This window comes from Musca autumnalis, unplaced genomic scaffold, assembly GCF_047663935.1.
Source record: "Musca autumnalis isolate F117 unplaced genomic scaffold, ASM4766393v1 scaffold_1, whole genome shotgun sequence".
Lineage (NCBI taxonomy): Eukaryota > Metazoa > Arthropoda > Insecta > Diptera > Muscidae > Musca > Musca autumnalis.
In genome coordinates, this window is record NW_027411644.1 from 85,856,613 (window position 1) to 86,000,791 (window position 144,179).

General features: G+C 36.6%; 2 protein-coding genes across 12 annotated transcripts; one reads left to right on the forward strand and one right to left on the reverse strand.

Annotated features, from left to right (window-relative positions):
- The first annotated feature begins 9,950 nt into the window (after positions 1-9,950).
- Positions 9,951-79,105, forward strand: boss (G protein coupled receptor bride of sevenless). Of its 11 annotated transcripts, none has more exons than XM_073983809.1 (6): positions 9,951-10,025; positions 58,884-59,124; positions 71,651-72,115; positions 72,182-72,631; positions 76,756-78,218; positions 78,288-79,105. In XM_073983809.1, exons 2-6 carry the CDS (start codon positions 59,082-59,084, stop codon positions 78,561-78,563), a joined length of 2,697 nt encoding a protein of 898 aa, XP_073839910.1. In that variant the 5' UTR covers positions 9,951-10,025; positions 58,884-59,081; the 3' UTR covers positions 78,564-79,105. The 11 variants fall into 11 exon arrangements, with proteins under 11 accessions (XP_073839910.1, XP_073839949.1, XP_073839940.1 ...); XM_073983848.1 differs by having other exon boundaries at positions 9,972-10,481; XM_073983839.1 differs by having other exon boundaries at positions 9,972-10,336.
- A 55,747-nt stretch (positions 79,106-134,852) lies between these two features.
- LOC141393195 (uncharacterized) lies at positions 134,853-135,455 on the reverse strand. Its single transcript, XM_073966191.1, has one exon. The coding sequence runs from the start codon at positions 135,453-135,455 to the stop codon at positions 134,853-134,855; it is 603 nt and encodes a 200-aa protein (XP_073822292.1).
- Between the last annotated feature and the right edge of the window lie 8,724 nt (positions 135,456-144,179).

Consider the following 144,179-nt stretch of genomic DNA (forward strand, 5'->3'; position numbering starts at 1 on the left):
GAATTCTTCCAAAATAACATTATTGGTCTGTACAATTCCACAGTTCCTCTTATAACCAAAAGAGTCTCTTCTAATAGTAAACCTTTGTTTAATTCATCAATTAAACAGTCTATAAATGCTAGGGATAGAGCGTATGCAAGGGTTATAAAACTCCAGAATTGCATGAAGAATTTTGTTCGGCAAGGAAAAGAGCGAACAAATGCATAAAATTAGCCAAAACGGAATACTATTTCAATCGATTCCGTACTGCCATTGACTCTAGAAGTAAGTGGAAAATTATTAGTGAATTAGGTGCTGCAAGAAGTAAGAATACAGGTCCATATAATTTGTTTTGGACAAGTTACATATAATGCCATAGGTGCAAGTGGAGTGCATCCGAAGTTTATTCGTATAATCCTTCCTCGTCTTTTTCCACATTTCACTTACTTTTTCAATGCCATCATTACTTCCAGTACCTACCCCCGCTCTGGAAACATGCTAAGATTATTCCAGTATCTAAATCGAATACAGAGTTTCGTCCTATAGCCATATTGTGCTACTTTTCAAAAGTGTTTGAAAAAGTCATACATATGCAAAGGTCAGAATATTTACAAAGATAATCATTGTTATGTGATGTACAGTCTGGGTTTAGAGCTGGTCATAGCTGTACCTCCGCACTAATTGAGGTCGCAGAGACAACCAGGAGTGATATAGATGAAAACCAGGTTTCCTTTCTTGTCCTCCTAGTCCACTCAAAAGCCTTTGACACCGTAGACCACTATACCATGGCTTATAAATTTAGGAGTTTTTTGTTAATTTCTCTACTACCTCTACAAACCTTATAATGTCGTACTTACATAACAGGTAACAATCAGTTTATTTAGGCAAAATGAAATTCAGTAGTGCGATTCTGTAACTCCTTAACGACAGAATTAACGACGAATGTCGGTAGTTAACGATAATTTTCGGTAAGTGCTATTCTGTATACCAATTTTAACAATTTTTGTCGGTAAATTTTGTCGTTAATTACCGAAAATTATTGTTAAGTTAACAACCAAAAAAAAGTTGTTGTTAAGTCTTAACGACAGTACATTATTGCAATATTTTGTTGATTTCTTTTAAAAACGGCGTTTTTATATGAGCATATGTTATGTTAATGAGAAGTGTACACAAGGTAAATTCTGCCTTATTGAGAAAAATCTTCTTAAAGCGTTTACATAAGGGTTAACTATGTATGATAACATGGGTCAGCTTCGCCACTGTTGTGCTTTCGCCAGCGCCGATTTTATTGAAACTGCATAAAGATCATCAAAGTTCTCTTTGATCTTCGATTAACTCATAAATTTCCTTTAGACCACCTTCATGTAGAATCAATTAAATCGGCGCTGGCGAAAGCGCAACAGTGGCGAAGTTGCCCCATGCTATCCTACATATGAAGACTACGCTAACCTTTGTTTTACTTACTAAAGAGGAAAAACGTTAGCTAATGCTTCAAAAGAACTCAAGTGTGGTACTGCTATGTAAGACCTATACCAATGTCCGTCCGTAACACTATCTTTCTAGGAGGCTTTCGTTGGCTTTAATTTAGCATTGAGGCCAACACTTTAATAGTATTACTATAACCTACTTAGTTCTTTGATAATCTTATAGATTTTAACTCAGCATCACTAACAATCAGAATGCTAAAAATGGCGTATAAGCTTGGATTTTCGAACTTTTCATACTCTCCGCTATGAGAAATTTCATTTAATGTGGGCGTGAATTGAATGTGTGAATATATAAACTCAAATGACGGTAACGTGGATCCACGATCACTGAAGGGGCTTAAGTCATGTCAAATATCAAAGCTGAATTTCCATACAGAGCGCCACAACCCAAAATATGATCCCAACTTTTAATTAAAAAAATACAACTGCGCTTTTAAAAAAGATTAATGATGGTTTTATCACTTTTATTACTTTTAAATCACACACACACAATAAAAACATCTTAAGAAATCCTTCTTTACTGGCATCCGTATTCATCCAAAAGATACACATTTGAGCCAAATTCCTTCAAAAATCTGAATTGTTTCCTTCTTAAAAGCTTTATGTTTTGTACTCGCGACGAAATAATGTTTTCAGCTTCAAAATATATTTTAATAAATATTAAAATATAATATTTGACATTTCCTTCCTATCGATTTTCGTCGGTATGAGTTAACGATTTCTACAATCGTTAACATAAAGTTACAGAATAGCACATTCGATAACTCAACCGAATATTTTCGTTAACTACCGATGTCGGTTCGTTATTAAAAAAAGTTACAGAATCGCACTACAGGTCATTGCCGGTTAACTAAGGTGTACCCCAATCTTGTGCAAACAATTCGAACTGAGGATTTTTTGAAAGTACAGACCCAAACGACAACAAACCCTAGTTGGGTTTTGTTGTGCCAGCTCCAGCTCGGATTTTATGGCCCCATTTAAACATGGTTAAATATTGAGTTTTTAAAGAAATTCGGGGCTATATCTCTGAAACCAATGCGAATCTTCTGCTGACCTCTGAAGCAAATTTGTAGATAGGGACAAGAATAAAATATTTGGAGAAATAATGAACTCGAAAAATTACATTTATTGCCTCAAATTTCAAAATATATAAAAAAATTCCACATTTTTTATAAATTTCGCACCGTATCTCCAAAAGCGTTAATTTTTTCTGAACATTTTCTTTTTGAAAAATAGTCCCTGGAATGTTATACACAACTCTTCAGAACATGTCATTGTTGTAAAATGCCTCAATCCCGTTGTTGTAAAATGCCTCAATCCCGTTGTTTTCAGTACATTTTTCAACGACGATTTAATAAAAATGTCAATAATGTAGTGAAATCCGAAATGCGAGAATAAACTGTTGGTGTGAACTGCGTTTGAAATACGTGTTGTAAAAGATATGATGCAAAATACCGCTGAAACAACATGAAGTAAGCATTTCAGAGTTTCAGAATTTTCTAAAGAATTGTTGGAAACTTTATTTGGAAGATTTTTGCGAAAGGTTACTTGGTTCAACTCCCAATAGTTTAGCCGATACTGACCAGAATTTCAGCAATTATGTAAAATTTTCTATATTTTATAGATTTTGATGCCCTAGATGGAGTTTTTCTTATGTGGTTTTTTTAAAAGATAAATTCTACTAGTTTATGGCTACAATATTGCTAAAGACAGCATGGCCAAATTCTTATTCGTTTCTGAGATAAAGCCCTGATAAATGCAAAAAAGTGTAAATTTAGCCCCTTTTAGATTAGGCCATAAAATCCGAACTGGATCTGACAGGACAAAACCCTACTAGGGTTTTTGTAGTATAAATATGTAATTTCAAAAAATGCATACTAGAAGTTGTTTGCAATTTCAGTGTTGCATAGTGTTATAGTAATTTATAGAAATTTTGACTGTGGGTTGTTGTTGGTGTGTAGGGGTGAGATAAGGCTGGGTTTTTGGAAATTCATCCTAGAAGGGTACGAAAAGTACTAAAAGGTACTAAATATGGTACCCTTTGTATTAAGCAAACGGAGGATCAAGAATTCTGAAATTTGGAATAGAGGGTTAAAAAGATGTACTAAAGGTTTTTTGGAAATTCGACCTATAAGTGTACCAAAAGTACTAAAAGTTACTAAATTTTGTACCAATTGTATATTTTGGGAAGTGGTGTTATTATAAGGAAACGGATTTGGATGTTCGTACTTATGTGTACGAGAAGTACTAAATGGTACTAAATTTGGTACAATTTGGATTTGGGTAAACGGATAGAGCTGAAAACCTGAAATTTGGAATTTAGATTACCGTTGAAGTGTAGAGATATGGGGGTAGTCTTCGAAATGCGTATCTATGTGTATGAAAAGTATTAAATGATACTCAATTTTGTATAATTTGGATTTGGGTGACCGGATAGACCTGGAAACCTGACATCTTGGATTTAAGATTACTGATGGAGTTGGGGATTGATGAAGTTTTGGAAATTCGTACTTATGGGTACGGAAAGTACTAGATGGTATTAAATTAGTACAATTTGGATTTGGTTGAACAGATAGAGCTGGAATCCTGAAATTTTAATAAATAACAAATAATCCTGAAATTTGAAATTAAATTACTTTTGGAGTGTATGATTGAGGTACTTTTGGAAAGTACTAAATGGTACTAAATTTGGTACAGTTAAGATTTGGGTGAACGGATAGGGCTGGAATCCTGAAAAGTGGATTTAAGAATACTGTTGGAGTGTAAAATTGAGAAAGTTCTGAAAATTCGTACTTATGGGTACGTAAAGTATTAAAATTGGTACAAATTGGAAATTTGGTATTATAGCCGCTTTTGGTGTGTAAGGTTGCGATATGACTGTGGTTGTGGATATACGTACAATAAGTATACGAAAATTACTAAATCGTCATAATAGCTCAATTAATTCAATTAAATGAAACTGGCACAGAAATTGGTTCAAATTGTTAATGAGCAAAGGGGTAGAGCTGAAATTTTGAAACTCGCTATTAGTATAGCATTTGGTGTTTATAGTGGAGATAGAGAGGAAGTTTTGAAAATCATGTATACGAAAAATACTAATTCGCGGTTTGGATACAATGAAGTAATTTTTGAAACTTATATATATTATAAATTGTTTTTATTTTTGTTGTCTTTTCTGAACGTTATAGTCACAGCAAAATTTTCGATGCCAAAGATGCCATTCAATCATGGGTGAAAGTGATCTGGCATGTCACCTTTTTAGCATCTTCATCGATTCATTTACACCAATACTTTGACATGTCATTTTCACCAATACTTTGGCATGTCATTTCCACCAATGCTTTGGCATGTCATTTTCACCAACCCTTTGCAATGACAATATTATTACGACGAGAGTTTTAACAACGTTGGTTGTTGTTTCGAGTCTCCGACAACATGAAGCCTATTTAAAATTATTAATCTTATATATGTAGAAAATTTGTATAAATAAAAACACAAAACTCATCTCTATTGGATCATTGGAATGGGTTCAAGTACTGATGAAAAGAACGGATCTTTCACGACTTCCTTTGCATGGGTTCAAATGCTGATGAAAAGATCGGATCTTTCACGACTTCCTTTGCATTGGTTCAAATGCTAATGAAAAGATCGGATCTTTCACGACTTCATTTGAACCAATGCAAAAGATGCCATGAAATCACGTCATCGCATGGAACCCCTTCAAATTTTGCTGGGTTAAGTTCATTTGAAAAAGAAAACACTATGCGGCTAATGTTTTACAAGAAGGTTTTTACACCCTGAGAACAAAAAGGCCTAACATAAAATTTCTAAAAAATTAGCTATTATATAGGTTAACATCTTTTGAATAAAGGTTTTCTACATGTTGACATCACAAATTCCAAAATTCGGTTGGAAGATGTGGGTAAAATTTTCACAATACCCATACCGTTCTAATAAAATATGGACTGGAATTTAAAATGTATGCCGCTGTTATTTAAATGAAATTAAATATCAATTCAAATAGGTATTTGTACATCAAAATGTTTACCGTTCACCATATATATATTATTTATTTGTCATATCATATATTGTTTATTTGTATATTACTCCTTTTCCGCATACGAAGTAGCGGACATTTTGCTAGTTATATATAAAATAAAAAAATTAATCTCCAAAATGTTAAAATATTACTAAATCGCGAGAATATTACTCTTGATTCCAGTTCAAAAAATCTTGGGGTTGTATTCAACAATACGTGATTTTTATTTATATAGATATAGCATTTTTAAGGAAATAGGGTATAGGGGAAGTACCCCGCTCCTTCCGGAACTCAACTAAATTTGTAGCCTATTTTTACCGGGGGACATCCCTGTACATTCCTTAGCAATTTCAGGCAAATCGGTTTAGTAGTTTTTGTAGAAAAGATTAAAATTGAAAAAAGTGGCCGTAAACGTGGGCGTGGTCAACTTTCCTTTGCATAAAAACGTAAGTCGGGTTATAGCGAACATTTCGCAGAAATAATTATCCAAATCGGTCCAGCCGTTTTCAACTGATGCCATTACCAACGAACGCCATTTGATTTTTATTTCTATAGATATAGCATTTTAAAGAAATAGGGTATAGGGGAAGTGCCCCGCCCCTTCCAAAATTAAACTATATTTGTAGCCTATTTAAACCAATTTCAGGAAAATCGGTTCAGTAGTTTTTGTAGAAATGATAAAAATTGAAAAAAGTGGGCGTAAAAGCGGCTGTGGTCAAATGTTCTTTGCACACAAACCCAAGCCGAGTTATGGCGCACATTCTACAGGAAGAATTATCAAAATCGGTCCAGCCGTTCTTCACTGATGTCATTAGCAACGAACGACATTTAATTTTTATTTATATAGATATATGGTAAAAACGAAAAATGTTTTACAATCGATGAAACCGAGTTTAACCCATTCAGAGTTCGCGAACTGTTAACGTAATCTATATAAAATGACTGAAATTCATTAAAATGAAGTGTTTTAGGGGGGATCCCATAATGTCGACCATTAACATTAATTTTCGTGGAAGCTGTGTTGGCCTCTATGTAGAAAAATGGGTAAAAATGGGTTGAAGCCAACAGGTTTTTTATGTTCCCTTCCGATTTCTGGCTTAACCTTACATTTTATAGACCTATGCCCAAAGAAAGAATCAGAGAATACAGCATGGGCAACATGGTACTATTGTTTGATTTTTCGATTCACTGCATCCACCTAAAATTGATGCCGACATTTTGAAGCCGCAATTTCCTTTGAACCCCGCGTGAATTTAATTTTTTTATGCGACGGAACTAATGAACCCTTCCGCTATCGAATCCATCAACTAAAACCGCGGATAAAGATACCTTGAAAATAGAAAAATCAGCAAAAATATATTTTGACAAATCCGCGTTTTAAACCGCGATTTTCTTTAACATTTTTTATATAAATGGAATCCTTTATATGCGATTATAATATTTGCGAAAACGCGTGTGATAAATTACAGAGATACGCGAGTAATATGGGTCTTTTACGCAAAATAGAATGTGGAGGCACATCCGCGGTTCTTGAAGAATCTATTTGATATAGATGACATTATTTTATAAGGAGGCGATATAGTCAATCCATTGTCCTAATTTGAACATCTATATCTCAATAACGGTAAAAACTACGAAGATATCATAAAAACCAATCTTGTAGAGAATTTTCATGGCTACAACATTTTTTAGAAACAAAATCGTGAAAACCTAAAAAGCCCTTAAAATGTTAACTTGAATCGCGATTTATTTCAAAAAGCGCTACGTCGAATTTTTTAGTTTTTTGATTTTTCTCATCTATGAACATTGTAGTTTCAGTATCCGCAAAAACTTCCCAAGTGTAAGACCAGTTGGTCTTCTATAGAATGAATTGCTGATCTTCTGCAAAATAGATGAATATTTTCTGGTCTTTTGTAGAAAAACTTGCTGCGCTTCTATAGAAAAACATCTTGCTCCTCTGGAAACAAATTCTTCTGCAGAAAATCGGTTAGTCTTCAATAGAAAGATAGTGTTGTGCAAAAATACTAACTGGTCTTCTATAAAATGTTTCTATAGAAGACAGGTAAGTCTTCCTACAAAACAAAAACCAGAAAGCAATCTGGTTTAAAATACCAGTACCATTTTTCCAACAGGAGACCAATAGGTTCTTATAAGGAATACTTGTAGGTTTCCCAATAGAAGACCATGTGGGTCTAGCCATAATTCAGTGTCGCGTGAGTCAAGAAGTAAAGTATACATTAGGGTCGATGGAATAACATTAGCGACGGCTCAACTAGGTTTCAGATGATAAAGATACACCGTTAACTATTCCCTTCATTTCACCTAGAAGAGACTAACTTCTGTTTGTCAAGAACACATTGCATCAGATTGTCTACCAAGAACCCCCTGCAATTGGTTTATGAAAATTTCATTCCTTCTTCTACAAAAATTTGCTTTTATCACATCTATGAAAATATTCCTTTACCTTGTCTATAAAAGTCTATTCAGTTGATATTTAGAGTGTCTTTTCCTTCCCTGCCTACAACGACTTTTTTCTACTTGTATAGACAGTCACTTCTTTAGTTCACCAATAAAGTCTCCATTATTTTGACGTTTGTCAATTTGTGTATAAAATTTCTCTTATCAGCTTATCTAAAAACATCCTGTCATCTCGTTCATGAAAGACTTCCTTTTGCCCGCCAATTTAGACTGCCTTCAAAATGTCTGCATACGACCTCCGCCTATGAAGGTCCGCGACGACTTACTTCTTCAGCTGGTGTATAAAATGAAATGAATTGAATGACTTTGTCCAGCTCGCCTATAAATTTACAACCGTCTACAAATACTCGCTTCTACACCTAACGTTTTTATGTAAACCATACACCTGTACTTTGTATTTTAAATTATTAACATATGTACATGTTAACTTATTTTAATATTTATATGAGTATATTATAATAATATTTTTTATAAATAAAAAATAATCAAAAAAAAAACCAAATTAATTCTACCTTCTACCTACAAACTGATACTAAGCCAGGTATGTAGAAGCAAAACAAAAGCTACAAAAGTTAATCAAAAAAACAAGTTTCGATCGATTTTATATTTTGCATAAAACAAAACCAACTTTCGATACAAAGGTCACCGGTTATGCATCATTGAAAGCCGATGCTAATGTTTACTGTTGTTCGACAGTTGGTCATTTGCAAAATACCGTGGAGAACAGAAAATAAAACACACAAATGGCTGATAACAAAGAGTGAAATGGGAATTGAGTGATTTTTCCATTTGAAAAAAAAAAAACTCACAACAAAAGCAAAACAAAAAATAACCCAAGAAGCATGCCTGGGTTCCATTAACCCATGTTGTCATAACAACACCGCCAATTTTTTATTTTCTTTTTTTGGCTTTGTTACCGGTCGTTTCTCATTTACTTGACTCCACAGCAGGTTAGGGGTTGAGGGTAAGAAAGTGTCGCACATCAAGTGGGTATGCACAACAAACGACTGGCCATGTGTTGACCCTTCCGTTTGTAGGGAAGCATTAGTTAGTGTTGTTGTTGGTATTTCGTTTTTTAATGCTTGTGACAGATTGTATAAAACTACAGGTGTAAAGTGGGAGAATGAGATTGTGTTTGAACCAAAGAAAAATGCAATTTCATTTCATTTGCTTCCTTCGATTTCAATGAGGGGTTATGTTTTTGGTGCTGTTTTTTTAAGTTTCAATAGGGGTAAATAAAAATAAGGTTCATTACAGTTGCTCAAAAGAGCGGAAGAGCGTATCTTAGAGTCAGCGTATCTTAGAGAAAGCCATTTTTATAGACGAGCTGATGGGCGTCGTCTTTATAGACAAGCTAAAGGTCGTCTTTATAGACGAGCTAAAGGTCATCTTTATAGACGAGCTAAAGGTCGTCTTTATAGACGACCTAAAGGCCGTCTTTATAGACGAGCTAAAGGTCGTCTTTATAGATGAGTTAAATGTCGTCTTTATAGGCGAATTAAAGGTCGTAGTTATAGAAAAGCTATAGGTCGTCCTTATAGAAGACGCTGTCCTTACAGACGTTCCGAAAGCCATCTTTATAGACGAATCGAAGACCGTCTTTATAAACGAGTCGAACACAGTCTATGTAAACGAGTCGAAGCCCGTCTTTATAGACGATCCGAAAACCGTCTTTATAAATGAGTCGAACGCAGTCTATGTAAACGAGTCGAAGCCCGTCTTTATAGACGACCCGAAGACCGTCTTTATAAACGAATCAAAGACAGTCTTTATAGACGAGTCATACACAGCCTTTATAAAGGATTCGAAGACCGTCTTTATAGACGAGCTGAAGTTTAAGGGTGGTCCTTATTGGTTTTTTGTTGATCTCCTATTCCACCCCCATTTATTCCCGTTAGCCACTGTTGTTACCTTAAGCCCTTCTTGTGTTGTTTTGGCGAAAGTCTTTAAAACGGTTATTTCTAATTAGTTTTAATGATTGGCTTTTTAGTAGCGAGCAAGCGTGCTTAACGACGGTTGTTATCGACGGCGGTGGTTGAATTGTACGGCATTTTTCAATCATTAATTTCATTTTATTCCCTCATTTGGTCTTCGGACACCCTTTATTGCCAGTCGCGTGTGTGTGTTTGTGTGGAAAAATCATTGGAAAAATTAACCGTGTTTTCTATAAAACGTTTTTTTTATATCGTAATAACGATTAAAGCCGACAATGCAAACAATTTTAGTGGTAGTTACGCAAAATTAAAGTGACAACAGCAGCAACAAAAACCACAAACATTAATTGTCTTTATTTTATGCTGTTATTGTGTTTTACTCTTACATGTGTTTTGAAAAAAATGTGACAGAACCTATGGTCAGTTTGTGGGGAGGCGATTAGATTTAGTTTTGTGTTCAATCTTGCGTATTGTGTTCCGGTTATCGGATAAAAAGTGAAATGTTAACAAATTTTCTTGTGTTTCAATATAAACAGAATTTAATTTGTGATTTATAAATAAAAGGTTTACAATTTGATGGACAATTACAAATAAAACAGAAAATTAAATAAATGTTGTTTTTCATAATGCCACAAATATTGCATAAACAATAAAGAAGTGAAAAATAAACAATGCAACCAATACTGTGACCAAAATATATATAAAAATTTTAAAAACAAAAATCACTGCTAAGATACACTAGCCTAGTCTATATACATATGTTGGAATTATATTTCTTCCGAAGATTAAAAACAATATGTAAAAGTATCAGTCGGCCTGTGGCATTTAATAACACAAGTGAAGGAGGACTATAGTCGGACAGGGCCGACCATGTGACACACTACACCGCGGAATCATATAAATGATTGCAAAGTCTCTCTGGTTCCCTCGGATATGTTGTGGGAGTATATGCCACATATACATACATATTTCTTCAAAAAATTAAAAAATTGTATTAAAAAAGAAAAAATACCAAACGTATTTAGAAATAGCTTTTGGTGACTTCAAAGAAGACGATCAGAGAAAGAGATCAATAATTCGAGGTATTACATTACTTCTAATCAAAGGGAGCATTAAAACTTCAAAACCCCTACATCATCGTATATTGCATCAATTTAAAAAAACTTGGAATTCCTCTATCATGATTTTAATACCATTCTGTCATGGTTGCAAAATATATTCTTTCTCATAATGGAATCTCTCAAATAAAACGCTTGCATTAAAATTAAAATGGTGGCAAAATTAAACGGCAAGCGTTTTATTTGAGAGATTCCATCATGAGAAAGAATATATTTATTGTCCAGACAATTTGGAATTGATTTAGCCATGTCCGTCCGTCTGGCTGGCTGGAGCGCACGATATCTCTCGAACGATCCCTTCAAATTTTGGCTTTCGTAATATTTTGTCCAAACTTAGTTTAAGTTCGAAGATTAGCTATATCGGTTTACTCCTTCCGGTACCTCCCCCACAAAATTTCGGAAATGTTCGGAAAATTTGTGCTCACGATAACTCTTGAAAGGAGTAACCGATTTGGTCCATACTTTGCCCATCGTGAAATGCGTACCAGACTTAGATAAGGTTTCAATATGGACTCAGTCGGTCCACTCCTTCAGTTACCTCCCACACAAAATTTTGGAAAAGTTCAGTTAAGGACCTGCTATCGAATCGTGTTGATTTTTGTTGCAACAACTTGTATTCGCGGCCCCCATACCGCGGTACAAGTTTCAACAGAGGCAAAACCATACTTCTTGAAAAAAAGCCTGAAATGTTCAAAAAAACCCCTATGACACCGTGTGTAGTGGTTGGAGCGGAAGATAACTCACGAACGGATCTGCCGATTCGATACAAAATTTGGCGTTCATAATATTTTGTCCAAACTTAGTTTAAGTTCGAAGATAAGCCATATCGGTTCACTCCTTCAGGTACATGCCCCATAAAAGTTCAAAAAATGTTCGGAAAAAATGTGCACACGATAACACTTAAAGGGAAGGACCGATTTGGTCCATATTTAACACATCCTAATATATCTACCAGATATAGATCAGGTTTGAATATTGACTATATTTGTCCATTCCTTCGGGTACCTCCCACACAAAAGTTCACCTTAGACCTGTAGACCTATTCTGTAACTTTTACCGATTGAAAAGTTGTTAAAATTCCTTTTGTTTTTGTAACAGCTACAAAACAAACAAAATAAATTGTTTTAAAATAAACAATGAGTAAAGTTGTTAAAAAGTTACGGAATAGGGAGCTGCTCTTGACTAACTTTGATTTCTGTTGAATTAACTTGCAATGGCAAGTCCATACTTCTTGGGAAAACAGCCCGAAAGTTGTAAAAAGCCCTATGGCCCCATATGTAGTAGGTGGAGAGCACAATAACTCTAGAACTGATAAACCGATTTGGTCCAAAATTTGGCCTTCGTCATATTTTTTCCAAACTTAGTTTAACTTCTAAAATGACCCATATCGGTCCTCTCCTTAGAATACCTCCCCTACAAAAGTTAAAAATTTTTGTCCAAATACAGTTTAGGGTCTGTTCCGAGATCCTTTGGAAATTTATACCGACGATGTTTTTTGTGGTCCTGTTTACAGTCATATTTTGTTTTCCGTGGACAAGTCAATGTTTCGTGGCATACTGGTCCAACAGGTGTACGATAACCCACTGAAATGACTAGTGGGCGCGATATCTATCGAAAAGATATGACTCTCAAAATAAGATCCACTTCCGTAATGCACTATGTCGGTCAATTCGCTCCTCCGCAAAACTTTTGAACATTAACTCTAATCCACATTTTTGTCGACAAGTTCAAATATCCAAGAAGTGCCACAAAATTCTTAAAAGACTCTAAATACATTCGATGAAATTTTAAATTCACATAGGCTGAGGGTATATCTCTGTCGGCAAAGCCGACTGATGCTTTTTTACTTGTTTCCCTAAACAAAATATTTATAGGCGGTTCAGAAGTTGGAAACTTTTTTCAGACGGTGTTAGCTTGCCGGAAAATATTGTGGTGTTTTTTCTTTCCTAATAAATGTGGACCTTTGCCAGTTAATTTGATAGATATATTTCCTGTCCTGTAATTAGATCAAAAAAGTGCACTCTAATAACTACAACCGAAAGGAATGGTAATATAGACGATTATGCTAAACCATGGGAGGGAGCAACAATATTTTTAGAAAAGATTTTGTGTCCACAGAGAACTCGAAAAGCCGAATGACATCTGATTAGGTTGGAAATATAGCTAAATATAGCTAAAATGAAAGTAGGTGAAATCAAAAGGCAACGCTAAATTGAGTCAATAACAACAAACTATTTGCCTGTAATAAGAATTTTGAGCCAGATATTTCCTTTTCATAGAGATTGCGAAATGCCAATTTAAAGCTAATTTGGTTGGAAAATGTGTTTAAAACTTTCCAGGTAGTGTTATATGTATGTACATATATGTATATAAGGGGTTTTCTGAGTGAAATCGGAAAATTTTTCAAGATAAGGTTTTTGATTTCTTTTATTTTTTGTCGTGGTGATGCTGCTCATCAGCAAAACATTTTATTATATATTCGGATTTGTTTGACTAAGCGTTCCAGAGATATCGTGCCTTGAAAAACTCAAATTCTGTAAAAACTATGTGCAAAGAAATACTCATAACTTCCTTAATATTGTTCCAAATAGAAAAAAAATCAGTGCACCTTAACTTAACTAATTTGAACTTCTATAACCGTAAAAACTACGAAGATATCGTAAAAGTTAATCTTGTAGAGAATTTTCATAGCTATAACATTTTCTTTAGTCTCTTGCTTGCGGTTTCCAAGCAAAATCGTGAAAACCTAAAAAACCTTATTTAAAAGGAGCACCGGTGATTTTTATACCCTCCACCATATGGAGGGTACAATTAAATTTGTCATTCCGTTTGTAACACATCGAAATATTCGTCGGAGACCCTATAAAGTATAAAATTCTATGTCGATTTAACCATGTCCGTCCGTCTGTCTATCTGTTGAAATCAAGATACAGCTCGCAATTTTAAATATAGCGAGTCAATATTTGGTACAGAAGTTTTTATTACATGCAGGATGGTTGGTATTGAAAATGGGATATATCGGTCCACGTTTTGATATAGCCCCCATAGAAAGGTACCTCCCGATTTTAGGTATTTTTATACCCTCAGCATTTATGCTAACGAGGGTATATGAGGAAAAGTCAAAATTTTTTAGTTTCCATGAAGCCAAGGTTTGCACTATTATAATACGCGAACTATTGTAGTTTACCAGTAACTATGATTATTACTGGATTAATTTAGATGTTTTTGTACAAAGCTCAAAAATTTAGCAAAAAAAATTAATTTACGTGGTAGTTACGACCGCGTAAAAGAAAAAAAAATAGGTAAAAACACGTTGAAGCTAAACAGGTTTTTTACATTGCTATTCGATTGCTGATTAAACCAATCAAATGACGGACATCTGTCCAAAGTAAAAGTAGGAGAATACAAAATGAAGATTACACTTCTAATGTATCACTTTCCAAAATTTCCACTGCATCCACCTTTTATGGATGCTGACATTTTGAAGCCGGATTTCAGGTGTTTTTTGTATTTTTTATGTAACTGGGACGCGCATTCGGATATTTCGAAAAACCAATTATAGGATTAAAGAACTCGCGATTTCGCATAATCTGATATGTATATTGAGTATGTAGCCCACACAGCAGCAGAGTAATCTACTGCCAAAGGCCAAAATTTAGTGCGATATTTTGTCTAAAAAACCTATTTTTTTGGGTACAGTATTTACAATATCGTTTTGAGTGTGCTGGTACACCGCGATATTTTAGTTTTTCGACGATCCGGATCATATGAATCACAGATCGTAAAAATCCATCTACTAGAACGGCGGAAATGGCTACTGCAAAAAATTGAAAATTTGCGAAAAATGTTTTTCAAAATATCGCTGACTAATTCGCGTTTTATGTGGGAACGATCCATTTCAATGAAGAAAGTGAATCATCACTCGCGTTTGTGCGAAAACAGCGGTTTGAAAAATTTAGTGGCATGGGAGCTGTATCCGATTTATCCAAAAAATACTGTGTGATGCTACATCCACGGTTCTTGATGGATTTTATTGAAATATGTTTAGATCGATGTATTTTTTCACGGTTGATAGTGAAATCGGATGCGCATAAAAAGTGTATGCACTTTGTGCAAAATATAAGCGTTATACAGTTTGTTGCACACTAAACTGCAGACGATGCTACATCGTAGCGGCCAAAGTAAATTCTGGCAAATGTGTAGAAATTAAAAGAGAAGAATTCGCTGTATTGGTAAGTAGCATGCGCATCAAGTGATTTTGAGGATTTCGCGATTTACACGCATTTCAAAATGAACATTACCCGATACAATTTTATTTCAAGATTATACCCCATTTAAAGGAACCCAACATTTATTTGAAAGATATCCATATCTTCTGTAGATGTTAGGGTGTTTTCGAGAAGTGATTAGAATAAAAAATGTGATTTATTGCGTGAAATTTAACTAAAATAGAAGAAAAACTCCGACCTATTTTTCTTACATTTTGTTCAACTAACCCACAAAATAAAATTTAATAAATATTTTCTCTTAAAAAAATTTTATAAATATCCTCAATATATATTTTTTTTGTTTTTTTTTTTTTTTTGCTATAATATGCAAACCGCTAAACTGATTTGTATAGTTTTGGTTTCATTTGAATCTTCGCGATGTTCAGATTACGTACATATTTTTATATATTTATACCCTACACCACTATGTGGTAAGGGGTATTATGTCTTTGTGCATTTGTATGTAACATACAAAAGGAAGCGAGATAGACCCATAGTTCCTTCTAGGGATATACATAGAATCACTTTCTGAGTCGATTTATGCATGTCCGTCCGTCCGTCCGTCCGTTCGCAACATACAGGTCGCATTTGTTGACCGATTTCGCTGAAAATTGGGGAATACCATTTTTTTAGCCGTCGGAAGATCAAGTTCGAAGATGGTCTATATCGGTCCAAGTTTTGGTATAGCCCCCATATAACGGTACCTCCCGATTTAAGGTATTTTAAGGATCTTTGCCGCATTTGTTGCCCAAACCAGCTGAAATTTTACATTTGAGGTTCCCAATGTCCGCAAAATTGCTCCACTAAAAATTGTCAAGATAGGTCCACGGTTCGGTATAGTCCCCATATAACGATACCTCCCGATTTAAGGTATTTTATGGATCTTAGCCACATTTTTTGCCCAAACTAGCTGAAATTTTACATTTGAGGTTCTCAATGGCCGCGAAATTGCTCCACTAAAAATTGTCAAGATAGGTCCACGGTTCGGTATAGTCCCCATATAACGATACCTCCCGATTTAAGGTATTTTAGGGATCTTAGCCACATTTTTTGCTTGAACTAGCTGAAATTTTACATATGTGGTTCCCAGTGGCCACGAAATTTCGCCACTTAAAATTGTTAAGATAGGTCCATGTTTTTTTGTAGCCCCCATATAACGGTACCTCCCGATTTTAGGTATTTTAACGATTTTCCTCAAATATGGCTCCAATTTACCATTTGGAGTTTAATGAGTTCAAAAAATTTACTTTAATGTTTCATGTCTGAAATACTCAGGAAATATCACCAAAATTATTATATTTATACTAGCTGACCCGGCCCGCGTTGCTGGCCCGTTTTTTGGTTTTCCGTGTAAACATTAATAACCTATCCATTTGTAATTCGAAATATTCCATGTGCAATTTCAATTATTCCATTTGAAATTCGAATTATTCCATATGTATTTCCAATTATTTCATTTGTAATTCAAATTATTATTTTTGTAATTCGATTTATTCCATTTGTAATTCTAACTATGTTTTTGATTCCGTTTGCAACACTTCAAAATATTCTTGATCAGCATAAAAATAACCGATTTCCGGTATCCGCATTAGCGTTCGTTGTGGATATGTCTGCATAGAATGATCGATACAGGCCCAGGTACCTAGGTTTTCGCGTAAGGGTGTAATTCGACATTAAGTCTCCCTTAGTGGCATAAAATATTTCTACCCAGAATTATTGGTTTACTTCCACGTTCTGATATAGCAACCGTAGGAAATACCTCCCGAACATAGATATTTTGGGGTTTTGGTTCATTATCCTACCGAAATGACTACATTTTGGTATCTAGTCTTCTTTCCTGCATGGAATATTTAGTACTGGTACTGGTTTTATTTATAGCTTACAATTATCGAGACTTGACTGTACTTAAAGACGTCGTCTTAATCGAGTTATTCCAAGCACTACCGACTTCAGTTCATGGGGATTTTAGTCTCACGTACTAAGAATCTTTTCTGAAATTATAAAGTTGTAAAAAATCGGCCTACCCTAAAAAAATTAGTAGGGGAGGACCACCGGCCACTCTTCATTGAACGTTACCTTTCGATTTTCAATATGTTCAAGGGTTTAGCGGCATTATTCAACAGAAATGGCTATATTTGGTATTTAGTCTTCCTTGATGGTATCAAATATTTTAGCAGATTTTTTGAGGATTTTGAATGTTTTAGGCATATTATTCAACCGGAATGACTTAAACCTGATTTCAATATAATTTATGGATGTGGGCATAAAAATTCGGGCCGGTCGAATTTAACGTCGTTTTTACTTCTTGTTAACAGAAAGATGTTTCATTGAACACTTTATTATTTTGCACTCCTAAACATGAAAACATCTGTGATTCATAAAAAATGACTTCAAATTGCTATTGGGTTTATCTAGGCTTTGCTGTATTAAAAACGTGATTTTGATCGAGTTATTCCAAGCACCCACTTACTAAATTTGTGAATCTAAGCTATATACTTTTAGACAGATTATAGATACACCGAATTGCTGGCCCGCCGCTTTAGTGAGCAATGTAAATTTTTTAGACGTTCTAGTTATTTATTTTTCAATCGTTTTTTTGGATTTCGGTCAAGCGACATTTAACATTATCGTGGGGTTGATCCAATTATTGAAGTCAGTGTTTATATCGTTTTTGTAGTCACGCTTACTAAAATTAACGATATTACCTATAATTATAAATTTTTGAAATATTGGGCTGACCGCGATATTTCACTTCCGAGATGACCATTCAGGATCAAGACAGTAATTACCATAGTATTGAAAGTAATTTGTAAACAATACGTCCAAAAATATCGATGATTTCACGTTTTCTTAAAAAAATTTGTGGGCGAGCTACCCTGGTCACTTCACCGACCAGTATAAAAAATAGCTAAAAACCTATTCTCAGACCTAAAAACTCCACATACAACATTTCATTGAATTCGGTCCAGCCGTTTCGGAGGAGTTTAATTTCGAACATCATGGCAGACTCGAAGAATTTTATATATATAGATTTTATATTTTACCACCGTAGACAATTTGATGGGAATCGAACCCGGACATTCAGCGTGCAAGGCGGTTGCACATAGCTAATTCCTACAGGTTGTGGTGTAGGGTATCACAGGGTCGGCCCCGTCCGACTATAGCCTTTGCTTACTTGTTTTCAGATGCATAAACAGCTTGAATTTTATTAGAACAAGTTGTAAACTACCAATTGTTTTGAATGCTTTCCTTATTTCCGCGAAAATTTACAACTTTTTCACTAAAGTTATGGGACCTCAGTAAACATATAGTATGTAGGGAGCCCCTAATTAAGAGAGTTTCTCAATATAATGATTAGAGTATTTTAAAGATTTTTTTCTTTTTATCAGAATTGAAACCGCCATAACTTTTGCGCGCAACAACCAAAATTAGTATCTCGAACAGATTTAAGAATGGGATTTTTTTTTCCCAATCTATGTACCAAAAATCTTTCATGTAGCCAAAAAAATGTTTTTAATTTTTATACCCTCAGCCTTTAGGCTAAAGAGGGTATTTACACTTTGATACGGCCAAAAATGTGCTTCATCGAAATAATGGTTTTAGACCCCAAGTATGTTTGTACGATATCCGTTTCAGACAATTTTGAGTCGATCTAGCAATGTCCGTCCGTCTGTCTGTCTGTCTGTCTGTCCGTCTGTCTGGCTGGTGCGCACGATAACTCTCGAACGGATCAATCGATTCAATTCAAATTTTGGGTATCGAAATATTTTGTCCAGATTTGATTTAAGTTCGAAGATGGGCCATATCGGTCCACTCCTTCAGGTACCTCCCCCACAAAAGTTCAAAAATGTTCGGAAAAATTGTCCGCACGATAACTCTTGAAGGGAGTAACCGAATTAGTCCATACTTTGCACATCGTGACATTTCTACCAGACATACACGCAGAAAAATTTATGTTAGAAATATGTTTGGATCCAAACAAATATATGTTTGGGACCGGTTGCAAACAAATTAATGTTTGGATCCAAACATAATATGTTTGGGTCCAAACAAATATATGTTTGCAACATTTTGTAGCATATCTCAATTTGATATGTTTGGGTACCAACATATTTTTTATGTTAGAACATTTTTTTCATGGGTGGAGAGAGGATGTTTGTCAACGAGAATAATAACAGTGCTCTCGCGGCTGTGGATTGCTGTTTTATAATGAAGAGTTGTGTGTATTGTATAATAGAAGACGTAGAAGCGAAGAAGGGGGCTTTGGTGGCGTGTATGCGACAAACTCGTGTGTTTCTTGTTTTGTTGTTGTTAACCAACTTAGGAGGAGAAGAAAAAAAGAAGAAATGATATGAATTATATTTTATTTCTTTCTTCAGTGTTTTAGATGCCTTTGTAGAGTCAAGACGGTAAAATAAGTGAATAAATCAGTGTTTTGTGTTTTCTTAAAGAAATTGTGCTTTTTAGTAAATTAAATGCCCAATACATTTTATAATTGAATCGGAAAGTTGAATGGAATTATTTTATTGGACAAGGAAGAAATCGCATTTAATATTGGTAATTACATACGTACTTATGTATATTTGAAATATGGCATATCCATATTTATTTATTACATTACATATTCATTTGATTCTAGATGCCGATTCCCCGCTGATGATTTCAACTATGAGGACAATTTGTTTTATTTCACAACAAAGGAGAAACGTTCAACTACGTTTCTATATATTTTTTCTTTTTAAAAGTGTGACTATTTACAAATTATTTCAATCAGTGTTTCTTTTATTAAATTGTGTTATGTATTTCTTTGGAATTTTGTATGTACCTATGTGTTTGTTGTTCTTTTGCCTTCCAATAAACAACCTCAACATTTGTGTGTATACTATGGAGATAGCCAGTGAGTTCTTACTGAGAGCAAGTGAGCACACATTTTAAAGTGTTTTACATTGAATTTTACGCTCCCTTGCTCTTAGTAAGCGCTCACTGGTGCATGTGCTTGTTTTTTTTTGTGACTTTTGGGTTTGTATTTTTTTGCACCCAAACATATAAAATGTTTGCACCCAAACATATAAAATGTTTCCACCCAAACATAAAATTGTTTGCACCCAAACATAAATATCTTTGCACCCAAACATAAATATCTTTGCACCCAAACATATATATGTTTGCACCCAAACATATATTTGTTTGCAGACCCAAACATATATTATGTTTGGGACTGTTGCAAACATATATATATTTGCTGCAAAATATGTTTGGGACATATGTTAGAGAGGCCGATTTTTTTTTGCGTGTAGATGAGGTTCCAGTATGGACCCTATTGGTTCACTCTTTCGGGTACCTCCCACACAAAATTTTGCTTAAGTGCAGTTTAAGGCCTGCTCTCGAATCGCTTTGATTTTTGTTGCAGCCACTTGTATTCACTACCCCCTTTACGACGATATAATTTTTTTCAGGAGCAAGTCCATATATCCTCAGAAATCAGCACGAAAACTGCAAACAACTTGTATAAAATCATGTGTCGAGTTGGAGTGCACGATAACTCTCGAACGGATCAACATATTTGGTTAAAATTTTGGGTCTTTCAATATTTTGTCCAAACTTAGTTTAAGTTTGAAGATAGACCATATCGGTCCACTCCTTCCGGTACCTCCGCCACAAAGGTTCAAAATTTTTCGCCAAGATTGTGGGCATGATAACTCTAGGAGGAAATAACCGAATTGAGCCAAACTTTGCTATTGGTAATATTACTTTCAGGCATAGATCGAGTTCTAATATGGACTATATCGGTCCACTCATTTGAGTACCTCCCACACAAAATTTGGAAAAAAAAGTATAGTTTAACAACTCCTCTCTGATCTTATTAATTTGTGACGCAGCAGGTTGCACTTGCGGCCCCTGTTACGACGTTGTAATTTTTTTTTCGTGGGAAAGTCCATACTTCCTGAGATAATGACCCAAAAAGGTCCAGAAATTCTACCGGCACCACCTAAACTGGCTAATGTGTAAAAAAACTCTTTAAGAGAGAAATCGATTTAGCTCAAACTTTGTAAATTGAAAAGTAAAATTGTAATATATTTAAATTCAGAAAATTAAGTACAACATATTTATTGTATAGTCTGTAAGGAAAATATCCATAGACTAATAAAGAAAAAAAATATTTCCTACAGATTTGTATTAGGTCCGAATATGTACTACATTGTATCACTCCTATGGGTACACCCTACCCAAAGTTTGGAAAAAATGCACTCTTCTTGGATCATTCTGAATTTTCCATCCTGGAAAATTTTCCCAACAGCTAAAAAACCTACAGAAGTATTGTGTTAACTTTTTTCTTCGGGTACGTGGCTGAGGGTAATCTCTGTCGGCTCAGCTGACTGATACTTTCTAACTTGTTTTTTATAGAAAACTAAAAAATTTTGTCTTTTCTTCATATACACTTTCATATGGTCAAAATGTGCCTCATCGAAATAATGGTTTTAGACCCCAAGTATGTTTGGACGAAATGTGTTTCAGACAATTTGGAGTCGATTTAGCATTGTCCGTCCGTCTGTCTGTCAGGCTGGCTGGTGCGCACGATAACTCTCGATCAGATGAACCGATTTGGTCCAAAATTTGGCTTTCGCCTTATTTCATCCAAACTTAGTTTAAGTTCGAAGATGGGTTATATCGGTCCACTCCTTCCGGTACCTCCCCCACAAAAGTTCGAAAATGTTCGGAAAATTTGTGCGTACGATAAGTCATGAAGGGAGTGACCGATGTAATCCATACTTTGCACATCCTAATATATCTTCCAGATATAGACTTGGTTCGAATATGGACTATATTTGTCTACTCCTTCTGGTACCTCTCACACAAAATTTCGGATAAGTTCACTTTAAGACCTGCTCTCGAATCTCTTTGATTTTTGTTGAAGCGATTTGAATTCGCTACCTCCATTACGACGGTAAAAGTTTTTTCAGGGGCAAGTCCATATTTCTTGGGAAAACAGTCCGAAAGGTGTAAAAAACCCCTATGTCATTATATGTGGCGGTCGGAAAGCACGATAACTCTCGAACTGTTCAACCGATTTGGTCCAACATTTAACATTTAAAAAATGCCACTAAAGTGCTATAACGATATCACTTGAATGGCGCAACCAATTTGGTCCAAACTTTGGATCTATTTGGATATATTTTTTCAAAACTTAGTTTAACTTCTAAAATGGTCCATATTGGTCCTCCCTAAGGGTGCCTCACCCACAAAAGTTCAACATTTATGTCTTAGTGCAGTTAATTTCTAATTCAGATTTTTGTCGGCAAGTTCAAATGTCCAAAAAGGGCCACAAAATTCTGAAGAGACCTTAAATACATTCGATCTGTCCGTAGGTGAAAGTTTCACTTCACATTGGCTGAGGGTATATATCTGTCGGCAAAGCCGACTGACACTTGTTTACTTGTTAAGGTTTTAGCTTCATTATCCTACAAAATGGCTGAAATTTGGTACGTAGTCTTCTTCAGGGGTATAAAACTTTCCCCCAGAATTTTGTCGGTATCGGTCCATGCCTTCATATAGCCCCCATAGGACGGTACAAACCGATTTTCGGTGTTTTGGGGTTTTAGCTTCATTATCACACCGAAATGGCTGAAATTTGGTACTTAGTCTACGTTGGTGGTAAACAACTTTCCCCCAGAACTTTGTCGGCTTCGGCCTATGCCTTCATATAGCCCCCATAGAACGGTACCTCCCGATTATCGGTATTTTGAACGATGTGGCCTCAATATTCCACCGAAATGGCTGAAATTTTGTATTTCGACTTCGTAGGGGGTACTCAAACTTCCCCTATAAAATTGTGGGTATAGGTCCACGCCTTCATATAGCCCCCATGGAAAGGTACCTCCCGATTTTCCGTATTTTGAAGGTTGTGGCTTCAATATTCCACCAAAATGGCTGAAATTTGGTATTTAGTCTTTAATGTGATATAGAACTGTTGGCCAGAAATTTGTCTGTACGGGTCCACGCTTTCATATTGCCCCATTTCCGACTAAAGTTCGTCGGTATAGGTCCACGTTTCGATATAGCCTCCTTACAACGGTACCTCCCGATTTTCGTAATACTGAAGATTGTGACGTCAATATCCCACCGAAATGGCTGAAATTCGTTATTTATTCTTCCAAGAGTTATAAAATATTCCAGAAGAGTATTATCAGTATAAGTCCACGTCTTCCTATATCCCCATAGAAGCGTACTTCTTGATTTACGGTATTTTTTAAGTTTTAGCCACATTCTCTTACCGAAATATAGGAAATTTGTTATTTAGTCTTCTGAAATTATCTGCCTGTTTCTGTACGTCGAACGAGAGAATACTACCAAACGCTTGTGTATTTTCCAAATTTGTTTTTTGTTTTGAAGGAAAGGCAAAGGTAAAAATATTTCGAAAGTTTGAACGTGTTTTATTCGCACATAAAAATACATTTTTCAACACTTGTTTTGTACTTTTATTTGGGAATTTACTATCTTAAACTTAATAAAAACTTCATCATTTTTCGATTTTGAAAAGGGTTTAGCTGTTATTGTACCAGCCGGACAATAAACTAACTGAATTGATGATCAAAAGACTACAGTTTGAGAATTACATGAATGGGCATCCGAACCGAATAATCTCCTAAGTATTAAAGTGATATTTTCACCAGAAGATGACAATTTAAATACGAAAGAGGATTGGAATTTGAGACATTAAATGGTCAAAGTTATCGCGGGCACAAAAAAACTCTATTTAGTAATATGCACGCTTTAAATCGCAAAACGAAAAAGTCTTTAAGATGTTTAAGATTTATACCTAAATAAAACATCAAAACAAATGTTTATAAATGAAACTATTAATTGTTTTGGTAAAATAACAAATGTTTCACATTTATATAAAGGAAAAATTGTATTGACAAATTTTAAAAAATTAAGAAGAAATAGTTATAATTCGAATCCCACTACCAAATAGGACCTACAATTTGTGTAATTAATCGTAGTATAATACAAAACAATTTCAAGAAAATCGAAGAGTACAATCATTGATAAAAATTGATTTTAAATTTTAAATCGCAAAAATTGCATCCAATCCCACTGTGCAAATTTTTTTTCTATTTTTTACTAGATAGCTAATAAATCAACAAAAAATACAACAACGATTTTTTTTTCTATTTGGAACAATGTTATGAGTATTTCTTTGCACATAGTTTTTACAGAATTTTAGTTTTTCATGAAGCGATATCTCTGGAATCCTTAGTCAAAAAATCTGAAAATATAATAAAATGTTTTGCTGATGGCAGCATCACCACGGCAAAAATAAAGGACATCAAAAACCTCATCTTGAAAAAGTGTCCGATTTCACTCAGAAATCCCCATATGTAAGTATGTATGATTGCGATGCGTTATATACTATTTTCATTATTTCATAATGGACCGATGGACAATTTCGGCTACATATACATACATATTTCTTCAAAAAATTAAAATTTAATTTTGTTGTTTTTTGTTATTGTTGCCCTGTTGAATTATAATTTTGTTTGGTAACTAAAACAAAACTTAAAACACGTCTTTCGGGACACAAATCTGATCAAAAAACGGACAAAACTATTTAACAAAAAACCGCATTAGGAGTTCATTGCACGCAAACAGGGCACAAACCTGATTTTAAAAACGTTGACATTCTGGCACATGAAAATAACTACAAAAGACGATTTACTCTAGAAATGCTTCATATTATTAATATACCGACTGACAAACGAATAAATTTTAAGACTGACACAGACCACTGTGCACATATATATAGAAACTTAGTTCATAAGCATAGACGAAAGCTCAGTTGACGTTTACATTAGAAACACAATAGTCGCTCTTCTTCCATAAATTCAGGTAAAATGAGAATAACTTGTGTTACATTTATATATTTTATAAGTTGTAATTATAAATTTATGTTTTTTAAAACAGATCCCTGAGGATGATTGTCGAAGACAATTGAAATATTGGAAATAAAACTTAAAACAACCAAATAAAAAAACAGTCTTTTAATGACCTTCAGCCAAACTATTACCAAACAAAATTTAATTTTAATTAAAATTAATTTGTATTAAGAAAGAAAAAATTAACATAGTTTCAAGGTATAAAGATATAGTCATTTCACTAAAAGCTTTACCAATTTTCACACCAAAGTTCTGGTCAATTTAAGCCGCTAAATATTATCTGATCATCAAGTTAATCTGACCACAATTGCGATCTAGAGAGCCGCTAGCAAATTGGATAAAGATTTTGTTGTTGGTCCATTCACCCCCTATTTCACGTTCATCACCAAAATAGGAGTATATTCTGGTCTAAACCCGACCTCCATACAAAATTTCTTGAAGATTGGTCCATAATTGCGGCATGCAGCGTGATTACAATTTTTAATGGAGGGCGGACGAACACACATCTTAAAATGGCTTTATCTCGTCGAGATATGAATTTTGGTTTTCCACATGGGGGGTCTACGAAGAATATTTCGCGGTGTTACCTTTCCACATTGTGGTGTAGGATATAATGACACAAAAAATTGCAAACAGTGTAACAAAAGGAATTTAAACAATATCGATAGTTGTTAAAAGTTACAGAATAGGCCTATTCCATTCTGATACTTGAGAATGACAAAAAACACATGGGGAAATATTCAATTATTTATACTTTACAATTTTCACTAATATAATAATATATTTTCACTAATATATCCCATTCTGTTTTTCATTTTTATACTCTCCACCATTGTATAAGTTTGTTTTTCCATTTGTAACGCATTGAAATAATAATTTCAAAGCAGAATATAAACGATCAGTTTTTGGTGATGATCGCGAAATATTTAGAGGATGAAATGGACCAAAAACAAAATGTTTACCCGATTTTGTAGCTGCTCTGTAGATCGCAATAATACTCAGAGCGGCGTGAAATTTTAAAGAAAGGTTGAGCTTATGACAGAGAAAAAGCTTGCAATTTAACACGATGATCAGATAATATTCAGCGGCATAAATGCACCGAAACTTTTGGGTATATAAATTTTTCAATATATATCTTTTATCTTTATTCCTAGAAGACACATTCCGCCCACGTAAGTTATATTTGGAAAGCGAAATCTAGACCTTTCCATTGATGCCAATGTTGATTTACGTGGTCAGATAAGAGAGTTACAATCTAGTGTATACAGCGATCCCACTGTTTTACGCCTCACGCCTGTGGTTGCAGTTATAGTTCAAAATCTACAAAATTGTGCACGGGGTAAGAGTTTTGGTTAATGAAGATGCCAATAATTTTGGATAACGATCGGATAGTATATAGAGGGTGAAATCGGCCATAACTTTTGGCCATAAATTTTTGTTCATATTTTAATTTCTAGGGGATATATTCCGGCAAATTACGTAAACAGCACTTGAAAACCTTGGTGCAAATTACATCAATGTAGCGATTAGATAGATGTCGCACTCATGATAGATAAATTTTCAATTCATTTTAAATTTATGCAAATTAAAATTGCTTACGGGGTCCTAAAGTTTTTGTGTTACATTTGGTAAAAGGTAATGTAATATCTCGATATATAGATCGATTTTCTTTGATTCGATTCGGTAGTTAGGTTTAAAGGTCTTTTGATATTTTTTCTTTGTACAAATTTTACTATTACATTATAAAATTATAAATATGAATATGAGCTATATCGGTCCACGTTTTGGTATTGCTACGGTGACCAACCGTACCCTATTATAGAGTACAGTACTCTATTTTAGGTGTCCGTACTCTATTTTTTAACGCACTCTCTTTGTGCACTATTTTTATCGCACATATTCTATGTCCTCTATTTTTGAGTTGTAATCCAATGAAATCAGAGAACCTTAGGCAGAAATTAAACCAAATATTGTCTTTGTTAAAATGAAAACAGTGATTTTAAATCACTGGTTTTTCTGTTGGTTTGAAAACTTTGGAAGGTTTTCTGGCCTGATAAAGAAAACGCCAACATTTAACATCATCAAAAGTTTACCTGAGGTTACCATTTTTAACCTGCAAAGCGTTCTTTAACCCCAAAAAGTGGTAAAACTGGAAGCCATTTTTAAGAGGGTGAGAGCGGAGAGATAGCAAAAATATCTTTCTCTTCTACCACAGACTACCAGACGAATTTCTTCAGGGAAAAAATGGTAGAACTGATTTTTCGATATTTTTGACGATTATTTGACAATGAAGAAAAAATGAACAAAAAAACAGAAGAAAAAGGAGAACGTTGACAAAACAAAATTAAAAACTGTGAAATAAAAGAAGAAATTTGAATTTGTAGGTTTCTTTTTGACATTCCTACCAGATCTACCATTTTTTCGTTCCTTTACTTTTCTGGTAAAGCTGTTCATAAGAGAGCGATTTTGAGCAATTTTGACAGTTTTCTCTTTTACCATTAAAAAAATAAAGGAACAAAGCTTTAATTGCTTTTTTAAGTACTCCTTAGCACGATTTATACACTTCTGCATGCGCTCAAACCAATTGTTGAATCACTTTTTCCACTCCTATTGAAACACCTCCAGATCCATGATTCGTCACCTGCGACGTCCTCTGAACCCACGCGATCGTATTTTTTGAAATTTCGTGCACCAATCTACACGGAATCCAACGATAACAAACCTTTTTTAACCAGTTTTTCACAGTGCTATGCCAGTAGTCACACGTACACATTTTTCGGTAAAGAAAATTGAATTTTTGGGAGAGAGCTTTGAGGAAAGAGCTCCTATATACTCTTTCCTACACCCTATTTCCCAAACAGATTAATAGCGCTACGGTCAATGAGGAGGTCCCTACCAGAATTAGCGGCAAGTGTTACAGTTCGCGAGACGTCGGTTCTTTTGGACGTACAAAGTTTGCCGTAAAGTAAGTAAAGTTTTTGGTACCCCCTACCCAAAAACTCAATTTACTTTACGGCAAATTTTGTATGTGTGACTACTAACTATAATATGTTGTGGGAAATGATTGGACGAAAATTTTCACAAGTACATTCCATTTTTTTTTTTTTTTTTTTGCAAATTTATTCTTCAAGTCACTGTAGAAAACTCAACACGGTGGTACGTCAAATCCTACTGAGTACGCTTAGCAAAAAATGTCAAACTTTCCAATGGAAATAGTAAATGGCGCCTGGCCTTGTTGTCTAGGTCAGAAACTTATGTAGTAACCCTCGTATATGTACTCTATTTTCATTCAAAAATATTGGTCACCGTAGGTATAGCCCCCATATTACGGCACCTCTGGATATAAAGTATTGTAAGGATTTTAGTTGCATTTTGTGTCCGAACTAGCTCTAGTTTGACACTTGAGGTTTCCAGTGGCCACAAAATTTCTTCAACAAAAATTTTTAATTTTTGGTATAGCCTCCATATAACGGTACCACTCGATTTCAGGTATTTTGACGTTATTAGCTACATTTTACGGCCGAATTAGCTATAATTTTGATCCGATGACCGCTAAGAAGTCTTGTGAATCAACGTTTTTGAAGTCCTAAAGTCTATAAGTCTCATGCTAGTAGTTCCATTGAGTTGAAATTGATGGAGATGTAATCAGAATTTGACGTATATTCAATGGGGTTGAAAACATATATTCACCGGATGAATAACCAATACAATAAAAACATACTTTAAGTTGGAAATTATCAATGGAATCTTCTGATTTGTTCGGATTATAATATAATATATTATAATATCGAAAATAGGTTTTTATCCGACGCATCATCATTGAATTCATTTCGAAGCATATGTTAGCTCACTAGTTCACATCAGGGGGTATCTGTTTCCTTTAAAAAATGAAAAGTTCAGAAGGGGTAAGTTTTATTTCCTCTAATTGACAGTACAAAGAAATGCCACATGTGCTTTTAAAATTTAAAGAAACTTTTTCCAATACATAATTCAATACTTATTGCAATTTACAATAACAAAAACTAATAATAACAATATTGACGTAAGAAAGAAAAACAACCAGACATGGCTAATCCTCTAAATAGGCCACTTTTAGATATTTACGTTTGTGTTTTTTTTTTTTTTTTTGGTACGCCGTTACTTGAGCTTTACAATGTTATTCTGTCACCATTTCCTTCTCTTCTTCTAAGTCAATTACACAACGAATCTGCAGAACTCTTTTTACCAAGCTGACAACAAAAATTCAACCTAATTTGCATAGAATTCAAATCAATCTGTGATTTAGACCAAACAGAGACAAAAAAGCAAAAGTGAAAAAAATCAATTATTCTTAGTAAAAACAAGAATGACAAAAAGAAAGAAGAACATAAGAAAAGTAAACACTTTTACCAGGCCTACTGAGATTTCCTTCTAACTGCAAAAATAAATGAACTAGTTTTTGGTGTAACAACCAGCAGCAACAACAACAGCTAAGTAAATAAATAGAAAATAGAAAAAATCACAATTAGCCGCAAATGAAAAATGCGTATGAATAAACAGCTTTCCAAGAACCCCTGTACTGGTCAAGTACTACTGCAATGAGGAAAACGTTTTTACTATACGGGAGACCAAATCGTCTTTGATGGACACAAGGAAATTGAAAAACCCTCTTTAAATATCCGCCAACAAAAGTGAAACCGGAAAACTAAAACGAAAACAACACACAACTCTTCGGTGGTAAGAAATTGTGACACTAACCAAAGACGTTTGCAATGACGAACATTATTGGCAAACATATGACATGGTCGAACGTAATGACATGTCAACCGTTGTAAAATGAACGTCATTTCTTCTCAATGCTAAAACTGACCAAAATTGATTTTTTGATTGTAACGTTACTCATTTTCTACAACTGTTGGCACAGTGGTTGTTTAATGTAGTTATAGTGTGGAAAAATCTTAAACTGCAGTAAACAGTTAGATAGAAAAGACCAACATCTATGATATTATGGTGCAATCGTCAGTGTTATAATGCTAATGAGGAGAGGATCGAGTATTGATTATTACCAAATGCGAGAGGGAATTATTAGGTGAAGAGTACATCTATTAAGGTATTAAATGTTTCGTGCAGAAAGGAAAGTCCAAATCTGGAAATTATGACATGTGTATGGGAGTTGTATGGAATTGAAGATCTTTAGATGGGTCTTCTATAAAATAGAACACCCTAATACCTTTAAAAATCCATGATTATTGTTCATTTGAGATACCCAGAAAACAATAAAAATGCAATGCTTGTCCTCTCAGACCACCCAAACACGTTCTTAATCGACGATTATTGTCCGCGCGAAACACTCAAAAGCTCCCCGATTGTTGTCCCCACCGGCAACTTTGGAACAGAAGACATTCAGTATCATGTCCTTGATAAGGGTGGAAACTAAACTATGTTAGAAATATAAACACAAATTCACTGTTGTGTTATTTTTTGAGTCAAGGTTTATTAACCATATTCTGACACCACAGAGTGATAGAAGACCAAAAATAAGAAAACATGTGTTCCAGCGTTTTTTCCTATCACATCAACTTTCGCGGTTATGGCCCCAAAGAACTGAGGCCTTGCTGTCAAAAGGGATCATTTTGTCAGGCACATATCTACAAAACCGCTAAGAATTTGTGTTTACTCGTGGAAGCAAAGTTGTAGCTCTCGCCCTAAAGAATAATAATTGTGAACACATAAATATCCATTCAACCTCATATTCAAGGTTAAAATCGTCAAGGTAAAATTTCCATTCTAATTTTTACTCGGATTTTAATCTACATATATCAAACCGATCAAAATTGAAGCAAACAAAGAAGTAGAAAAATGTTCCTTAGATCTCAATAAACAACTTTCTATAACATACGAACTCTATAGAAACGGTCCTTAATGACCAAAATAGCAAAACAAATGCGATTTTTATATTCTCTTCTCGGTTTTCGCTCCATAGATACTAAATCGCTCAAAATTCAAGAAAGCAATCACAATAAAGTAGCAAAGATATCAGCAAACAACTTTCTGGAACAAACGAAATGTCTATAAACGGTTCTTAACTGTGAAAATAGCCAAAAACTTTTGAAAATATTATTTTTATAAATTTTTTTCCTATTCTGGTCCACAGATACCGAAGCGCGATTCTCTAACTCATTTTTTGAGTTACCGACCGATTAAAATGCTTATAATTTTGGTAATAAAAAATATTATTCGATAAGTAAGCGACCAATAAAAAGAAGTCGTTCTACCGACAGTTTTGTCAACTTTTATTTGAACTTTTCATTAATAATTTTGGGTTTTAATGTTACTGATTTTTGTCGGTAACTTAAAAAAGAGGTAGAGAATCGCATTACAGGTGTGGAAGGTTTATTATTTACGGACGTGAACAGAAAATAATGATTTAAAATAATTAAATTTTGGGCTTAAAGAACCCTTCCTAGAATCATTATATGTTCTAGAAAGTTGTTTATTGAAATCTTAGGTACATTTTTGTACTTGGCTGTATCCTTAATTTTTGGGCGGTTCGGTATCTAAGGATCAGAATAGGAAAAAAAGTTTAAAAATTGAATGTTTTCAAAAGTTTTTGGATATTTTCACATTTAAGAACCGTTCATAGACATTTCGTATGTTCCAGAAAGTTTACTGCTGATATCTTTGCTGCATTATTGTGGTTGATTGTTTTCTTGAATTTTAAGCGGTTTAGTATCTATGGAGCGGAAACTGAGCAGAGAGGATAAAAATCGCATTAATTTTGCTATTTTGGATGTTAAGAACCGTTTCTACCAAGTTCGTTTGTTATAGAAAGTTGTTTATTGAGATCTAAAAACCATTTTTCTAGTTGGTTGCAGATTAAAATCCGAGAAAAAATTATAATGGAAATTTGACCTTGACGTTTTTGACGTTGAAGTTGAGGTTGAATGCATCTTATGTGTTCGAGAGATACAACTATGCTTTCACGAGTAAAGCCAAATTCTTAGCGGTTTTGAAGATTTGTGCCTGACAAAATGATCCCTTTTCACATTAAGTCCTCAGGTCTTTTGGGTCCATAACCGCGAAAGTTGAAGTAATAGGAAAAAAAACGGGACACGTGTCTTCTTATTTTTGGTCTTCTATCAGGCTGCGGCGTCAAAATATGGTTAATAATTTTCGTGTCGCCTAGTGTTTGTCAAAACAAATTGTAGTAATTTGAATACGCCCAAGAGATATAACATACATACATACATACATAGCACTTCAAAAGAAAATCAATAAATCTGATTTAGATCAAAGCGCAAAAGTATATCTATATCTATCTATATATATAAAAGAGTAGTGAGGTGAGTGACTGACTGACTGCCTGACTGACTGATTGACTGACTGATTCATCAGCGCCCAGACGAAACCGCTGAAGCTAGAAAGTTGAAATTTTGGGTGTAGGTTGCTGTTGGGGTGTAGGGGTGAGATAAGGCTGGGTTTTTGGAAATTCGACCTAGAAGTGTACGAAAAGTACTAAAAGGTACTAAATATGGTACCCTTTGTATTAGGCAAACGGTAAGAGCTAGAATTCTGAAATTTGGAATGAGGGTAACTGATGGAGAGCTAGAAAGATGTACCAAAGGGTTTTTGGGAATTCGAACTATAAGTGTACGAAAAGTACAAAAGGGTACTAAATTTAGTACAATTTAGATTTGGGTGAACAGATAGAGCAGGAATCCTGAAATTTGGAATGAAGGTCACTGATGAAGAGTAATGATGAAAGGTTTTTGGAAATTCGAACTATAAGGGTACGAATAGTACTAAATAGTACTAAATTTAGTACAATTTGGATTTCGGTAAACGGATAGAGATGGAATCCCGAAATTTGATATGAGAGTCGCTGATGAAGAATAACGATGAAAGGTTTTTGGAAATTCGAACTATAAGGGTACGAAAGGTACTAAATTTAGTACAATTTGGATTTGGGTGAACGGCTAGAGCTGGAATCCTGAAATTTGAAATGGGAGTTACTTATGGAGAGTAACAAAGAAAGGTTTTTGGAAATTCGAACTGTATGTGCACGAAAAGTACTAAATATAGTACAATTTGGATTTGGGTGAATGGATAGATGTGGAATCCTGAAATTTGAAATGAGAGTCGCTGATGAAGAATAACGATGAAAGTTTTTGGAAATTCGAACTATAAGGGTACGAAAAGTACTAAATGGTACTAAATTTAGTACAATTTAGATTTCGGTAAACGGATAGAGATGGAATCCTGAAATTTGAATGAGAGTCGCAGATGAAGAATATCGATGAAAGGTTTTTGGAAATTCGAATAATTGGTACTAAATTTAGTACAATTTGGATTTGGGTGAACGGATTGAGCTGGAATCCTAAAATTTGGAATGAGGGTCACTGGTGGAGAGTAACAAAGAAAAGTTTATGGAAATTCAAACTGTAAGTGCACGAAAAGTACTAAATTTAGTATAATTTGGATTTGGGTGAACGGATAGAGCTGGATTACTGAAATTTGGATTTAAGGTCACTGATGTAAAGTAACAATGAAAGGTTTTTGGAAAGTAGACCTATTAGTGTACGAAAAGTACTAAATTTAGTACAATTTGGATTTGGGTGAACGGATTGAGCTGGAATCCTGAAATTTGGAATGAGGGGTCACTGATGGAGATTACCAAAAGTACTATATGGTATTAAATTTAGTACAATTTTGATTCGGGTGAACGGATAGAGCTGGAATCCTGAAATTTGGAATGAGAGTCACTAGTGGAGAGTAACAAAGAAAAGTTTTTGGAAATTCGAAATGTAAGTGCACGAAAAGTACTACATTTAGTACAATTTGGAGTTGGGTGAACGGATTGAGCTGGAATCCTGAAATTTGGAATGAGGGGTCACTGATGGAGATTAACAAAAGTACTAAATGGTACTAAATTTAGTACAATTTGGATTCGGGTGAACGGATAGAGCTGGAATCCTGAAATTTGGAGTGAGGGGAGAGTAACAAAGAATGATGGAGAGTAACAAAGAAAGGTTTTTGGAAATTCGAACTAAAAGTGTACGAAAAGTACTAAATATAGTACACTTTGGATTTTAATTAACGAATAGTGCTGAAATTTGGAATAATAATACTTATTTGCGTGCACAGATAACTGTTGGAGTGTAGGATTGCGGTTACTTTGGAAATTCGTACTTATGAAAAAGTGCTAAATGAAAGTACATTGGCTATAATTTGGATTTAGGTGAACGAAAGAACTGAGTTATGCAAGTAGTTTTTGGAAAGTCGTGTACGATAAGTGGTAAATGGTACAAAATTTGGTACCTTTTCGTATTTGCTATATGGAACAGAATTTTGTACAATTTGTGATTTTGTAAAGGGGTAGAACTGGAATTTTTAGATTTGAAATTCGGTATTAGATTAGCAATTGTTGTTTAGAGTGGAGGTAGTGATGAAGTTTTGAAAATTCGCACTTATTTATACAAAAAGTACTAAATAGTAATATAATTGCTTTCAAGGGAACATATAAAGCTGGAAAAGTGAATTGCGGTCGGGATATATATTGAGTGTACGGAAGTAAGCTTTGAAACGTTTAATTATGTGTACGAAAAGTTTGGTAACATGTTAGTACCAAAACCATTTTGGTATTGTGTAAACGGTTAAAGTGAGAAATACCTACTATAGGTGAACGAAAAGTACTAAATGGTACTAAATTTGGTGTTGGGTGTAGGAACAAAGCTTGGATTATATAATTTGGACAAAAAATACGAAATGTAAAAATATTTGTTATGAAGATCACTCTGAACTTTGAGATAAAGTTCGGAGTTCGGTTAGAAAATGTGCATAAAATCTTCAAAATACTCTAAGTCTTCAAAATACCTCTTCTAATTGAAGTGGATTGAAGTAGACATTTCTTAAATTAAGCTTTTATATCCTCTGAGTATTCAAGGTCCAAATGTAAAGAAAATTTGACAGTATAGATTTGTTCTATTTTTAAAAAACTCTAAGTCGTGGGGTAACGTTATATGGGGATATATTCCGAAAATTTTACGAACCTATTCGGGTTCTTGGCGAAACCGCTGAAGCTAGAACCTTGAATTGTGAATGTGCGTTATTGTTGTTGTGCAGGGGTGAGATAAAGTTTAGTATTTGAAAATTCGTATTGGGAGGGAATGCTGTGTAAGTGAAGGAGTAAAACCAGAAGTCAAGTCTGAAATTTGCAATATGAGTCGCTGTTGGTGTATGTCTGTGATATGAGGTCGTAGTTTTGGAAATCCGAAATAAAAAATATGGTAGCTGTGTAGGAGTGCGATATGGCAGATATGTTTTTTTTTGGAATTAAAGGAATTAAATCGATTAAATGTTGGTATTAAAAATAGGTTTTAATACAACAGAATCGTCAGTGTTCACCACTTCCACATTAAATATTTTTCATATATATTTTATGCCCTTTCCGCATACGAAGTAGCGGGCATTTGCTAGTATATATATAAAAGAGTAGTGAGGTGAGTGACTGACTGACTGACTGATTCATCAGCGCCCAGACGAAACTGCTGAAGCTAGAAAGTTGAAATTTTGGGTGTAGGTTGCTGTTGGTGTGTAGGGGTGAGATAAGGCTGGGTTTTTGGAAATACGACCTAGAAGTGTACGAAAAGTACTAAAAGGTACTAAATATGGTACCCTTTGTATTAGGCAAACGGTAAGAGGTAGAATTCTGAAAATTGGAATGAGGGTAACTGATGGAGAGCTAGAAAGATGTACCAAAGGGTTTTTGGAAATTCGAACTACAAGGGTACGAAAAGTACTAAATGGTACTAAATTTAGTACAATTTTGATTTGGGTGAACGGATTGAGCTGGAATAATGACATTTGGAACGAGGGACAATGAAAGGTTTTTGTAAATTCGAACTATAAGGGTACGAAAAGTACTAAATGGTACTAAATTTAGTACAACTCGGATTTGGGTGAACGGATGGAGCTAGAATCCTGAAATTTGAAATTAGGGTCACTGGTGGAGAGTAACAAAGAAAGGTTTTTGGAAATTCGAACCATAAGTGCACGAAAAATACTAAATGGTACTAAATTTAGTACAATTCGGATTTGGGTGAACGGACAGAGGTGAAATCCTGAAATTTGGAATGAGGATCTCTGATGAAGAGTAAAAATGAAAGGTTTTTGGAAATTCGAATTACAAGGGTACGAAAAGTACTAAATGGTACTAAATTTAGTACAATTTGGATTTGGGTGAACGGATTGAGCTGGAATCCTGAAATTTGTAATGAGGGTCACTGATGGAGAGTAGCAAAGAAAGGTTTTTAGAAATTCGAACCATAAGTGCACGAAAAGTAATAAATGGTACTAAATTTAGTACAATTTGGGTTTGGGTGAACGAATAGAGCTGGAATCCTGAAATTTGGAATGAAGGTCACTGATGGAGAGTAAAAAAGAAAGGTTTTTGGAAATTCGAATTACAAGGGTACGAAAAGTACTAAATGGTACTAAATTTAGTACAATTTGGATTTGGGTGAACGGATTGAGCTGGAATCCTGAAATTTGTAATGAGGGTCACTGATGGAGAGTAGCAAAGAAAGGTTTTTAGAAATTCGAACCATAAGTGCCCGAAAAGTACTAAATGGTACTAAATTTAGTACAATTTGGATTTGGGTGAACGGATAGAGCTGGAATACAGGCGTTTGGAATGAGGGTCACTGATGAAGAATAACTATGAAAGGTTTTTGGAAATTCGAACTGTAAGGGTACGAAAAGTACTAAATGGTACTAAATTTAGTACAATTTTGATTTGGGTGAACGGATTGAGCTGGAATACAGACATTTGGAATGAGGGTCACTGATGAAGAGTAACAATGAAATGTTTTTGGAAATTCGAACTGTAAGGGTACGAAAAGTACTAAATTTAGTACAATTTTGATTTGGGTGAACGGATTGAGCTGGAATGCAGACATTTGGAATGAGGGTCACTGATGAAGAGTAACAATGAAAGGTTTTTGTAAATTCGAACTATAAGGGTACGAAAAGTACTAAATCGTACTAAATTTAGTACAATTTGGATTTGGGTGAACGGATGGCACTAGAATCCTGAAATTTAAAATTAGGGTCATTGTTGGAGAGTAACAAAGAAAGGTTTTTGGAAACTTGAACTATAAGTGCACGGAAAGTTCTAAATGGTACTAAATTTAGTACAATTTAAATTTGGGTACACGGATTGAGCTGGAATCCTGAAATTTGTAATGAGGGTCACTGATGGAGAGTAGCAAAGAAAGGTTTTTAGAAATTCGAATCATAAGTGCACGAAAAGTACTAAATGGTACTAAATTTAGTACAATTTTGATTTGGGTGAACGGATAGGGCTGGAATCCTGAAATTTGGAATGAGGATCACTGATGAAGAGTAAAAATGAAAGGTTTTTGGAAATTCGAATTACAAGGGTACGAAAAGTACTAAATGGTACTAAATTTAGTACAATTTTGATTTGGGTGAACGGATTGAGCTGGAATACAGACATTTGGAATGAGGGTCACTGATGAAGAGTAACAATGAAAGGTTTTTTGTAAATACGAAAAGTACTAAATGGTACTAAATTTAGTACAATTTTGATTTGGGTGAACGGATAGGGCTGGAATCCTGAAATTTGGAATGAGGATCACTGATGAAGAGTAAAAATGAAAGGTTTTTGGAAATTCGAATTACAAGGGTACGAAAAGTACTAAATGGTACTAAATTTAGTACAATTTTGATTTGGGTGAACGGATTGAGCTGGAATACAGACATTTGGAATGAGGGTCACTGATGAAGAGTAACAATGAAAGGTTTTTTGTAAATACGAAAAGTACTAAATGGTACTAAATATAGTACAATTTGGATATGGGTTAACGAATAGGGCCGCAATCCTGAAATTTGGAATGGGGGTCACTGATGAAGAGTAAGAAAGATGTACCAAAGGTCGAAAAGTCCTAAATGGTACTGAGTTTAGTATGATTTGGATTTGAAGAGCTGGAATCCTGAAATTTGGAATTAAGATTACTGTTGGAATATAAAATTGAGATATGGAGGTAGCTTTGGAAAATCGTACTAATGTGCACGAAGTAGTACTAAATGGTACGAAATTCGCTTTAATTTGTACTTGCGTGAACAGATTATTGTTGGAGTGTAGGATTGAGGTAGTTTTGGAAATTCGTACTTATGGAAAAGTGCTAAATGGAACTACATTGGAAATCGTGTACGAAAAGTGCTAAATGATACAAAATTTGGTACCTTTTGGTATTTGCTATATGGTATAGAATTTTGTACAATTTGTGATTTTGTAAAGGGTAGAACTGGAATTTTGAAATTCGGTATTAGATTAGCAATTGGTGTTTAGAGTGGAGGTAGGGAGGAGATTTTGAAAATTCGTACTTATTTATACAAAAACTACTAAATAGTCCCCAAATGGGTTTCAGGGGAACTGGTAAAACTGGAAAAGTGAATTGGGGTTAGGATATATGTTGAATATAAGGAAGTAATTTTTAAAACGTTTACCTATGTGTACGATAAGTTGGGTAACATATTGGTACCAAAACCATTTTAAATAGTTAAGGTACTAAATTTGGTGTTGGGTGTAGGGACAAAACTGGGATTATATAATTTGGAAATACGCTATTTGTACAAAAATACGAAATGGAAAAAATGAAGATCGCTCTAAAATTTGAGACAAAGTTCTGAGTTTGAAAAATTGTACTGAATATTGTTCCATTGATTTGATGTTAACGCCAAGGAGTTTATAAATAATGTACTGAAATTAGGTAGTCAAACGTGAAGTATCTTTTCAAGAAATGTTTTTTGTTCTGACCGCTTTGGTATGTAAAATTGAAAACGTGGTCCAATACGACAATTTTGTTAACTAGAAGGTATTAACCCCCTGATATTAAAAAATCCTAAATTGAAATGCCTTCAACAAATTTTCCGTTATATACGGTTGACATACGCGTGCACATTAAGTACAATTTTTTGTAAAGAAGTTTTCTAACTTTTCATGCCACAAATTCCGAATTTCGGTTGGAAAATGTGCAGAAGATTTTCAAAATACTCTAAATCTTCAAAATATCTCTTCTAATAAACGTGGATTGAAGTGGAGATTTTTTAAATTAAACTTTTATATCCTCTGAGTATTCAAGGTCCAAATTTAAAGAAAATTGGACAATATAAATTTCTTCTTCTTTTAAAATACACTTAGTCGAGAGGTGCCGTTATATGGGGATATCCGAAAACGTGGATTTTTATGGCCATTTTGAATGCCGAAAATTTAACGGACCTATTAGGGTTCTGGACGAAACCGCTAAAGCTAGAACCTTGAATTGTGAATGTACGTGATTGTTGTTGTGAAGGGGTGAGATAAAGTTAAGTGTTTGGAAATTCTAACTGGAAGGGAATGCTGTGTTAGTGAAGGGGTAAAACCAGGAGTCAAATCTGAAATTTGCAATATGATACGTAGTTTTGGAAATTCGCAATAAAAAATATGGTAGCTGTGTAAGGATGCGATACGGCAGATTTTTTTTTTAAATTCTGACTACAATCGAAAAAATATTGGTAATAAAAATAGGTCTTAGTACAACAGAATCTCCAGTATTCACCATTCCCGTATTAAATATTGTTTATATATATTTCGTTTCCTTTCCGCATACGAAGTAGCGGGCATTTGCTAGTATATATATAAAAGAGCCGTGAGGTGAGGTATTCACTGACTGACTGACTGATTCATCAGCGCCCAGACGAAACCGCTGATGCTAGAAAGTTGAAATTTTGGGTGTAGGTTGCTGTTGGTGTATAGGGGTGAGATAAGGCTGGGTTTTTGGAAATTCGACCTAGAAGTGTACGAAAAGTACTAAAAGGTACTAAATATGGTACCCTTTGTATTAGGCAAACGGTAAAAGCTAGAATTCTGAAATTTGGAATGAGGGTCACTGATGGAGAGTTAGAAAGATGTACCAAAGGGTTATTGGAAATTCGAACTATAAGTGTACGAAAAGTACTAAAATTTACAAAATTTAGTACCAATTGTATATTTTGAACGGATATAGCTAGAACCATGGAATTTGGTATGGAAATCAAGGTTGGGAAGTGGTGTTGATGTATTTAAATGGTTTTGGAAAATCGTACTAATGTGTACGAAAAGTACGAAATGGTACTAAATTTAGTACAATTTGGATTTGGGTGAACGGATAGAGATGAAATCCTGAAATTTGAAATGAGAGTCACTGATAAGAGTAACAATGAAAGGTTTTTGGAAATTCGAACTGTAAGGGTACGAAAAGTACTAAACTGCACTAAATTTAGTACAATTTGGATTTGGGTGAACGGATAGAGCTGGAATACTGAAATTTGGAATGAAGGTCACTGATGAAGGGTAACAATGAAATGTTTTTGGAAAGAGGTCCTATTAGTGTACGAAAAGTACTAAATGGTACTAAATTTAGGACAATTTGGATTTGGGTGAACGGATAGGGCCGGAATCCTGAAATTTGGAATGAGGGTCACTGATGGAGAGTAACAAAGAAAGGTTTTTGGAAATTCGAACTATAAGTGTACGAAAAGTACTAAATGACACTAAATTTAGTACAATTTGGATTTGGGTGAACGGATAGAGCAGGATGCCTGGAATTTGGAATAAGGGTTGCTGATGGAGAGTAACAAAGAAAGGTTTTTGGAAATTCGAACTAAAAGTGTACGAAAAGTACTAAATAAAGTACAATTTGGATTTGAATTAACGAATAGAGCTGGAATCCTGACATTTGGAATGAGGGTCATTGATACAGAGTAAGAAAGATGTACCAACGGTCGAAAAGTCCTAAATGATAGTGAGTTTAGTATGATTTGGATTTGGAATGAGTGTCACTGATAAAGGGTAAGAAGGATGTACCAAAGGTCGAAAAGTCCTAAATGGTAGTGAGTTTAGTATGATTTGGGTTTAGGTGAACGGATAGAGCTGGAATCCTGAAACATGGAACTAAGATTACTGTTAGAATGTAAAATTGAGATATGGAGGTAACTTTGGGAAATCATACTAATGAGCACGAAACTAAATTCGATACAATTTGTATTTGCGTGAACAAATTACTGTTGGAGTGTACGAGTGCGGTTACTTTGGAAATTCGTACCTATGGAAAAGTGCTAAATGAAACTACATTGGCTATAAAGTGGTAATTGCTAAACACTTTGGTACCTTTGGGTATTTGCTATATGGCACATTGGGCCCAATGGCAGGTTTCTGAGGCAAAAAGTCTAGTTTTGAAGTCATATATTTGTATAAATTAGTAACGGGATTAGATTATTAACACTTTGAGCCACTTAGAAACAAAATCATTTCAACCTGGCAACGCTTCGTGGTCACATACCGAGCTGTCAAAGATATTGCATGTTACTTTGTAAAATTTTATAAAAATTTATCCAACGAAGAACAAATTTGTTTCGCTCGGCAATTAAAAACCGCTGATTTAATAAACAGTTTTTTTAATGGTTAAAACGTGTAAAGGTATATAAATTAATATTCTGATTAAGAAATAAAAGAAGTTAGATTTGGTAAGGAATATTTGAAGTAGACTTGTGGTGTATTTTTTGTGTAGTTCGTATTGTAGTTTAAATAGTTTTTGGAATAAAACTCGCGGTATTGCGACGTATTGTCGAAACTATATATATCTGATAGAAGGTAATAGTGAGTACTATATGTGTAAAAAAATTTCATGTCCGTATGGATCCGAATACTTATAGAAAATTACTTACAGATAGCGTGACACTTAAAAATTTGGAAATTTTAATTATTGGCTGGGCAATGATAGAGAATCCATAAATGTGATGAATTGGATTTTGGCCAATTTGAATAGAAAAGTCGCTGACGACTCCATGATTGCAGTGGAAAAACAGATCTATAATTTATGTACGCAACTTACCAAAAAGTGGATAAAATACCATTATAGCAAAACACGCTTTTTAAAATACGAGCAAGTGTGGTTAAGTAATGAGACATCTTTTAAAGTAGAAGAAATTAGTGTTCCAAGGAAAAAAGGACGACCTTATGTAGGTTATAGCGGAGGAAGCGAGCGTCAAAAAAGAAAGCTTGCTTCGGAATTGTCCTCCGAAAACGACAACAATACAAAGCTTTTAATTCATGCCGCTTCTGTTTCAGCCAATTTATCGAATGAAAATGATTTGAATTTTATCCTCAAAAAAGCTGTTTCATCTCCATCAGAACCAAATAAAATGAGGGAAAAAATAACTTCCAATGACAAAATGCCAATACCACTCTCACCTGATGAAGCATTAAGTTTTTTAATAGAAAATAATTTAACAAAACAACAATACATAAATTTGAGAGAGTTGACTAAGTCAAGAAATTGTAATATATTCCCTACTTACAAAAAAGTTCAAAATAATAAGTTGGAATGCCGACCCGTTGGACTAACTGTAACGGATTCATCAGCACATATTCCTCTCCAAAATTTGATAGACCACACCGCAAAAAGAATTTTGTCTTTCCAAGAGGACGTTTTGGAGCGAATGGATGAGGTCGACTTAGTTAGTTTGATACTTAGCTATGGTTTCGATGGTGCCACCGGTCAACGTCAATTTAAACAAATTTTTGACAATAATACTCATCAAAGTTTGGATAGTTCATTATTTGTAACCTCAGTTATACCTTTAAAAGTAATAGCATCAAATAATACAGTTGTTTGGATAAACCGAACTCCACAATCCGTACGTTTCTGTCGACCTCTGAAAATTGAATTTGTAAAAGAAACCAAAGACCATATATTGGAAGAGAAGCAAAATGTGGATCGGCAAATATCAAATCTTAAATCGTCGGATTATTATATGGAAAATGGTAGAAAGATAACTGTTAAGTACGAGCTATTTATGACTTTAATTGATGGTAAAGTGCTAAATGTACTAACGGGTACAAAGAGTGCCCAATCTTGTCCCATATGTGGTGCAAACCCGAAAGATTTTTTATCTATAACTGATTTGAGATCGCCGGTATTTCAACCAAAAGAGAGCGCATTAAAATTCGGTATAAGCCCATTGCATGCATGGATTAGATGCTTTGAATTTATCCTTAACTTGTCATACCGGCTTAACATAAGAAAATGGCAAATTCGGAGTGCTGAAGAAAAAGGCATTATGCTTCAAAGGAAACATGAAATCCAACAACAATTTTGGGATAAAATGGGCCTTCATGTTCATAAGCCTAAAAGTAATGGGAGTGGCTCTACAAACGACGGTAATACGGCATGAAAGGCATTTTCTAATACAGAAATGTTTTCATCTATCACCAATATTAATATTGATCTTTTAAATCGCTTGCATATAATTCTTATTGCCATTAACTCCGAATTCGAGATAAATATCGAAGACTTTAAACATTTTTGTTATGAAACTGCAAAGATATATTATAAATATTACGGATGGTACCCAATGTCAGCAACCTTGCACAAAATTTTAGCGCATTCTTTCCAAATTTTACAAGCTTGTGTTGTGCCCCTCTGATGTGCTGGAGAACACGCTTCTGAGGGAAGAAATAAAATTTACAAAAAGGATCGCATTGGTCACGCCCGAAAAGATTCTAGAGAGCATAATATAATGGATGTCTTTAACAGGGCCCTGGATTCTTCTGATCCTTTACTATACACTATATACCTTAAAACCGTGTGTCAAAGCAGAGGACTTTGCAGCTTCCGAAAGATGTTATTTCACTTTTGAAAATACCTGAAGCCCCCGAGTCCCAACTAACAATTACATCAAGTGCGGCTATAAATAGGGACATTCTGGATTCTGATGCGGAGGAGGAGTATTTATATCATTATAATATTGAGTTAGAAGTTGACGAAAATGAACTTTAATAATTTGTTGATAAACATAAGGCTTTTTTTTAAAAAATAATATTGTTTCTTTTTACTGATATATGTATGAATTTGTTAATTGAATTTAAATATAAACTGGATTCCACTATATAATAATTTTTAGCCACTGTTAGTCGCTGAATTATGTGCATATAATAATACGTACATACATTTGTATTATATGTTCCGAACCGAGTATTTGCGTTATTACTATTTTTGGGAGACATTATAAATAGGCTTATTGTGAATGATGCTCAATATCCACTCCACTCGCTTAGTTTGATAAAAATAGGAGGAATTAGTTGAGGATTAAAGTTGAACTGGACTTATCAAATCAAATTTTAAAGGGATCGGAGCCAAATTGTTGGTTTTTCTCGGCTTAAATATAAAATTGGATGAATCATATAGATGAAAGCTATATGTATATCTGAACCGAATCTTACCAAATTTTGTGGAAGTGATTTTATGCTTGTTATGAACATCGGAACGAAATTTGAAAGCTGTAGCTTCTTCCGTTCATTTGTTGCCTCAGAAACCTGCCATTGGGCCCAATGTGTATGGTAGAGAATTTTTTACAATTTGTGAATTTGTAAAAGGGTAGAACTGGAATTTTTAAATTTGAAATTCGGTATTGGATTTGAAATTCGGTATTAGATTAGCAATTGTTGTTTAGAGTGGAGGTTGGGAGGTGATTTTGAAAATTACTACTTATTTATACAAAAAGTACTTAATAGTACTATAATTGGTTTCTGGGGAACATATAAAGCTGGAAAAGTGAATTGCGATTGGGATATATGTTGAATATAAGGAAGTAAGTTTTGAAACGTTTAATTATGTGTACGAAATGTTTGGTAACATGTTGGTACCATGTGAAGTATCTTTTCAAAAAATTTTTTTTTTGTTTTTGTATGATCAATTGGAAACGTGGTCCAATGCGACAATTTTGTTAACTAGAAGGTTTTCACCCCCTGATAATAAAAATTGAAATGCATCAAAAAATTTACCGTTATATACGGTTGACACACACGTGCACATTAAGTAATTTTTTTTTTGTAAAATAGTTTTTTTCTAACCTTTCATGCCACAAGTTCCGAATTTCGGTTGGAAAATGTGGATAAAATCTTCAAAATACTCTAACCCCCATTATTATAAGTCTTCTTTTGTTATAGTTTGGATTTACCGAACAGATTTATAGCGTTCCGGTGAACTTAAAGTTAAAAGTGATGATAGAATTTCAAGGAGGTGCTTCTTAAAATTAACTTTTAATGTAAAAATTATATATTTAATGCCTCCAAATTGGTTTATTTTGCATTTTGAAATCCATCAGATAGTAAAAGAACACATATAATAATGGCCCTAAGTCTTCAAAATATCTCTTCTAATAAAAGTGGATTAAAGTAGACATTTTATATACCCTCAGCATTTATGCTAACGAGGGTATATACACTTTTATACGGGCAAAATGTGCCTCATCGAAATAATGGTTTCAGACACCAAGTATGTTTGGACGAAATGTGTTTCAGACAATTTGGAGTCGATTGAGCAATGCCTGTCTGTGTGTCGGTCTGTCTGTCTGGCTGGCTGGAGCGCACGATAACTCTCGAACGGATGAACCGATTCGGTTCAAATTTTGGCTTTCGTAATATTTTGCCCAAACTTAGTTTAAGTTCGAAGATAGGCTATATCGGTCCACTCCTTCCGGTACCTCCCACACAAAATTTCGGAAAAGTTCAGTTTAGGGCCATCTCTCAAATCGCTTTGATTTTTGTTTTAGCAGGTTGTATTCACTACCCCCAATACGACGGTACAAGTTTCATTAGGGGCAGGTCCATACTTCCTGAGAAAATAGCATGAAAGTTCCAAAAAAACCCTATGACACCATGTGAGGTGGATGATCTGCTGATTCGGTCCAATGTTTAGCCTTAATAATATTTGGTCCAAACATAGTTTAAGTTCGAAGATAAGCCATGTCGATCCACTCCTTCAGGTACCTCCCCCACAAAAGTTCAAAAATGTTCGGAAAAATTGTTCGTATGGTAAGTCTTGAAGGGTGTGACCGAATTGGTCCCTACTTTACACATCCTAATATATCTTCCTGATATAGATCAGGTTCTAATATGGACTATATTTGTCTACTCCATCCGGTACCTCCCACACAAAATTTCGGATAAGTTCACTTTAAGACCTGCTATCAAATCACTTTGATTTTTGTTGAAGCAACTTGCATTCGCTGCCTCAATTACGATGGTAAACGTTTTTTCAGGGTTAAGTCCATACTTCTTGAGCAAACATCCCGAAGGGTGTAAAAACCTTTCAAACTTTCATAATGTTCAATGTAGATCCATTCCTTTTAGTATCTCTTCCGCAAAACTTTTGATCTCTAATCATTATGAACAATTTTGTCGGTTCAAATTCCCAAAATTTTTAAAAACCCCTAAACACATAAGTTTTTTGGGAAGAAATTGTTTCAATATATACAGGCTGAGGGTATATCTCTGTCGGCTAAGCCGACTGATACTTTTTTTACTTGTTAAACTAAACTTTTATATCCTCTGAATATTCAAGGTCCAAATTTAAAGAAAATTGGACAATATAGATTTGTTCTATTATTAAAATACACTAAGTCGAGGGGTACCGTTATATGGGGATATATTCCGAAAATTTTAAGAACCTATTCGGGTTATTGGCGAAACCGTTGAAGCTATAACCTTGACTTGTGAATGTGCGTTATTGTTGTTGTGAAGGGGTGAGATAAAGTTTAGTGTTTAGAAATTCGTATTGGGAGGGAATGCTGTGTTGGTGAAGGAGTAAAAACAAGAAGTCAAGTCTGAAATTTGCAATATGAGTCGCTGTTGGTGTATGTCTGTGATATGAGGTCGTAGTTTTGGAAATTCGATATAAATAACATGTTGGTATTAAAAATAGGTTTTAGTACAACAGAATCAGCAGTGTTCACCACTTCCCTTTCCGCATACGAAGTAGCGGGCATTTGCGATATATATATATATATATATATATATCACAAAGTATATGGTAAAAACCAAAAATGAAAAATGAATGAAAATGTTGTGGAGGGTATAAAAACTTCTGCCCTGTCGAATTTAACCCCGTGCTGTTTCATTGAAAACGATTTAGTTTACACTCCTAAATATAAAACCTCAGTAATTCATAAAAAATACCTTTTAACTCCAGTTGGAATTTTCGGGACTTTACTGTATAAAAAACGCGGTCTTCGAGTTATTCCATTCACTGAAGTCAATGCTCACGGCGTCCCACTTACAAAGCTTAGAAATCTTATCTGTAATTATAAAGTTTTCAAAAATGGGACGGGATCGCGGAATTCTATTTCCAAAACAACCATTAATCATAGACGTCACAATTACTATTGTCTTGAATACCAATACTTTTAAGCTACTGTTTTTGACATTAAATGCGTTCCCGTACACCAAAAAAGTTGCAAAATGTTCACTTTTCTTTGAAATGGCTTCAGCAAAAAATTCATCCCAAAATAATGGGTTTTTATATTACTTTTTGGTATTCGTAACTACTTACAAAACCCCCTACTAACCCTTTATTTTAACAATTGCATGTCGCACTGAATTACTAGTTATCCTATGACCAACATAACCACTAGAATAACTAGTTATTTCATGGCCACTGGAAGTTGAAAAATAAGCTATAAGTTAAACAATTATATTTTCTATTTTCAGAACAGTTGGAGTGGAATTTGTTTTCAATTTCAACACACACACACACTTCATATTTATACCCTACACCACTATGTATTATAAGTTTGTTTTGGGAAAAATTCATGTAACACCGCGAAATATTCTTCGGATACCCCCAATGTGGTATACCAATCTTCATATCTCGGCGAGATAAAGCGATTTTGAGATGTGTGTCCGTCCGTCCGTGTGTCCGTCTGTCCATTATAAATTGTAATCAAACTCCAGGTCGCAGTTATGGACCGATCGTCACGAAATTTGGTATGGAGGTCGGTTTCACATCAGAATAGATCGCTATTTTAATTGGTGATGATCGTGAAATATTTAGCGGGTGAAATGGACCACAACTTTAGTGTGAAAATTTTTAATAAACAGTTTATATCTTTGTTCCTGAAAGACACATTCTTCCCTCGTGAGTTATATCCGGAAGACGATCTCTTGACCTTTCAATTGATGTCAATTATGTTGATGTACGTGATCAGATAACAGACTTACAGCCTAATATATCCAGTTTTTTGTTTGTAGGATAATCATAAACCCGCTAGAGGCTGCAATTATAGCTCAATAGTCACGAAATTTTGCACGAGGTAAGAATTTAGGTTGAAGAAAATGCCTATAATTTTGCATGATGATCTGATATTATTTAGCGGTTGACATACACCATTACTTTTGTATGAAAAATATACAAATTTTATTTTTGGTTCATATTTTCATTCATGGAGGGCATATACCGGCAAAGTAGCCTACATATGGAATAATAACCACTGACCTTTCCCCTGATGCAAATTGCAATAATGAGTCTTCTAGATAACGCACCTACTGCCTGATATATAATGTGTTTTGTGTAGAGAACCACAATTTCCTCCCATGCTACAAATTGTCTCTATCATGACAGAGAAATTTCAGTTCAGTTGTCAAATTGGATTTTTATACAAATATTGCAACATGGGGTCGCCTCACCACCTATTTTATACCTCAGGAGTTAGGGTAAAGGGGATACAAACAAAATACGACCAAATATGTGTCTCATCGAAATATTGGTTTTAGACCCCAAGTATATTTGGACGAAAATCGTTTCAGACAATTTGGAGTCTATTTAGCGCTGTCCGTTCATCTGTCTCTCTTAATGTCTAAATGGCTGGTGCGCACGATAACTCTCGAACGGATCTACCTATTAGAGCCAAATTTTATACAACGTATTATTTTGCCCAAACTTTGTTTAAGTTCGAATATAGGCTATGTCGGTCCACACCTCCCCCAAATAAGTTCAAAGTTGTTTTTGAAAAATTGTGTGAACGATAACTGGCGAACTGAGCAATCGATTTGCTCCAAACTTTCCATATATTATTACTCCTTCCAGATATAGATCGGATAAGACTATATCGGTCCTTAGGGTACCTCCCACACAGAATTCGGAAAAGGGAAATTTAAGAGTCCTCTTGAATCGTTTTGAATTTTCTTCAGCAGATTGTAACTTGCGCCGCAAATCCGCAAGTTAACTCTCAAGGGGATTTTCTGATTGGTCGAAAATTTACACATCGTATTATTTCATCTAGTCATGTGTCAGGTCGGAATATGGACTATATCGGTCCGTCCTTCGAGGATCTCCCACACAAATTTTGCGAAAAGCGCAGTTTGAGGACCCGTATCGGATCTATTTGATCATTATTTTCTTTTTTTGAAGAAGAAGAAGAATGCTCTTTTTACGGTCCCTTTCCCGGGGTTAGTCATACTTCCTGAGATTATAGTCCAGAAGTTCCATACTTGGCACTTCTTGAAATTTCTACCAGACTTAGATGAGGTTCCAATATGAACTCATTCGGTCCACTCCTACGGGTACCTCCCACACAAAATTTCGGATAAGTTCACATTAGGACCTGCTCTCGAATCGCTTTGATTTTTATTGCAACAACTTGTATTCACTGCCCTGCATACGAGGGTACAAGATTCATCAGGGGCAAGTCCATACTTCCTGAGAAAAATGCTGAAAGATCCCTACACCGTGTGTAGGGATTAGAGCGTAAGATAACTCTCGAACGGATCTGCCGATTGGGTCCAAAATTTGGCCTTTTTAATATTTTGTCCAAACATAGTTTAAATTCGAAGATAAGCCATATCCGTCCACTGCTTGAGGTACCTCCCCCACAAAAGTTAAACAATTTTGGAAAAAATGTGCACACGAAAACTCTTGAAGGGAGTGACCGATGTAATCCATACTTTGCACATCCTAATATATCTACCAGATATAGATTTGGTTCGAATATGGACTATATTTGTCTACTTCTTCTGGTACCTTTCACACAAAATTTCGGATAAGTTCACTTTAGGACCTGCTCTCGAATCACTTTGATTTTTGTTGAAGCGATTTTACGACGGTAAAGGTTTTTTCGGGGGCCAGTTCATATTTCTTGGGAAAACAGCCCAAAAGGTGTAAAAATCCCCAATGTCACCATATCTGGCTGTCGGAACTGGTCCAAACTTTAGATCTCCTAATATTTTGTCAAAATTTAGTTTAACTTCTAAAATGGTCACTTCACATTGCCTGAAGGTATACATATATCTGTCGGCAAAGCCGACTGAAACTTTTTTACTTATTTTTTTTATAAAGTACCCGGCCGGCGATGAGTCTTGAACACACAACCATCGGATTCGTAGTCAGACACACAAGCTCTGTGCCACCGTACTCATTGCTTAGTAATGAGTATATAAGTAGTTATTTTTTGTATACATTACCTTGTAATGGGTTACATAATGACTAACGGATCCAATTTTTTGCTGGGGCGCTGAATAGCTTTATCTTTAGAAACTTTTTACACGATAAATTTGGGCGAGCAGAAATGTGCAACATGTTTGCCGGCTTCTGATTGGCTGACACGCAGACTTTGACATTTGTTCCAGTTTTTATGACTTTTCAGCAATTTCTCCGTTCCCGGGCATTTTGGAAAAATGTGTAGTTGGACTTATTTTCGGCAGTTTGCTCTTTTGACATTTTTATCACTAAAAAAGTACTGGAACGAAGAAATTTTTAATAATTTTTCCTAATTACGCAATTGATTTTTTATACACTCAGCCTTTAGGCTTGAAAGGGTATATACCCAGCAAAAAAAGTACTCCCAAAATCATGGGTTTTGTAAGGAATTTTTGGCAGCCGTAACTACTCGCAAACCCCCTTTCTTCCCCATTATTTTTACAAGGGCACTCAGTTTGTAGTTATTTTATGACCACTAGAATAACTAGTTATTCTGTGGCCACTAGAAGTTGAAAAGTAAGTTGAAAAAAATTCTATTTTTAGAACAGTTGATGTAGAGATTTTTTTTAATTGCATCACACTTCTTACTTTTATTTTACTTTATTTTATTTCGCTCGCTGTGCGTGTTGAACACACAAACCCTCTGATTTCTAGCCAAAGGCACTACATGCTATGCCACGCACACGAACATTAAGGGTTGCTTAAGAACTTAAATGTGCAGTGCACATGTGCACCACGAACTGTTATTTTTTAATTAAAAAAAAACTCACGTGCCGACAGTGAGCGTTGAACACACAACCCTAGGATTTATCGTCGGGCACACACTCACTGTGCCATCGTCCTCATTGCATAGTGAGGAGCAAAGTAAGTAGGTTTGCCTTGTAATTTTTTTAAGAAGTATTCCATTTCTTTTCAGATTACTTGTAATGGGAAAAGAAGCTTGTTTACATTACTTTGTAATGGGTTACGTAATGACAAAAGTTCAAAATTTGTCTGTAAAATGGTGTAAACGATAACTCTCGAAGGGAGCAATCGATTTGGTCCATACTTTGCACATCGTATTATTCCTTTTAGATATAGATTGAATTAGAATATGGAGTATATTGGTCCTCTCTTTCGAGTACCTCCCACACACAGAAAATTCGGATAAAGTGAAGTTTAAGAGTTCCTCTCGGATCGTCTTTAATTTTTTAAGAAGGTTGTCCTTGCGACTCTCTTTATGACGGTACAATTTCTTTCTTGCGCAAGTCCATACTTCCTGAGATATTGGCTTAAAAGTTCCATGAAACCCTGACGGCACCAACCAAAATGGCAAATCCGCAAGACGATTCTCGTAGAAGTTTCTGATTGGTGCAGACTTTGCACATCATATTATTTCATCCAGTTTTGTATCAGGTTGGAATATGGACTATATCGGTCCACTTATTCGGGTACCTCCCACACAAAATTCGGATAAAGTGAAGTTTAAGAGCTCCTCTCGGATCGTTTTGAATTTTTTTTTCAGCAGGTTGTCCTTGCGACTCCCTTTATGACGGTATAATTTTTTTCATGTGCAAGTCCATACTTCCTGAGATATGAGCCTAAAAGCTCCAGGAAACCCTGACGGCACCAACCAAAATGGTAAATCAGCAAGATGATTCTCGCAGGGGTTTCTGATTGGTGCAGACTTTGCTCATCATATTATTTTATCCAGTCATGTATCAGGTTAGAATATGGGCTATATCGGTCCACTCCTTCGGGTACCTCCCACACAAAATTCGAAAAAAGTGAAGTTTAAGAGCTCCTCTCGCATCGTTTTGTTTCTTCTCTCTGTAGGTTGTTGTAGCGGCCTCATTTTCAACGGTACAATCTTTTTCCGAAGTAAGTCAATACTTCCTGATATAATGGTCCAAACACCAAAACCCTCCCGGCACATACTAAAATGGCTATTGTGCAATATAACTCTAAAACTTTTTCAAAAATTTCTTTCAAACTTAGTTTAATTTATTATTTCGAGTTTGGTTACTAAAAATGGTATATATCAATGATTTGGTATAGCCTCACATTACGGTACATAAAGATTTTAAAGCAAACTCGTGATACAAAATCAATATATTTTATATGCGGCATAATTATTGTGTTTGGTATTTTTTGGTCAGTGGCTGAGGTTATATCTCCGTCAGCACAGCTGACTGATACTTTCTTAGTTATTTTATGGAATTTCGGTTCAGCGGTAAAATTATCGGGTGGGGTTGATCACGCTGTCCCGCTTATTGAAGGCAATGTGTTTTTGTAGTTACGCTTACTAAAATTACGGATGTTATATGTAATTACACATTTTTTAAAAAATCGTGTTGACCGCGGAATTCTTCTTCCGAGACGACCATTCAGGTTTAGAATAGTAATTACCGTACTATTGCAACCAATTTTTAAACAATACGTTTTAAACATTTTGGATTTCGCGATTTCTTAAAACAAATCGTGGGGGAGGTAGCCCGGCCTCTCCACTTTTTTTATTTAGCGTATTCCATCAGGAACATAAGCCGTTTACATAGAATCTCCATCTCTGTCTATCTGATGCGATATATCTTAATTCATTAAAAGTTTTTCCGGTTTCTGTAAAAATTGTACGTCTCCACGTTTTCCTTGGCCTTCCGCGGCCTCTGTATCCTTGGGGATTCCATTCAAGAGTTGCGTGTGATATTTCGTTGTATGGTCTTCTCAGAGTATGCCCCAGCCAGCAGTATTTTCATCTTTTGATCTGCAGATTGATGTCTTCTTGTTCCGCTATTTCTAATAGGTTTTCATTCGATATGGTTCTAGGCCACCATATTCTGAGGATGTTTCGTAGGCATCTATTTGTGAAGGTTTGCAGTTTGCGTTTTATTTCTTCGTTTACAGTCCATGTTTCTGACCCGTAAAGTAATACGGATTTGATGCAGGCATTGTATATGTGTATCTTTGTTTTAGGTGATATGGCACTGGATTTCCATATATTCTTTAGGTTGAAATAAGCTACTCTCGCCTTAGCCACGCGAGATGATACGTCGTTAATTGCGCCTCCGTCGCTAGTTATGATGCTTCCAAGGTAGCTAAACTCACTGATATTTTGGATTGGGAGGTTGTTGAGATAGAATGCGGTTTGATTGGCATTCCCCTTTATGACCATAGATTTGGTCTTGTCTGCATTGATTCGGAGTCCGCATTCTGCAGCCCGCTTAGAAAGTTCATTGATTTTATGTTGCATGTTTTCTTTTGTCGTGGCTAGTAAAACAATGTCGTCTGCGTATTCTAGATCCTCGAGCTGTTGGTTAATTCTCCACTGGATGCCTCTGTTTTGATTGTTGGTGTATGCTAGTATTTCGTCCAAGGTACAGATGAAAAGTAGTGGTGAAAGCAAACATCCTTGTTTTACCCCGCTGTGTGTTGTAAAGGGATCGCTAGTTTTACCGAGGTGAGACACTCTCATTGTTGCGTCCGTGTATTGTGCTTTAATAAGATTAATTATTTTTGTTGGCACACCTTTTCTCTCTAGAGCTCTCCATATTACGACTCGGTTAATTGCGTCAAAGGCCTTTTCGAAATCGACAAATGTAAGGTACAAAGTTGAATTGAATTCATTGCATTGTTCGATTATTAATCTTAAGCTGTTGATCTGGTCTACGCAGGATCGGTTTGGTCGGAATCCAGCTTGTTCTTTTCGAAGGCATTGATCAAGTGGTTCAAGGATTCGGGTTAGGATTATTTTGTTGAACATTTTACATGCAGCAGGAGTTAACGCAATACCTCTCCAGTTACTGCAATTTTTTAAATCGCCTTTTTTTGGTATTTTTACAATGATGCTTTCTTTCCAATCTGTCGGTACATTCTCTGTAGTCCATATGTGTGTAAGCAGAGGTAAAATTATTTTAGCTACCGTCGAAAGATTAGTTTTATAAAATTCAGCTGGTAAATCGTCTATGCCTGCGGCTTTTCCGTTTTTCAGTTGAGTTATTGCAGTCGAAACTTCTATCAGTGTAGGGGGATTTATGTTTACGGTACCCACAGGGATTGGAGTAGTGTAATTTGAGCTTTGGTATGAATGAGATGGCTGATCTGATTGACACGTGTGATTTAAAACTTCTTCAAAATGTTCTTTCCACCTATTAAGTTGCTCTTCGTCGGTCGTTAGAATATTTCCGTGTTTATCTTTGAAGGGTATTCTCGTATTTGTCTTCTTTCCCGAAAGTTTTCTTATTACTTCGAAAACAGTTTTGAGGTCACCACGCTGGGCTGCTGTTTCGGCGTCGCTAGCCATAGTATTGATGAAGCTTCGTTTGTCATGTCTTGCTCTTCTTTTTACATCCTTGATTAGCTGAGAGAGCTTTGTTTGGAGTTCAGCTTTTCGTACAGGGTTATTTTCTTGCATCGTATCTTCCCTTGCTTTGCGTCGTTCTTCTACCAAGGTCCAAAATTCAGGAGGTAGCCATTCCTTGTTTTCCTTTTGTGCAATGCCAACGATGACTTTTGCTGTCTCTTTGAACGAGTTTTTAATTTTGTTCCATTCTTCGTCCACGTTTGAATTTGTGGGAAGAGGTATTGATGGGATGTTATATTTAGTGTTAATGCTGTTTATGAAACGCTCTTTAACTCCATCCGATTCTAATTTGAGTCGGTTATAGAAGTGGCGTTTAGGCTTAACTAAATTATCGTTTCTTCTATATTTTTTAAGTGTGAGTTTGAGCTCGGCGATTAAAAGATAATGATCGGATGCGATGTCTGCGCTCCGTAGCACTCTCACGTCTTGCATCAATTTAAATCGCTTCTTGCTGATACAGAAATGATCTATCTGGCTTTGGGTAGAGAATCGTGGATCACGTGACTGCCAAGTAATTTTATGGTGAATTTTATGGGGGAAGTATGATCCTCCGACTACAAGATCGTAATTTGAACACGTTTCCAGTAAAAGTTCTCCGTTTTCGTTTTTCTCTCCAGGGCTTTGCTTTCCCATGACTTTTTCGAACCCGGTGTTATCGCATCCAATGCGTGCGTTCATGTCGCCCATTAAAATAAGGATGTCGTCTTTGTCGACACTAGTCAAGGTGCGATTTAATTCGTCGTAGAACTTTTCCTTAGTTTCTAGCTCAGTTACCTCAGTTGGCGCGTAACATTGTACTATTGTGATTTTACCTATGCTGCTTTTAAGTTGTGCTCTTATAATTCGTTCGGAGATTGCTGACCAGGAGATTAGGGAGTTCCGAAATTTCCTGTTTATAAATATTCCAACTCCGTGGGTATGCGGACTTCCTTCATTCCGACCGGAGTATAAAATGCGGTCGCCTTTAGAGTTTGTGAAATCACCGCTGCCGTTCCATCTCATTTCACTTATGCCTATTATTGCGATGTTGAGTCGGGTGCATTCTGCTGATAGCTGGGCTAGTTTTCCAGTTTGATATAACGAGTTAACGTTCCATGTAGCAAATCTTATCCGTGGGCATGCGAGTGTCGTCATCAGGGTATCGGTTTGTTTCGTTTTTCTGGTTTTCGTTTGATTGTTTGTAATCTGTAGAATTCAGCTGCAATGGGTGATTGGCCTAGTGCTGCCTAGTTTGGTGGTAGGGCTGCTACCTTGAATAGAAGTAATTTGATTTGGGAGGTGTGGCCTCCAAACTTGCCAACGACTCCTTAATTTTGTGGTGTCGACCATTTCCTGCTGAGCACCGGTTGTTTGAAGGTTATTCCGCCTATGTTCGGTCGCCATTTCCCCATCTGTGGCAACGGGAGCCGCCGCGTGAAGCCTGGGGTTGACATTTGCTTTGGAGAGGCTGTGTTTGACGCATCACAAAGCCTCGGCCCCCGCCTCTCCACTTAGCTCTATTAAAAATAGCTTACGACCTATTCTCAGACCTGAAAACTTCACATACAAAATTTCATCAAATTCGTCTTAGCCGTTTCGGAGGATTATTATTTCCAACATCATGGCAGTCTCGAAGAATTTTATATATACATAGATAATACTGATAAATATCCACATTACCACTGTGAATTGTAACGGCTGTTATAAAAAAATAAATATTCGTGTAACTGACAAACCACATAAACTGCATGTCTGTACGTTCAATAACTATGTTATTGGCGTTAAGGCGATTAAAATTGGACAACAACAATAAAAAACACATATTCGCATACAACCACATAAAAAACCAAGACATTCAACAAATGGCCAACAAAATGGTAAACAAAAACTAAAAAAATGAAATCATTCGCGTAACACTAAAATAAAAAAATAAATAAAAACAAAACAAGTAAAAAGTCGTTAAGTTCGGCCAGGCCGAATTTTTTTATCCCTCCACCATAAAATAGTCTTAATTAGAATGGAATAATTAGGGTCCTTTCACAATTTTAGGTGGAACAACTTTTCGACAATGGATAGATTCCTACTGCCTCCCAATATTGCTTAAATTACACTGTGCACACAAATGTTGGGGCAGATGCGCCGTGAGTCGATCTTCCGCGTTAAGGCGTGATGAAGTTTTTGCAAGAGACCCTGTAAGCCATCATGAATTAGCATTATATCTTTGTTTGTTGTTTTTGTAGAGCACTTAAGCAACAGTGAAAAAAGATATAACGCTAATTCCTGATGGCCCACAGGGTCTCTAACAAAAATTTCATCACGCCATAACGCGGAAGTTCGACTCACGGTGCATCTGTCCTTCGGGGTTTATAATATACTCACCAAGGCCTTTCTTCCCCAAGAGGAATTTTCCGTGCCTTAGACTTTCACCTCAATTTTGTTGCACAGTGTTATCTAATCTAATCTAAAAAATGGGTTCAGCTAGGTGAAAGGGGCTATATCAAAGAGTCAACCGATCTTTAAATTTTTTGCGGGAAAAGTTTTATAGCTACAGGGAACTTCAAGAGTCAAATTGAGGGTAGTTTCATCAAAACAATGTAGACCCTCAAAAATGGACCCATGTTGACGAATTTTAGTGAAGAAATTTCGTGACCACTGAAAATTCCCGAAAACCGGCAGGTACAGTTATATGGGTGGTATACCAAAACCTGGACCTATGTATATTGACGATTATTTTTGAATAGACAAAATTGTAGCTAAAATTCTCAAATACCGATCATTACAGCTATTTCGGTTAAAAACTGTAGCTAAAATTCTCAAAATACCGAAAATTGGGAGGTACCGCTATATGGGGGCTATACCAAAACATGGACCTATGTTGACGATGTTTGGTAGAGATGTTTCATGGCCACTGAGAACCTCAAATGTCAACTTGCAGATAGTTCGGTTAAAAATTGTGGCTAAAATTCTCAAAATACCGAAAATCGGGAGGTACCGTTATATGGGGACTATACCAAAACATGGACCTATGCCCATATCCTTTGGGATATAAGTTTGTTGATCACTCGGAACCCTAAGTGCCAAATTATAGCTAGTACGGTCTGCAAATGTGGCGAATAACGTCAAAATACCTCAAATCCGGAGGTACCGTTATATGGGGGCTATACCAAAGAGTGGACCGATATAGCCCATCTTCGAACTTGACCTGCCTATGGAAAAAAGACCCTCGGGTGCAAAATTTCAGCACTCTGTCTCAATTATTGCGGACGCTAGAGTTATTACAACAGACGGACAGACGGACAGACAGACGGACAGACGGACATGGCTAGATCGTCTTAGAATTTTATCCTGATCAAGAATATATATACTTTATAGGGTCGCAAATGATTAGTTCCATGTGTTACAAACGGAATGACAAACTTAATTTACCCTCCATACTATGGTGGAGGGTATAAAAACAACATAAGTACCAATAAATGAAATAAACAGAATAAACGAAAAAACGAAAAAACGACAACAACAAAAGAAAAACAAACTAACATTGTGCAAGTGTGTCCCTATTCCGGAACGCATCCTCATCGCTAACCCCCTACAATAACAAAACTAGAAGAAAAACCAAAAATCAAAAACAAAACGAAGCTAAGTAAAGGAAACCCACAAAATAGTGGCTCATAAAAAGTGGAAAATTGTTAATTTAGTTAGTGTTGGGTGGAAAGCGTATTGTCACACACAAGACGACATTTGTCGTTCGTTCGGTCGGTCGATTTGATAGAAAACACACAATGGAAAATGATTATTATCATAAAATTGTGATTTCGTTGGGAGTTTTCGTGAAAGATTCCAATGTGTCTGTCTTAAGTTTTTGAGAGCAATGACCTGTGGCATTTCTTTAGTATTAGTTAAAGGATAGTGATGGTATCCTTTAGCGAAAATAAAAATAATTAAATAATTAACACACCATTCTGTTTGCTCATAAATTTTATGTTTTTTGTACTTTAGCTGTAGCTAAATAAATTAAGTGAAACGTGTTTTTATTAGAGAATTTCAAAAAACGTGTTTGGAATGAAAATTTATTATTAATGAAAAAAAAATCAAAAAATAACAAACCTCATTGATTTGAAAGTGATACCAAAATTTCGTTGGGATAGAACAAAATAATTAATTAATTTAAATTCAAAACACAAACGGATTTACACCATGGCTTGGAAATTTCGAAAAACAAAAATACAAGGATTACAAAGTAAGTAAAAGTTGAAATTTAAGAAAATACAATAACTACGTTCGCTAGATTAATACTTTCGTTGATATTTCTATGGACAAATTAATACTTTATAATCAGTGCATATTGTTATAATGAATAAAAAATATAATTATCTAAAAATATTGCAATGATGGCCCGTGAAACAATATTCAATCAACCTCCATATTTATACAAAAATTTTAAATACTTAAAAATAACGAAGGTACTATATACACTTTGACATACTTAGACCCCAAGTATGTTCGGAAAATTTCCGTTTTAGACCATTTGGAGTCGGTTTGGTTCAGTCTGTCGCCTGTCTGTTTGGTTGGATGATAACTCTCGAGTGGATCAACCGATTTAGTCTAAAATTTCTTAATCGTAATATTTCTTTCAGGGATAGGTGAAGTTCGAATATAGACTATATCAGTCCAGGGGCTGGATTCGTATTCTATGAAAATTTGAAATGAAAAATATTTTCTTTATAATTTTTTTCATTTGACATTTATTTCCTTTATTTTTCGTTTCATATTTTCATAGAACAAGAATCCAGCCCCAGGTCTTCAGTTACCTCTCACATAAAATTTCAAAATTGTTCACACAAGTAAAGTTTAGGAACATGTATCGGATGGGTTTGAAATTATTCGCAGTATCCCAGAAAAAATACTCATTACAAAACCCCCTACTAAACCATTCCCAGCAAAATGTTCGATGCCAAAGATGACATTCAATCATGGGTGCAAGTGATCTAGCATGTCATCTTTTTAGCATCTTCATCGATGAATTTTATATGAGCGTGGACCCCAAAAGATGACGTTTTTTTCTGGATCCTAAGCATGTCATTTTAACCAATGCGTTGACATGTCATTTCCACCAATGCTTTGGCATGTCATTTCCACCAATGATTTGACATGTCATTTTCACCAATGCTTTGACACGTCATTTTCACCCATGCTTTGACATGTCATTTTAACCAATGCTTTGGCATGTCATTTTCACCAACCCCTTGGCATGAAATTTGCATGTCTTGTTTGGAAAATGCAAATGCTGTATTGAAATATGGTTTTCATGAAAAACAAAGCTCTTTATTAATTCAAACGAATTCATGAAATAGCTACAATTAATTTATCAGTTTAGTTTTTCAAAAGTTTACATCCAAAATTGCAATGTAATCACCACCGCTGCAACGCAAAAGATTGCTTCCTCCGTTCTCCGCAACTGATATTCTTTCATCTTACAAAAGGTTTTTTCAATTATCTTCCCATCACCAGTTCAGATTTCAACATGGATTCCAAATGCACTCCTTTAAGTATTTTTATTTCGTAAATTACTTTTATTTTATAATTTTGTTATTTTATAACAACATTTTGGTAATTTATACTCTTTTGTTTAGTGACGGAAATATGTAGGGATCTACAACCCGGCTTGCTTTAGGGATCTCTAAGAACAAAATGTAACGAACGGGGAGGAGAGACTTTTTATGGAAAATACCATTTATGCTTAATTAATTTATTTTTAATTGTTTATTTCCAAAAGTAGTTTCTTCTTTATTTTCAGATTCTTGTACCTTTTCGTTTCGGACTTTTTTTTCAAATTCCAAGAAGCGAGACTTGATTGATTTCATTCTATGTCAGATTTAGAACAGACAAGGGAACTTTTAAAATAGCAATGTGTGCAGTCCGATTCTATTTTTAGCTCGATGGTTGGGACTTCATATAATACCAATTGTTTAGAAGTTTTAGTTGTTTGATATGCAGGAAATGTAAGACAACATCACGACGACAGTTCTAACAACTTTAGTCTGTTCCAGAAACTGCAAGAATCTACTTATTTTTACTACGATAACAATTTTTCCTTTATGTTATCGGAAAAAATAGTAAAAATTAGTAGATTTTTGCAGTACTGGAACATACCAAAATGAAAATAAACAGGTGTGTAAATAAAAACACAAACATCATCTCTATTGGATCGATGGAATGGGTACAAATGCTGATGAAAAGATCGGATCTTTCACGACTTCCTTTGCATTGGTTCAAATCCTAATGAAAAGATCAGATCTTTCACGACTTCCTTTGAACCAATGCAAAAGATGACATGAAATCACGTCATCGCAAAGAACCCCTTCCGTCAAATTTTGCTGGGTTATTTTTACAAGGGCATGTCGCGCGAAATGAGTAGTTATTTTTGGCCACTTAAATAAGTAGTTAAATGAGTAGTCACGACTAGTTGTTTAATTAATTATTTAAGTGGTCAAAAAATAAATACTTATTTCGCGCGACATGCCCTTGTAAAAATAATGGGTTAATAATAATGATTCAGAAATCAATTTTCCTGGCGAAAACGTCCATTTTTTCCGTCACCGATTTTAATATCTATATAGTATTAATCATATTGAAACAAAGGAAACCAAACAAATAAGTCAAAATATTGGAAGGTGTGGGTGTAGCGTGATCCCTAAAACGACAATTTTCCCAGATTATAATACATAATTTTTGAAAATTTCGGCAGAGAGAAATTGCTATTTCTTGTAATTTTTTGTTATTTTTCCTAAGTCCCAATTTACATTAGGCGAGTTTACTTGCGGCAATTGTCAGTTTGTAGGTGAGAGAGGGTGTTGAGAGGCAAAGGGTTACCATATGCCTCACCTCTCTCTCCTACAAAATGACAATTGCCGCAAGTAAACTCGCGCAAAGTAAATCGGGACTAAGGAATTTTATTTATTGAAATTTTAATAGACTAAAGGCCTGCGTACATAAGCTGCCTTGCCGGCTTACCTTGCTTACTTCTGATAAAAGAATAAAAAAGAAAAGGGCAACCCAATTCGAAATTTCCTCGGCCTTCTTTATTCTTTTATTTTTATTATGTCAAAAATGAAGCAGGAAAGCAAGGCAATCAGGCAGAGCAGCTTATGTACACAGGCCTTAAAACTTTAAGGAAACAATATGGAAAAAAGTTTCCTATGGCTGAAAGTGTCCTCTTTCAGTTCATATATACTATTAACATTTTTTTAAATACTAGCAGACCCCGGTCCTCGTTGCTGGCCCGTCATAATAGTTATAATGACAACTTTTTATGGACTTTATGCTTAACAGCTCAAAATTCGACCATTGATGCAGCTTAGAATTTATTATCGTCCCTGTCCCCTGTCTTTATCCTAAAGCGCTTTTATATGTTTTAGTTTATCATGGCTGATAGACCGTTGAACATCACCATTAAAAGAAATTTGTAAATATATCGTTTTTGTTGATCGGGGGCGCAACCACCGTTGTATCGAAAATTAATTTGCAAACCGATGCACTCATAAGTTTAGCAAATATAGCGATTATAAAAAAATAGTCGCCTAAAATTCATCTTCAAATATATAGCATTTTGGACCACGGTAAGAAATATCTTACCATTTTCCGAAAATTGTTTGAAATTAGGTTCAGTAGTTTTGGAAAAATAATGTATTGAAAAGAGTGGGCGTTGTCATCAGATTTCAAGATATAACATATTTAAAAAAATGGGCGTGGTCCGGTATTTTTGGCTCCAAATATACACCTAGGGTACACACAACCCCATTGACTCCCAAAATTTGTGCTGATACCGATATAAATATAAGTTGGGCTTATACATATAGTGTTTAAAAGAAAGGCGTGGGGAAGGTAACCCATATCATTCGAAAGTCATAACCAGGGTTTCGGAGTCGGAGTCGGAGTCTACGAGTGGGAGTCGAGCAATTTTGCTGGAGTCGGAGTCTGAGTGGAAAAAATAACTCGACTCCGACTCCGGGCAATTTTTTCTACAATATAAAAATATAACATTAAATTCGGGACACGAATTTTTTTCAAAAATCATTATTTATTTTAAAAGAGAGATAAAAAACAAACGTCTTTTATATAACAAAAACGTCTTTTATATAAGCACTACAAGTCTTCTGTCAGAAGATTTGGTCTTCTAACAAAAATCTACTGATCTTCTAATCTTGTCTTTTGTGAGATGTCATCTTTGTCTTCTATTAAAGGATCTGTTGGACTGCTGTGAAGGACATTGTGGTAGCTATGGGAAATCTTACTGATTACACTGTGACATAAAATGGAAGTCAAGGTCTAGGGGTAGAAAATTGATGTTGGGAATGAAAGCCCCTATTGATATTGATCCCACAAAAATATATGCTGATCGGTTTTCATTTCTGTCCACCATTTCCCAAAAATCTAATATTTTTTACAAAATCGATCAATGAATGACAACATTTTGATAACCTTGTTTTTACAAAATCGATCAATGAATGACAAGATTTTGATGTCCTTTTTAAGCCCACACAAAATTTTTGACAATCGGATTATTAGTTTTCGAGCTAGAGTTGTCACCGCAAAGCGCTTCAATAAGAAAGGGGTTTCGTGGACTGCCATTTGCACAAAACTTCTTAATATTCAGAAAGCAGATTAAATTATGCTCTTTCAGATGAAGGGAAAATCTATCACAAAAGTTTCGTAGTTTTCTAGGAAAAATATCATGAAAAGGGTTTTTATTGGGATTTTTAACTGGGCGTCACCTCTTAAGGCTCTCGAAGAACTCTAAACTGTTGGCTTATATCCATTTTAAAACCTGGTCATGAATTGCTTATAATTTTTACTGCATGTAGTCCTTATGATTTGTATTGCCCCTTCATTTTCACATAGTCTTGTGCCAGACTATGAAAATTTTTTGAGCTTATGGGTAAGAAGGCAAAAGGGGATATCCTTCCCATCCTCTATCTCCTAAAAGTTAAAAAATGTTTATGTTATATTTTCAATGTCTTGTAAAAGAGATATTTTCTCACGAAGAAAAGTTCCTCCTCTTCCTCTCGTGCAAAAAACCTACAAAACTGACAAATAATTTCTGTATTTTGTTGCTATTTTCCAATGTATGATTCAATAGAAACAATATAGATATAAATTTTACTTCGTATTTATGTTCTGTAGTTCAATATTATATTCGAACGAACAACAGATTAGCCTATATGGACCCAAATAAACAAAAAAGTAAAAAATTTGTGCACATTTTATTAATTTTTAGCGGTATAGGAATTTACTCTCGGAGTCGACCGGTCTGGAGTCGGAGTCGACCCGTCTGGAGTCGGAGTCGACCCAAAAATGCCTCGACTCCGAAACCCTGGTCATAACAACGGAAAACATTGCGCTTTTGCTGCAAATTTGATGTAAATCGGTTCAGTAGTATTGGAGATATAACATTTAAAAAACAGGCGTAGTCAGGTCTTTAGGCCCCAATGAAATACTACATTGTTGATTAATCCGTAAATTTTTAAACCGATAAAAACGTAATTTTTGCAAATATAGCGTTTTTTTAATTATCGCATAGGAGAGGTACCCCCGCCCCTCTGGTTTCGCTGACAATTTTAGGAAAATCTGTTCAGTAGTTTTTGCAGAAAAACTTTAAATTGAAATGAAAATTGACAAAAAGTGGGTGCGGTAAAATTTTGTTTCTATAAAAACCTAAGTTGGTTTACGACGGCATTTGATTTTATTCATAAACGATATGGCGTTTTTATACCCTACACCACACTGTGGTAAGGGGTATTATGTCTTTGTGCATTTGTATGTAACATACAAAAGGAAACGAAATGGACCCATAGTTCCTTTTAGGGATATACATATATAATCACTTTCTGAGTCGATTTATGCATGTCCGTCCGTCCGTCCATCTGTCCATGTATTTTTGTTCGCAACGTACAGGTCGCATTTTTTGTCCGATTTAGCTGAAAATTAGGGACTGCAATTTTTTTAGCCATAGGAAGAACGCTATTGCTTTTGGTGAAAATCGGTTCTGATTTGGATATAGCTCCCATATACACTTTCGCCCGATTTCACGTATTTTCTGCACCAAATACGCTATATACGTCCAATTTGATGAAATTTTGAATGTGTGATTGAATTCGGTCTACAAATAAGTGTGCCAAATTATATCGAAATCGGATCAGATTTGGATATAGCTCCCATATATATTTTCGGCCGATTTCACGTATTTTCTGGACCACACACGCTATATATGTCCGATTTCGGTGAAATTTGGAATGTGTGACTGAATTCGGTCTAGAAATAAATGTGCCAAATTATATCGAAATCGGTTCAGATTTGGATATAGCTCCCATATATATTTTCGGCCGATTTCGCGTATTTGCTGCACCAAACACGCTATATAAGTCCGATTTCAATGCTATTTGGAATGTGTGACTGAATTCGGTCTGGAAATAAATATGCCAAATTATATCAAAATCGGTTAAGATCTGGATAAAGCCACTTCGAAATTCAAGAAAATATGTATCCTATTTCTACCGGAGGCCATCCCTGTACATTCCCTGAAAATGACAGGAAAATCAGTTCAGTAGTTTTTAGATGTAACATATTTTAAATAGTGGGCGTGGTCAAGTCTTAGGGTCCCAAAAAAGTAAGTAAGGTCGGAGACATAACCACAATTGTCTCGAAAATTAATTTCCAAACCTATACATTCGTAATTATTTTAAATATAGCATTTTTAAAAAATAGGGTATAGGGGAAGTATCCTGCATAAAACCGCAGTAACGAACATTTCAAAAAAAGAATTATCCAAATAGATCCAGGCATTCCCAACTGTTGGCATTACCAACTAACTACATTTGATTTTTATACCCTACACCACTATGTAGGGAGGGTATTATAAGTTAGTTTTGGCCAAAAAGTTTGTAACGAATCGATATAATGGTCGTAGACCCATACATATATATACCAAAATGAATGTCTCGACGAGCTGAGTCGATCTGGCTATCTATACCTTGTAATCACGCTACAGGTCGCAATTTTAATCCGATCGTCACCAAATTTTGGGTGTTGATGAAGGTCCCGGAGGGGAAGAAGCCTGTTGATTTTGGTAATGGTCGGATAATATTCAGAGTCGGAATGGGCAAAAAAATTATTTGGGGAAAAAGTCAACATTGTATTTCAAAGCGAGTATCTCCGCTTCTATATGGGGTATATCAAAAGCAAAACTTGCTAATGAAAGTAGAAAATACCACCTTTGCAACGATGTAACGTAGGTTGTCGTATGTGGTCAAAGAACTAAGATATCGCAATAGCCGCTAATAGAACACAACTTTTCATTTTTGCGATTTTACTAATAATGACGAATATCACAGCTTTGGTTTGGGACCTTCCAAAAGCAAAGTCTGACTATGAAAGTAGAAAATCCCATCTTAAAACTGATGTAAAGCAGGTTGGCGTAGGTGGCCAAATAACGGAGATATCGCTATAGTTGGTTATACATCCCATATTTTAATTTTTTGTAATCACGCTACACGTCTCAATTTTGATTGGATCGTCACGAAATTTTAGGTGTTAATGGGGTTCCCACAGAGGAAAAACCTATTGATTTTCTTAATGGTCGGATATTATTCAGGGATCGAAATGTGGAAAAACTTATTTTGAGAAAAGGCCATCGTTTTATTTCAAAGCGAATATCTCTTCGGTAAGAGGTATATAGAAAGCAAAACCTGGCAAGAAAAGTAAAAACAAATCACCTTTACAACAATGGGAAGTAGGTTGTCATAGGTGGTCCAACAACAGAGATATCGCAATAGTCGATAATGCATCCCTTTTTCCATTTTTTGTGCAATCACACTACAGGTCGGAATTGTGATCGGATCCTCACTAAATTTTGGGGGTTGATGGGGGTCTCACAGAGAAAGAAGCCTATTGATGGTTGGCGTACATCCCATTTTTTCATTTTTTATTTGAGTTGCGTTTGCACTTAAATGCGTTTCAACAAAATTTACCTGTTTTAATGAAGACATTAAGAGCAAATTATTCTATCCCAATTTTAATATTTTGAATTTTACCAGGCAAAAGCTTATGCACTGGGGTAGTGGTGTAGGGACTATAGCCTTGGCTCACTTGTTTTTATTTATTTTCTAAGGCTTTGTACGGACTCTGAACAGGATGATTTAGATTTACTTTAATATTTGTTTATTATTTCTTGATTTTCCGCTTAAATAATAATAAATTTAGTAAATATTTATGCATAAATTTTCTCATAATAACAAATAAGAGATTTTTAAATATGTTTTCTTTGTATGAGAATAAAAACCGCTATAACGCGAACAGACTTGAAACCAAAATTTTTTCCTTAAGCTCTGTACCAATAATTGTAGATGTGCACTAGGGTTATGACTTTTTTACAACCTCATATCCCTGTATCATAGCCTGATGAGTTTTGCCATAAGATTACATAAAATCATAATTATGAGGTGATTCGGTGAAAAAACATCACGCACAAAATGATTTTAAAATTTGAATTTATCAAAATTATGGACAATTTTTTGAAGTCACTGTAAGCAGATATACAAATGAAAATAATCTTTAGAGTCACATGAGATAATTAAACTGACATAACATTTATTTCTCACTAATTTGCTTCAAATCTGAGAATCGTAAATCGTAAAACGCTTTTATTTAAAGATATAATTACAAAAAAAAAAAAACAAAAAATTTACTTTCAAAGGCAGCGCTAAGCGTTTGTCATGAAAGCACAACTAAATGGGAAAATCCCCATTGTTGTTGTAAAAAACAAAACAAAATGCATTTGAAAGAAGAAAAGTTCGAGGACATCGAAGCCGCTCCACATCCGATATGTCTGAGGAGACTTTACCAAAGTCGAAACATGCATGTCACATAGTGGTGGGTGTGTGGGTTCGAATCGTCGTCGGCTTCCTTTTTCACTTGCATTATTCATTGATCATCAAGCTCGATTCCAATGAGAAATTCATTAAAAATTAAAAAATTAAAAATTTTTTCAAAGTGGTTTGTGCATGAGCTTTTTCAATATTTGAATGAAATAAACATTATTATAGGTTTTAGTAGGCTTATATTTATTCATTCGTGCAACAAAAAATAATTTTTGAAAAAATTTTTTTTTTTAATTTCAAAAAATTATATTTTTAAAATCGATTTGTGCGTGAACTTTTTTTTATATTTCAATGGAATAAACGATAGCGTAGTGATTATTAGGCAAAAGTTCATTCATCCCTGCTACAGGAAATCATTTTTGAGACGCAAAAAAAATTATTTTTTTTTTCAAATGGAATTGCAAAGGAATTTTGGTTTTTACCATATACCCCAAGACTGTTTGGACGAAATCCGTTTCAGACAATTTGGAGTCGACTTAGCAATGTCTGTTTGGCTGGTGCGCACGATATCTCTCGAACGGATCAACCGATTTGGTCCAAAATTTGGCTTTCGTAATATTTGGTCCAAACTTAGTTTAAGTTCGAAGATAGGTTATATCGGTCCACTCTTTCCGATACCTCCCCCACAAAAGTTCGAAAATGTTCGGAAATTTTGTGCGCACGATAACTCTTTAAGGGAGTAACTGATTTGGTCTATACTTTGCACATCGTAGAATTTCTACCAGACTTAGATGAGGTTCCAAAATTGACTCAATCGGTCCACTCTTTCGGGTACCTTGCTCACAAAAGTTCGGATAAATTTAGGACCTGCTCTCGAATCGCTTTGATTTTTGTTGTGACAACTTGTATTCAATGCCCTCCATACGACGGTATAAGTTACATCAGGAACAAGTCCATACTTCCTGAGAAAATAGCCTGAAAGTTGCAATAAAAACCTATGATACCGTGTGTAGTGGTGGGAGCGCAGGATAACTCTCGAACGTATTTGCCGATTTGGTCCAAAATGTGGCTTCGTAATATTTTGTCAAAACATAGTTTAAGTTCGAATATAAGCCATATCGATTCAATCCTTCAGGTACCTCCCCCACAAAAGTTCAAAAATGTTCCGAAAAATTGTGCGCACGATAACTCTTGAAGAAAAGGACCGATTTGGTCCATACTATACGCATCCTAGATATACCAGATATAGTTCAGGTTTGAATATGGACTATATTTGCCCATTCATTTGGGTACCTCCCACACAAAATTTCGGAAAAGTTCACTTTAAGACCTGCTCTTGACTAACTTTGATTTCTTTTGAAGCAACTTGCAATCGCTGTCTCAATTACAACGGTAAAAGTTTTTCCAGTGGCAAGTCCATAATTCTTGGGAAAACAGCCCGAAAGTTGTAAAATACCCCTATGACACCCTATGTAATAGCTTGCCTTCGTCATATTTTGTTAAAACTTAGTTTATCTTCTAAAATGGCCCATATCGGTCCTCTCCTTAGGATACCGCCCCCGCAAAAGTTCAACATTTGTGTCCAAGTGCAGTTTAGGGTCTGTTCGGAGATCCGTTGGAAATTTATACCGATGATGTTCTTGTGGTCCTGTTTACAACCATATTATGTTTTCCGTGGACAAGTCCATGCTTCCTGGCATACTGGTCCAACAGGTGAACGATAACCCACTGAAATGACTAGTGGGCGCAATATCAATCGAAAAGATATGACTCTCAGAATAAGATCATCTTCCGTAATGCACTATACCGGTACATTCCCTTCTCCTCAAAATTTTTGAACTTTAATCCTAATTCACAAGTTCAAATGTCCAAAATTCTGAAAAGATCCTAAATACATTCGATCTTTCCTTAGATGAAAGTTCCAATTCACATAGGATGAGTGTATATCTCTGTCGACAAAGCCGACTTATACTTTTTTATTTGTTTACAAAAATATAACACCAGTAGTAGTGCGATCCTGTAACTATTTAACGACACAATTAATACAGTTATCGATAATTGGACATTTTTATGTGCTTATAATTTTGATAATAAACGAATTTTGTTAGTAAGTTACCGACCAAAATAAAGTTGTCGCTAACTCCTACCGATACCGCATGTGTTGTTAACTTTTATTTCAACTTTTCATTCATAATTTTGCGTTTGAATTTGATAGCTTTTTGTCGCTAACGACAAAAAAAGTTACAGAATCCCACTACAGGAAATTTATTTGTTTTGAAGCTTGGTTGTGAAATTTAATTTTACGTATTGTTTTTGTTGACCCTATTCTCTTAAAGTTGATATTTGTGGGGAAACATCCAATATATTCATAAAAATTAGAAATTCACCCTTTGTAAATGATGTTGTGTATATACACAAATTTGAGCAAATTTTTTACTGACAGTTTTTATGTTTACAGATTTCTTTTCTACAGATACTTCCTTTAAAATTTAGTGCGGCACACTTTTTTATCTGACATTCATATGAAAAAATGGCGGTTTATGGGAGATTTTGGCCGAAATTAACAAAAAAGAACCCATCATAAAAGTTCTTGTGGGTATACACAAATTATTGTTTTCATTTTCTTAAAATCCATTACGTTTATGTATATAGATTATTTTAAGATTGAAATTTTATGTAGAATATTTCATTCTTTGACGCCATAAGTCTAGCATAAAATAATTGCAAGCAAAAAATTCAACAACAAATTTTTACTAAAATTGATTTCGATATTTCACTAGTAAATATTATATATACAGATTTCATGTCTTCTGGAACTTATATTAAAATTTTATGTAGAATATTTTTGTCTTTGGTACTTTCTTCCTTAAAAGATGTTTTGTTAGACAATCTAGAGCCAATACGGAAAAAGTGCGTATTTAATTATTTTATTTTTTACATTTTCTACCCTTAGTTTACATTTTTCAGCTTTGGTGTATTCAGAGGCATATAGTAAAATTTTCTGGCACATATTTTTGTGGAATATATGAACCCGCTGTGACCCACTCTTAAAGATGTTTTACACACCTAAAAAAAAAGGGACCAAAAAGACCTCTTTAGCGAGACGTTATAGGGTTAACATATTCCACAAAAATATTCCTCAGAGCATTCTCAGTAATATTGACAAAACACTATATACCAAAAATGCTAGGATTATTAGTAATCTTACTCCAAAACAGTCCAAAGAGAGAGGTACTGGACCCCCTATTTAGGTTACCTCCCGACGTAAACTTTCAAAATCCCAATACACATGTTTTCTATTTTTCGGTCCTCTTTCATAATCTGCACGGAGTTTCTTGTAATTTTAAAAAAGATTAATTTTGTTGTACAGTGATGTACTTAACAAGAAAAATATTATAAACGATTTCAAAGAATGCGTTTTGAGAAAAAAGCGTTTTACATTTTTATTTCGCATACAAAACTTATTCCTCCCTTTCAAAGCTCATATCTCAGCCAATATCTTTCCGTTCAAATTTTCAATTTCTAGAAATTTACAGGTGGAAGTAATCTTTTAAGCATGGCTTCGGAGTCCAGTCCGACTCCAACTCCGGAGTCGACTCCGAAAATAAATTCCAGCACTCGGATGTACTAAATATTTACTAATCAGTTAGGTTTACCTCGCTGTTATCTACACAGTGTTAATACAAAATCCAAATTACAGTCATTTCTGTGTACATCGGGCGGTGTGGGACATCGCTAGAATTCACTTTTTCAGCACAAACTCCTTAGGTCATGTTAGGTTGATTAATTCAATTACATATAATAAGACAACAATAAATACACATTACATTAATTTCTAAATTGTTAATAAGAAAAATTAATTCTTATAATTTTCCTTTATCTCTTTTTCAGTATTCTACATATTTATCCTTTTGCTCTGTTGTCTTCTCACCCTAACTATTGGAGAAGATGAGGGAAATAATCCGGAAGCATCCCCGTCACCGCCAAAACCTTCAGCTCCGCCAGTAGCCAAACAACCGCCAAAAATAACAAAACCAAGAGTATTATCGACGAGACGGCCATCAATTTATTCCACAACAACAACGACGACTACGACAACAACAACCACTTCAACAACAGAGGATCCAACACTATTCGAAACGACTACCACCGAAAGTGATATTTGTATTAATGGCATACAAGCGATAATACCAAATTCTGAAGAAGACCTAACCGTGGTAAAACGAGAAGAAGAATTTGTGCACACAATTGAAGGTCATCTGATGTTGAGTGTTATGACCACAGATCCATACTCGGCAATGTTTGTCATAAATCGTTTGAATGTGGCCAATCTTCTGGAAGCTGATTTTGAAATTGGTAAGAGAGTGAAATATTTTGGTAAATTCGTAAAAAAAATTATTTGAATTCATTAATTCTTTACAGGTATTCGTGCCGTTACCATCCACTCTGATCACTTACTGGAAAACATCCTTCTACAGGAAATAAAATATCAACAACAGTGTATCAATCACCCCATTGGCATATTTATCGATTATGACTACTACAAAGAATTGGAAAGTTTAATTAAAGATTTGGAATATAATATTTGGCCCATACCTTCTATACGCCAGGACTTGTTTCCAAAGGTAGCCCATTTGCTACACCAAATGCCTTGGGGTGATCATATTGCCTCTGTCGAAATTTTGACTGAAAATTTGAATGTCTACAATGATTTCATGGAAGCAACGCGCAAAGAACAAATGTGTCTCATGCATTTCAAGAGTGACAATAACATTTACATATTGTTCGGAAATAAAATGCTCTCACATTTCAAGGAGAATGGAACGATATTTGCGGTGCCAACGGAGCGAGTGGAACGTCTTTTTTTATGGGGTGAGTAAAGCTCAACCCATTCCTACAGACAAGAAAAATATTTGAAGATGAGCTGAAGGTCATCTTTATAAACGAGCTGTACATCGTCTTTAAGGACGAGCTGTACGTCGTCTTTATAGACGAGCTGTACATCGTCTTTAAGGACGAGCTGTACGCCATCTTTATAAACGAGCTGTACATCGTCTTTAAGGACGAGCTGTACGTCGTCTTTATAGACGAGCTGTACGTCGTCTTTGTAGACGAGCTGTACGTCGTCTTTATAGAAGAGCTGTACGTCGTCTTTAAAAACGAGCTGTACGTCGTCTTTAAAAACGAGCTGTACGTCGTCTTTATAGACGAACTGTACAGCTAAAGGTCGTCTTTATAGACGAGCTGTAGGTCGTCTTTATAGACGAGCTGTAGGTCGTCTTTATAGATGTGCTGTAGGTCGTCTTTATAGACGAGCTGTAGGTCGTCTTTATAGACGAGCTGTAGGTCGTCCTTATAGACGTCTTTATAGACGAGCTAACGGTCGTCTTTATAGACGAGCTAAAGGTCGCCTTTGTAGACGAGCTAAACGTCGTCTTTATAGACGAGCTAAAGGTCGCCTTTATAGACGAGCTAAAGGACGTCTTTATAGACGAGCTGTAAATCGTTTTTATAGACTAGCTGTAGGTCATCTTTATAGACGAGCTGTACGTCGTCTTTATAGACGAGCTGTAGGTCGTCATTATAGACGAGCTAAACGTCGTCTTTATAGACGAGCTATAGGTCGTCTTTATAGACGAGCTGTACGTCGTCTTTATAGAGGAGCTGTACGTCGTCTTTATAGACGAACTGTAGGTCGTCTTTATAGACGAGCTGTACGTCGTCTTTATAGACGAGCTGTATGTCGTTTAATAGATGAGCTGTACGTCGTCTTTATAGACGAGCTTTACGTCGTCTTTATAGACGAGCTGTACGTCGTCTTTATAGACGAGCTTTACGTCGTCTTTATAGACGAGCTGTACGTCGTCTTTATAGACGAGCTGTAGATCGCCTTTATAGACGAGCTATAGGTCGTCTTTATAGACGAGCTGTAGGTCATCTTTATAGACGGGCTGTAGGTCGTCTTTATAGAAGAGCTGTCGGTCATCTTTATAGACGAGCTATAGGTCGTCTTTATAGACGAGCTGTAGGTCGTCTTTATAGACGAGCTGTAGGTCGTCTTTATAGACGAGCTGTAGGTCGTCTTTATAGACGAGCTGTAGGTCGTCTTTATAGACGAGCTGTAGGTCGTCTTTATAGACGAGCTGTAGGTCGTCTTTATAGACGAGCTGTAGGTCGTCTTTATAGACGAGCTGTAGGTCGTCTTTATAGACGAGCTGTAGGTCGTCTTTATAGACGAGCTGTAGGTCGTCTTTATAGACGAGCTGTAGGTCGTCTTTATAGACGAGCTGTAGGTCGTCTTTATAGACGAGCTGTAGGGGGCTGTAGGTCGTCTTTGTAGACGACCTGTAGGTCGTCTTTATAGACGAGCTGTAGATCGTTATGTCGTCTTTGTAGACGAGCTGTAGGTCGTTATGTCGTCTTTGTAGACGAGCTGTAGGTCGTCTTTATAGACGAGATGTAGGTCGTCTTTGTAGACAAGCTGTAGGTCGTCTTTATAGACGAGCTGTAGGTCGTCTTTGTAGACGAGCTGTAGGTCGTCTTTATAGACGAGATGTAGGTCGTCTTTATAAACGAGCTGTAGGTCGTCTTTATAAACGAGCTGTAGGTCGTCTTTATAGACGAGCTGTAGGTCGTCTTTATAGACGAGCTGTAGGTCGTCTTTATAGACGAGCTGTAGGTCGTCTTTATAGACGAGCTGTAGGTCGTCTTTATAGACGAGCTGTAGGTCGTCTTTATAGACGAGCTGTAGGTCGTCTTTATAGACGAGCTGTAGGTCGTCTTTATAGAAGAGCTGTAGGTCGTCTTTATAGTCGAGCTGTAGGTCGTCTTTATAGACGAGCTGTAGGTCGTCTTTATAGACGAGCTGTAGGTCGTCTTTATAGACGAGCTGTAGGTCGTCTTTATAGACGAGCTGTAGGTCGTTATGTCGTCTTTATAGACGAGCTGTAGGGAGCTGTAGGTCGACTTTATTGTCGAGCTGTAGGTCGTTATGTCGTCTTTATAGACGAGCTGTAGGGAGCTGTAGGTCGTCTTTTTTGTCGAGCTGTAGGTCGTCTTTATAGTCGAGCTGTAGGTCATCTTTATAGACGAGCTGTAGGTCATCTTTATAGACGAGCTGTGGGTCGTCTTTATAGACGAGCTGTAGGTCGTCTTTATAGACGAGCTGTGGGTCGTCTTTATAGACGAGCTGTAGGTCGTCTTTATAGGCGAGCTGTAGGTCGTCTTTATAGACGAGCTGTAGGTCGTCTTTATAGACGAGCTGTAGGTCGTCTTTATAGACGAGCTGTAGGTCGTCTTTATAGACGAGCTGTAGGGGGCTGTAGGTCATCTTTATAGACGAGCTGTAGGTCGTCTTTATAGTCGAGCTGTAGGTCGTCTTTGTAGACGAGCTGTAGGTCGTCTTTGTAGACGAGCTGTAGGTCGTTATGTCGTCTTTATAGACGAGCTGTAGGGAGCTGTAGGTCGACTTTATTGTCGAGCTGTAGGTCGTTATGTCGTCTTTATAGACGAGCTGTAGGGAGCTGTAGGTCGTCTTTTTTGTCGAGCTGTAGGTCGTCTTTATAGTCGAGCTGTAGGTCATCTTTATAGACGAGCTGTAGGTCATCTTTATAGACGAGCTGTGGGTCGTCTTTATAGACGAGCTGTAGGTCGTCTTTATAGACGAGCTGTGGGTCGTCTTTATAGACGAGCTGTAGGTCGTCTTTATAGGCGAGCTGTAGGTCGTCTTTATAGACGAGCTGTAGGTCGTCTTTATAGACGAGCTGTAGGTCGTCTTTATAGACGAGCTGTAGGTCGTCTTTATAGACGAGCTGTAGGGGGCTGTAGGTCATCTTTATAGACGAGCTGTAGGTCGTCTTTATAGTCGAGCTGTAGGTCGTCTTTATAGACGAGCTGTAGGTCGTCTTTATAGTCGAGCTGTAGGTCGTCTTTATAGACGAGCTATAGGTCGTCTTTATAGACGAGCTGTAGGTCATCTTTATAGACGGGCTGTAGGTCGTCTTTATAGAAGAGCTGTAGGTCATCTTTATAGACGAGCTGTAGGTCGTCTTTATAGACGAGCTGTAGGGGGCTCTAGGTCGTCTTTATAGACGAGCTGTAGGTCGTCTTTATAGTCGAGCTGTAGGTCGTCTTTATAGACGAGCTGTAGGTCGTCTTTATAGACGAGCTGTAGGTCGTCTTTATAGACGAGCTGTAGGTCGTCTTTATAGACGAGCTGTAGGTCGTCATGTCGTCTTTGTAGACGAGCTGTAGGTCGTTATGTCGTCTTTGTAGACGAGCTGTAGGTCGTCTTTATAGACGAGATGTAGGTCGTCTTTGTAGACAAGCTGTAGGTCGTCTTTATAGACGAGCTGTAGGTCGTCTTTGTAGACAAGCTGTAGGTCGTCTTTATAGGCGAGATGTAGGTCGTCTTTATAGACGAGCTGTAGGTCGTCTTTATAAACGAGCTGTAGGTCGTCTTTATAGTCGAGCTGTAGGTCGTCTTTATAGTCGAGCTGTATGGTCGTCTTTATAGACGAGCTGTAGGTCGTCTTTATAGACGAGCTGTAGGTCGTCTTTATAGACGAGCTGTAGGTCGTCTTTATAGACGAGCTGTAGGTCGTCTTTATAGACGAGCTGTAGGTCGTCTTTATAGACGAGCTGTAGGTCGTCTTTATAGACGAGCTGTAGGTCGTCTTTATAGACGAGCTGTAGGTCGTCTTTATAGACGAGCTGTAGGTCGTCTTTATAGACGAGCTGTAGGTCGTCTTTATAGACGAGCTGTAGGTCGTCTTTATAGACGGGCTGTAGGTCGTCTTTATAGACGGGCTGTAGGTCGTCTTTATAGACGGGCTGTAGGGAAATGAAGGGAGTTTTAATAGACGAATTGAAGGGTACTTTTATGGACGAGCAAAAGCGAGTCGTTATAGAAGAGCTGAAAGGAGTCTTTATTTAAAACCTTATTAATCCATAACTCTCTCTATCTTTTTTCTTTCTCTGTCTCTCTATCTTTCCAGATCTCCCCAACAAGTCCTACATTTTGATGGAGAACGAAATCGATTTGCGTGTGGTGGACAAAAATGTTACCCAAATGACTTTGGATGATCCGCTTATTGGGAAAACGATTCTACCCTCACGGGTGTTGGCCTTTGCCCGGCCCATTGTCGAGCTGGCCAGATGGCTAAAGTCTTCCCTGACTAAAAATTGTAAACGTGTGGAGGAATTCTTTGCCATAGAGACCTGTTCCAATCTCCTAGAATTTGTGGGTGATTGGGAGAAACCTGAAAATCGTTTGCCAGTTCATGATACCGCCGAGCTGTTGGATTTGTTGCGTATGCGACATTTGGGTGCCATGATGAATTTCCAAATGTTCCAGAAACAGGTGGATGATCTTACACCACCCGTGATAATCTATGAAGAGGATAAAATGAAGATGCGAGAAATTGCTGCTCAGAACTTTGTGACGAATATCACCACATATTATCACTACAATCGGGATAATCACACCAGCTTGGAGATGAAGACGAAATTTGGTCATGTCTTTACATGCCAATATACAGCGGGAGAGAATTCTCGTTATCCTTTCCTGTTCGATGGAGAATCGGTTATGTTTTGGCGTATAAAGCCGGATACTTGGGTCGCTACGGGCATGACAGCGGCCATATTGGGCCTTATCTGTACCTTGGCCATATTGGTGTTTATTGTGGTGCGCATCTCTTTGGGTGATGTCTTTGAAGGCAACCCGGTTACCTCGATTTTGTTGCTACTCTCTTTGTTGCTGATGTTTACCTCGTTTATACCATTCTCAATTGAATATGTGGGGGAGCATCGTAACTCCCATGTGACCATAGAAGATGCAGAGACCTTAAATACGCTGTGTGCTGTGAGAGTTTTCATTTTGACTTTGGTTTACTGCTTTGTGTTCTCTTTGCTGCTGTGTCGCTCGGTAATGCTGGCTTCCATTGGATCGGAGGGAGGTTTCTTATCGCATGTTAATGGTTATATACAAGCAGTGATATGTGTCTTTAGTATCTTGGTCCAGTTGGGTATGTCCATACAGCTTCTAGTTGGTATGCACATTGCCTCGGATAAAGTGTCATGCGAAAATATGTATTATGGCTATTGGATGTTCGGTTTATTGGCCTATGACATGCTATTGCTGCTGAGCATTATTGCCCTGGTCCCGTTTATTTATCGTTCACAGAGGAATTATCGAGAGGGGATTCTAATTGTGATTGGTTCAGTTTTAATGCTGATCATTTGGATTGTGTGGATCACTTTGTCGTTGTTTGGTGATGAAATGCGGGATGCTGCCTTGCCGTTGGGTCTACAGGCTTCCGGTTGGGCCATACTGGTGGGCATACTGATACCAAGGACCTTTTTGATTGTCAGGGGCATTGAACGTTCGGATATTGCCCAGGCCTTACCGTCACTGACGTCATTGGCCTTTGCCCAAAATCATCAATACTCTTCAGAACAGGTGGGTATATCTCTCTAAAACAAAACAAATCTTTAAATAAACAATTTTATTCGTTTTCCCCTTTTCTAGAGTGTCTATGAATGTGTCAATCCCGCCATGCGCAACATATCCCAGGATGAGCTGCATCATCAATCACCCAGTGAAATTCCTACATTACCCTTGCGTGGTGGTGGCGGTCCCCGTCGTCAGCAATTCTTTGCCAATTTACGCCAGGCCAATGCCCACATTGGCAATCAGCGCCAAAATACCACACGTGTAAATCGTGGCAATAGTCCGGCTCATTCAGTGCAAGAGTCTTTGACACCATCAGATTCACCTGAAAGCAGTAAAATTACCAGATTCTAAAAGTATAAAAACTGGAAGAGAAAGCCTTAGTAGCAGGTCCTTAAACAATAACCAGAAAAAATATGCTTCCAACCAACCAACGAAAACAACACCTAAATGGACCAACAAATAAGTCGAGTCTTAACCAAAAAAAACACATATTTCACTATTTAAGACAAACGTCGATTTGTGTATTTAGTTCGTAGATCGGTTAAGGACGATGAAGTTTTGAAAAATTTATATTTTTCATAACTCAAATTATTTTTTAAGTTTGCAATTATTGTGGAGTGATGTAAGACATATTTTATTCTTTATAGTATAAGTCCCAATTCAAACTATTCTAGTCAAAAAACCGAATACCTTCATTTTATGTTTTGAAAAAAATACCAGTTGTTTCAACCTAACCTATAAATTAAGAGTATTGAAAAAAAACTAATTGAATATTTATTAATAAAAAAATACAATTTATAAAAATAAAATTTTTATAATGATGGGCATGGTAGAACGAATAAGGTAAAGTAAATACTACAACAAATGCAACTCAACAACAACCACATAGAAAATGGTTTTTGTTTGCAATCTTACTGTCGCCGGTATATGTAAACAAAAGAAGGAAATCTCTATAAATCATTGGAATTTAAAAAACTAATATTTTTTCACATTTCATTAAATATTTTGAAAAGCGCCAATTAAAATTCATTCATTTTCAATTTGAATGTTTCCATATCATTCCACTAAATTAATAATTTCTCGCAGAAGGTAGAATTCTTGCAAAAACGATTGGGATCGCTGGAAATTCATTGAAAAAGGTGAAGCTGTTTCAGTCTTTTGTTTTTGAAATCAAAAGGCACATGTTTGTCGATAGGACTTGTGGTTTCCAAGCAAAATCGCGAAAACCTAAAATGAACCTAAAAATGAGAATTTTGACCGCGATTTATTTAAAAATCCCTCCAGCGATTTTTTCTTGTTTTTGGATTTTTCTCAAAATCCACAAAGACTTCACTTAACATTTCACTTAACATTAGTTAAGGCGCACAATGTATCTTCTTCTTTATTTGCCAATTCGTTTTCCGAATGTTAGCGACCAATACAATTATAAATATATTTGTTTTTATAAATACGTATATATACAATACTAGCTGACCCGGTCCGCGTTGCTGGCCCGTTGTTTGGATTCTCCGTGTAAACTTTAGTTATCTATCCAGCATTGATACAGCCATAATTAGGCATACCTCTAGAAACTTCATAATATAAATCAATGTTTTGACATAAATTCCATGTAATGGTATCCCCCAAATTTAAGATATAAAGTCTCTTTTATTATACCCTTCACCATAAATTGACAGTTTAAAGCACTTTGTGACCCACATATAATGATCGGTGCACGTCAATTAACATTGCTACATATTGGATTGTTGGTCTCGGTTGGGGTCGTAATTATTACTGCAGAGAATTGTCAGTATAGGTCCACGTTTTGATATAGCTCCCATAGAACGGTACCGGCTGATTTTTCGCTATTTTTGAGGATTTAACATCATTATCACACCGAAATGGCTACAAGTTGGTTTTAATGTAATTTAGAGAGGAGAGCAGACAGTTATAGGTTCACGTTTTGATATAGCTCCCATAAAGCAGTACCTCCCGATTTTCGATAGTTTGGAGATATAGTCACTTTCGGGGATCGTAAACCAGGAGGAGGCATTGTGACTCACAAGAGAGCCAATGTGCTCTAAGTGAGCGTAAATTTGTTATCGCTCACAGCCTGTGTAGATGCTAACACGTTGTGAACAACAACAAATTTACGCTCATTGAGAGCACAAGAGAGACCCAAAAATGTTATCTGCCTCACTCTGTCGTAAACAGTCTTGCAGAGAATTTTCAGTATACGTCCTCGTTTTGATATAGCTCCCATAGAAGGGTGGCGCCTGATTTTCGCTATTTTTGGTGGATTTAACCTCTGGATAGTGACATCTCAAGTTATCGGGATTTTACTGTATTCCAAAAAGTGGAGTTGATCGTGCTATCCCACTTATTGTTTAGTGTTCAGCGTTTATAGCATTTTTTAGGCACGTAAAATTATGTATATTATTTGAAATAATAAATGCTTGAACATTTTGTGATGACCGCGATATTTCACTTCCGTGAAGACCATTCAGGGTCAAGACGGTAATTACAGTAGTATTGCAAACAATCTGTAAACAATACGTTCAAAAATATCATGGACTTTAAAAAAATTGAAGGAGAACCTCCGTCACTACACTTAGCCATATTAAAATAGCTCACGACCGTGCTATCAAACTTGTTCAAGCTAGTGTTCATATCATTTTTGTGTCACGCTTACTAAAATTATGTATATTAATTGAAATAATACATTTTTGAAAACTTTGTGATGACCGCGATCATTCAGGGAAAACAATCTGTAAACAATACGTTCAAAAATATCAAAATTTTCTGATTTTCTTAAAAACATTGTGGGGAGGACCACCGGTCACTATTCTTAGCAGTAAAAAACAGCTTACGACCGTTCTAATTAATTGAAATAATACATTTTTGAAAATTTTGGGATGAACGCGATATTTCACTTCCGCAACGACCATTCAGGGCCAAGACAGTATTACCATAGCAATGCTAACAATTTGTAAACAATATATTAAAAAGTATCTTGAATTTCGCGGTTTTCTTAAACAATTTGTGGGGAGGACCACCGGTCACTACACTCAGCGGGATAAAAAATAGATTACGACCTATTCTCAGACCTAAAAACTCCACATACAAAATTTCATAAGATTTCCCAATCGATTTTTCGAAATTTCTATATAGTGACATCTCATGTTATCGGTCTTTTACTGTATTGCAAACTATGGCGTTGACCGCGTTATCCCACATATTAAAGACAGTGTTATAGCGGTTTTGTAGTGACGCTTACTAAAATTAGGTATATTATCTGTAATAATACATTTTTGAATAATTTGGGAAGACCGCGATATTTCACTTCCGCGACGACCATTCAAAAAAATATATAGCCTATTTTCACCACCGGTGTTCCCAGTACATTATCTGAAATTTTCAAGAAAATCTATTCAGGCGTTTTTGAGTCTATTCGGAACATACAAACATACAAACAAACAAACATACTAACATACACACATTGCCTTTTATATATTAGATTTGTTTAAAGATTTCTATCTCTAGCCTTTGATAATAGGGTTGTAGTATCTCGGATGCCAGTCCATTCTGTAATATTATCGATCCATGTTGTCTCCTTTCTTCCTCTAACAGGTCTTCCTTCTATATTTATGTGGATTACATTTTGTAGCAATTTATATTTTTGATTTCGCATTATATGCCCCAGGTACGCAGTCTTTCGTCTCTTTATAACTGAGATAAGTTCTCACAGCACAATGTATGACATTGTTTTATAAGGTAGCGATATAGTCAATGCATTGTCCCAATTTGAACTTCTATTTAATATCTACGATATTATCACAAAGGTCATTCTTGTAGAGAATTTTCATAGCTACAACATTTTCTTTAGTCCCATTCACTGATACAACGAAGCATTTTTCTTTCAGTGTGGGGACCTCAAATGTCAAATTACCGCTATTTTTGGAAAAATTTCAGCTAAAATTTTCAAAATGGAGAATATCGGAAGTTCCGTTATATGGGGGCTATATCAAAACATGGACCTAATACTGCAGGGAACTTTACAGGACAAACAAGTAAGAACGCGGTTAAGTTCGGCCCTGCCACCGCGAGTTGTATTGAAGTAAAACTGAACAATTAGTCCATATTTACATTAGGCAATTTTCCTTGCGGTAATTGTCAGTTTGTGGGTGAGAGAGGGTGTTGAGAGGCAAAGAGTTACCATATGCCTCACCTCTCTCTCCAGCAAACTGACAACTGCCGCAAGGAAAATTGCCTAATATAAATATGGACTTAGTTTCCTTTCGTTTATGAAGAAGACTAAATACCAAATTCCAGCAATTTCGGTAAAACAATGTGGCTAACTTTCAAAATACCGAAAGTACCGCTCTTTGGGCAATATATGAATGCGTGGACTTGTACGGACAAATTTGGGGCAAAATTGTATACAATCAACGAAGACTAAATACCAAGTTTCAGGCATTTCGGTGGAATAGTGAAGCTACAACCTTCAAAATACCGATCATCGGGAGGTACACTTCTATACAAGTAACGAAGACCAAATAACAAATTTCAGTCATTTCGGTTGAATATTGAAGCCACAACCTTCAAAATACAAAATAAAATTTCAGATGGAAAATGTTGCAGTCCCAACGAAAACTAAATACAAATTTCAGCTATTTCGGTGTAATATTGAGGTCACAACCTTCATATTTCCGAAAAACGGGAGGTACCGTTTTATGGAGGCTATGTGAAGGTGTGGACTACTACCGACATATTTAGAGGGGACATTGAATACCCCCAGCGAAGACAAAATACCAAATTTCAGCCATTTCGATGGATTATTGTAGCCATAACCTTGAAAATACCGAAAATCGGGATAAATCGCTCAATGGGGACTATATTAAGGTGCGGACCTGTACCGACACATTTCTGGGGGAATGTTTTATACCACCAGCGAAGACTAAGTACCAAATTTCAGCCATTTCTGAGGATTATTGAGACCACAATCTTCAAAACTTTAAACAATACCCAAAATAGGTAGGTACCCTTTTATTGGGGGCTATATATTTCATATAGCCCCCAATAAAAGGATACGTGGACCTATACCGACAAAATTTCATATGCACCACAAGTGAAGACTAAATACCAAATTTCAGCCATTTCGGTGGATTATTGCGGCCACAACCTTCAAAATACCGAAATAGGGAGGTACCGTGGACAAGACAAATTTCTGGGGGAAAGTTGTATACCCCCAACGAAGACTAAGTTCCAAATTTCAGCCAATTCGGTGTTATATTGTGGCTAAAACCTTCAAAATATCGAAAATCAGGTGATACCCTTCTCTGGTGCCATATCAACACGTTGACCGATATAGCCCATTTGCAATACCAAACATCCTAGGAGTAATAGAAACTTCTATACCAAATTATTATGCTCTATCTTAAAAATTGCAAGCTGTATATTGATTTCAACAGACGGCCGGACGGATTGACGGAGAATTTTACCCTGATCAAAAATATATATACTTTGTAGGGTCTCCGATAAATATTTCGATGTGTTACAAACGGAATAACAAATGTAATTATACCCTCCATATTATGGTGGAACAGCTAGTTCGGTTTAAAATTGTAGCTATATCCTCAAAATATCGAAAGTCGGGAGGTACCGTTATATGGGGGCTATTACAAAGAATGGACATATGTATATACATTAGGGATATAACTTTTTGCACTTTTTTGCAAATATCAAGAATACCACCACATAGCCGTGTAGAGCATGAAAAACTATTATGAAATCAGGTGCAATTTTTTTCTCTATAGCGAAAAAAGTTTCCGCACCAAATGCATTGAAGTTCAGTAATGCATTTTTTAAATTTATCTGTTACTAGGAGACCCGGCGAACTTCGTCTCGCAGTTTGTTAGGTACAGAACTTTATGGCTTTGGTTCAAACCTATAATACTATTATTGCTATCACCTTGTTCAATTTCTTCTTTGTTTTGAACTGTTTAGGACGATCTTTGAAGCAGATGCACATTAGACAATTGTACTTTCGACAATTGTCAGTTTGACGAAGAGAGAAGGTACTGAGAGGCAAAGTGTTTATATTTTCCTCGACTCTCTCTTCTATAAACTGACAATAGCAGCGAAAAAAATTAGGTAACTCTAAATCGGGACTAAGATATATTTTTTAACGCCCTACTCGTTTTATAATCGATGGTTTTCTGCAATTCTTGTTTCCACCACTGAACACGATATTTCACTCAAGCAATTGAATATGAATTTGAAGTTAATGCTGAATATAGTGCTTATTTAAATTTGCGTTTTAATCAAATAACCCATTTTAACCTATTTACCCATTTTGATCCGATCGTTATCAGGTAACCACCTACGTCTGTTTTTATACCCTCCACCATTGTATGGAGGGTATATTTAGTTTGTTTTTCTGTTTGTAACACATCAAACTAATCATTTGCACATATATTCTTGATCAGGATAAAATTCTAAGACGATCTAGCCATGACCGTCTGTCTGTCTGTCTGTCTGTCTGTCCGTCTGTTGTAATCACTCTAGCGTTCGCAATAATTGAGCTAGAGCGCTATATTTTTGTAACCGAGCGTCTTTTTTCCATAGGTCAAGTTCCAAGATGGGTTATATCGGAACACTTTTTGGTACACCCCCATATAACGCTACCTCCCGATTTTCGGTATTTTGGGGATTTTAACTACATTTTTTGACCGAACTACCTGTAATTTCACGTTTGGGGTTCCCAGTGGTCATAAAACATCTCCACCAAAAACCGTCAACATAGGTCTATGTTTTGGTATAGCCTCCATATAACGGTACCTCCCGATTATCGGTATTTTGAGGATATTAGCTAAAATTTTTAACCGAACTACCTGTAATTTGACAGTTGAGGTTCCTAGTAATCACAAAACATCTCCACCAGTGGTTCCCAAAGTATATCTAGTCAAGGTCCATGTTTTGGTATAGCCCCAATATAGCGGTACCTCCCGATTTTTGGTATTTTGAGTATTTTAGCTAAAATTTTAATCGAACTACCTGTAATTTGACCGTTGAGGTTTCTAGTAATCACAAAATATCTCCACCAAAAACTGTCAACATAGGTCCATGTTTAGGTATAGCCCCCTATATAACTGTACCTCCCGATTTTCACTTTGATATAGCCCCATATAAGGTTTCTTACCGATTGAATACATTTTTTATGTTTTTTACCTTATTTAGGTATAAGAGGTCACAAAATATCTTCGTCTAAAATTGTGGACAGGAAAGAATATAATTATTCCGTTTTAGTTCAGAATATTTTATGGTGGAGGGTATAAAAAGTTTGGCCCGGCGAACTTAACGCTTTTTTATTTATTTTTTCTGACATCTCTATTTAATGTGATCTCCCGAATTGTACTTGCACTGCAAATTCGGTATAAGATGCTCTGGTAACATGGACAGAGCTATTCTATTAGTTGCCGTTCTTTATGTGTTTCTGATGCTTGAAATCTTGTCACACTAACACGTGACTGTTGTCGATTACTTGGTCACCCTATATTTAATTTCGACGTAAATAACATAGTCAAATTAATATTACAAACTAATTAACGATTAATAAGTATTTACCTACTTATGTCGCCGATAAAGAAAATTTGTCAGATAATTCGACCAAAAAATCTCCAGTACCTCCGATTACTTTTTTTTTTTTTTCAATTTTGAATATCATCCTTTTTTCGAATGACATACATACAGTGTACCAACAGTACCAATGTACATAATATGTACATAATATGTAATATGTAATATGTATGTTTGTATGTATTTTTATGTATTTGGCCGTTTGTAATTGCCTTCCAGCTCCGCGGGAACTAAATTGATTGAATTCATACTCCTTTTACGGTGGGGGCATCATTTTTTTTCTACCATGACAGAATCTAAACAGTATCAAAATATATCTGGTACAGCTTAAATATTATTCCGCATACATCGGAAGTTTATCTTTCGAAGATGTTTTTACCTACGGTTTAAATGAAATTACCTCGGAGCTCTTGATGTTTCAATTAACCCACCAATTTTGTGGATTTGTACCTTTTTCCTAAAAACTGTGGAAACCACTTTTGGCATTATCATCTTAGTCTTTTCAATCGGTATCTGACCGAAACCACCACTAATCTTTACAAACTCTAAACTAAGCCCTTTCAACCATTTTTCGCTGTTAATTTCCTAAAAAGACGCTTGAAAATAAATGAAAATCGATTTGATTGTGCATAAAAAATTCTATACAACTTTCAAAAATTGACAAAACAGTGGCGTACAATGGACCCTCACAGTAGGTGCAAATATAATTTTCGCCAAAAACTGTCCAAATAAGTGCCAAGATTTACTCCAAACGCGAAGCTCGATAAAAATGTGTGGAAAAATTTACTTTATTGAAAAAATATTTTTGCAAATTTTTCGCAAATTTTCGCGATTTTTTTAGGTTTTATCCTTTTCTGTCATGAGACCATTCCGAATTTGTGCGAATTGTCAAAATCTGTTTAGCCGTTCTTGAGTTATAAGCGTAGTAACTAACATCATCCTTTTTTATATATATAGATAACAACATATTTGCTTTTCTTTAAAATTTTTATTTTTTTTGTAATCTAATTTCAAATCATTATCAAACCGTTCTGGACCAATTTGTTCTCAAATCGCGCCATTTCGGAGCATATTAGGAACTTTTGACACTATTGCAATTTTTGGTTTTTCTTTATAAACTCGTGAATTTTATGTTTATATTTTTTGTACCTATCGGACAAGAGAATATGGGGTCATTTGCAACAAATTCGCGAAAGTTACAGGCTGTTTTTGTTGACTTTGCCTGTGAGAATCGTATTTATGTTCTAAAAATTGTTTTCAAACAAAGCAAATTTAAAATTTTAAGTAGAAAAAATGTCAAAAGGGTTTTAGTAATCACAGTCGGTGCGAGAACTTTTTTCACCGAATCGATCTTAGAAACGTGTTTTCATTATTGGCACAAAATTCCCCATATGGTACTGTTGTTGTATTTTTTGTAGAAAACAAATACGATTCTCACAGGCAAAGTCAACAAAAACAGCCTGTAACTTTCGCGATTTCGTTGCAAATGACCCCATATTCTCATAGGTACAAAAAATAAAAACACAAAATTAACGAGTTTATAAAGAAAAACCAAAGGCATCAGCACGGCCTTGTTGACCAATGCGTAATGCAAAAACAACTTTCTTGTTGTTTTTACCCCCGCTTATTGAAGCAACATTCGTATGTTCGTATTCTTTGCGAAGCAAAGACGAAATAAAAACAGTGGTGGATATGAAATTCCTTAGTTCGACTCAAATTGTAGGGTAAACAGCTTTAGGGTCATACGGAAAATTTCTCATTTTATTTAATTTGCTAGATGGCTTTATTGACCTGTTTATCGATACAGAGTCGGCGAAAAAAGGGAACTGATGAAGTTGTTTGGTGACAACTGAAACTATAGTATTCCCTACCCTTCGCCCGCAACTAATCAATTTCATATCCACTTTAAAATATTTTGTTGTTATTCACACAATTGAATTACAACAAAATATGGACTCAAGCTGAAATAAACACAAAGATGTAAAATTCTGCAGTCCAACAATAAAAAACTGAAACTATAGTATTTGGCGACAACTGAAACTATAGTATTCCCTAGACTTCGCCCGCAACTAATCAATTTCATATCCACTTTAAAATATGTTGTCGTTATTCAAACAATTGAATTACAACAAAATATGGACTTAAGCTGAAATAAACACAAAGATGTAAAATTCTGCAGTCCAACAATAAAAAACGCCAACAACGAAAAGCAAATATGTTGTTATAACAGATAAATTTAAAAAATGCATTACTGTACTTCAGTGCATATGGTGCGGAAACTTTTTTCGTGATAGAGAAAACATTACACCGTTTTTCGTAACAGTATAGCCCAAATATACATATGTTGACAATTTTTAGCGGCGAAGTTTTGTGACTGTAGGGAACATCGAATGTCAAATTATGGGTAGTTCAGTCAAAAATATAGGTAAAACTCCCAAAATACCGACAATCGCGAGGTACCTTCACATGGGAGCTACATACATCTAAAAATGGACCTATGTTGACAATTTTTGGTGGATAAGTGCTTTGACCTCAAAACACTAAAAGTATCAACGTGATTTAAAGTATCCAATTTGATTTAAGATTGTTGTTGCAAATCTCGCGATTTAATATTTAAAATCAATTTTTATAAATTATTGTACTCTTCGATTTTCTTGAAATATTTGCGCATTCAAACTACGATTAATTACAAAAATTGCAAGTCCTATTTGGTAGTGTGATTCGGATAATTACTATTTTTTCTAATTTTTTAAATTTTTTCAAAACATATTGTTTTGTGAAATATTTGTTATTTTACCGAAAAAATAAAAAAAAATTAAATTTTCTAAAGGAAATGAAAAACCACTTTTTTTAAAAAAATGTCCGTTTTCACTCAGAAATTCCCATATACAGTTTATAGGGTCGCAAATTATTATTTCAATGCGTAACAAACAGAAAAAACCAACATAATACTCGTATATCTTAAGATTACAAAATAATTCTTGAACAGCACCTTATCAACATTTTTTGAATTTTTATGAGTTTTGTACCCGAAGAAATGGACCTATATAGTCTATCTCGTACTTCATCAAAGTTTTGAAACAATATTACCAAGAATATATCTGATAGATTGAACTAGATTTCAAAAACTCTTTGACCAACCGTAATAGTTGTACCTGATGCTGAGGTATATGAAGTCTAACTCAGCACCAAAACAAATACAAGATACAACATTAGTTCTGAAATAAGGAAACAAAAAGTAATTACCTTAAAAATAAAAAAAATCACACAAAAAATTGATACTTGCTCTAATATGTACATGGTTCCGCAACATGGATACTTGCACAAGCACATAAGGATGTGATTGAGATAAATAGACTTCGAATGACCTACCGACCAATCTGCCTATTGACATCTTATGAACCACGAGCTATAATGGCTATATAACGTGATTGACATATTAAAACGGATCCAATTAAACCCCACCAAAAACTCGTATAAAAATGAGCCATATTGCAGTGCATGCAGCGCGGGATGGTCAAGAAATCCATAGATGTAGCAAGTGCTCAAAGATTTCAAAAAGCATCACATTCCAAATTGGGAGATAAAGAAAGTACAGTCGAACCTCGATTATCCGTGAATCGATTATACGGGAACCTCGATTATCCGGGATAGAAAAGAAATTTTAGTATTTTTCCATTACCTCTATTATTCTTTGTAAACTCAATTATTCGGGAGTAAAAAACCTTCCAAAACATTCTCACGTTTTGTACAATTTGTGTATTTATTGTGGACAAAGCCGTGGCACAAAGTCAGTTCAGATGAATCTGATGACGAATTATTACATTCAAGGAAACAATAATTGCTTCCATAACTTTGTTGGACTTCATGGAAATCACTCGCTAACCTGATATTTCAGAACAAGATAAATTAAATATTAAATATTAATACAGAGGAAAAAAATAAAAAACATCAAAACAGTACTTATTTACGTAGTAACAAAAACTAATAAATTGCTTTCTGTTCTGGAAATATCAGATGAAAATTCCTGTTTTTTTAATTTTTTTTCATATCTTTCCTTTAACAAATTTAATAAAAATGGCTCAGTTAAATATTATTGTATAAATGTGTAAAACACTATGTCATTTTACTTAAAAATATGTTCGAAAACTACATAAAAATATTGATTCCATTATCGGGGAAAATCGATTATCCGTAATGGCTCCGGTCCCGACCATCAAGGATAACAGAGGTCCGACTGTAACTACTTGGCAGCTTTTGATGAAACTATTAAAATATTCAAAATAATTTAGTGTTGCACAGTCGAGCACCATCTCGTGTCAAAGTAACGAACTACAAATATCCTTTTGTAACTGAGCTGTTAACAATAGCAAAGACATATAGAACAAAGACAGGAAGAAACATGTGATAATAGTGTTGAATTTTTGTTATAGATGGCTAAACAATTTACTGGAATAGATACAGCAATGTTAATCGCTTTTGTTTCCCATTCATTCTCTACAGAAAAAATAAACGTCGTGTTTTATGGGTAAAATTTGTTTCTTTAGTTTTATATTTATACCCTCCCTATTAAGTTTGTTTTTCCGTTTGTAACGCATTGAAATAATCATTTGCTATAAAGTATATATATTCTTGATCAGCGTAAAATTCTGAGTCGATCTGTGCATGCCCGTTCGTACGTCCCTCTGTGGTAATCACTCTAGCATCCAGAAAAATGAAGATAGGAAGCTGAAAATTTGGGAAGATGCGTCTTTTGTTTGCAGGCAGGTCAAGTTCGATGATGGGCTATATCGGTCCACGTTTTGGTATAGCCTCCATATAACGGTACCTCCCGATTTGAGGTATTTTGAAGTTTTTAGTCACATTTTCAAACCGAATTAGTTATAATTTGACATTAAGGGTTCCCAGTGATCAACAAACTTATATTCCAAAGGATATGGGCATAGGTCCATGTTTTGGTATAGCTCCCATATAACGGTACCCCCGATTTTTCGGTATTTTGAGAATTTTCACCCGAACTAGCTGTAAATTGACATTTGAGGTTCTCAGTGGTCATCAAACTTCTCCACCGAACATCGCCAACATAGATCCATGGTTTGGTAAAGCCCCCATATGACGATACCTCCCGATTTTCGGTATTTTGAGGATTTTACCAACAATTTTTAATCGAATTTGACATTTGAATTTTCAGTGATCACGAAACTTCTTCACTAAAATTCGTCAACATAGGTCCATCTTTTCGTATAGCTCCTATATAACGGTACCTCCCGATTTTCGGCATTTTGAGGGTCTACATAGTTTAATGGAACTACCCTCAATTTAATTTGACTTTTGAGGTTCTCTGCAGTTACAAAACTTTGATATAGTCCCGTAGGTGGTACCTTCCACCTGGCTGAACACATTTTTTAGATTAGATTTGATAATTAAGATAATTGGTGTATCTATCCATGGTCGAAAATTTTTTCCACCTAAAATTGTGAAATTACACTAATTATTCCATTTTAATTAAGACTATTTTATGGTGGAGGGTATAAAAAGTTCGGCCGGGCCGAACTTAACGACTTTTTACTTGTTTATCTTCTTATATATAAAAGACAATGTGTGTACGAGGGCTGAACGATAACTATCCCTTTTCCCACTCCGATTCAGACACCTCCAAAACAAGGTTTTTGAACGCTTTTACAGCATCTTCTGCCTACGAAAATCGTTGACCAAGCATTTTTTCTTGTTATGCTGGAATCAAATTAAGTCATAGGATCCCCAGTCAGTGCTATACGGCGGATGACCTATCAATTCCACGTTTTGTCCCGTCAAACAGTCGCTTGTTTGAATCGATGTGTGAGAGCTCAAATCGTCATGATGCAAAATAATTTGCATTTTCCTGTTCGTTTTTCGAATTTCTCAGGAGACTTCAGGTAAACAATTTGTAATGTGCCACTCATAATAAACCGTCCTACATTTCTCAAGTCGAATAAAAGCCACACGGTCAGTTTTGCCGAAGAAACAGGCCACCATTTCCTTCGAAGTGCTTCTTACATGAACAACTTTTGTTAGATTTGGTTCGCTTTTGAAGACCTAAACGGTCGATTCCTGTTTTGTTTCCTACGCATAGATCCAAGATTCGTCTGTGACGATCTTATAAATGTCGTTTGAAGCACAATGATCTTTTTATTCACTATTTCTTTGCGCCAATTCAAAAGAGCCTCTTTTTGGGCGATTGTCCAATTTTTCTGGATCTAACGAGAATAATCCATTTTTGCGGCCAGGTGCTCATGCAATATCTAATGTTAGTTGGTGGAAGAAATGCCCAAGGATGACTCTATCTCACGGTATATAACATGGTGATCTTGCATTATCTCTTCACGCACGGCTTACTTTTTTTCGGCAAAACGGTCGATTTTGGGTGACACCCACGACCTTCGTTTTTTGGCTAGTGTCGGCCACTATTGATTCATTAATTAGAATGGCCCTATAGGATGGCCCTTTATCAACATACAAAGATTTAATTTGATCGATGCACTCTTGCCGTGATTATCCACGTCGAAAGTTGTGAAAAATGAAAATGTTCAAAGTAAATTCCTGTCAAACTCTCAAAAAAAATCAAATGGCGCCCAGCAACACCCGGTGTTGCCTAGGCCAGATAGTTTTCCTGCATCCGTCGTATGTTTGTATGTTCCGTATAGACTCAAAATCGGCTAAACTGATTTTCTTAAATATTTCTAAGGATGTACAGGGAGGGAATACCCGTGGTGAAAATTGGTTATATATTTGTTGAATTTCGCCCATGCCCCACTTTTTTAAAAACGCTATTTTAGAAAAACTGACGTATCGGTGAGAAAATTAATTTGCGAGTCAACGTTGGTTGTGTATCCGAGCCTAGGTACTCATTTGGGGTCTAAAAACCCGACCGAGCCGATTTTTTCTGAAAATTTCAAAGAATGTATCGGAATGATCCCTGGTGAAAATAGGCAATCTATTTTGTTGAATTTAGGAGAGGCCGGCGAACCTCCCCTATGTCCTATTTTTTAAAAACGCTATTTTTGTAAATCTTGCGAACGTATCGGTTTGAAAATGAAATTGTAATGGTGGTTGTGTCCCCCACCCTAGGCCGTTTTTTGGGACCTAAAAGCCCGACCATGCCTTTTTTAAATATGCGATATCTCCAAAACTTCTGAAACGTTTTTAATGTATTTTTCAGATGATGTACAGGGATGTCCACTGGTGAAAATAAGCTATATATTTTGTGGAATTTCGGCGGAGAGGGGTTTGAAAATTAATTCGATAGACAATGGTGGTTGTTTCTCCGACCCTAGGCACTTATTTGTGGCCTTAAGACCGAACCACGCCCACTTTTTTAAATATGTTATATCTCCAAAACTTCTAAACTGATTTCCATGTCATTTTCAGATGATGAACAGCGAGGTCCCAATGGTGGATATAGGCTATATATTGTGTTGAATTTCGGAGCAGCGGGTTATCCCTGTGCCCTATTTTTTTAATGCGCTATATATGAAAAATTTACGAACGTGTCCGTTTCCCGACTTTGGGTACATACTTTTCCTAAATGTGTTACAAATCAATGCAAATACCAGAAGCCATGGTCTTATTGTAAAGCAAGCGTATAAGATATATGTACATTATAAGAAGGTGGAAGGACGACACAGTCGGTTCTTAAGTTGCCACTGGACATTCGTTCCAATAAAGTGCACATATGCAATTCTAAATTGAAGTTATCATCTAAAACTTTAGATCGATTCTTGAAGGCTTTAAGAAGCAATTCACGTTTAGATTTCAGACAAACCCTTCCAGTTATACTATTCCAGCAGATGAAATGAATGCATACCTCAAGTCATCAGTTCTTTGACGGTGTGTTAAAATTGCATATCAACACCAACATTTCTAAAATTTTGTTATTTATAGTCACTTGCAGATCCCGACTAATTAGCGATGCAAGAAAAATATAATTGATGACTTAAGAAAAGGTAACAAGGGCCAATAACGCGGACCGGGTCGACTAGTTTAATATAAAACAAACATGAATGTTTTCACATGTGAGTTGAAATTTGTTTATTGTCAATATTCCAATGCATTTCAGAGAATAACGGTTTTCGTACACTCGCTACATCTATTGATACTTTTTCACATTTGGCTTTTCCTATCTTTATTCATTTACATCTTTGTCAAGAGAGTTGGAGAGCTTTTACATTACGTTAAAGCTTTGCTACAACTTTTTTGACTTTATGTATGTGACTGATTTAACAAAATGAGTGAAGCTTTTAAGTTTCTCTATAGCTTTGAGTTGTCAAACATAGCTTTCTGACAATTTAGAACTAAGCAAAATTGGTAATAGCAGAAGAATTTAATGAAGCCATCAACCTATGCCAAACGAGCGAAACATCAACCGACTAAAATTTATTTGTTGTATTTTATTTATAGTATTTGTAACTACATTTGCCGTTTATATTGTACTAGCTGAACCCGGTGCGCTTCGCTACCCCGACTAAGATAACAAATAATGTAATGCTACAGTTATATTAACTTTATTCTTTAAAATATTTTAGTGCATAAATATAGGAGGCTCGTATGCTATGTATGTTGCAGGAAGTAGCCACTCCTCCTAAATCCTTTCCAACTATAAGTACGCCTAACTGGGAGACATTTACAAATTTCTTATAAACTTACACACTTACTTTCGACAAATCGAGCCTCCCTGAGCCTACTCTCCTTTTAAAGAATAGAATTATATTAGGAATAACACTAAGATTGAATACCTAAAGTGTGAGTATAGTTGTAATGTATGTTATTCATGGGAGTAATTTCTTCCAAGTGCATATATCAACATTAGGGTTATAACTTTTTTGCAAACATCAAAAATACCACGACGTAGCATGGACAATTTTTTCTATTTTCCCCTACCGTTAAAAAATTTCCCGCACCGATTGCACTCAAGTTTTCCATTGCAGTTATTTCTTTAAATCTGTTCATAACGCTATTTTGTATTGAAATTGTATAAAATTTACAAAATCGGACCGTTTTACATCAGTCGAATATAACATTTTCGGTAAATCCGTAGCATATCTATACAAAAAAATATTTGTTCAAAAGATTAAAACCAGTTTTTATAAAGAAAACAAGTGAGCCAAGGCTATAGTCGGGTCGGGGCCGACTATTTGATAGCCTACACCACTACCACTGTGCATAAGCTTTTGACTGGTAAAATTCAAAATATTAAAATTGGGATAGCTTAGCGTCTTTGCTCTGAATGTCTTTATTAATATAAGTCAATTTTGTTGAAACGCATTTAAGTGCATCGTCAGTACAACTCAAATAAAACAAGTAAAAAAGTATCAGTCGGCTTTGCCGCCAGAGATACATATACCCTCAGCCTATGTGAATTGGAACTTTCATCTACGGACAGATCGAATGTATTAAAGGTCTTTTCAGAATTTTAGTGCATTACGGAAGTGTATCTTATTTTGAGAGTCATATCTTTTCGAAAGATCTCGCGCACACTAGACGTTTCAGTGGGTTATCGTACACCTGTTGGACCAGTATGCCAGAAAGCTTGTCCACGGAAAACATAAAATGGCTGTAAACAGGACCACAAAAAACATCATCGGTATAAATTTCCAAAGGATCTCCGAACAGACCCTAAACTGCACATGGATACAAATGCTGAACTTTTGTGGGGGAGGTATCCTAAGGGGAGGACCGATATGGGCCATTTTAGAAGTTAAACTAAGTTTGGACAAAATATGAGGAAGGTCAAATTTTGGACCAAATCGGTTTATCAGTTCGAGAGTTATTGTGCTCACCACCTACTACATATGGTGCCATAGGGGTTTTTTTCAACTTTGGCTGTTTTCCCAAGACGTATGGACTTGCCACTGAAAAAACTTTTACCATCGTAATTGAGACAGAGATTGCATGTTGCTTCAACAGAAATCTAAGTTAGTCAAGAGCAGGTCTTAAAGTGAACTTATCCGAAATTTTGTGTGGGAGGTATCCGAAGGCGTGGACAAATATAGTCCATATTCAAACCTGATCTATATCTGGTAAATATACCAGGATGCATAAAGTATGGACCAAATCCTTCAAGAGTTATCGTGCACACAATTTTTCCGAACATTTTTGAACTTTTGTGGGGGAGGTACCTGAAGGAGTGAACCGATATGGCATATCTTCGAATTTAAACTATGTTTAGACAAAAAATTACGAATGCTAAATGTTGAACCGAATCGGCAGATCCCTTCGAGAATTATCTTGCGCTCCAACCACTACACACGGTGTCATAGGAGCTTTTTGCATCTTTCAGGTTATTTTCTCAGGAAGTATGGACTTGCCCCTGATGAAATTTATACCGTCGTATGGAGGGCAGTGAATACAAGTTGTTGCAACAAAAATCGAAGCGATTCGAGAGCAGGTCCTATTCTGAACTTATCCGAAATTTTGTGTGGGAGGTACCCTAAGGCGTGGACCGATTGAGTCCATATTGCAACTAGAGATAGGCGCGTGCCTAATTTTTTAGGCACGAACACGGAACAAAGTTTTTATGCACATTCACGCACAAACACGGCGTTTTTCAAGAAGGCACGAACACGCACTACTCACGGCACGACACGCGCCCACCTCTAGTACCAACATTCACAGATTGTGCGAAATCTGTCGACGTATTACGCGTCGATTCCATCAACTTGGTTTTATTGCCGTTTACTGCCAGACCGACTTTAGCAGATTCCCTTTCGACTTCTGCAAAGGTGTCAGTTAGTTCCTTTACCGATCGACCCATTATGTCAATGTCGTCGGCATAAGCAAGTAACATATGGCTGTTTGTGTATGTTGTTCCACTTCTTTTGATCTTCGCGTCTCGTATGACCTTTTCCAGCAGGATGTTGAAGACAGGCAGTCTCCTTGTCTGAAACCTCTTTTGGTATTAAACTCTTCAGAGAGGTTCTTTCCTATTTTAACTGAGGACCGAGTATCAGTTAATGTCATCTTACAAAGCCTAATGAGCTTTGCGAGAATGCCAAAATCAGACATGGTTTGGAAAGGTGTCGATCTGCATTTCTTGGGTTTTTTCCAGGATTTGTCTCAAGGTAAATATCTGGTCAATGGTGGAATTGCCAGGTCTAAAGCCGCATTGGTATGGTCCAATTATTTCGTTGACCATGGGCTTTAATCGTTCGCACAATATCCCCGACACTATATTTTAGGCGATAGGGAGAAGACTTATGCCCTTATAGTCGGAGCATAAAGTCTTATCTCTTTTCTTATGTCCCGTCCATTCACAGGATGCACAGGTTCCAATCGTCGGGTACGCGTTTTTCCTGCCAGATTGAGCTAACTAGCTGATGCATATACCTTATCAGCGTGTCGCCTCCGGCTTTAAACCGCTCGGCTGGTAGGCCATCAGCTCCTGCTGCCTTATTATTCTTCAGCGGGTTTATTGCTGTCTTTACCTCATCTTGGCCGGGTGTTATACATTCAATACCATCTTTTGGGATTGGATCTGTGGTATCTTCGTCCACCTCGCTACTATTGGATACCAACAGTTTGGAAAAATGCTCTTTCCATATCCTTAGCACACTATCTGTATCAGTTATCAAATTACCTTGCTGGTCTCTACAGGATGTTGTGCCAGTGCCAAACCCATCAGTTTGATGTTTCACTCTTTGGTAGAATTTTCGGACTTCGTTCTGTCTCCAGTACATCTCGATTTGTTCGCACTCCCGCTTTTCCATCTCTCTCTCTTTTTCCTACAGAAAAGACGTTTCTCCTTATCTCCCGATACTTCTCTCGTGCGCTACGCGTTGCTACTGATTGTAAAGTAGCCCTATATGCCGAATTTTTCTCTTCGGTAGCAGTACGACACTCCTGGTCATACCACAGGTTCCTTGGTGGAGTTCTCGGGTATCCAAGTATGGATTTTGCGGACGAGGAGTGCTTTCATTAAGCAATTGGGCAAGTTGAGTGGAATATGCTGTGGCTATCTGTTGTGGTTGCAGCTTACCGATGTCCAACTTCCTTGTTGTGTCCGTTCGTAATTTATTTGCTACGTTTAATCTGGTACGTACCCTTGCTGCAACAAGGTAGTGGTCCGAGTCTATGTTTGCACCTCGGAACGATCGTACATCCAACACGCTTGATGCATGTCTTCCATCTATCACAACGTGATCAATTTGATTTCTTGTTCTTTGATCTGGCGACAGCCAGGTCCCCTTATGAATATCGAGATGCTTAAATCTAGTACTGCTAACTACCATGTTTCTTGCAGCTGCAAAATATATCACCCTCCTACCATTGTCAGATGTGTCACTGTGGAGACTAAATTTCCCGACTGTTGGGCCAAAGATATTCTCCTTTCCAATTTTGGCATTAAAATCGCCTAGAATGATTTTAATGTCATGGGCAGGGCAACGGTCATATGTTTCTTCTAAGCGCTCGTAAAATATATGTTTGGTCTGTTCGTACTTGTCTTCAGTGGAAGCATGAGCGTAAATATAGCTGATTTTGGAGAATTTTACTTTTAATCGAATTGCAGCGAGTCTTTCATTCACTGGGGTGAAGCTGGAGACCAGATGTTTTAACCTCCGACCAACTACAAATCCGCAACCAAACTCATGCTTTGTGTCATGTCAGCTATAATACAGTGCGTCACCTTTAGGTGTTGTTGTGACGCCTTTCCCGTTCCATCGTATTTCCTGTATGGCAGTAATGTCGGTCTTGTACTTTTCAGGTGCAGATTCGCAGACCATGATCCTTAAAACGTTTGTTTTTAGAAACGTACTCGTTTATACGTTTATAGATCAAAATTACCATAACTTTAGATATTAGAGACAATATTGCTATGGGACGGAAGTCTTTGTTCGCTTTTGGTAGTGGAATAATTTTGACCTTTTTCCACGAATCGGGGAAAACAGACTTAAGAAGAACAGTATTTAATATGTATATTATGTAGGGCAATAACGATGGCAGGATTATTATTAAAAGCTTAAGATTCATACCGCCCATTCCCCCAACATTTGTGGAAATATCCTTGAAACTTGAAAATACCTCATCTTTTTGAACACATTTAAATGAAAATACATTTTCAATTTGTACGATATTTAAATTTGTATAATAATGTTCATTGTTGCAGACGGAGTTATCACCAACAAATTTTGAATTTAACTTGTCAATATCAATGTAAACATTTGAATGAGACCTTGACATGTTTCCAATGCCGGAAAATTTTAATTTTTTTAATAAGTAGATTTAGCTTTTTGAATATTACATGCAATTTCTCGTCTAAGAACTTTAAACTCTTCGTATAGTTCTGGCGTTTTGTATTTTTTCCATCTTTTGTAGCTAGCATCTCGTTTGGACATGAGCTGTTTGATGTGGTTATTAAACCATGGTTTCTCCTTATTTTTGGGTCAAATAGTTTTTATGGGTACACATTCATTTAGAATGATATTACATTTTTCTTGAAGAAATTGTACTTGGTCATTCACACTTCTAATCCACGCAACACATATCTCGTAATTTTTTAATACAGAATGGGTTTATATTCATTACAGAATTCTGCGACCTTTTATTGTTTGATAATGAAATGATATGACATAAAGAAGTAATTCAGATTTTACTGGAAGTTTATCTCAAATAGGCATTCAAACAAACAACATTTCTCAGACAACTTGTTAATAACGTACAGAACAAACACGTAATAATTCCTTACAGTAGCTCAAAATTTTATCAGACCAAACCATTTTGGGGCCTCCCCCCATCATCAAATATTTTTTGCCTCCTTATTGCAAAACTGAAATTTTTCTTTTAATTATAGGGGCTTATAAAGTCAGGAAAATTCTTACCTACCCTATACTTTAATCAAACGCCTTCCTAATGTTTCACCACTCAAGTATTTATCGACATATGTTAGCTTACTTCCCTTACAGGTAGCTCCAAAAGTTGCATCACGGAAGATCAGTGTCCACTTTATATGGAGAAGGACTGGCCAGACAACATAAACAATTGTCTACGGTGGCAGAAGTCCTTTAACATAATGTTGGCATTCAGTCATATAAAATTTTTCTGTAAGTGTTGGAGTCGGGAACGGGCTGCAATCATAGATATGAGAGAAGTCTCCGTTGACGTTGTCGTTTATTTTATACCCTACACCACTATGTGGTAAGGGGTATTATGTGTTAGTGCATGTGTATGTAACATACAAAAGGAAGCGAGATAGACCCATAGTTCCTTCTAGGGATATACATAGAATCACTTTCTGAGTCGATTTATGCATGTCCGTCCGTCCGTTCGCAACATACAGGTCGCATTTGTTGACCGATTTCGCTGAAAATTGGGGAATAACATTTTTTTAGCCGTCGGAAGATCAAGTTCGAAGATGGGATATATCGGTCCACGTTTTGGTATAGCCCCCATATAACGGTACCCCCCGATTTACGGTATTTTGACGTTTTCAGCTACATTTTCAGACCGATTTGGCTATAATTTGACATTTAGGGTTCTTAAGTGTCAATAAACATATATAACAAAACTTGTGGACATAGGTCCACGTTTTGGTATAGCCCCCATATAACGGTACCCCCCGATTTGCGGTATTTTGACGTTTTTAGCTACATTTTCAGACCGATTTAGCTATAACTTGACATTTAGGGTTCTTAAGTATTAATAAACTTATATAACAAAAGTTGTGGACATAGGTCCACGTTTTGGTATAGCCCCCATATAACGGTACCCCCCAATTTACGGTAATTTGACGTTTTTTAGCTACATTTTCAGACCGATGTAGCTATAAGTTAACATTTAGGGTTATTAAGTGTCAATAAACTTATATAACAAAAGTTGTGGACATAGGTCCCCGTTTTGGTATAGCCCCCATATAACGGTGCCCCCCGATTTTCGGTGTTTTGATGTTTTTAGCTACATTTTCAGACAGATATAGCTATAATTTGACATTTAGGGTTCTTAAGTGTCAATAAACTTATATAACAAAAGTTGTGGACATAGGTCCACGTTTTGGTGTAGCCCCCATATAACGGTACCCTCCGATTTGCGGTATTCTGACTTTTTTAGCTACATTTTCAGACCGATGTAGCTATAATTTGACATTTAGGGTTCTTAAATGTCAATAAACTTATATAACAAAAGTTGTGGACATAGGTCCACGTTTCGGTATAGCCCCGATTTACGGTATTTTGACAGTTTTAGCTACATTTTTAGACCGATTTAGCTATATTTTGACACTTAGGGTTCTTAAGTGTCAATAAACTTATATAACAAAACTTGTGGACATAGGTCCACGTTTTGGTATAGCCCCCATATAACGGTACCCCCGATTTGCGGTGTTTTGACGTTTGTAGCTACATTTTCAGACCGATGTAGCTATAATTTGACATTTAAAATTCTTAAATGTCAATAAACTTATATGACAAAACTTGTTTACATAGGTCCACGTTTTGGTATAGCCCCCATATAACGGTTCATTTAAGTTCATATTTTCGTATAGCCCAGATACCTCCGAACTAGCTGTTAATGACATTTGAAGTTCCCACGTTATGTACCGATTTTCGATATTTTGAAGATTCTAGCTAAATTTTTTAACCATCAAAAACTGTCAACATAGGCCCATGTTTTATTATAACCCCTATATAACAGTACCTCCCAATTTCTAGCCCAACAAAAATTGTCAACATACATAGTTAGATATAGGCACCATAAAAAAGGGCCTCCCGAATGAAGCATAAATGTACATAAACATTATCTGACATTTTAACGTACCCACTTAAAGTTGGGGACAGGAATGAAAAGTAATTATTCCATTTTAGTTCAGAATATTTTATGGTGGAGGTTATGAAAAGTTCGGCCCGGCCGAACTTAATGCTTTTTTACTTGTTTTATTTTGTAATCTACACGAATAATTTTACTTTTGGTGGTTGTCACGGGGTTTGTTGGAACTTTTATGTCGGGACCGATCTGAACCTCCAAATTGGACCATCCTGACAGACGGACATGGCTAAATCGACTTCAAAACGGTTGTTAGACAAACACCTGAGGATTTAGAAAATCAAGCATATTTACTCTACCTTATTTCGCATCCTCAATGTGTAAAGCATTTGAAAGCGCCAAAGTTTTTGTTTCAACATCACATAAAAATAAATTTTGTTTGCCTGCTGGTAATTTGTCATGAGGTGTTTGCTTTTTGTTTTTAGTATCATTTACCATGCACACCTCCTATTCACCAATTTTACTCTGACGTCAAAAGGTCAAAAGAATATGTAGATGTGTGTATGCGTGTTTGTGGAAACTGCAAGTAGCTAAAGAGTGTTGACGGTTTTTTTACTGCTCGTTTGTTTGTTTGGTAGGAAACAAACATTCTCTGTTGTGATTTTAATTTAAAATGTTTCTAAAAACAGCAGCAACAACAGCTAACCATCATTAGTTGTTGTTGTAGTTGTTTCGACGGTGATATTGATGTAAACGGAAATCAAGGACGAAACTTTTTATTCATTCAACGAAAGGAAAATGATTTCATTGTACACTTTTTTTAATAAATTCTTCAACTCATGTCTCTGCAACGGTGACGACAGGTGATTTAATTGCAAAGTTGTGTTAAGCGTGTGTGTGCGTAGGCGACGTTCAATGTTAATATCAAATAATAGCGGCAACAACGTAAACAAAGCGATGACATTTGTTTACACAGTTTCCGGTTAAGCAGATTTTACATCATATCTGAATTGGAAAATTATTTATTTAGATTTTAAAAATTTTAGGAAGTCCTTGCCGGAATTCCTATATGTTCATCTTCAGCGAAAACTCTTAAAGGAATGCTCTACCACTGAATATCTTAGTGAACATATAATTAAGTTTACGTATTGTGTCATTACCCAAACCCAATTAGATGTAGTCAATATTTAATCCTACATACCTTACCCTTTGTTCTATATTTAAACTTCAATCGAAATGCCTCGAGAAATTCAACAACATTTCCTCATGTTCTTAAATATTATCCAATATTTATGTTACCCTGAGGCTTAGAGCACATTAGGAAACAGTGCATCACTTGTTTGTTTATTCAAAAACTGATTAACCATGACTTTGCCAGTGAAGCATTCTCAAGGAAATATGTAAATTTTACATGAACTTCAAACAAACTATTTTATTCTCTTTCACGTTCATTCAGCTTACAGCTGTGTGTGGTTGCAATGCTTTGCAGAATATGTTTTTCTTTGTAAAATACGCCAAAGATATGCATCAGAATGAAGTGCTGCCTTTTCCCATAAAACATAAATTACGAGTATAGAAGTGAAAAAAGAGAAAAGAGAAAAGGAAAGGTAGCAAGTAAAAAAATCGTTAAGTTCCGGGCCAGGCCGTACTGTTTATACTTTCCAACATAAAATATTCTGAACATGCCTGTAAAAAATGCCCAAATTAGGTCAAAATATATATGTAATGCGTGGACGGACCTACATTGACAATTTAAAAATGTTTTCATCGATTGGACAATAAATGTGGTCTGTAGAGTGATTTTGTGAAAATTCGCCTTTGGCCCCATACAAATTTTAAAGAATCGCTCTACAGACCACATTTGTTGTCCAATCGATGAAAACAGTTTACCAGTTCTTTGTAGTGCCTAAACAAGTAATCCTACAAAAATTTTGAAAATCGGGTCAGATTGAAATATTACCTATATATAAATGGCCCATGGAAACTTTGAGGCCCCAGTGGCACGTGCTAACATATTCCGATTGAGCTCAAACTTTGGCAATCTTAATTTTTAACAAAACTAAACATTTTAGGAGGGTGCCGCATAAAAAAATCCGACATCGATTTTTTAAAACCAATCTAGTGAATCTATACCGACAAATTTCAGGTGGAAAGTTTTATACCCCAAGGAAGATTAAATATTAAACTTCAGCCATTTGGATGGGATATTGAGGCTATATGAAGGCGTGGACCTATACCGACAAATTTCAGGTGGTAGTACCCCAACGAAGACTTAATACCAAATTTCAGCCATTTCGGTGGGATACTTAGGCCACAACCTTCAAAATACCGGAAATCGGAAGGTACGTGAGCATGAGACCTATACCTACAAATTTCTGTTCGAAAGTGTTATACCTCCACGGAAGACTAAATACCAAATTTCAGTCATTTCGGTGGGATATTGAGGCCACAACCTTCAAAATACCGAAAATTGGCAGGCACCTTTCTATGGGGGCTATATGAAGACGTGGACCTGTACCGACAAATTTTAGGTGGAATGTTGTATACCCCCAACGAATATTAAATACCAAATGTCAGTCATTTCGGTGGGATATTAAGGGATGGAAGATACCAAGGAACGGTCCTGACCGACGTTAACATGGCAAAGCCCAGGATTTATCTTGGTCCCTCTTTCATCTCAAGTGGACACTGACCTCCCAGTGGTGTCACCTGGGTAACTGCCTTTAACACCCGTTAAAGGTAGTGAGCTAAGATGTGCTACACGTTCACACATAAGAACGTTAAAAACTTGGGCGTCGGACTAGTAACCCTCTCCTAGAAAAAACAGCCTACTATGAAAAAACGAAACAAAAAGAAAAACAACCCCCTCTAAAGTTGACGAACCCCGCAAACGTTTTAAGGACCATGGTCTGCGAATCTGCACCTGAAATGTTCGCACTCTTTACAGATGTACTTGAAAAGTACAAGACCGACATTACTGCCATACAGGAAACACGATGGAACGGGAAAGGCGTCACAACAACACCTAAAAGTGATGCACTGTATTATAGCTGACATGACACAAAGCATGAGTTTGGTTGCGGATTTGTAGTTGGTCGGACGTTAAAACCCCAGTGAATGAAAGACTCGCTGCAATTCGATTAAAAGCAAAATTCTCCAACATCACCTATATTTGCGCTCATCCTTCCACTGAAGACAAGTACGAACAGACCAAAGATATATTTTACGAGCGCTTAGAAGAAACATATGACCGTTGCCCTGCCCATGACTTTAAAATCATTCTAGGCGATTTTAATGCCAAAATTGGAAAGGAGAATATCTTTGGCCCAACAGTCGGGAAATTCAGTCTCCACAGTGAAACATCTGACAATGGTATGAGGCTGATAGACTTTGCAGCTGCAAAAAACATGGTAGTTAGCAGTACCAGATTTAATCATCTCGATATTCATAAGGGCACCTTGCTGTCTCTAGATCAAAAAACAAGAAATCAAATTTATCACGTTGTGATAGATGGAAGACATGCATCAAGCGTGTTGGATGTACGATCGTTCCGAGGTGCAAACAATAACTCGGACCACTACCTTGTTGCAGCAAAGGTACGTACCAGATTAAACGTAGCAAATACATAAATAAATTACGAACGAACACAACAAGGAAGTTGGACATCGGTAAGCTTCAACCACAACAGATAGCCACAGCATATTCCACTCAACTTGCCCAATTGCTTAATGAAAGCACTCCTCTTCCCGATAACATATCAGCGCAATGGTAAAGTATTGCCCACTCCATGCAAACAGCCGCAAAATCCATACTTGGATACCCGAGAACTCCACCAAGGAACCTATGGTATGACCAGGAGTGTCGTGCTGCTACCGAAAAAAACAATTCGGCATATAGGGCTACTCTACAATCAGTAGCAACGCTTAGCGCACGAGAGAGGTATAGGGAGCAAAAGAGAGGAGAAACGTCTTTTTCACAGGAAAAAGAGAGAAATGGAGAAGCGGGAGTGTGAAAAAATCGAGATGTACAGGAGTCAGAATGAAATCCGAAAATTCTACAATATAGTGAAGCATCAATCTGATGGCTTTGGTCCAATCACATCCTCCTGTAGAGACCAGCAAGGTAATTTGGTAAAGATAGTGTGCTCGGAATATGGAAAGAACATCTTTCCAAATTGCTGGTATCCAATACTAACGAAGACATCGAAGATACCACAGATCCAATCCCAGAAGATGGTATTGAATGTATACCGCCCGACCAAGATGAGTTAAAAACAGGCTGAAGAATAATAAGGCAGCAGGAGCCGATGACCTACAAGGCGAGCTATTCAAATCCGGAGGCGACTTGTATTCATCAGCTAGTTAGCACCATCTGGCCGGAAGAACGCGTGCCCGACGATTGGAACGTGAGCATCCTATGTCCAGTCCACAAGAAGGGAGATAAGACAGTGTGCTCCAATTACTGGGGCATAAGTCTGATCCCTATTGCATATATGATAGTATCTGGCATACTGTGTAAGCGACTTAAGCCTATGGTCAATGAAATAATTGGACCCTATCAGTGCGGCTTTAGACCGGCTAAATTGATCAGATATTTACCTTGAAACAAATCCTGGAAAAGACCCAAGAAATGCAGATCGATACCTTCCATCTTTTTGATGATTGTAAAGCAGCATATGACAGCCCTATACATTCAAAGGTGTTCCAAGCCATGTTTGATTTTGATATTCGCGCAAAGCTCATTAGGCTTTGTAAGATGACATTAACAGATACTCGGTCCTCAGTTAAAATAGGAAAGAACCTCTCTGAAGAATTTAATAGCAAAAGAGGTTTCAGTTAAGGACACGGCCTGTCGTGTGATCTCTTCAACATCCGGCTGGAAAAGGTCATACGAGACGCGAAGGTCAAAAGAAGTGGAAAAATATACACAAACAGCCATATATATGTTATTTGCTTATGCCGACGACATTGACGCATGGGTCGATCGGTAAAGGAAGTAACTGACACCTTTGCAAAAGTTGAAAGGGAATCTGCTAAAGTCGGTCTGGCAGTAAACGGCGATAAAATAAAGTTGATGTTATCGAAGCGTAATACGTCCACAAATCTCGCACCTTCTGTGAATGTTGGTACCTACAATTTTAGGTAATAAAGGACTTCGTCTACCTCGACACCGCCATAAACACAACAAACAGCATCAGTTGTGAAATACGAAGAAGAATAGTGTTGGCCAACAGATGCTACTTTAGGCTAAGTAAGCAGTTTAGGAGTAAAGTCACATCTCGTTAAGCAAAAGTAACACTTTACAAAACACGAATGCTGCCCGTGCTAATGTATGGTTCCGAAGCATGGGCACTTGCGCAAGCAGATAGGGCAGTGCCTGGTATGTTCGAGACAAAAAATTTTCGAAAGATCTACGGGCCAATTTGCGTTGACGGCGAATATCGTCGTATGAACAACGAGCTGTATCAACTATACGACGACATCAGTATAGTTGAACGAATCGAGATACAACGATTGCGATGGCTAGGCCATGTTATAAGAATGAGTGATGATGAGCCCGCTAAAAAGGCGTATAAATACGGCCCGCATGGAAGTTTACGCAGATCTGGAAGGCCAAATCTTCGTTGGAGCGAACAAGTGAAACGAGACATCAGAGACCTACATATCCCAGATTGGGAAAATACAGTAGTCAGAGAGGATTGGAGATCTTTTCTTAGTTCGGCTTATGGAACAAATGTTCTGTAAAAAGCCACCTAAGTAAGTAAGTAAGATGAGCCCTTAGTCATTAGTTTTTTGCGAAACAAATAATCATGCTAGCACACTAATCATTATTTCTATAGCTATTTTTCCAAATCTCGTAAACGCACCTCGTTACATTTCCGCATGTTGTGGTATTGTAAACGCCAACAACAACAACATGTCCATAGCTAAACAACATTTATTTATTCCTCAAGGATGTGGTTTGTGTATGCGTTGTGTTCTATTCTTGCTGCTTTTGTTTAACATAAATTTCATATTGGCGCCAGTTGTGGTTGTTGTTGTTTTTCATAAGCTGCGCTATAACTCACATGTCCTTTTTTGTGATCACTCGTTAGCTGTCTGCCCTTCAATGACTGTTTCTGTGTTGTTTTGTTTTTCTTTAGGACATATGCGATGTTAGTCCTTTTTTCATCCTCGTTTTCTATGATGTTGGTGTTGTTATTAGAGTTCATATGCCATGCACACACACACACATCACTTCTATAGTCATACATGTACGTATGTACGTACGAGTATGTGTTTTGATATGCATGGAAAAAAACTTAGATTCTGTACATTTCTTGAACATAGAACTGGTACATATACATTTCAAGGTCCTTTTCGTATAGGTATATATGTATGAATGGGTATGTGTAGCTATGTTGTATTTATTTTACATTGAATAAGAAGAATATGATTTTGTTTTCATGTTTTTCCTTCTTTTTGTTTAGAAAAAAATCAAAAGTTTATTAATGAATAAAACGTGTTCATGGAACGGGTTGGGGTTTTAAAGGCTAAAATGAAAAGTTATTTTGAAAAGATTTTATAATGGACTTTTCATTGAATGCCGCAAACTTAGTTGACGGATTTTGAACTAAGATTCATTTTGCAAGTTATTACGTCAGAGAATTTAATTTGAAATTTAACGCCCAACCTCCAATCTTGAAAGACACGTTATTATTTATAACATTGAGATTATAATACTTGACCAACTAAAATGAAATAATAAACTTTTTGGGAATAATTTAACTCAAACTGACGGTTCGATCGAGTTTAATTTTAGTTTGGCTGACTATGTCTTGCATGATATCAAAATGGAGGACTTTGAGGTATTCTCATAGATCATTTTGAAGTCTTCTCCTAGAAGTTCTCGAGGTGTTCACATGGAAAATCTAGAAGACTTCGCATAGAAGACCTTGAGCTCTTCCCATAGAAGACTTTGAGGTCTTCCCCTTGGAGACTTTTGAGGTCTTCCCATAGAAACCTATAGAAGGCCTCGACGTCTTCGCATAGAGAACATTGAGGTTTTCCCACAGAAGGTCCGGAGGTGTTCTCATGGAAAACCTTATGATCTTATCGTAAGGTCTTCACACAGAAGACCGTCAAGTCTTCGCAAGAAGACTTTGAGAACTTCCCAAAGATGACTTTGAGGTCTTCCCATAAAAGAACTTTAGGTCTTCTTGTAGAAGACCTCGAAGACTTAAAAGTCTTAATGTCTTCTTGTACACGAAATTGAAATCTTTCCATAAAAACCATGAGGTATTCTCAACGAAGGCGTTGAGCTTATCTGCCAAAATACCTACTGGTCTTAACGTAGACCAAATAGAAAGCTTTCAATGAAAAACATGAAGGTCTTCCCATAGAAGACTTCGAAGTCTTCCCATAGAAACCTTGAAGGAGAAGACCTTGAGGTCTTCCCATAGAAGATCTTGAGGTCTTCCCATAGAAGACCTTGAGGTCTTCCCATAGAAACCTTGAGGTCTTCATATAGAAGGCCTTGAGATCTTCCCATAGAAGACCTTGAGGTCTTCCCATAGAAGACTTTGAGGTCTTCCCATAGAAGACCTTGAGGTCTTCCCATAGAAGACCTTGAGGTCTTCCCATAGAAGACCTTGAGGTCTTCCCATAGAAGACCTTGAGGTCTTCCCATAGAAGACTTTGAGGTTTTTCCATAGAAGACTTTGAGGTCTTCTCATAGAAGATCTTGAGGTCTTCCCATAGAAGACCTAGATGTCTTCCCATAGAGAACCTTGAAGTCTTCCAATAGAGGACCTTGAAGTATTCCCATAGAAGACGTTGCGGTCTTCCTATAGAAGACTTTTAGGTCTTCCCACTGAAACCTTGAAGACCTTGAGGTCTTCCCATAGAAGACCTTGAGGTCTTCCCATAGAAGACCTTGAGGTCTTCCCATAGAAGACCTTGAGGTCTTCCCATAGAAGACCTTGAGGTCTTCCCATAGAAGACTTTGAGGTCTTCCCATAGAAGACCTTGAGGTCTTCTCATAGAAGATCTTGAGGTCTTACCATAGAAGACCTTGAGGTCTTCCCAAAGAAGGCTTTGAGGTCTTCCCATAGAAGACCTTGATGTCTTCCCATAGAGGACCTTGAAGTCTTCCAATAGAGGACCTTGAAGTCTTCCCATAGAAGACGTTGCGGTCTTCCTATAGAAGACTTTTAGGTCTTCCCACTGAAACCTTGAAGACCTTGAGGTCTTCCCATAGAAGACCTTGAGGTCTTCCCATAGAAGACCTTGAGGTCTTCCCATAGAAGACTTTGAGGTCTTCCCATAGAAGACCTTGAGGTCTTCCCATAGAAGACCTTGATGTCTTCCCATAGAAGACCTTGAAGTCTTCCTATAGAAGACTTTGTGGTCTTCCCATAGAAGATCTTGAGGTCTCCCCATAGAAGACCTTGAGGTCTCCCCATAGAAGACCTTGAGGTCTTCCCATAGAAGACCTTGAGGTCTTCCCATAGAAGACCTTGAGGTCTTCCCATAGAAGACCTTGAGGTCTTCCCATAGAAGACCTTGAGGTCTTCCCATAGAAGACCTTGAAGTCTTCCCATAGAAGACCTTGAAGTCTTCCCATAGAAGACCTTGAGGTCTTCTATGACCTTGAGGACCTTGAGGTCTTCTCATAGAAGACCAGGAGGTTTTCCCATAGAAGACCAGGAGGTTTTCCCATAGAAGACATTGAGGTCTTCCCATAGAAGACCTTGAGGTCTTCCCATAGAAGACCTTGAGGTCTTCCCATAGAAGACTTTGAAGTCTTCCCATAGATTACCTAGATATCTTCCCACTGAAGATCTCGAGGTCTTCCCATAGAAGACCAGGAGGTCTTCCCATAGAAGACCAGGAGGTCTTCCCATAGAAGACCAGGAGGTCTTCCCATAGAAGACCAGGAGGTTTTCCCATAGAAGACCTTGAGGTTTTCCCATAGAAGACCTTGAGGTCTTCCCATAGAAGACCTTGAGGTCTGTCATAGAAGACCTTGACGTCTTCCCATAGAAGATCTTGAGGTCTTCCCATAGAAGATCTTGAGGTCTTCCCATAGAAGACCTTGAGGTCTGTCATAGAAGACCTTGAGATCTTTCCATAGAAGACCTTGAGGTCTTCCCATAGAAGACCTTGAGGACTTCCCTTCTCATAGAAGACCTTGAGGTCTTCCCATAAAAGACCTTGAGGTCTTCCCAAAGAAGACCTTGAGGTCTTCCCACAGAAGTCTTCTCACAAGACCTGGATTTGTTCCCATAGAAGACTTTAAGGTCTTCCCATAGATGAAATGCTACCATAGAAGACCTAGAAGTCTTTCCATAGAAGGCCTTGTGGTTTTCCCACGGAAGTAGACTTTATGGTCTTCTTCAAAGAATGCCTTGAGGTGTTCTCATAGAAAATCTAAGTATTGTAGAAATCTAAGTATCGTAGGTCTTCACGTATAAGAACTTGAGGTCTTCCCATAGAATACCTTGAGGTCTACCCATAAAAGACCTTGAGGTTTTCCCATAGAAAACCTTGAGGTTTTCCCATAGAAGACCTTGAGATCTTCCCATAGAAGGTTTTGAGATCTTTCCACAGAAGACTTTGAGGTCCTCCCATAGAAGACTTTGAGGTCTTCCCATAGAGGTTATCAAGCCTTTCCAAGACCATCTTGATGTGTTTTCATAGAAGAATTTAAAATTTTCCCATAGAAGACATTGAAGTCTTCCCAAAGAGGATCTTGAGATCTTCCCATAACAGGTCTTGAGGTCTTGCATAGAAGACCTTGAGGTCTCAATAGAAGACTTTGAAGTCTTCCAATAGAAGACCTAAAAGTCTTCCCAGAGAAATCATTGAGGTCCTCCCAACGAAGACATTCTGTTCTTCCTATAAAACACATAGGGGTCTTCCCATGGAGGACCTCGGGGTCTTCTACTCGAAGATCTTGAGGTCTTACCTAAGATGACTTTGATGAATTACCGAAGAAGACGTTGATGTCTTACAGAAGAAGACCTAGAGGTCATACCGAAGAAGACCTTTAGGACTTATCGAAAAAGACCTTGATGTCTACCCATAGAGGACCTTGAGCTCTTCCAATAAAAGACCATGAGAAATAGAAGACTTTGAGGTCTTCCAACAGACGACCTTGAGCTCTTCCAATAGAAAACCTAGAGGTCTTCCCATAGAAGGCCTTAAGGTCTACCCATAGTAGATGTTGTGGTATTTTTATTGAGGAAGACTTTGATGTCTTGCCGAAGAATACCTTGAGATCATACTGAAGAAGACCTTGACGACTTACCGAAAAAGACCTTGAGGACTTACCGATGAGGACCTTGAGGTCTTCCCATAAAAGATTTTGAGCTCTTCCAATAGAAGATCATTAGATTTTAAAATAAAAGACCTTGAGGTCTTCCCATTGAAGAACTTAAAGTCTTTCCAAAGAAGGCTTTGAAGTTCTCCCATAGAAATGTTTTAGGTCATACCATAGAATATTATCAAGCCTTCCCAAGAGCATATTGAGGCGTTCTCATAAAAGGCTTTGAATTTTTCCAATAGAAGGCCTTGATACCTTCCAATAGAAGACCTTAAGGTCTCCTATAGGCGACTATGACACCGTTCAAAAGATGACCTTGAAATCTTCCTATAGATGAAATAGACCCAAAAGATTCTAATTGACAGTTGACAGTCCAAGAGCTCAAGAGCTCAAGAACAGGTATTTTCCACAAATTAATCTCAACGAGAATTCTCTAAAAATACTTAAAAATATCTTTCCTGAAACCGACCATTAGGCAATTTTCCTTGCGGAAATTGTAAGTTTGAAGGAGAGAGAGATGAGGCATGCGGTAACCCTTTGCCTCTCAACACCCTCTCTCACCGACAAACTGGCAATTGCCGCAGGGAAAATTGCCTAATGTAAATATGAAATTAGATACTTGTGTCGCTTGTCCCTCTCTTCAGCTTGTCGCATATAGTGAAAGTTGGATGTGATCTACAATCGACCTCGAGATTCTGTGCCATTCCTATTTCCATAGTTCTTGTGGTAATAGTGAGGCTGTAGATTTATTGGCATCCGCATTGCATTTACATGGGAAAAAGTAAACCTCATGGGGGAGCGGTATAGTCAGAGCCGTTAAACAGCTGTTCCAACTTCTTACAACTACTAGTGGTATACGTATGGTTATGCCAAAAGTAACTGCAAGTACCAAGAGTCGGTTGTCTATTTTTAGACTCAGTCATTTCTAGCAAACTGCCCAAAATGATTTTTATATTTTAACTTACAATTTTAAAATTCTAATGTGGAATTTTTACGCTACTCTGGAGCATTTTTAGTCTTTATTGTGAAACTGCTTCATGTGCCCTTAACAAATTAAAGAAAATTGCTTAACATCTTTCAAGTAAAACACATACTTATTTTTTACATCAGTTGAACGATAAGAACGGCAGATATGTAGCAACTCTCAGCATTCCATCTTTCCGCTCTGACATATGGCATACATAAAACAACACAAATGAGTGAAAATTACACAACTGCAAGAGGAAAACAGGACAGAAACTTGATTACAAAAAAGAACAACAAAATCGATAGAAAAAAAAAAACAAACCTCTATAAGATTGAGGAAAAGACCTATCCGCTGGTTGGCTGGCTGGCTGAATGAATGACTTGCTGACTGAATAGCCAAACACGAGGCACACTAGCAGTCACTGATGGTGGTGAAAGGCTTTTTATGGCGTCATTAATAACCGAGACAAAGTGAACAGCAGCCACTGCCACAGCCAGGCGGCGTTAGGCATGACTCATAGCCATCACAATGGATTGTTGCTAGGTTCCATCATTTCAAAGATGAATGGAACATGTGCCGAGTCGATGAGTTGTTGTTCGTTTTCAACCTCTTGTTCTTGTTCTAGTTCTTCGTCTTCAACTTTGTCTATTACGTTACGTTGTTGTTGGTGTTATAAATGAGCTTTAATTTAAATAAATCGTGTGCTAATATCATTAGCCACACATCGCTACATTCAATCACACACACATAAGCAAACATACAGGCAAACACAACGCATTTGCCGGTGTCTCTAGTATTCTGGCCTCTGCTGGTAAAGTAGTTATTTTTAGCGAACTGATACACAGATGCTCTTTCTCTCTAATGGTTCACAGTTGTTGTTACTTTAGGAAATGTGTCAAATGTTGTTAAGTTCGAGGAATGTCAGTGGGTTGTTGCAAGAGCATCTAATATGTCACACGTGTAAGCATATTTGTTTACATTTCATCCTTGGTCAATAACAAGAACAACGCTAACGTGTTCCGTTCTTCTGCTGGACAAATTTACCTGTTCCGGTATCGACAACATATCCGTTTCGCTTGCGTGACTTTAGGTTTTACGTTTTATGTTGTCAAAAAAACTTTGTTTGGATAGAAACAAATCTTGTGCTTTAAACTTTTTGATTCTTTATAGAGCAAAAGGGGGCAAGATCAAGACCTTCAGCTCGTCTATAAAGACGACCTTCAGCTCGTCTATAAAGACGACCTTCAGCTCGTCTATAACGACGACCTGAACTTGTCTTTATTGACGACCTTCAGCTCGTCTATAAAGATGACCTTCAGCTCGTCTATAAAGACGACCTTCAGCTCGTCTATAAAGACGACCTTCAGCTCGTCTATAAAGACGACCTTCAGCTCGTCTATAAAGACGACCTTCAGCTCGTCTATAAAGACGACCTTCAGCTCGTCTATAAAGACGACCTTCAGCTCGTCTATAAAGACGACCTTCAGCTCGTCTATAAAGACGACCTTCAGCTCGTCTATAAAGACGACCTTCAGCTCGTCTATAAAAAATACCATCAGCTCGTCTATAAAGACGACCTTCACTTCATATATAAAAAAATTCAGTCCAAAAATTTAAATAAACGGTAAACGTTTTCTGTTATCCATCAATTTCCGCTAAAATTTCATTTACACGTTTAAACTCACACAAAGCCTTATCTAAGCTAACATTCTTCCATATTCCTACCATCCAAAAATATTATCCTCACAATCTGGTATTAACTGGAATGATATTTCAACTATTCAGGTTTGCTTGTCATCACGCAAACAATCTGCACAGTTCACACTCTTCCAAATATATCCGGCTTTTTTTCATATTTTATCTACATCTGCCGGTTGTCATAAATAAAACGACCAGCTCAGAATTTCCAGTTAAATCCTTAACTTATTTCTTCCTCAGCTTTTTATTCACAATTTTCTCGGTACTGTTGTTGTTGTATTCTTCGTTATTGTTTTCGTTAAACAAAGCATGTGAGCCAGCGAGCGGATGTAAGTTTATTTTTCACGCTTTATGCTTCTTCAGTTTTTCCTGGTAAGGTTGACTGTGGATGGCTTTGTTTTGAGTCAACACATTTATTTCGTGGAAAATCCTTTGCCCATTGTCGCAACGTCCTAGGGTTTCGTGTGATGCCATGTGCAAAATTTCATGTTTTTGTTCTTGTTGTTTTGTGTTATTTTTCTCCATAGTTTGATTTTCAGTTTCTGGGTTCTTCCTTGTGTTTTTATGGGACTTGTCACGTTTTTCCGTCTTCTGATATTTTGCCATTATTTGAAAGCATTTTATTAAGATTTTCGTGTAACATTTATTAGCTTTTGTAAGCATTGAACTACCAGAAAAAGCTTGTTGGTGTTGGCATTATCCAAGTGGTGCTGTTGCTACTGATTGCCATTACAATTTTGTGACACGTGTCCCCATTAAAGGTGTTTAACATGAAATTTTAACGATTTAGTTTTTTCGGGTTTTAAGTTGAATTTGTTTGTTATAAGGCGAAATTGTGGAGGGGCATGGGGATGCAAATTAGACAACAACGTAACACAAATTGTCGGGAAGATACTTCTTAAGCTAACAATAAGAATATCGAATGTTGAAATTTTGAGTGGGAGGTATGTAATGGAGTGGACAAATATAGTCCATATTCAAACATAAATACTACGATGTTCAAGGTGCAAAAGTGCTTCTATAGATCCGTTCTGAAAGAAAGGGTGCTTCTATAGACCGTTTCTGAAAGAAAGCGTGCTTTTATAGACCCTTTCTGAAAGAAAGGGTGCTTCTATAGAGCCTTTCTGAAAGAAAGGGTGCTTCTATAGAGCCTTTCTGAAAGAAAGGGTGCTTCTATAGAGCATTTCTGAAAGAAAGGGTGCTTCTATAGAGCCTTTCTGAAAGAAAGGGTGCTTCTATATAGCCTTTCTGAAAGAAAGGGTGCTTCTATAGACCCTTTCTGAAAGAAAGCGTGCTTCTATAGAGCCTTTCTGAAAGAAAGGGTGCTTCTATAGAGCCTTTCTGAAAGAAGGGTGCTTCTATAGATCAGTTCTGAAAGAAAGGGTGCTTCTATAGATCAGTTCTGAAAGAAAGGGTGCTTCTATAGAGCCTTTCTAAAAGAAAGGGTGCTTCTATAGAGCCTTTCTGAAAGAAAGGGTGCTTCTATAGAGTCTTTCTGAAAGAAAGGGTGCTTCTATAGAGCCTTTCTGAAAGAAAGGGTGCTTCTATAGAGCCTTTCTGAAAGAAAGGGTGCTTCTATAGAGCCTTTCTGGAAGAATGGGTGCTTCTATAGACCCTTTCTGAAAGAAAGGGTGCTTCTATAGACCTTTTCTGAGAGAAAGGGTGCTTCTATAGACTCTTTCTGAAAGAAAGGGTGCTTCTATAGAGCCTTTCTGAAAGAAAGGGTGCTTCTATAGAGCCTTTCTGAAAGAAAGGGTGCTTCTATAGAGCCTTTCTGAAAGAAAGGGTGCTTCTATAGAGCCTTTCTGAAAGAAGGGTGCTTCTATAGATCAGTTCTGAAAGAAAGGGTGCTTCTATAGATCAGTTCTGAAAGAAAGGGTGCTTCTATAGACCCTTTCTGAAAGAAAGGGTGATTCTATGTACCCCTTCTGAAAGAAAGAGTGCTTCAATATACCCTTTCTGAAAGAAAGGGTGCTTCTATAGAGCCTTTCTGAAAGATAGGGTGCTTCTATAGAGCCTTTCTGAAAGAAAGGGTGCTTCTATAGAGCCTTTCTGGAAGAATGGGTGCTTCTATAGACCCTTTCTGAAAGATAGGGTGCATCTATAGACCCTCTCTGAAAGATAGGGTGCATCTATAGACCCCTTCTGAAAGAAAGTGTATTTCTATAGACCCTTTCTGAAAGAAAGTGTATTTCTATAGACCTTTTCTGAAAGAAAGGGTGCTTCTATAGACCTTTTCTGAAAGAAAGGGTGCTTCTATAGACCTTTTCTGAAAGAAAGGGTGCTTCTATAGACTCTTTCTGAAAGAAAGTGTGGTTGTATAGACCCTTTCTGAAAGAAAGGGTGCTTGTATAGACCCTTTCTGAAAGGAAGGGTGCTTCTATAGAGCCTTTCTGGAAGAAAGGGTGCTTCTATAGACCCTTTCTGAAAGATAGGGTGCATCTATAGACCCTCTCTGAAAGATAGGGTGCATCTATAGACCCTTTCTGAAAGAAAGTGTATTTCTATAGACCTTTTCTGAAAGATAGGGTGCATCTATAGACCCTCTCTGAAAGATAGGGTGCATCTATAGACCCCTTCTGAAAGAAAGTGTATTTCTATAGACCCTTTCTGAAAGAAAGTGTATTTCTATAGACCTTTTCTGAAAGAAAGGGTGCTTCTATAGACCTTTTCTGAAAGAAAGGGTGCTTCTATAGACTCTTTCTGAAAGAAAGTGTGGTTGTATAGACCCTTTCTGAAAGAAAGGGTGCTTGTATAGACCCTTTCTGAAAGGAAGGGTGCTTCTATAGATCCTTTCTGAAAAAAGGGTGCTTCTATAGAGCCTTTCTGGAAGAAAGGGTGCTTCTACAGACCCTTTCTGAAAGATAGGGTGCATCTATAGACCCTCTCTGAAAGATAGGGTGCATCTATAGACCCTTTCTGAAAGAAAGTGTATTTCTATAGACCTTTTCTGAAAGAAAGGGTGCTTCTATAGACTCTTTCTGAAAGAAAGTGTGGTTGTATAGACCCTTTCTGAAAGAAAGGGTGCTTGTATAGACCCTTTCTGAAAGGAAGGGTGCTTCTATAGACCCTTTTTGAAAGAAATGGTGCTTCTAAAGACCCTTTCTGAAAGAAAGGGTGCTTCTATAGACCCTTTCTAAAAAAAAGGGGGCTTCTATAGACCCTTTCTGAAAGAAAGCGTGCTTCTATAGAACCTTTCTGAAAGATAGGTTGCATCTATAGACCCTCTCTGAAAGATAGGGTGCTTCTATAGATCCTTTCTGAATGAAAGGGTGCTTCTGTAGAGCCTTTCTGAAAGAATGGGTGTTTCTATATACCCCTTCTGAAAGAAAGAGTGCTTCTATAGAGCCTTTCTGAAAGAAGGGTGCTTCTATAGATCAGTTCTGAAAGAAAGGGTGCTTCTATAGATCAGTTCTGAAAGAAAGGGCGCTTCTATAGACCCTTTCTGAAAGAAAGGGTGCTTCTATAGAGCCTTTCTGAAAGAAGGGTGCTTCTATAGAGCCTTTCTGAAAGAAGGGTGCTTCTATAGATCAGTTCTGAAAGAATGGGTGCTTCTATAGATCAGTTCTGAAAGAATGGGTGCTTCTATAGACCCTTTCTGAAAGAAAGGGCGCTTCTATAGAGCCTTTCTGAAAGAAAGGGTGCTTCTATAGAGCCTTTCTGAAAGAAAGGGTGCTTCTATAGAGCCTTTCTGAAAGGAAGGGTGCTTCTGTAGACCCTTTCTAAAAGAAAGGGTGCTTCTATAGAGCCTTTCTGAAAGAAGGGTGCTTCTATAGAGCCTTTCTGAAAGAAGGGTGCTTCTATAGATCAGTTCTGAAAGAAAGGGTGCTTCTATAGAGCCTTTCTGAAAGAAGGGTGCTTCTATAGATCAGTTCTGAAAGAAAGGGCGCTTCTATAGACCCTTTCTGAAATAAAGGGTGCTTCTATAGAGCCTTTCTGAAAGAAAGGGTGCTTCTATAGAGCCTTTCTGAAAGAAAGGGTGCTTCTATAGAGCCTTTCTGAAAGGAAGGGTGCTTCTATAGACCCTTTCTAAAAGAAAGGGTGCTTCTATAGAGCCTTTCTGAAAGAAGGGTGCTTCTATAGAGCCTTTCTGAAAGAAGGGTGCTTCTATAGAGCCTTTCTGAAAGAAGGGTGCTTCTATAGATCAGTTCTGAAAGAAAGGGTGCTTCTATAGACCCTTTCTGAAAGAAAGGGTGCTTCTATAACCCTTTCTGAAAGAAAGGGTGCTTCTATATACCCCTTCTGAAAGAAAGAGTGCTTCTATATACCCTTTCTGAAAGAAAGCGTGCTTCTATATACCCTTTCTGAAAGAAAGCGTGCTTCTATATACCCTTTCTGAAAGAAAGCGTGCTTTTATAGACCCTTTCTGAAAGAAAGGGTGCTTCTATAGAGCCTTTCTGAAAGAAAGGGTGCTTCTATAGAGCCTTTCTGAAAGAAAGGGTGCTTCTATAGAGCCTTTCTGAAGGAAAGGGTGCTTCTATAGAGCCTTTCTGAAAGAAAGGGTGCTTCTATAGACCCTTTCTGAAAGATAGGGTGCATCTATAGAGCCTTTCTGAAAGAAAGGGTGCTTCTATAGACCCTTTCTGAAAGATAGCGTGCATCTATAGACCCTCTCTGAAAGATAGGGTGCATCTATAGACCCCTTCTGAAAGAAAGTGTATTTCTATAGACCCTTTCTGAAAGAAAGTGTATTTCTATAGACCTTTTCTGAAAGAAAGGGTGCTTCTATAGACTCTTTCTGAAAGAAAGTGTGGTTGTATAGACCCTTTCTGAAAGAAAGGGTGCTTGTATAGACCCTTTCTGAAAGGAAGGGTGCTTCTATAGATCCTTTCTGAAAAAAGGGTGCTTCTATAGAGCCTTTCTGGAAGAAAGGGTGCTTCTATAGACCCTTTCTGAAAGATAGGGTGCATCTATAGACCCTCTCTGAAAGATAGGGTGCATCTATAGACCCCTTCTGAAAGAAAGTGTATTTCTATAGACCCTTTCTGAAAGAAAGTGTATTTCTATAGACCTTTTCTGAAAAAAAGGGTGCTTCTATAGACTCTTTCTGAAAGAAAGTGTGGTTGTATAGACCCTTTCTGAAAGAAAGGGTGCTTCTATAGACCCTTTCTAAAAACAAGGGGGCTTCTATAGACCCTTTCTGAAAGAAAGCGTGCTTCTATAGAACCTTTCTGAAAGATAGGTCGCTTCTATAGACCCTCTCTGAAAGATAGGGTGCTTCTATAGACCCTCTCTGAAAGATAGGGTGCTTCTATAGATCCTTTCTGAATGAAAGGGTGCTTCTGTAGAGCCTTTCTGAAAGAAAGGGTGCTTCTATAGACCCTTTCAGAATGAAAGAGTGCTTCTATATACCCCTTCTGAAAGAAAGAGTGCTTCTATATACCCTTTCTGAAAGAAAGCGTGCTTCTATATACCCTTTCTGAAAGAAAGCGTGCTTTTATAGACCCTTTCTGAAAGAAAGGGTGCTTCTATAGAGCCTTTCTGAAAGAAAGGGTGCTTCTATAGAGCCTTTCTGAAAGAAAGGGTGCTTCTATAGAGCCTTTCTGGAAGAATGGGTGCTTCTATAGACCCTTTCTGAAAGATAGGGTGCATCTATAGACCCTCTCTGAAAGATAGGGTGCATCTATAGACCCTTTCTGAAAGAAAGTGTATTTCTATAGACCTTTTCTGAAAGAAAGGGTGCTTCTATAGACTCTTTCTGAAAGAAAGTGTGGTTGTATAGACCCTTTCTGAAAGAAAGGGTGCTTGTATAGACCCTTTCTGAAAGGAAGGGTGCTTCTATAGATCCTTTCTGAAAAAAGGGTGCTTCTATAGAGCCTTTCTGGAAGAAAGGGTGCTTCTATAGACCCTTTCTGAAAGAAAGTGTATTTCTATAGACCTTTTCTGAAAGAAAGGGTGCTTCTGTAGACTCTTTCTGAAAGAAAGTGTGGTTGTATAGACCCTTTCTGAAAGAAAGGGTGCTTGTATAGACCCTTTCTGAAAGGAAGGGTGCTTCTATAGACCCTTTCTGAAAGAAATGGTGCTTCTATAGACCCTTTCTGAAAGAAAGGGTGATTCTATAGACCCTTTCTAAAAGAAAGGGGGCTTCTATAGACCCTTTCTGAAAGAAAGCGTGCTTCTATAGAACCTTTCTCATAGGAGAGTGCTTCTATAGGCCCTTTTTCATAGGAGAGTGCTTCTATATGCCCTTTCTCATAGGAGAGTGCTTCTATAGACCCTTTCTCATAGGAGAGTGCTTCTATAGACCCTTTCTCATAGGAAAGTGCTTCTATAGACCCCTTCTAATAGGAGAGTGCTTCTATATGCCCTTTCTCATAGGAGAGTGCTTCTTTAGACCCTTTCTCATAGGAGAGTGCTTCTATAGACCCTTTCTCATAGGAGAGTGCTTCTATAGACCCTTTCTTATAGGAGAGTGCTTCTCTAGACCCTTTCTCATAGGAAAGTGCTTCTATAGACCCCTTCTAATAGGAGAGTGCTTCTATAGGCGCTTTCTCATAGGAGAGTGCTTCTATAGACCCTTTCTCATAGGAGAGTGCTTCTATAGACCCTTTCTCATAGGAGAGTGCTTCTATAGACCCTGTCTCATAGAAAAGTGCTTCTATAGACCCCTTCTAATAGGAGAGTGCTTCTATAACCCTTTCTCAAAGGATTGTGCTTCTACAGACCCTTTCTCATAGGAGAGTGCTTCTTTAGACCCTTGCTCATAGGAGAGTGCTTCTTTAGACCCTTTCTCAAAGGATTGTGCTTCTACAGACCCTTTCTCATAGGAGAGTGCTTCTTTAGACCCTTTCTCATAGGCGAGTGCTTCTATAGAGCCTTTCTGTGAGCTTCTCAACATTCCTCGGGAGACATCTTTTAGATTTTGTTCCAACGATAGAGTCACGTTGACCGACCATGTCGCAGACACTAACTCGTATAACATGTAGCATTTGATTTTCATTCTTCTCTGGAAATGGCATAGTCAGCGCAGTCGAAGGAAATGCTTCAAACACGGTGTTGCGGTTGAGAACTTTTTCGGGCTTCAATGTTGCAATTCTCCCGATTATCCAGCCATTTTTCCCGCTTGTGTTCACCGACCAAACTATTAACGTTCAGTTCCGTAAGGGATCAGTTCTGGGTCTGGGGTCAGTAAGGTTGGCTGCTAACTACCATGTTTTTTAATCCCACTGCTGCCGCTTCTATGCACCGGATTGACTCGGAGGAATCTTCATCCAGGGTCCGTCACCTTAAGTATTATGTGTTTGTGTTCGTGTTTTTTTTTTTCATCATGGGAGCGGCAATATATTCCGGAATGTTTGCTCTGACCTGGTTTAGTCCTGGCGGGATAGAGAAGAATCCCGAGCCATGGATCTGATTCGTTTGCCAGATCTACATCCACCATGAGAGTATGTCCACTTCGGTAAGCTGTAATGGATGTATGGAAGGGTTGCACGCATGAGCTTGACTCTAGTGACCCATATTTAATGTGTGCTTTATGTAAAGATACCACCGATGAGCGTCCCACGTTATATGCCCGATATTAGTCTGCTTTTATAGAGCAATAACCTGGTCTGGTGCTAAGCGACTTCAACTTCAAAGCGCTGGCCGAGCATTTCGATAGTTCTGCATTTTGCCCGGTAATTGAAGACACCCCTCCGAGGATAAGAGAAGATTCCCACAGTTCGCCAGATATCACCATTTTGGCACCAGGTCTGATAAATGACATATTTATTTCCCATGGCTCAGACCACCTTTCTATCATCGTCCACTGATGCAGTCGCGCAGCTGCATCACAAAGATGAGTGGTTTTAGCCCAGTTAAGTTCCTGACGATGCAGCCGCCACAATTCATATTGGACCCGCATCATTTGTTTAGCTGTCCAGCTAATCGCACTCCCCTGTATCCTGGTTCTTTATAGAAGCATCCAGTCCAGGTTGCAGAATTTTTGATTCTGGATACAGAAGAATCAGAACTATAACAACCATGTTTTTGCCGCAGAAGTTATCCTGCCACATGATTCATTTTGGAGCCCGCTATTGCGAAAATTGCCCCTGCTTTATAAAGAGTCCGGATATTCCAGGCGTTCATATTTCTCAGTTTATGTTTTATATAGGGGTAGTCCACTAACCCGATGTCCAACCCATGTTTTTTTCGTTTTATCGTACGGGCGGCACATGTCAGCTCACTACCTTTAACGTTAAATGGTAATAAATATATTTCTATATTAGCCGGAGTTGCGAAGCGCATCGGGTTGAGTTAGTTCTTTATAGGCCCATGTGCGTATCGGTTGGGCTTTGGAACAAAGTCTTTAAAAATTAACGTCTTCCACGCTTGTGGCTCTTTGATCCTTGAAGAAAAAAACTTTGAAAATAAATTCTCATTGAAATTACATCACTCATTCAAAGTTTATCTCTTCCGCGTGATTTTATATCATCCCGCTGCCACATTATAGAAAACTTCTTGGCCATTTATTACTCCCGTTTGACTTGCAAATAGACCGCATAATTCACTTGGTTGTGTGGGTGTTTCCTCATTATTTGTTCTTGGTATTTTTTCTTCATTTCCTCTATATGAGAAAATAACCACAAATTTAGGGTTATTATTATTACACAAGCACGCACACACACACTCACATACAAAAGATATACTTATTCGATATGTAAATCTTTATACGGATATTCGAAATCGCAATTACCCTAATTTCATGGTATACAAAAAGAACAACAGCACCACACACATGCAAATAATAATTTGCCAAGACAATTTGTTCGACAAGGACATTCTGTGTTCGTTCATGGGCTTCATATTGAACAAATTACTTGGTGGCTTGTAAATTCCATTAAGCAAAAGACTAGTTGACTGCTTCTTCTTTCCCTTTCCGCATTACAAAAACAAAACTGAAGTTACAAGTAATATGTGGTTGATTATTTTCATTTTCATCAAAGTTGTGACATGTTGTGATAGTTTTTTTGCATTTGCCTTTGTTTTTATTTTGTAATTCTTGTTAATACGTTGCCCTTGCTGGGGGGGAGAGAGAATAAGAAGAGTGAAATACTCAAATCAATGCCAAAGCTTTATAACGTCATTGAACAAATGTCGCCAACATTACTGACAACGTCCCCCCTTATGGCCGCAATTACCGGCAGCAACTAGTGCCGATATCACCATCACCACCGCCACCACCACCAACTCCCTCCCTCCACCTTTACTTTCCAACTCTATTAATATCTATCAACAAGAGAAACTTTCCTAATTTGTTTCTTGCTGGTTCTCAAATTGTCGTGTTTTTCTTTTTTCTTTCTTATCCACAAAACTTTAATGTGTAATAGGATTATTTTTTTAGTTTGCTTCAACATTATTGGAAGTCATACCACCGCCATTGATGAGTTAAGATAAACGATTTCCTTGTAAAAACTACCAACACCACCACCACAACAATTTATGGATTATGGTATTGCATTATTGCTTGTTAACCACATTTGGAGAGGGAGAGAGTTATACTTAGGACAAAAAAACTTGGAGTTTGAAAGAATATTTTTTGCAATGACGAACGAAGAAAAAATGTGATCTTTTGATTCATTAACAAGTAAAAAAGTATCAGTCGGCTTTCCCGAGAGAGATATACCCTCAGCATGTATGAATAGAAACTTCCCTCTAATCAAAATCCTTTTCCTCAATAATTATGTGTTTAGGAGGTTTTCAGATGTTGTGTCCCTTTTTGCCTAGGAGTGTTTTCGTTATAAATTTCCCAAGGATCTTCGAACAGACACTAAACTGCACTTAAAAATGTTGACATTTTTTGGGGGAGGTACCCAAAGGAGTCCGTATTCGAACCTAATCTATGTCTGGTAGAAATATTACGATGTGCAGTGTATGGACCAAATCGGTTACTGCCTTTGAGAGTTATCGTGAGCACCATCTTGACGAAAAGTTTTGAACTTTTGTGGGGGAAGTACCTGAAGGAGTGGACCGATATGGCTCATCTTCAAACTTAAACTAAGTTTGAAGAAAATATTAAATATTTACAATATTATATTATGGCCAAATCTTGGACCGAATCGGTTGAGCCGTTCAGAAGTTATCATGCGCTTTAGCAACTACAGATGGTGCTATGGGGGTTTTTAGAGTTTTCGGGTGATTTTCACAGGATGTGTGGACGCTCCCATGAAAAAGCTTGTACCGTCGTAATGAAAAAACTTGTACCGTTGTACAACAAAAATCAAAGGGATTCGAGAGCAGCTCTTAATCTGCCCTTTTCCGAAATTAAAGGTCCATATTCGAACCTGATCTATGTCTCGTAGAAATATCACAATGTGCAAAGTATGGAGAGAGTTATCGTGCGCACCATTTTACCGAAAAGTTTTGAATTTTTGTAGGGGACGAACCTGAAGGCGTGGACTGAAACTAAGTTTGGGCAAAATATTACGAAGGCCAAATTTTGGACCGAATCGGTTGATCAGTTCGAGAGTTATCGTGCACTCCAGCCAGACAGACAGGTGGACGGAAATTTTTTATTTAATCTAAATTTTCTGAAACATATTTCATCCAAACATACTTGGGGTCTAAAACCGTTATTTCGATGAGCCACTGTAACGTGACCGCTACATTATGGCCCTACCTACCATAAATACTTCCACCCTAATGTCTCACTACTGCAGTAGAGAAAACAATTTACTTACTTACTTACTTTGCTGGTCCATTACAGAACATTTGTTCCATAGACCGAACTAAGAAAATATCTCCAATTCTCTCTGTTTCGTGCTTCGCTTTTTGGAATACCGCGCCTTGTCATCTCTTCATCCACTTGTTTGCGCCATCTATTCTTTGGCCTGCCAATTCTGCGTGCACCGCCATGTGGCTCGAATTTATACGCCTTTTTAGCTGGTTCATCATCGCTCATTCTTATTATATGGTCTAGCCAACGCAATCGTTGCATCCCAATATGTTTAACTATATTGATGTCGTTGTATAGCAGATACAGCTCGTGGTTCATGCGACGTCGATATTCACCGTCAACGTAGATCGGTCCGTAGATCATACGAAAAATGTTTCTCTCAAACACGCCAAGCACTGCCTTATCTGCTTGCGCAAGTACCCAGGCTTCGGAACCATACATCAGCACGGGTAGTATCAGTGTTTTGTAAAGCGTTATTTTTGTTTGACGAGTTGTGGCTTTGTTTTTAATGTGCTTACTTAAGCCAAAGTAGCATCTGTTGGCCAATACAATTTTTCTTTTTATTTCACAACTAAAGTCTTTTACTACCTCAAAATTATAGGAACCAACTTCGACTGTTGGTCCGAGCTCAATGGACGTATTGCGCGTCGACACCATCAGCTTGGTCTTCTCGCCGTTTACCGCCAGACCCACTTTAGCAGATTCTCCTTCGACCTTCATAAAAGTATCGGTTACTTCTTTTACTGATCGTCCCATGATGTCTATATTATCAGCATAAGCAAGTAACATGTGGCTATTGGTGTAGATTGTACCACTTCTTTTAACGTTTTCGTCTCGTATAACCTTTCCTAGCAGGATGTTGAAAAGATGTCACGAAAGGCTGTCTCCTTGCCTGAAACCTCTTTTGGTACAAAACTCTTCGGAGAGGTTCTTTCCTATTTTAACTGAAGATCTTGTGTCAGTTAGGGTCATTTTACAAAGCCGAATGAGCTTTGCGGGGATACCAAATTCAGACATTGCTTGGAATACCTTTGAACGTAGCGGGCTGTCGAAGGTTGCTTTATAATCGACAAAAAGGTGGTAGTTGTCGATCTGCATCTCTTGGGTCTTCTCCAGGATTTGCCGCAGGGTAAATATCTGGTCAATGGTGGACTTGCCAGGTCTAAAGCCGCATTGGTATGGTCCAATTATTTCGTTGACCATGGGCTTTAATCGTTCGCACAATATCCCTGACACTATCTTGTAGGCGATAGGGAGAAGACTTATGCCCCTATAGCTGGAGCGTAAAGACTTATCTCCTTTCTTATGGACGGGACACAGGATGCTCAGGTTCCAATCGTCGGGTACGCGTTCTTCCTGCCAGATGAAGCTAACTAGCTGATGCATACACCTTATCAGCGTGTCGCCTCCGGTTTTAAACAGCTCGGCTGGTAGGCCATCAGCTCCTGCTGCCTAATTTTTCTTCAGCCGGTTTATTGCTGTCTTTACCTCATCTTGGCCGGGTGGTATACATTCAATACCATCTTCTGTGATAGGATCTGTGGTATCTTCGTCGACTTCGCTACTATTGGATACCAACAGTTTGGAAAAATGCTCTTTCCATATCTTTAGCACACTATCTGTATCAGTTACCAGATTACCTTTCTGGTCTCTACAGGAGGATGTGCCAGTTGCAAAGCCATTTTGATGTTTCACTCTTTGATAGAATTTTTGGACTTCATTCTGTCTCCTGTACATCTCGATTTGTTCACACTCCCGCTCTTCCATATCTCTTTTTCCTGCGGAAAAGATGTTTCTCCACACTCCTTTTCTCCCGATACCACTCTCGTGCGCTACGCGTTGCTAATGATTGTAAAGTAGCACGACAGCACGAGTTCGCCATCCCGAGTATCGACGACCAACTCTATCCGGTACGAGCCGACCTACATCTACTTGATACGAACCAACAGAAACGACTTCAACCGAGGCTGTTCCCCGACATAACCAACTCAACCTACAACATCAGCATATCTCCAACCATATACTTATACCTACAAAAATACCTAAATAAAGCATTGAAGCACAATTACATCGTATCTTTTACTTAAGGTTTGTGGACCCTTGAGTCGACCCTGGCAACGGCTGAGCTAACCTCAGCCTTCGAGAAAACCACTCGTTATACCACATTTTGCTCGTTAACATAAATGTTGAGGGTTGAAAAATTAAAGTCTTATAAATCGACAGTCTGTGGCTGTTTTAGTTTTTTTTTTTTTTTTAAATTCCACATTTGATGCTTTTTGCATTTTGTACAATGACGGCTGAGGTTCTCGTTTCGTCAACGTTTCGACCGTTTCAGACAATTTGGAGTCGGTTTAGCCCGGTTCATCATTCAGTTCATCCGTCTGCCTCTATGTATGGCAGGCTGGAGGTTTTCACGATTTGGCTTGGAAACCGCGAGTCCTATGTAAATGGGTCTAAAGAAAATGTTGCAGCTATTAAAATTCTCCACAAGATTGACCTTTATGATATATTCGTAGGTTTAACCGTTTTTGAGATATAGAAATTCAAATTGAGACAATGTACTGACTGTATCGCCTCATTATAAAACAATGTCATTACTGCAATTTCCCAAATTAAACTTATATATCTGGTACAACTACAAATCATCCAATCTGGTTGAGAATTTTCACAGCTTCAACATTTTCTTTAGTCCCATTTTGATATGACTTGCCATTTTTATATGACTTCCAAGCAAAATCTTGAAGACTTAAGATAAAAACCTAAAAATTTGAACTGAACCTCTATATCTCAAAAATGGTAAAACCTACGAAAAACCCTAAAGGTCAGTCTTGTAGAGAATTTTCACAGCTACAACATCTTCTGTAGACTCATTTTGATACGACGGTTTCCAATCAAAATCGTGAAAACCTAAAAAACCCTAAAATTGTGAATTTTGATCGCGATTTATTTGAAAATCCCTCCGACGATTTTTTTGTTTCTTTTTTATTTTTCTTATCTATGAACATTGCTGTTTCAGAATCCGCGAAATCTTCCCATGTGTAAGCGGTTTTCATCAAAAGTTAGTTAAGGCACACCGTGATACATATGGTTGATAATTAGTTGTACTCCCGGTTATAGGCCCAACAATAGACGCATTTGCATAGTCATAATCTTATGGCCTTAGGGGATTATAATGCACATCAAGAGTTCTGACATTCGGCCCTTGGAAATGACCAGAGGCAATAACCAGGTAATAACCGGACTAGCTCTAGCTCTACTCTAACGAGGACGCCCTACCAGAATTAGCGAATGGTGCCACAGATTGCAAGACATAAGCATCGTGTCACATAGTCTGACAATCAAGTCACCCGGCTAATTCGTAATTTCTCTCGGATTAGAGATTACCTCCCTATAATCGTCACCATCAGCGAACCGCCCGACTTCATCATCTGTGAACCCTGCACTTTCATTAATAATGCTAAAGCTAAATGGCCTAGTTTCAGAGAGTTCACCGATCTACACTTCAAAGACATACCCAATGCTTCTGATGTTGGGCAGAAACAACTTTTCGGGATATCATCACCGCTGCAGCCGCTCACTGTATACAAAAGGTCGAATACCCAAAGTGAGATAAATACTCATGAGAGCAGCAAGACTGGCAAATGAGTGTGATGACCCCAGTGGTGACGCAGGAAGTTCACATGTTGGCGGGTGAGCACAATCGAAGTAAATAGACAGATCATCTAAAGATTTGCAAAATGGGAGCCGGAATAAGTGAATTGTGGGTTGCGGTTAAGTCACTCGCAAACCCTGAGAAAAGGGAGTATAGGTCATTAGTCAGAATATGTGCGCTAGTTATTTTATTTTAGCGACAAGGCGATGAGAGGATTGCTACGCCGCATTAGATTTCTTCTGCCGAGAAGGTATCTCCACAATGTGACAATTCTATATAGCTGCTGGTCGTATACCCAGAGTGAGACCAAATTCCCTGAAGACACAGCGGGACTAGCGTCGAGCACGCCCCAGTGACGCCCAGTTAGGGAGCTGATACTGGAAGTGGCTAGATCATCAGAAAAGTTGTAAAATTGAAACCGGAATAAATGAATTGTGGGCACGGGTTAAGTCACTCTCTAAGCCTGAGAAAAAGGAAGATACGACCTCAGTCACGTTTGGCGACGTTACACTGACGGATACGAAGATGTGGGCAAGTTATTTTAATCGACAATTTGTAGAGCACCCCGGGAATGGTGACAGGTCAAAGAGAAGAATACTACGTCGCATTATATCTCTTCCCACCGATGATGAACCACCGCTATTTACAATCGATGATGTTGCAAACATCATTAGGAATGGTAAATCATCACAAGCATTACCAATGCGGAAACAGCTGACTCATGCCAGTCACCCACATCGTACCCGAAGTCAGAAATTGGGGTGTTACCGCTACTGAACCCCAGCGACAGAAATAGCTATTCCTTTGTCGACATCAGCATAGGACTTGTAACCAGAACAGCAGTACAACAGTGTTGGTGGCGTTCGATTTTTCAAAAACCTTTAATAATGTTAAGCACGAAGTGGAATCGAGCAGACTACCCTTCGGCCAAGGTTGAAAATCTTGATAATCATTTATAGTCGTACATGGAATTCAGGAATAAAGCTGAAAACACCTCCAACGTTTGAGAAAAATTTTGTGTCATTTCTGCTAGAAGAATAAAGAAAATATTGAAACTTTGCAGCACTTTGTCTTTATTCATCTATCAGAAATGACACAAAACTTTACTCAAACGTTGGATGTGTTTTCAGCTTAAATTAAAATTTATCATGGTGATCCCGCTACTGAAGCCAGGCAAGGACAACACCAAAGTTGATGATTTACTTCTACGCAGCGTTTGTGAGGAGTATAACAGCGATGCGCGCCATCTCCACACAAATCAGTCGGGGACTTAACCAGAACAAGCCGTGCGATGGGTCAGTATTTGTGGTGTTCGCCTTATCAAAAATCTTAGAAACGGACAAGAATGAAAAGGCATTAAACAGACAATAATAAATTGAAGTCCCATAGAGTGAAGTAGAGAGTTCCCCAAGGTGGAATGGTATCTCCGATTGTATAACCTCACTGGTACGGATGTACCAATGCCCACATTTGAGGAGAAGAAATTTGTTGCCCACTCGGAGCCACAAATAACTCATTTTAGCAAATTCGACAAGGTGAAAACTTCAAAATACATCAAATATGGCTGTACAGTTATATGGGGGTTATTCCAAAACATAGAATTATGTATGTCCAAAATTTTCGAATGATACGCTTTTAACACTAATACCACGGTTACACTTAACCGGATTAACCCTGTGGGTTTGGATTTCAAATGTCAATTCCATAGCGCAAACGTCAAATAAATCCTCTCGAAGTGGGTTAACCCGACAAAAATACTCTAGTGTAACCGTACTATAAATGCTATAATTTGGCATAATTCATAACAATAATAATTAGGTCTGAAATATACGTAAAAACGTCAAAATACCCGAAATCGGATGGTACCGTTATATGGGGGCTATACCAACACATGCATCTATGTTCACATTTTTTGGTAGATAAGCTTTTCGACAACTAGGAACCCTAAATGCCAAATTATAGCTAATTCGGGCTAAAAATTTAGATAAAGACCTCAAATTTCTTGAAATCGTGCGGTACCGTTATCTTTGTCCAGCGTTGTGGATGCTACAGTGATTACCACAGACTGACGGACGGACATGAATAGATCGACTCAGATTTTACGCTGATAAGGAATATATATGTATATACTTTAGAGAGGGGTGCCACCGTGGTGCAATGGTTTGCCTTGCACGCTGAAGGTCGTGGGTTCGATTCCCCGGCCAGTCAACATCAAATTTTCAACGATGGCAATATACCCCTCAGTGATGCTGGCGACATTTCCTGAGTATTTCAGCCATGTAAAACTTCTCTACGAGTGGTGTCTTAGACACGCAGTAGGTCACATATCATTGAGCTAATATGAATCGGGGTGCACTCATTGATATGAGATAAGTCTCTCTTATCCGATAGGGGACAATTATATAAATTATTACTTCAATGCGTTACAAAAAAAAAACATACCCTCCATACTATGGTGTTATTAACTTTTGACATATACCGTCATGCAGTACCTTTCAGTACTTTTGATACCCTTCAAAGTTTCAAATTTTCATGTCTTACCCCTACATACCACTATTGACCCATATTCCAAATTTCACACATATATCCATCCATACCCATTCGCTAAATATCACGGCACAGCATTTACTATTTCCTGTGTGTATTTCCAAATACCCAGCATTGTCTCAATCCTACACAGCAACAGTAACCCAACAAAAAATCCTCACATTTTGATTAAAATGGCAAACTATGAAATTTGACCTTGAATTTCACACAAGCCTCTGACCCTACATTGACCGTCATTAATTTCCTATAAAGTAAAGTGTGTTACCTTTTGTATATCCCTTCAAAAGTTACAGAATTTTGGCCAGGAACAAAAGAACAGGGAATCACTGTGCAACATTTGAAAACAAAAACAATACCTTATTGATCACCCTTTTGCCTCTTAATGGGTTAAAATAAATGACATTGATGGTAACACATTTCATGAATACCAACCATATCCACCATAACAAAACTTGAATAAAAAAGTATTTCATCACTACTGCACATAATCGACGCAATTTTTGATGTTGTTGCTTGACTGGCTGCAAATGTGCGGCCATAAATATGAATATTTCCTACATAGCAATTATATTCGATTACGTCATAAATTTTTAATATTTCTCCAGAATATAAAAGTTTATGAAGGTTTAATACGCAACTTATTAATAAACTCTTTATTCGGATTATAAATTAATTATTACTATACGAAGTTATTAAATAATTAGCACGCTTAGCTATTATAACTAGCCGGATATTTGTGCAAGTAGTTAAACTATTATTATGTTTACATCTCTTTGACGCCTGTGGTCATATATTTGTATACGACCATAATGATAAACACATTCACATAATGATAAAGACATTCATTTAAAATTATCTTGTTCAATCTGATCATAGGCATAATCAATAAATGGTTTGTAATTTGAGGTTCGGTCTAGCTTTAACATGACAAAGTCCGGGATTTATATTTATTCATCTTTCCTATCAAGTGGAGACTGACCTCCTCGTGATGGTAGCTACATTTAACAAATGCAGCGCAACACATTTGCCAATAAGAAAGATTCTAGTTTAGATTGAGGTTTAATGAAAAAACAAGTACAAGTTCCCTGTACATAATCATGTACAACAAAATTTAACTTTTTTAAATTACAAGACACCCCGCACAGATTATGAAAGTGAACCGAAAAAAAGAAGACACGTGTGTCGGCGGTTTGAAAGTTTACGTCGGGAAGTAATCTAAATAGGCGTGGCAAGTTCCGCCCATTTCTACAGGTTTTGAAATATTCGATATCAGATTCCTTCGAATTCTTGCATTTTAGGTATAAAGTGTATTTGGCAATATTACTGACAACAATGTGGGTATTTTTTTATGAAAAAAATTAACCCTCATTCGAGTCACTAAAACGGTCTTTTTGGTCCTCTTTTTCAAAAATGCTTAAAAACTCCTTTAAAATGTGATCGTATCAGATCAAAATATTCCACAAAATTATTTGTCATAAAATTTTACTATAGGTCCCCGAATACAGGAATCTGCCTAAAGTAAAATCACGTTTTAGGGTTAATGTTGTACCTTACCTGAGTTTATTAAATTTTGTCCCACAAAACTTCATTCTAGATAGAAAGCGTCAAAGACAAAAATATTCTCCATCAAATTTCAATGTTAGTCGCGAATAAATTAAATACGTAGTTGCAATATATATATAAGGAAAATATATACATCAAGGTTGCCAACAAAACACCCAAAATTTATTTAAAATTTGTTTTGTTTTTTTTTTCGAGTTGATGCATAAAATAAACAAAAGGAGTTAAAACGAGAAATCTTCTACACAAAATTTCACTGTAAGTCCCAGAACAAACTATAAGAAGATAATGTGTGCTCATCGAAAGCTTCTTCTGATTCCTTTGTCCAAACAACTGGTCGCTTATCCTTTTTTCGAGCACCTTGAAGATAAGCATTGAGTGGTATTTGAATTTCAGCAGCATTCGGTAAAAATCGGCGATAAAAATTTGCCATGGCTAAAAACTGTCGAAGATCCTGAATAGTCTTCGGTTTTGGAAATTGCTGAATTTTTTGAACTTTGCATTCCATTGGCATAATACCTTGGGAATTTAATTTTAATCCGAGAAAATTTACCTCAGATTGTCCGAACTTGCATTTTGATTGGTTTAAAACGATGCCGTAATCTTTAAACCGTTGGAAAACAATTATTAGGTGTTCTAAATGCTCCTCCTGGTTTTTAGAAGCTATCAGTACGTCATCCAAATAGCAGAACACAAAATCTAATCCGCGAAGAACATTATCCATTAGGCGTTGAAAACTTTGAGCGGCATTTCTTAATCCAAAAGGCATTTTCAAATATTCATACAAACCGAATGGTGTTACAACAGCTGTCTTTTTAATGTCATCAGGGTGAATGTCAATTTGATGATAGGCGCGGACTAAATCCAATGTTGAGAAAACAGTACATCCGTTAAGTTTTTGGTTGCAGTCTGTCAAAAAAGGAATGTTGTATCGATCCGGAACAGTTTTTTTGTTAAGACCTCTATAGTCTCCACAGCATCTCCAAGTTCCATCCTTTTTGGGTACCATATGTAATGAACTGGACCACTCAGAGTTCGAAGGACGAATTATTCCATGTTCTAGCATGTACTCAAATTCTTTCTTGGCAGCTGCTAACTTCTCTGAATCTAGACGACGAGCTTTTGCATGACATGGAGGGCCATTGGTTTCTATATGATGATACACAGTATGCTGAGGAAGTCTTTGTAAAACATTAGCCATCTTATAAATGTCAGGGAATTCAGAGAGTAATGCTGAGTATGGAGAGTTATCGGTACGTATTGCAGTAATGCTACTCCATGATATATTTGCAAGCTCTGCTTGAGACTTCATTAATGTTTTGCCGTCAACTAGTTGCTTATCTTTCAAATCTGGAAGTATATGGAAATGTGTTAGGAAGTCTGAACCGATTATTGGTTTGGTTACATCCGCTATAACAAATCTCCATTTGAAACTGCGCCGGAGACCGAAGTCCAATGAGACAATACTGGTTCCGAATGTTTTAATTGGTGTTCCATTCGCAGCAAAAAGATTAATGACACTACTATTATTGTTTATGATAAGTGTTGACTTCTTGAGAAAGGATGTTGGTACAACAGAAACGTCAGCTCCAGTGTCTACCAAAAAATCATATTTGGAACATTGATCTCTAATAAAAAGGCAGCATGACGTATTGATCATAAATTCGGATGCCACGACGTCCGAATTCGAAATTAGTTTTTTTGAAACGAACATGGGGAAACACATTTCAAGGCTTTGTCTTTAAAAGTGTTATGATACCAACAATATTTCTTTCTACTGTTGCGGCTTCTTGATCTGCTTTTTGTGCGTCGATTAAATCTTGTAACATCGGGTGAATGAGATCGCGTGTCCACAAAGCGTTTCTCAAGTGCATATATTTTGTCCAGTATTGCATTAAGGGAAATTGGGCTATTTTAAACCGTCGAAATAGAAGGAGATAACTGCTCCATGATATTATTTGCCTGTGCCGCTATTTCATCCAATGTACCTTTGTTACCAACAAGGATAATACGCACATTTTCGGGCATCTGCTCCAAAAACAATGACTTTAAAACAGAATCACTTACTTGACCCAGTCCTGTATTGCGCATAAATTGTAAGTAATGACTTGGTTTCTGATCACCAATTGCATGACCAACCAAGAGCCTGCGGAGCTTTTTCTCGTCTGATTCCGTAAACGCAGCAATTAACTTATTTTTCAATGCTTCGTATTTGCATCCATGAAAATCAGTGGCCAAGATTATATCTGATACAAACTCTAGTGTTTCAGGGTCCAGGTTGCATAATATATGATCGAATTTTGTTTCACCCCGAGTAATTCTGTTGACTTTAAAAACTGCCTCCACTTGAATGAACCACAATTTAGGATTGTGTTTCCAAAACGGTGGAATTTTGACGGCAGCTGTTGCTGAAATTTGTTGAGGCAAAATTTGAGGTGATTGAGGAATTGGTTCGTTGTTATTGACTCCATCACCAACGCTAAGGTTTGCGTTTGCAGAATTTTCTTCGTGAGACATCGTATTCAATGTACGGGGTCACCAATGTGGAAAGCACTAATATTTATTAAAAACGCGTCTGTTTTTAAAAAAAAGAATTTTAATGAATATTTATTGTTGAAACAAAATTACGAGTGAAAGTTCTGATGAGACTGAAAAAATTATTTTTAAAAAACAAAAAGTGTGTATACTATTTTCAACAAATGAAAACTAAAAATTCAATGGTTGCTTCGCCACAAATATATATAAGGAAAATATTGATCGGACTTTGTAAAATTACGCATTTTAGTACTATAAACTTAAATATCGTCATCAGGATAAGTCATAGGTTCCTGATATTGTATGTGAAAATGCGGGAATTATTTATTTAATTACAAAAAAGATGGAAAGTTGGATGCATTACGGACTATTGATTGACCACCTTCATCAACCTACTTTGCATCAATGTAAAGGCGATATTTTCTTCTTACATTCATAGGCTTTGCCGCTGGAATAACCTACTAGAGGCCGAGATATTCGCAAAAGAATACAACATTGAATTTTTCCCCAGATAAATTTTTGTCCATTCCGATCCCTGCATATTATCCGACCATCACCAATAGGCTTCTTCCTCTGTGACACTAGCATCAACTCCCAAAATTTCGTGACGATTCGACCAAAATCTCGAACTATAGCGCGATTAAAAAATTGAAATTCATTACCGACTTTTCCGATATCTCCATCTTTTGACCACATACGCCAATCTAGTTTGCATCAATATAAAGAAGAACTTTTCTTCTTCCATTGACGAGCTTTCCTTTTGGGATACCCAACTGAAAGCGGAAATATTCGCATATTAATAAAACTTTGAATGTTCTCCAAATAAGTTTTTTGCCCATTCCGACCCCTAAATATTATCCGAGCATCACTAAAATCAATAGGCACATCCAAAATTTGGTGACAATCCGATCAAAATTGCGACCTGTAGCGTGATTTAAAGTTTAGATGGACAGACGGACGCCGGGCACACACAGCCAGATCGACTCAGCTCGCCGAGACAATCAATTTGGTATATATAAGTATGGGTCTACGACCATTATTTCGATGCGTTAAAAACTTTTTGGCCAAAACCAACTTATAATACCCTCCCAACATAGTGGTGTAGGGTATCAAAAGCGAAAGCTTCAGGAGATGTTAAATATTATAGCTTCAAATTTCTTTTGTTAAGATACTCATAATGAAATTTGATTGCGAACATTTCTTCTTTTGACACATTCCCCAAAAAGTGAAGTATTTTAGGAGATTTTGACTCAGAATGGAATAAATTTTAATTAGGAGTCTAAACAAAGTATTTAACTTAGATATCTAGTTTGAAATTTTGTGTAGAATAGTTCTTCTTTTAACACCTTTCATCTAAAACTAAATTTCATGTTACTTTCAGGCATCAACTCGAAAAAAGAACAAAACAAATTTATTCAAAACATATTTGGGTGTTTTTTTTTTTGGCAAACTTTATCTATATCTTTTCTTGATATATATTGCAAATACATATTTCATTTATTCGGCGACTTATATTGAAATTTGATGGAGATTATTTTTGTCTTTGACGTCTTCTATCTAGAATGAAGTTTTGTGGGACAAAACTTAATAAACTCAGATAAAGTACAGCATTAGCCCTAAAACGTGATTTTATTTTTGGCAGATTCCTGGAGTTTAGGTACAATTTAGAGTTTTGGTGTATTCGGGGACCTATACTAAATTTTATGACAAATAATTTTGTAGTATATTTTAATCTGATACGAATATTATAATTTTAAAGGAGTTTTTAAACGTTTTTGAAAAAAGGAACCAAAAAGACCCCTTTAGTGACTCGCATGAGGGTTAATTTTTTTAATAAAAATATTCCCCGCATTGTTGTCAGTAATATTGCCAAAGACACTTTATACCTAAAATGCAAGGATTCCAAGGAATCTGATGTCGAATATTTCAAAAGCTGTAGAAATGGGCGGAATTTGCCACGCCTATTTAGGTTACTTCCCGACTTAAACTTTCAAAACGCAGATACACGTGTCATCTTTTTATCGGTCCTCTTTCATAATCTGTGCGGGGTTTCTTGTAATTAAACAAAGTTCGATTTTGTTGTACCGTGTAATAGACGCAATGTTTGCTGTTGTTGCTGCCTGACTGGCTGCAAATGTGCGGCCATAAATATGAATATTTTCTCCATAGCAATTACATTAAATTACGTCATAAATTTTTAATATTTCTCCAGAATATAAAAATTTATGAAGGTTTAATACACAACTTATTAATAAACTCTTTATTCGGGTTATAAATAAATCACTATTCGAAATTATTAAATAATTAGCACGCTTAGCTATTATAACTAGCCGGATATTTGTGCAAGTAGTTAAACTATTATTATGTTTACATCTCTTTGACGCCTGTGGTCATATATTTGTATGCGATATTCTACATAAACATTACTATAATTCATTTCGCTACTAACAGACCTCGGTCCGCGTTGCTGGTATTTTCCTCCTCAAACCGATATTAAATTTATAAACAGATTTTGTGTGTAACCTTCCTTTTCTCTTACGGACTTTGTCGGTTTTTTTTTGGTCATTTCCCCTGCCTTCATCCTAAAGCGATCTAATTATAAAAGTAAACAAGTAAGAAAAGTATTAAGTTCGGTCGGGCCGAACTTTTTATACCCTCCACCACAAATTTCAGCCATGGATTAATGTGGCCTCAACATTAAAAATACCGAAATTCGAAACGTACCGTTCTATGGGGCTATATGATGGCGTGGACTTATACCTACAAATTTCTGGGGGAAAGTTTTATACGCCTAAAGAAGACTAAATACCAAATTTCAGCCATCTCGGTGTGATAATGAGGCTAAAACGTTCAAAATATCGAAAATCGGGAGATATTGTATTATGGGGGCTATATCAACACGTGGACCTATATAAACATTTTATGGTAGAAATGTTTCTTAGCCTCTGGAAACACAAAATACAAAGTTACAACCGATTCTTTGGTCAAATGGGTCTAATACATTCAAAATATATTAAAATGACGCGTACTTTATAAGGGGCCTTATGTGGGGCCTATACCAAAACGTGGACCTATATAACCCAACTTTGGTAGGAATGTTTTCTGGCCTCTGAAGACACAAAATACCAAATTACAACCAATTCTGTGGTCAAATGGGTCTAATACATTCAAAATATATTAAAATGACGCGTACTTTATATGGGGCCTTATATGGGGGCTATACCAAAACGTGGACCTATATAACCCAACTTTGGTAGGAATATTTTTTGGCCTCTGGAGACACAAAGTACCAAATTACAACCAATTCGGTGGAAAAATGGGCCAAATATCTTAAAAATTCCTTAAAACGACGACGCGTCACGCGTCATTTTGTATGGGCGCTATACGAAAGCGTGGACCTACATAGCCCGCTTTCAATACCAAAAGTCCTACGTAAATATAACATATTTTCCCAAAATTTCATCAACCTACGTCAATCCGTTCGGACGCTAGAGTGATTTCCACAGACGGACAGACGGACGGACATGGCTATATCGATGTAGAATTGCACGCTGATCAAGAATATATATACTTTGTGGGGTCTACAATGATTATTTCGAGTAGTTACAAACGTAGTGACAAACTTAATATAGCCCCATCCTATGGTGGAGGGTATAAAAAATGGTTATGTCGAATTCTCCCGCTTATTAAGACTTATATGTTTTAGTTTTTCATGGCTAATGGTTAAGTCGAATTCTCCCGCTTATTAAGACTTATATGTTTTAGTTTTTCATGGCTAATGGACCGTTGAACCATATAAGGAAATTTGTAAATATATCGTTTTTTTTTTTTTTTTGATCGGGGGCGCAACCGTCGCACAATGTCGCGACTTCATATTAACTGTGGCCAAAAATAGAAGGAGTTGTCGTAGGTGCATCAATTTTGGTACACGTACCTATTATTGACTTGCAATCTTCAGGACAAAAAATTGGGTTGGTCGGTCCACGTTTTGATTTAGCCCCCATAGAACCGTACCTCCCGATTTTCGGTATTTTGAATTTTTTAGACACAATGACCAACCGAAAGTATTCAAATTTTGTGGTTAGCCTTCGGCAGAGGTATTAAACATTCCAACAGAGAATTGTGGGATTAGGTCCACGTTTTGATATAGCCCCCATACAACGGTACCTCCCGATTATCGGTATTTTGAAGATTTTAGCCTCATTATTACACCGAAATTGCTGAAATTTGGTATTTAGTCTTCGTAGTGGGCATTATACATTCACCTTGAAATTTGTCTGCATAGGTCCACGCCTTCATATAGCCCCCATAGAACCGTTCCCCTCATTTTCGGTATTTTGAGTGTTTTGGCCTCAATATCCACCCGATATGACTGAAATTTGGTGTTTAGTCTTCACATTGTTTGTAAGCATATTGAATATATCAAACTCTTGTCCTTATATATGAGAAATTTCCTTTAAAAAAATTTTTGACCGATTAGTGGTCAAAAAACGGTAAATTTTTTGTAAAAATTCGCATTTTGATATTCGCTGCTCACAATTTTTTTAAAATTTGGTTTTTTTAGAATTCTCTCGTTTGAAAGCAAGATTATTAGGTACCTAATAAGCCCACAAAAATATATGATGATCGGTTCATTCGTTTTCGCGCTATAGCCAACATCGCAAAACGATTTGTTAAAAAAGGGGGTATCCTCTCAGTGAGGTGGTCGCTGAAAAAGAGAAATGACACATTCGTCTGCAAACCTCTGCAGCTGGGACCTTTATATATTTTTGAAGTACTCACTTTTTACTACTCATACAGCAAAAAATATCGATATACACTTTTATACAATTTTTCCCCACTCCACTCAATTTAAAATTTGCTTCAGAAAATTAATAAACTTAGTTATACATGTTTGGGTAAATGTAAACACCATATGATTAATATTTACATATAAACAAAAGTGTAGCCAAGTTTATTACATCCCAAGAGAACTTAGGAACCATTTTTGCAGCCACCGTTACTTTTAAATTTTAAATATTAACGCATAATATAATTTATTAATTTTAGAAAAAAAAAACACACAAAAATACGTATTAACTAAAATTGTCGGATTTAAATCCTCATATAGCAAAAACTACTTCACGTATTAGTACCAAAATTCAGATTCTTCTTAATTAATATGTTTTCTACCACTCCCCATCAATAAATTTGTTCAACGAAGTATTTAGTTTTTACCATTTTTGGCCACGGTCGTGACACTGTGCGTCGTTGTCTCGAAAATTAATTTGCAAGCCGATGCACTCATAAGTTTAGCAAATATAGCGAGTATAAAACAAAAGGCCTCCGAAATTCGTCTACAAATATATAGCATTTTGGACCACGGGACATTCCTGAACATTTTGTGAAAATTGCATGAAATTAGGTTCAGTAGTTTCAGTTTTCAAGATATAACATATTTAAAAAAGTGAGCGTGGTCCGGTATTTTGGCACCAAATATGTACTTAGGATACACACAACCCCATTGTCTCCCAAAATTTATGCTGAAACCGATATAATCATAAGTTTGGTTTATAAAGAAAGAAAGACGTGGGGAAAGTACCCCACTTCCTCCGAAATTCATAAAAAATACATAAAAACGGCAAACCTTGAGCTTGAAATGGATTGGAAATCGATTCAGTAGTATTGGAGATATAACCTATTTAAAAAAGCAGGCGTGGTCGGGTCTTTAGGTCACAAAGAAGTATCTAGATTGTAGATTAATTCGTAAATTTGTTACCCGATACATGCGTAATTTTTTGCAAATATAGCATTTTTTTAAATATCGCATCCCATCACTGTTCATTCCATGAGAATTCCAGGAAAATAAGTTCAGTAGTTTTTGTAGAAAGATAAAAATTTAAAATTTTAAAAAGTAGGGGCGTAAAGTGAACCTGTTCAAATTTTCTTTGCATAAAAAAACTAAGTTGGGTTATGACGAACATTTCAGACTTATCTAAATCGGTCCAGCCGTTCTCAAGTGATGCCATTACCAACGACATTTGATTTTTATTTATATAGATTTGCTCTGATCATATAATCAATAAATGGCTTGTAATTTGAGGTTGGGTCTAGCTTTAACATGACAAAGTCCAGGAGACTGACCTCCTCGTGATGTACCATTGGTAGCTACATTTAACAATTGACGCGCAACACATTTGCCGATAAGAAATACAGTCGAAATCGCTTATAACGTCGTCGTTTGTAACGTCATATTGCTTATAACGACGAAATCGAAAAGTCCCGAATTTCTGCCCTTTATATTCCACACAAATATCGGTTGTAACGTTGGATTTTTATGAAATATTTGAATTTTTCAATACTTTTTGTGTGTATTTTTTTAACTCCAACAACAACAACAACAACATATGCACAACATGTTCGCAGATGGGGTTGGACAACTGACTTACGACTCTCATGTACACGGTCTCAAGTCAATAAGGCTTGAATTTGTGCCATAGGCCAATGAGCAATAAAATCATTAAAATCGCATTACCAAAATATGCAAATATCCACTATCCTAGGATGAATAGAAAAACATGAAAGTACGAAATTAAATATGTTGGATGCCCTGTTATTGTTAGATGGAGCCTGTAAAAATTTTGCGTCTTCTGTCATTGCTAATTGTTTTCAATATGCGGGATTAATGGTCCTTTGAACGATTCTGAAGACATTTGTCTCCATTCTCATTTCTCCCAACACGTAGAAGACATTAATGAATTGTTGCCATCGATGAAAATATTTTCAAATCTATCATGTATAATGGCGACATAATATTGGAAGTTTTAGATGAAGGCGATTCTAACGAAGGAATTGAGTATACTACAGAACCAGAATTTGAATAACCGTCAGTGTCAGCTGTAGAAACTCGAAAAAATTTATTTACTCAGAAGAAGTTACAACAAAGATTTTGTTTTGGAAAACCTCTCAAAACTCAGATCTGAGTTAAATTTAAAACGATTGTTTTCTATCCTACATTAACGTAGTATATCTGCCGAAGAATGAATTTAATTTTTATTTTTTAAGTCTTTTATACGTATGTACATACAATGAAAAAGTACAAAAATTGAAATGAAAGAGTAAAAGTTAGATGCTAGCGACGCCATCCGATATGTCTGAGGAGCCTTCTTTACCAAAAGGCGAAACATGTCATGTCACATAGTGGTGGGTGTGTGGGTTCGAGTCGTCGGCTTACCTTTTTCAGATGCATTATTGATCAAAAAGCTCGATTTCCAACGAGAAATTAATGAAAAATATGAATGAAATGAAATGAATTTGTTTATTTACTTAATAAAACCACGCATTTATACCCAAAAGTCACTATACTTAATATAATTTCACCTGTTTTATTGACCGACCTTGACCGACGTATACAAGTTTGGGTTAAGGTTTAGTGAAAAACAAGTAAAAAAGTAATCAATTGGTTTTGTCGACCTCTAAATAACCTCCTGTACCCTGTACATAATAAAAACAATATAAGCAATATTATAATTTTATTTATTCTAAATCAGAGTCCAAAAAATCTCTAAAAAAATAATTTAAAAATACGTACAGAATCTAGACAACGCGTAGAAAAATGTGAGACCAAAATTATAAAGATCGCGTTTATAACTTGCATATTACAGCAACAACAAAGAACGAAAACTTATTGTTGGAAATTATTTCAAAAATATATTTTTGGTTAAATACGAAAAATTTGAAAAATAAATGTTGGGAGTTATTCTATTATTTCGCAAAATTTCGATCCAAATCCTGAAGTATTTTGCTTAAACTTCTACGAGAAAAGTAATTAGTCATCGTGAACGTATATTTGCTTTCTGTGATAAGCAATAGAAATAAGAAGTAGAGAGTAATATTGAAATTACAATCAAAGAAAAAACATAGAAGTTAAAAACCGTATAATTCGCGAATTGTTTTAAATCGGTTGAGGTGCATGTGCTTTTCGGATACAGGGAGTCCATGTCTATCAACATGCATGGATTTTCCCATGTTTCATTCAGCGGCCAAAGTGTGCCATCAGTTGCATCTTACTATTCAAAAAACCTTCAAGTGGGCAAAAATTACGCGATGTGCACATGATTATAAGGATCAATATAAATTATTTTAGACATATTCGTCAAGAACTGCGGATGTGCCACCGCATTCTATTTTGGGATAAATAGGGATATTACTCCTGAATCTTTGTAGTTTGTGACACACCTTTTTGGCAAATATTATAATCGCGTATAAAGGATTACATTTATGCAAAAATAATCAAAAAAAATCGCGGTTCAATTCGCGGAATTGTCAAAATATATTTTTGCAGATTTTCCTACTTTCAAGGTATCTATATCCGGCGTTATAGTGGATGGATTCGACCGCGGAAGAGCTCATTAGATGCGGCATGTAAAAAAACTAAAATCACGCGGGGTTCACTGGTACCTGTACGACAGTTGTAAATTTTAAAGCCAAAAAATAGGTCTTTTTCAGAAAATTTACGCACCAAATTTTCGCCCTTGGACTCCTATTACTAGGAAGCTGTACGGAGCACACTCATGTGATATATGTACATCGAACGACGTGGAATCGCGAGTTCTACAATCCTATAAACTAGTTTGGATTATTATCTAGTTGCACCCTCTAATTATAAGAAAAATTCGAAAAACACTAAAATCAAAACTTCAAAATGTCAGCATCGATTTTAGGGTG

Excerpts from the sequence above, each read along its gene's own strand:
- boss (XM_073983809.1), top strand. The coding sequence starts at position 59,082 with ATGGCTTGGAAATTTCGAAAAACAAAAATACAAGGATTACAAA. Across the intron at positions 59,125-71,650 it reads AAAAATACAAGGATTACAAA|TATTCTACATATTTATCCTT; the intron begins GTAAGTAAAAGT and ends TCTCTTTTTCAG. Across the intron at positions 78,219-78,287 it reads ATCAATACTCTTCAGAACAG|AGTGTCTATGAATGTGTCAA; the intron begins GTGGGTATATCT and ends CCCCTTTTCTAG.
- LOC141393195 (XM_073966191.1), bottom strand. The coding sequence starts at position 135,455 with ATGTCTCACGAAGAAAATTCTGCAAACGCAAACCTTAGCGTTGGTGAT.